The sequence below is a fragment of the Rousettus aegyptiacus genome, unplaced genomic scaffold, assembly GCF_014176215.1.
Source record: "Rousettus aegyptiacus isolate mRouAeg1 unplaced genomic scaffold, mRouAeg1.p scaffold_m13_p_9, whole genome shotgun sequence".
Classification (NCBI taxonomy): domain Eukaryota; kingdom Metazoa; phylum Chordata; class Mammalia; order Chiroptera; family Pteropodidae; genus Rousettus; species Rousettus aegyptiacus.
Genome location: NW_023416312.1, coordinates 65,356,095 through 65,500,273, shown reverse-complemented (window position 1 = coordinate 65,500,273; position 144,179 = coordinate 65,356,095). Strand labels below are relative to the sequence as shown.

At 37.0% G+C, this 144,179-nt stretch overlaps 2 protein-coding genes and 2 pseudogenes across 6 annotated transcripts; 3 read left to right on the top strand and 1 right to left on the bottom strand.

The window, feature by feature from the left end:
* The first annotated feature begins 26,457 nt into the window (after positions 1-26,457).
* Positions 26,458-114,903, top strand: ACSL4 (acyl-CoA synthetase long chain family member 4). Of its 5 annotated transcripts, none has more exons than XM_016161863.2 (16): positions 26,458-26,712; positions 55,835-55,888; positions 79,894-80,130; positions 80,355-80,532; positions 82,060-82,169; positions 82,289-82,427; positions 86,418-86,568; positions 86,712-86,835; positions 90,058-90,129; positions 95,400-95,539; positions 96,660-96,832; positions 98,841-98,915; positions 103,658-103,849; positions 105,313-105,427; positions 107,622-107,779; positions 112,064-114,903. In XM_016161863.2, the coding sequence occupies exons 3-16, from the start codon at positions 79,903-79,905 to the stop codon at positions 112,219-112,221; spliced, it is 2,013 nt and encodes a 670-aa protein (XP_016017349.1). In that variant the 5' UTR covers positions 26,458-26,712; positions 55,835-55,888; positions 79,894-79,902; the 3' UTR covers positions 112,222-114,903. The 5 variants fall into 5 exon arrangements, with proteins under 5 accessions (XP_016017349.1, XP_016017341.1, XP_036082296.1 ...); XM_016161855.2 differs by having other exon boundaries at positions 26,525-26,712; positions 79,891-80,130; XM_016161848.2 differs by having other exon boundaries at positions 26,535-26,712; positions 79,600-80,130.
* LOC118608523 lies at positions 74,897-75,012 on the bottom strand (annotated as a pseudogene).
* Positions 80,712-80,830, top strand: LOC118608086 (annotated as a pseudogene).
* A 28,283-nt stretch (positions 114,904-143,186) lies between the features above and the next one.
* On the top strand, positions 143,187-143,552 carry KCNE5 (potassium voltage-gated channel subfamily E regulatory subunit 5). Its single transcript, XM_036226554.1, has one exon. The coding sequence runs from the start codon at positions 143,187-143,189 to the stop codon at positions 143,550-143,552; it is 366 nt and encodes a 121-aa protein (XP_036082447.1).
* The last annotated feature ends 627 nt before the right edge of the window (positions 143,553-144,179 follow it).

Sequence of the window (144,179 nt, the reverse complement as noted above, 5' to 3'; positions counted from 1 at the left end):
CCAGAAATTTTACTGTATTTGCTTATTTTTTCTAGTAGTGTTCTTGTGGAGTCTTTAGAGTTTTCTATATAGAGAATTATGTCACCCGCAAAGAGTGACAGTTTGACTTCTTTTCATATATAGATGCCTTTTATATCTTTCTCTTGCCTAATTGCACTTGCTAGAACCTCTAATGTTATATTGAATAACAGCGGTAATATTGGACAGCTTTGCTTTGTTCCTGTTCTTAGAGGGAAGGTTTTCAGTTTTACATGATTAAGTATAATGTTGGCTGAGGATTTGCCATAGATGGCCTTTTTTATGTTAAGCTACTTTCCTTCTATACTGATTTTGTTAAGTGTTTTGATCATAAATGGATGGATGCTGTATCTTGTTGAAGACTTTTTCTGCATCTATTGATACCATCATACGATTCTCATTTTAAAAATGTGTTTATGTGGTGTATCACATTAATCTATTCGCATATGTTGAACCACCCCTGTGCCCCTGGCATGAAGCCCACACAATTGTGGTGTATAAACTTCTTAATATGTTGTAGTATCCAGTTCGCTAGTATCTTATTTAGGATTTTTGCATCTGTGTTCATGAGAGATATTTCTCTGTAGTTTTCTTTTTTTGTGTTCTCTTTACCAGGTTTTGATATCAGGGAAATATTGGCCTTATAACATAAGTCGGGAAGTATTGCCTCCTCTTCAATTTTTTGGAAGAGTTTGAGGAGAATACATATTAAATCTTCCTTGAATGTTTGGTTGAATTCACTGGTGAAGCCATCTGGTCCTGAACTTTTACTTTTTGGTAAGCTTTTGGTAATTATTTCAGTTTCCATACTGCTGACCAGTCTATTTAAATTTTCCAGTTCTTCTTGATTCAGTCTAGGAAGATTGTATTTTTCTACATACTGGTCTATTTCTTCTAGGTTATTGAATTTGGTATTTTATACTTTTTCATAGTATTCTTGCATGATCTTTTGTATTTCTGCAGTGTCAGTCGAAATTTCCCCTCTTTCATCTCTGATTTTGTTTGTGTTCTTTCTTTCTTTTTTTTTTCTTTAGTGAATCTAGCTAGGGGTTTGTCAATTTTATTAACCTTTTCAAAGAACCAGCTCCTTATCGTATTTATTTTTTCTATTGTTTTTGTTTTCAATTTCATTTAATTCTGCTCTAATTTTGATGATTTCTTTTCTTCTGCTGACTTTAGGCTTCTTTTGTTCTTCTTTTTCTAGTTTTTAAGATGAAATGTTGTTTATTTGGGGTCTTCTTGTTTTTGGAGATAGGCCTAAAATGATATGAACTTTCCTCTTATGACCACGTTTGCCATGTCCCAAAAGTTTCGATATGTTGTGCTATCATTATCATTCGTTTCTATGTATCTCTTGATCTCTGTTTTTATTTCTTCCCTGACCCAGTTATTCTTTAGTAGCATGTTGGTTAATCTCCATGTATTTGTGGTTCTTCCTGATTTCTTTTTGCAGTTGATCTCTAGTTTTAAAGCATTGAGATCAAAAAATATTGTTGGTATAATTTCAACCCTCTTATATTTGTTAAGGCTTTTTCTTTGACTCACTATGTGGTTGATTCTTAAGAATGTTCCATGTGAACTAGAGAAGAATGTATAAGCAGCTGTTTTGAAATAGAAGGCTCTGTAAAGGTCAATTATGTCCAGTTGGTCTAATGTGTCATTTAAGGATGTTATTTTCTTATTGATTTTCTGTTTGGATGATCTGTCCATATGTGACAGTAGGCTATTTAGGTCTTCAACTATGATAGTGTTTTGGTATGTTTCTCCCTTTAATGATGTTAGAAATTGCTTTACATATTTTGGGACTCCTGATTGGGAACATAGATATTAATGTGTTATGTCTTCTTGGTGCATGGTTCCCTTTATCATTATGAACTGTCACTAAGTATCTTTCTTTACCTTTTATACATTGAATTCTATTTCGTCCGATATTAGTACAACTACTCCTGCTTTTCTCTGAATGCCATTTGCTTGAAATAGCATTTTCCACCCTTTCACTTTGAGTCTATATTTGTCTTTGGAGCTGAGATGTGTCTCCTGGAGGCAGCATATGGTTGGGTTTTGTTTTTTGAATCATTCTTCATCTCTGTGTCTTTTTATTGGTGATTTCATTCCATTTACATTTAGGGTGATTATTGGAATATGAGGCCCACTTATAGCTATTTTATTTTTTGCTTTCTGGTAGGTCAGTGTTTTCAGTGCTTCTTTGTCTTTGTATTTCTGTTTTCTTTATTTTGGTTGGCATTTGTGGGTTTTACCTCTGGTTCTTCTTGTTTTATGTTATATACTTCAGTTCTGAATCTTTAGTATGTGGTTACCATTACAAATATGAAAAGGATACGTGTGTGTGTGTGTATTTGTCTATTTTCTTCTGCGTGTGCCTTATCTCCTATTTCCTTTGCCAATTTGGATCTTCGAATCCTCCCCTTTTCAGTCATTGTTATTTCAATTTGTCCCTATGAATGCTGAACGTTCATTACTATCTTGCTATAGCAATTCTCTTCTTATTATTTAAGCTTATAGTGCCCTGTTTTAGTAAGGGTTGCACTCCTCTGCTTCTATTTGTCTGATAGTCACTTTACTCCTAATTATGTAAATATTTTTTTGTTTCATTAGTTTTTTTTTTTTAGATGAGCTGACACCTTTCAGTATTTCCCATAGTGCAGGTCTTGTAGTGGAGAATTCCTTTAATTTTTACATGTCTGGAAAGGTCTTAATTTCTCTTTCATATCTAAAGGAGGGCTTAACTTGATATATTATTGTAGGTTGGTAGTTCCCATCACTTAATAGTTAAAATATTTGAGTCCATTCCTTTCTGGCTTGTAAGGTTTGTGCTGAGAAGTCCAATGATAATCTAATGGGTTTCCTTTATAAGTTACCATCTTCTACTCCCTGGCTGCAGTGGGATTTTTTCTTTGTGGTTTATTTTTGATAATTTTAATACAAAGTGTCTTGGCAAAGGCCTTTTTGAGTTGAAATAATTTGGTGTTTTCTTGACTTCTTGAATTCCAAGCTCCAATTCATTCCTTAGTTTTGGCAAATTCTCATCCACTATTTGTCTGAAAATGATTTCTAGTCCCTGCTCCTTTTCCTCATCTTTGGTAATGCCCATTATTCTTATGTTTCCTCTCCTAATGGTATCAGCTAGTTCTTGTATTTCTCTTTCATTATTTTTTGATTTTTCGCTTTCTCTCTTCTTCTTTCTGATTTGTATCTAGATTTTTGTCTTTGATATCACTGATCCTTTCCTCCATTTGGTTGACTCTATTTCCTAAGCTTGCGCTATTTCATTTTTCAACTCTTTCAGTGTGTTCTTCTCTAGAAGTTCTATTTGGTTCCTTTTGAGGATTTTAATCTCATTGCTCTGCTCATTCAATTCCTGAAATTGTTGATTTGAGATTTTTTGGATCTCATTGAGTTTTTTCAGAAGCACCATCCTGAATTCTCTGTCATCTAAGTTGCATATTTCTATGTCTGTAAGCTCATTTTCTGGAGATTTTTCTCTTCCTTTATGAGATGCCTTGTCGCCTTGGTTGTTCATGGTGTTCAATGGACTATTTCTCTGCCTGGGAATTAATGGAAGTGCATTCTGTTGTTTTTCCAGAAAGAAGATTTATTATATAAAGTTCTGTCTGTCTTTAGCCTTCTGCAAAGAAAGTGCTTTTCTTTTGGTTTCCAGTAGGTGGTGTCTAAGCCTCTTGGATTCCTGCTTTATATAAGGCGAAAATGTCTTTTTCATTTTCTCATAGATATTTAATCACACTTGCTTCTCTCAGTTTCAGTCCCTGTCGGTGTTAGCAACAGTTTTCGTAGCATTTGCTCAGATTTCCCTGGGGCTCCACAGTGATCGGTCTCGGAACATATGGGGCAAGGAGCCCTCTGGGTTGGGAGTTGGGGACTTGTGGCTCTGCCTGGGTATTGTAACCAGGGACAATAAAAATCAACTGTTGTTTCTCTGCGATCACATCCTGCTTCTCCGCTTTCTGCCCTAATGACTGGGCCCTGCTGCCGGCTTCTAAAAGTCCCGGCACTTCCACACAGGCTGATTAGGGAAGTCGCTGCTTCTTCGCCCCTCCTCCTCCTCCTCCTGCAAGGAGCTCTGGCAGCTGCAAGAGGCGGCTTTATATCTCCGAGTCCACCGCCTGACACCTGGGGTTCTGACCTGTGGTAGCTCTTATGTGCAGATCCCACGCTCAGACATGCTGGTGTGCAGTTTGGGTGTTTTTTGTTGAGTTTTAGATGTTCAGCTTATTGTTGTTTCAAGGGAAGAGATCTGAGGATGTCTCTCATTCCACCATGTTTCCCACAATCTCATTCTCTCTCTCTCTCTCTCTCTCTCTCTCTCTCTCTCTCTCTCTCTCTCTGTCTATCTTCGAATAATACTTCATTGTCTGGATGTACCATGTTTTATTTATCCCTCCAAATTCACCCACTGAAGGACATCGTTGTTGCTTCCAGGCTTTGACAATTATGAATAAAGCTGGTATAAACATTTATGCACAGGTTTTATTGTATACATATGTTTTCAACTCATTTGAATAAATACCGAGGGTTGTGAATGCTCAATTATGTTAAGTATATGTTTAGTTTTGTAAGAAACTACCAAACCGTCTTCCAAAGTGGCTGTACCATTTTGTATTCCCACCAGTAATGAAAGAGAGTTTCTGTTGTTCCACATCCTCAGCAGCATTCGGTGTTGTCAGTTTTGGATTTTGGCCATTCTCATAAGTATATAGTAGTACCTCATTGTCTTAATTTGCATTTCCGGAATGATATATGATGTGAAGCATCTTTTCATATCCTTATTGTTCATCTGTATATCTTTTAGAGTGAGGTGTCTGATTTTTGCCCATTTTTTAATCAAGTTGTTCATTTTTGTATTGTTAAGTTTTAAGAGTTCTTTGTATATTTTGAACACCAGTTCTTTATTAGATTTGTTCTTTGCATATATTTTCTCCCAATCTGTGGCTTCTTTTCTCATTTCTTGACATTGTTTTTCACAGAACCAAAGTTTTAGTTTTAATCAAGTCCAGTTTGATTAATTAATTATTCATTTTCTGGATCTTAGCTTTGGTGTTATATTTAAAAAATCATCACCATACCCAAGGTCATTTAAGGTTTCTCCTATATTGTCTTCTAGGATTTTATGGCTTTAATTTTACATTTATGTCTATGATCCATTTTCAGTTAATTTTTATGCAGAATATAATTAGATTCATTTTTTTGTATATAGATGTCCAATTGTTTAGGATCATTCATTGAAAAGATTATCTTTGCTTTATTGTATTGTCATTGCTCCTTTGTCAAAGATCTGTTGACTATATTTTTGTGTGTCTATTTCTGGGCTCTCTATTCTGTTACATTGTTCTATTTGTCTACTCTTTCACCAATACCACATTGCCTAGATGACTGTAGCTTTAGAGTAAGTCTCAAAGTTGGGTAGTGTCAGTCTTCCAACTTTGTTCTTCTCTAATATTGTGTTGGCATTCCTGGGTCTTTTGCCTTTTCTTATAAGCTATAGAATCAGTCTGTTGATAACTACAAACTAACTTGCTGGGATTTTGGTTGAGATTGTGTTGAATTTATAGATTAGGTTTGGAAGAAGTTACATCTTGGCAACGTGTATCTTTCTATTCATAAACATAGACTAGCTCTCCATTTGCCTAGTTCTTCCTTGATTTCTTTCATCGAAGTTTTATAGTTTTTCTCATATAGATACTGTTCTAATTTTATTAGGTTTAAAATTAAGTATTTTATTTTTAGCTCTTCAAATAAATGATATGATATCATTAGATTTCAACTTCAACTTGTTAATTGTTGGTATATCAGAAAGTGATTGACTTTTTTGTATATTAAACTTGTATCCTGTGACCTTGTAATTGCTTATTAGTTCCAAGTGTTTTTTTTGGTCAACTCTTTTGGATTTTCTATATAGATGATCATATCATCTTCAAACAAAGACAGTTTTATTTATTCTTTCCCACTCTGTATACATTTTATTTCTTTTACTTGTCTTATTGCTTTCGTTAGGACATCCAGTATCAGGTTGAAAAGAAGTGGTGAGAGTGGACATCCTTGTCTTGTTCCTGATCTTGGTGGGAAATCTTCCACTTTCTTACCATCAATTATAATCTTAGCTGTAGCTTTTTGTAGATGTTCTTTATCAAGTAAAGAAAGTTCTGCCCTATTCCTAGTTTGCTGAGAATGTTTACCATGAATGGATGTTAGATTTTTTCATATGCTTTTTTTTGTATCTTCTGATGTAACCATGTTATTTATCATTTTAAGACTGCTATTTTGGTGGATTTCATTGATTGCTTTGCAATGTTGAAACTATTTTCCATATCTGAGATAAATTTCACTGGGTCATGGTGTATAATTCTTTTTATACAATGCTGGATTTGATTTGCTGATATTTTTGTTGAAGATTTTTGCTCATATGTTTCTGAAAGGTATTGGTCTGCAGTTTTCTTTTCTTATAATATCTTTGTCTGTTTTTGGCATTAAGATAATGTTGGCCTCATAGAATGAGTTATGAAGTATTTCTTATGTTTCTGTCTTCTGAAGGAGATTGTAGAGAATTGCTATAATTTATTCCTTAAATGGTTGGTAGAATCCACCAATGAACCTATCTGGCCCTGGTGCCTTTTGTTTTAGAGGATTATTACTGATTGATTATTTAATAGATATAGGCTTATTCAGATTTTCTGTTTCTTCTTGTATGAATTTTGGCAGACCGTATCTTTCAAAGAATTGGTCCATTTCATCTAGCTTATGAAATTTGTGGGCATAGTGTCGTTCACAGTAGATCTTTATTATTTTTTACTGTCCATAGGATCTGTAATGATGTCCTTAACTTCATTTCCAATAGTAGTAATTTGTGTCGTCTCTCTTTATTTCATAGCTTGGCAAGAGGCTTATTAATTTTATTGATCTTTTCAAAGAATCAACTTTTGGTTTTATTGATTTTCTCTATTGATTTCCTATTGTCAATTTTATTAATTCCTGCTCAAAATTTTTATTGTTTTATTCTTTATGCTTGCTTTGGAATTACTTTGTTTTTTAGTTGTGGAGGTCTCTATTGACATATCCTCAAGCTCAGAGGATGGCCATCCATGGCCAGTCTATGAGCCCATAGAAGGCATTTTTTATTTCTGTTACAATATTTTTGATGTCTAGCATTTCTTCATTCTTTTATTTTTTAGAATTTCTGTCTCTCTGCTTACAGTATCTTTTTGTTCTTACATGTTGTTTACTTTTTCATTAGAGCCCTTAGCATATTAATCATAGTTTTTTTTAACTTTCATGGTCATAATTCCAACATCCCTGCCATATCTGAATCTGGTTCTGATGTTAATTTTGTCTCTTCAAACTATATATTTTTTTGCCATTTAGTATGCCTCATCACTTTCTGATGAAAGCCAGATATGATGTACCAAATGAAAATATCTCCAGTAAATAGGCCTTGGGTGATGTGCTCAGGAGGTGTGGGGGAAAGGGAAGTGTTCTGTGGTCCCATGATTAGGTCTCAGTCATTTAATGAGCCTGTGACCCTAGGGTATAAAGTTCATTAGTGTTTCTCAGTCCTTCTCACTCACCTTAGGTAGGATGAGAAGGTAGGAGGGGGCTGGACTCAGGTATTTCCCTTCTCCCATGTGAAAGGGTAGAGGACGCTGAAGTTGGGTTTTCCCCTTCCCTCAGAATTACATCTGCCCTTTATAGTGGACCCCCTTTTATCCTGTCTACCTTCCCCCTTCTCCTTCACCCCCCAACACTCTGGTAACCGCTAGTCTATAGTACATGTCCATGATTCTCTGTTTCTTTGTCCTGTTCATTCATTGCTTTTAGGTTTAAATCCCACATACATGTGATATGTGATTTTCAACTTTTTCAGTCTGTTTTATTTCACTTACCATGATTATCTCAAGGTCCATCCATTTTGTCACAAATGGCAGTACTTCATCTCTTCTTATGGCTGAGTAATATTCCACTGTATATATGTAGCACAGCTTCTTTATCCAATCATCTATTGTAGGATACTTGGTTGCTTCCATATCCTGGCCATTGTGAACAATGCTGCTATGAACATTGGTGTGCAAATTTCTTTTCTGATGTGGGTTTTCAAGTCTTTGGGGTAAATACCCAGTAGAGGGATTGCTGGATCATATGGTAGATTAATTCTTAGTTTCTTGAGGAAGCTCCATACTGTTTTCCATAGTGACTGTACCAATTTGTAGTCCCACCAGCAGTGTATGAGGGTTTCTTTTTCTCCACATCCTCTCCAACATTTGTTATGACTTGTTCTGTTGATTATAGCTATTCTAACAGGTGTGAGATGGTATCTCATTATAGTTTTGATTCTCATTGCCCTAAAAGTTAGTGATGTTGAGCATCTTTTCAAAAGTTTCTTGGTCATTTGTATGTTCTCTAGGGAGAAGTGTCTGTTCAGGTCCTTTTCTCATTTTTTGATTGGATCATTTGTTTTTTTGTGTATTGTTGTTATTGGGTCGTGTAAATTCTTTGTACATTTTGGATATTATACCCTTATTGGAGACATTGCTTGCAAATATATTTTTCCATTCTGATAGCTGTTTCTTTACCTTATTGATGGTTTCTCTTGCTGAAGAGAAGCTTTTTAATTTGATGTAGTCCCATTCATTTATTTTTGCTTTTATTTCCTTTACCTTTAAGGTCAAATTCATAAAATCCTCTTTAAGTCCAAGGTTCTTGAGTTTAGTTCCTATGTTTTCTTTCACGCATTTTATTGTTTCAGGTTTTATATTCAGGTCATTAATCCATTTTGAGTTAATTTTAGTATGTGATGATAGATAACAGTCTTGTTTTATTCTTTTGCAGGTGGCCTTCCAGTTTTTCCAGCACCATTTGTTGAAGAGGCTTTCCTTTCTCCACTGTATGTTTTTGGCTTTTTGTCAAAAATTATTTCCCCACATAAATATGGGTTTACTTCTGGACTCTCGATTCTCTTCCACTGGTCCATGTGTCTGTTTTACTACCAATCCCATGCTGTTTTGATTACTGTTGCTTTGGAGTATAATTTGAAGTTGAGCAGAGTGATGCCTCCAGTCTCATTCATTTTTATCAGGATGTCTTTGGCAATTCGGGGTCTTTTGTGCTTCCATACAAATCTGATGATTTTTTGTTCTATTTCTTTAAAAAATGACAATGGGATTTTGATGGAGATTGCGTTAAATCTGTATAATGCTTTAGGTAATAAGGTCATTTTAACTATGTTGATTCTTCCAATCCAAGAATGCGGAATATCTTTCAATTTCTTTGTATCTTCTTCGATTTCTTTTAATAGGGTCTTGTAGTTTTCATTATATAGGTCTTTCATATGTTTCATTAAATTTACTCCTAGGCATTTTATTCTTATTATTGCAATTGCAAGAGGAATTATTTTTTCCACTTCTTTTGTCTGATGCTTCATTATTAGAATATAGGAATTCTATGAATTTTTGAACGTTGATTTTGTATCCAGAAACTTTACTGTATTTGCTTATTATTTCTAATAGGGTTACTTTGGAGCCTAGAATTCTCTATATAGAGAATCATGTAATCTGCACATAGTGACACTTTGACTTCTTCATTTCCTATCTGGATGCATTTTATATCTTTCTCTTGTCTGATTGTAGTCTCTAGGACCTCCAACTTTATATTGAATAACCATGGCGATAGTGGACAGCTTGATTTGTTCCTGATCTTAGAGGGAAGGTTTTTAGTTTTTCACCATTAAGTGTAATGTTGGCTGAGGGTTTGTCATACATGGCCTTTATTATGTTAAGGTATTTTCCTTCTATACCAATTTTGTTAAGAATGTTGATCATAAATAGATACTGTATCTCGTTGAAGCTTTTTTCTGCATCTATTGATATGATCATATGATTCTTATTTTTTAATTTGTTTATGTGGTGTATCACATGAATCGATTTGCATATATTGAACCATCCCTGTGCCTTGGGATGAAGCCCACTTGCTTGTGGTGTATAATCTTTTTAATATTTTGCTGTATTCGGTCCACTAGTGTCTTATTTAGGATTTTTGCATCTGCGTTCATGATAGATATTGGTTTTAATTTTCATTTTTTGTATTATCCTTATCAGGTTTTGATATCAAAGTAACATTGGTCTCATAATATGAGTTGAAAAGTATTGCCAATTTTTTGGAAGAGTTTGAGAAGAATAGGTATTAAATCTTCATTTTTTGGAAGAGTTTGAAGAGAATAGGTATTAAATCTTCTTTGAATGTTGGTAGAATTGACTGGTGACGCCATCTGATCTTGAATTTTTACTTTTTGGTAGGTTTTTGATTATTGTTTCAATTTCCATACTGCTGATTGGTCTATTTAGATTTTCCAGTTCTTGATTCAGTCTAGGAAGATTGTATTTTTCTACATACTGGTCCATATCTTCTAGGTTAATAAATTTGGTATTTTATACCTTTTCATAGTATTCTTGCATGATCCTTTGTATTTCTGCAATGTCAGTCAAAATTTCCCCTCTTTCATCTCTAATTTTGTTTATTTGTGTTCATTCATTCTTTTTTTTTTCTTTAGTGAATCTAGCTAGGGGTTTGTCAATTTTATTAACCTTTTCAAAGAACCAGCTCCTTATTGTATTTATTTTTCCTATTTTTTTTTTGGTTTATTTGTTTTCAATTTCCTTTATCTCTGCTCTAATTTGGACAATTTCTTTCCTTCTGCTGACTTTAGGCCTCATTTGTTCTTCTTTTTCTAGTTTTTAAGATGAAGTGTTAGGTTGTTTCTTTATGCTCGTTCTTGTTTTGGAAGATAGGCCTATAATGATACGAATTTTCCTCTTATGACCACTTTTGCCATGTCCCAAAAGTTTTGATATGTTGTACTATCATTATCATTCATTTCTATGTATCTCTTAATCTCTCTTTTTATTTCTTCCCTGACTCAGTTATTCTTCAGTAGCATGTTGGTTAATCTCCATGTATTTGTGGTTCTTCCTGATTTCTTTTGGCAGTTAACCTCTAGTTTCAAAGCATTATGATCAGGGAGCTCCGCGGGCTGCAAGAGGCAGCTTCTTTATTATTCCCAGTCCACCGCCCGAAACCCAGGAATTCTGACATGCGGTAACTCTTCTGCTCAGATCCCATGCTTAGACATCCTTGTGTGCAGTTTGCATGTTTTTTGCTCAGTTTTAGATGTTCAGCTTATTGTTGTTTCAGGGGGAGAGATTTGAGGATGTCTCTCACTCCACCACATTTCTTAGAATTCCCTAGATCATTATTTTAAAAACAAAAGAAAGTAATTTGATCTGTGTTAAAGAGTTAATTTCTTACTGAAGTATTGGCAGGCTAGAAAGATAAGCACTTTATTATAAGTTAACTCTACAATTGATCAGATAGTTATTATTCTATCCAGACAAAGGCTGTCTATAAGAAAAGAATCAGCCTTAATGGGTGGAGAATTAATGATTCATTTTCAGAAGACAGGGACTACACCACAAGCGATTCTTTCTTATGTTTACTTTACTCTTTATTTGCAGTATAATCACTTCCTCTTGTGCTATTAAAAGATGCCACTGTTGGCAGAGTACTCTTTGTGTGGAAGCGTGACTGAAGATTCTCATAAGTGATGCAGTCCTCTCTACATTCATGTGTGTAAAGAGATCTAGCTGCCATTTATTTCTGTGGTTTTTCATGGTTTGTAGCTCTAAAGGTCTATTCCATTTTGCAGTCTGTCTTTCTCCAACTTCCTTCCATTTGTTTCCCAACACAAATCTTCTGCTCCCATTAGAACAATCTCTAGACTATCCTTGCCATGACATATTCTCAGGTTCTGCCCTTGCTTATATTGTCTCTTCTTCCGACAAAACACCCTGTTGTCCTTTCTGCTCTCCTTCATTTTCTGTCCAGCTCAAATACAGACTTCTCTGTGAAACTCTCTACCACCCTGGCATTTTTGGACTTATTCTGGCACTTCTAGTCAGCACCAGAACATTTGACCCATTTTTTTTGTTTTGTTTTATAGCTTCCTCTGATTTATGTATTCAAATCTTGTCTTCACAATAAAAGATATCTTCTGTCTCTTTAACATCCCATATGGCCGCTAGTACAGTGAATGTGCATTGCAGCTCAGTTTGTTCATGACTTGCATGATCTTTGCCTTCTATGTTGGTGTGTTTACTACTATGAATGTCTGAAATTCTATAGTGATAAGAACATCCTCAGAGCTTTGCTTTGCTTTGGCTTTATGGCATTTTCTTGAGGGGAGGGGCTATCTGTTTATAGTTACCCAATTTATGTTTGCTGTGTGGGAACTACTGGTATGATCACCAGATCCAGTAAATTCCATTTACCTTTGTTCTAAAACATCTTTTTTGGTGATTCTGAGTTTTCATTTGATATTAAAGGCAATAATGTTATAGTTATTAAAGAAACCCTAGATCCAACTCTGAAAATCTTTAGATACATCTAAAGATTGATGTTGCCTTAACACTATTTCTGTTTACTTAATCTCCTGAGACATTGACTTTATTTTGGTTTTCTACTTTGTCTAGATAGGATATATCACTAGTTTTTAGTTGTCTATCTCCATAAATATCTTAGGATATAATGTAATATTTCTATATTTCTATAATACAGTTTAGTAGTATCCATATTTATTTTATTTTTCCTTTGCCTGTCATCTTGTGACTATTTTCCATGGCAAACACTCAGACTACAGGGGCACATGGATCTGTATGAATCACATGTTAATTGTGAGCAGATTGGAAGCTTACTCCAAACACTAGTTCTAAATTTCTTGTTGGATTAGTAGTCTAAACTGTCAGAGATAAAAATGAGCCTACTACACAACCTTCTTTTAAATCCTTAGTGATAGAAGGGACTGGTTAGGATACCAATATCTATAATATAACTGATTGTATTATTATGGAGTCTTAAATGGATCTCGTATGAATCTTAGCAACAAGATACGTGGCAAGGGCCCACGGAAAATTGTGCTGAATCTTTTGTTAGTTGATAATATAGTCTAGATATCTCGATGTTTGCTGGATTTTTTTCCTGCATTTGTCACAATGCAAGAGTATGAATGCCTGTTATTTCATGTTGACTAAACAGTTTAAAGTAATTGAGACAAGGAGCAACATAATGTTATATTTATCCAAGAATTACAAAAGTCTGGGTTTTCAGAAAAGTAGTGGTTTGAAGAAGTACCACTCTCATAAAAAGAAACATTGGTCATTGAAAGAAGCAAGTGGCTCCCAGTTGAAAGTGTTCGTAAAAGAATATTTAGAGCTTGCCAAGGGAAATAAAGCTAAATGATTCTTTTGAAGGAGTGTCCTGTTGACTTAAGAGACTATCTGAGGAAGACTAGTTTTAGAGAATTTAGAGGATGAAGGCCGTTGCTAGTTACTATGATGTTAGATAAGATAACTGGAAGGACTCTCAGCTATCTGCTATAGAATTCTTTTGGATCTGGAAGAGTAATGATGGCTTATGATTGGAGCAGCATTCTTCTACAATGGAAGCTAGCTTAAGAAGTTTCAGTTCTTGTTAGAAGTGAGGCCTAGAAAATAGGAATTATATACCAGAAATATTCTGGATTTTTCCTCATGGTGAAATGAGATCACGTGAACAATACTATCCAAATTTCATCAGCCGCCTGCTCACAGAGGAATTTAACCTTCTTCCAGAGACTCTACAGGTTTTCCTCAGCAAAGGAAATGTGCTTGTAACAACATATTACACGTGTACTTGTAACAAACTCACTCATGTTCTTATAATCTGACCTAATAGTCAAGGTACCTCATCATTGTCTCTATCGCTGATGTCCTTTGTGCAAATAGCACTGAGTTCCAGTCCTTGAGGTATTGAGAACTGGCCCCTCACCCAACTTTATATTAATTTTGTCACTTGGGCCCTAAACAGCATTACTTGAGCCCAGAATCACAGAAAGTGCTTCATGAAAATGGTTCCTTCAGCTTTTGGCTCTATTTTCCCCCATTGGGTCTTGAATCCAAAAGACTAGCCAGAGCACCAATGCTCTACTTTACCCTTTATTCTTTCCAGCTCTCTTTTCTTCTGCATTCCCCAGCAAACAAACAAACAAACAAAGCCCCAATTTATCACTCCTGCTTCAGGCCAAACCCCAAGGCTTCATGCACTTAGATTTACACTAATAGGTCAAGGAAGTGATAAGAGAAAGTGTCACCTGATTTCTTTCAGACAAAGTTCTAGCACAAACTTCAGCCCAGCCAAGATACTCTGTTACACATATAATAAAAACACAGGCTATGTTTCTATTAGAGCCTGGGTGGGAATACAAAGAGCATATCAGAGGAAGGAAACAGTGGTATAAAAGGAAGCAGTACTTCAGAAAGAGTCAGTGACTCCCTTTGTTACTCTTTCTTACTATTCTCCTTCTTTTTTTTAGTTTTATTTTTAATATTGAATCAAACTCTTTTGTTTCTTCATCTTTACATCCAGAAGAAGACAGAAATTAATTAGTGTTCATGACTGAACAACCACTAGTTAAGATGGTTTTTCACCATAAAATGCATTGGAAAGTGATTGATGATGTTGTATTTGGCAGTCTTCTTTGCCTCAAATCAATTCTATTTAATATTTAAAGCTAAAGACTTCTATTCTATAAATCAGCGGAGCATCTTTTCAGGCAAAGCAGCCTTAATACGAGGACAGTATCACTTTCAAACTATAGGTACTGCAACAGTGAGGAAGTGGAGATAGCCCTTTTTAATTTGTCATCTCACTATGAAGATTTTCAGACTGAAAACCCACATCTTTAAGTAGAAGAATTTACAGACTTAATTACTTAGATATTGTTATCTATAAGTAAAATGACAACGAACCCCACTTCAACTGGTGTGTTGTCAATTGCCAGACAAAAGTGGAGAGAAGGAAAGTTCTGGAAACTGTGATGAGGACTCAGAAGATCTTAAAGTCATAAGAAAATTTCTTGAATATCAAGAGTTGCTGATAATATAGAGAACCTGGAGTTGGTAAAATATTGTAAAGGGTGGAAAGTGCTAAAACGAAAAACAAATGATTGGGTTGACCTAGAGCCGTGGTTCTCAATCAGGGAAGATTTTACCCACTAGGAGACATTAAGCAATGTATGCAGACATTTTTTAAAATAATCTTTTAAATTTTAGTATAGTTTTATAATTACAAAAAAGTTGCAAACATGGTACAGAGACTTCTGAATCTCTCTACTTAGTTTCCCTTATTGTTAACATCTCACATTAGTATGATAGAGTGTTACGACTAAAGAAACAATTTGACACATTATTGTTAACTAAAGTTCATATTTCATTAAGATTTTCTTAGTTGTTACCTAATCTCTTTTCTCTGTTTTGGGGTCCCATCAAGGAAACCATATTACATTTAGTTGTCACATCTCTTTAGGATTCTCTTAACTGTGACAGTTCCTCAGACTTTCCTTGCTTTTGATGACCTTAACAGTTTTGAGGAATACAGGTCAGGCCTCTTGTAGGATGTCCCTCAATTGGGATTTGTCTGATGTTATTCTTATAATTAAACTAGGGTTATGGGTTTTTAAGGAGAAGCATGTTAAAGTGAAGCATCATTCTCACCACATCATATTTAGGGCTATCAACATGACTTATCACTGATGGTATTAATCTTAACCACCTGTCCAAGATAGTGTTTGCGAAGATATCTCTACTGTAAATCTTTCCTTATGTCCTCCCTTCACCTCATTCCATACCCCACTCTTTGGAAACAAGTCACTATGTGTGTTCCTCACTTGGAGCGTTAGTAGTTATGCTCCTTGAGGGGGCAGGTATCTACATAACATATTTGGATTTCTATATAAGAGATTTGTCTCTTCTGCCTTACATATTTATTCATTATTTACATTAGTATGGACTCAAGGATATTTATCACATACATTTAAAATTTGTAAGGGGTCTAGGGAGGGTACCTTATGGCACCTAGTGGCAGAGACTAGGGATGCTGGTCCTATAATGCACAAGACAGATTCCCACAACAGAGTTATCTGACCCCCAAATGTCAACAGCACCAAGGATGAGAAACCTTGCTCTAGAGCCTCTGATGTTCTAATCTCTTATATATTGCATATGGAAATGCAGCTCTGATTTTACAATTTAAGTCAATGAATAAAAAGCGCATTTTCAGAGAATTTTGTTGGAATGTACAAAATGAATAATTCATTTGGTGTTGTGTACACATAGAATAGGAGGTTTAGTCTCTCCAAGGCTCTGTATAAAAAAAAATGAGCTGGGAAATTGAGGCAGCTACTCAGACTATTCAAATCCAGTGGTATCCTCCACCCGCTACCTTGCTATTAAAGAAAAAATTAGCTCAATATGTACAGATTGGTAGTCTGCATTGAATGAATTTACTGAATATTTACTTAGCACCAGTGTATGAATTCTGAGAATCACGAGAGGCTTTGGAATGAGCTTGGAGGTGGGAAAAGGTGAAATTAAAAAAGAAAATGCCATTTCCTTCAAAGTCTGCCTCCTGTACATGGCGCCTTTTCATTTCCTTGCCTTGTACTAGAACAGTGGTACTAAACCAAAGTCAGCTTTGCACCTTGCCCCCAAGACATTTGGCAGCATCTGAAGATGTGGAGGTTGAGGCGGTGGGAGTCACAACCTCAGGAGAGGAGTGCTACTGGCCTCTAGTGGGTAGAGACCAAGGATGCTGTTAAAAATGCTACAATACACAGGACAGATCCAGGTCTGCAAATAAAGAATTACCCAGCCTCAAATGCTAATAGGGACGAGGTTGAAAACCCCTGAACTAGAGAGGAGGAAAGCAATATTCCAGGCTGGTCAAATTAATTTATTTCAACCAGAAAAAGGTGCAGATGTTTTGGTATATCCCCTTTAAAATTGTGTGTGTGTGTGTGCGCGTGCGCGCGCGCGTGTGTGTTTTACCAACTCCTTTTTGGCCACATTACTTTTGGTGTTTAAAGACACTTCAGAGCATAGGTGCACTTGAATAAAATCGAACTTCTTACCCTAGCCTATAAAACCCTGAAAACCAGTCTTTCCCCACCTTTCTGTCATCTTTGCATGTCCCTCTGCTCTTGGCTCTCATGATCCATCCAGATGTACAAAGCCCAAGCCCAGACTGGCTTTATGAGCTTTGTGCGTGATGATCCTTCTGCCTGGGCCACTCTTTCCTCAGACCTTAGCATGACTGACTTCTTTCTCAGCTCAAATATCATCTTCTCAGCAAACCCTTTCTTAATTACCCTATGTAAAGTACACTTCCACAAACAACATACTCTTAGTCTCATAGTTTTATATTGTCTATAGCACTTATCACTTTCTGAGGTTATTTTGTTTGCCTTCTACATTAGCATATAAACTTTCTAGGAGCAAGGACCATGTCTCTCTAGTTCAGCTTGTACCTGTGTGCCCTACACAGTCTGGCACGGAGTCACAGTTAGATAAATATTTGTTGAACGACTGAATGACTTTGGAGTAAAGATTTAAAATTTCTGCAAATTCTGAATTTGTAGAAAATGCTTTGTGCTTCTTTAGCTGTTTAAGAAAAAAATAAAATTGGGAGTAGTGTTTTAAAAATATGGAATATTTTAGAATTCTTTATCACTTAGAACATACTACATAGTAAGAAAATTTTTAGATCATAAAATGTCTACACTTGTTATATTGCATCTAAATGAATAATTTATTCAAGTAATTATAAATTTAGTATAAATTTTTTAAAAATTAAAATTTTATTCCTAGATATTAATAGAAGCATAAAACCCCTTGAGTAGAGATGAAAACATCAATGCTGAAGCTGCAGGATTTAGGACTTAGGGTTCTAAACAGATATAGAAAACATTCACTTTTAGAAATTGGGCCAAGGGTATTCCTGGCCCCAACCCCTGAGCATCTGACATTGTCTGAAACACTGTAAACTTGTTTTCTGATATTGGGTCTTACAGGCCTTGAATATTTGCAGATACAGTTAAATGAAATAGCAGAATTGTCATAAAAGTGGCAGACAGGAAATAAGGAAGACATTATAGATGGGGCAAGCTGACTCTCAATTCTATGTACACACTAAGAAAGAAGAAGGTTGCAACATGTAGTGGACTTTTGTAGAGTAGATTGAGCACATGAAGAAACTCGACAGATGTATTTAAAGTTTGTTTTTTTTTCTTTATTTTTTTTATTAATTTTATTGGGGGTAACATTGCTTAATACAATTATATAATTTTCAGGTGCACATTATAATTTGACATCTATATAATCTATTGTGTGTTTACCATCCAAAGTCCACATTCCTTCAGCTACCATATAGTTGATCCCCTTCACCCACTTCACCCCCCTCCATGTTTTTTTCTTAAAAAAAATAGGTAAAGGGGAAGAAATCTTTCACCTCAAAATTTACCCTTGCTTTCTTAGACATATTCTACATAAATTGAACAGACCATATTTCCTTATTTTACTTAGATATTTCTAATTTTTTTAAATCTAAGCAATTCATAGCTCTTTAAGAAGTGTGTTTATGGTAATTTTGTTTATGGTTAGATTGCTAGACCTCTGGAAAATGAATACGAGGTAGCCAATGTGGCAAAGTAGGATGAGCTTTGAGCCAAGAGTCAGGAGATCTGTGTTACAGTCACCAGTTCTGATATAGTTTCATAACTTTGGATCAATTACCTAACTTCTTGGAGCCCCAGTTTTCTCATTTGTAAATAAGTGAATGGTTGGACTCAAACTTTAAAGTCCTTTCCGGCTCTAAAATTCTATTTGAGAAGTTAATGTGTTATGTAGTTTAAATTTCAAAGGCAAATGAACTTTTTATTTGTTTGTATGTATAGAAATTAAAACTGTTGTCTCAGTTCAAACCTGTATCAACAGAACAAGTTAAAAAGGAAAAATAAAAAAGGCCCAAGGACACAGACTTCTGAGTTCTAAAGCCATGTTCCTCTTTATGTACTGGACAAGTGCCTCAGTACACTTATATGTGAGATGATCTGGCCTCTGCCCTGAGGTTTCTTAATCTACATTTTGCAATGTGTGCTACACATGTTTGTTTATCAAACACAGTATAACTGACTTAGGATACAGCACTATTTTGTAGTTAGTGGTAAAAAACATTTCTCATCTCCTGAACTTTTCCAGTCTTAAATTCCATAACCTCTTTGACCTCAAATGAGGACACCTTGACTTTCACTTACTCATTTTATTTTCTGAAGGAAGATTTCAGGTTTTGAAACTCCCCAGCCCCTTCACTTGTAGGAAAAGTTATGATAAATGATAAGGTGATTCTGCCCTGCCACCATAGGGGTTTCCCTTCAGGCCTTCTAACCCGGGACCCAGGGAACTCTGGGTGGTCTCACTGACAGGACAGTACAATTGACAGCCCCTGATGAGGAGTCAAGAGCATAAAATCTATCTGGGAAGAGTTATATTACATTTAGGTATAGCACAGCATGAGCTTGTTCATGATATTGGGATTCAAATGCAAAGCCAGTGGAAAAGGTGAAGCTTATTGTCTCAGATGTAAGTAGCTGACATGGTCTTTGCATTAGTATTTATTTCCAATTTTAGAGGTTTCCTCATATTTAAAAACTGTAGCAGATAAGATAAAAGCTCTATCAAAATGTACTGTCACAGAACTTTATCAGGGAGGTGATATGATCTGCAATATCTAAAGACCTGTTTTTGATATTTTTGTTAACTTTATTTTTCCAATATTAATATACAGGTATACTTTGCATTGATGCTTTCCTTGGGTTCAGCATTTAGTCTTTCTTTCAGCCCTAGGTCAGCTTGTTTATTTCCAAAAGAGCAGCAGCTTCTGCAAAATGCTGGGAAACTGTATAGAGTATGGAGTGTGGGGGAAGGAGATGTGATTGAAGTCAAAGGGCCTTTTAAGGTTAGTGTATTATGTTCAATTAAGCTGTCTCTCTATTGATTTTTCCCCCAGTAGAATGTTAAAATATTGTGCTCCGGCTAAAAATTTCCCCAAACTCAAATCCTAAACAAAAGAAACAACCTCTCTACCCTGAATTAAACACCATTTTGTGTTGGTGACTTATTTCAAGAATCATAATATTTAATTTAACTTAAAATAGCCTTTGTGATTTTACAGCAGATCAGTGCATGCATTTATTTTCTTATTGGGGCCAATTTATCCATGGAACTATTATTATAAATTATTGTCTTCAATTTCTCTTGAAAAGCAAATGAAAGTGTTTTGGTGACATGAGTCAATTACTTTGAAATGCATCATCTGAGTCAGCAAGTCTACATGTAGGAGTTATTCTATGAAACTAATTAGAGAGACGCACAAATTCATAGTCAGAGATGTTCAAAACAGCATCATTTATAGTACTGGAAAAATTTAGGAACCAACCTAAATGTCCCACAGACAAGAGGAGACTAGTTAAATAAATTATGTGACAGCTATGTACTAGAATATTATGTATCCCTAAACATAGTTTTTAAAGAATTTTTAATAACATGAGGGACAGCTCATGTTAAATGTCAAGTGAAAAAAAAGATACTCTATATACAGAATGGTTCTGATTTTGGGAAAATATGCATAAGAAGAAATTAGTAAAAAAATCAAAATATCAATAGTGACTCTCCCAAAGCAGCAAAATTGTCGATTTAAACGCGCTGTTTGGGTATTTTTGGTGTTATCTATAATTTCTATGAAAAAGTTATTACTTTTAGAAAAACATGTAAAAAGTTATCAAACATTTTAATGAAAGCAAATTAAACAACATTGAGTTAGCATTCTTTGTCTATTGGATTGGCAAGATTTTTAATGTTCGATAATATTCACTGTTTTCAAGAATATGAAGAAAATGGCACTTGTACTCTAAGTAGAAGTGTAAATTGGTTTGGCCCTCATAAAAGACAATTTAATAGCATCTTTTAAAATTTAAAATGCACATACTCTTTGACCCAGCATCATTTCCACGTACAGGGCTCTTCTATAGAGATGCTTAAACAAATCCGCAAAGATATATGCATAGGGATATTAACTGGAGTATTGTGAAAAAATAGGGAAAAATCCTAAATGTTCATCAAGAGGAGTATGACTAGTATATTATGGTATATCTATATTGTGGAATACTATATAAAAGTAAAAAAAAATTATATTTTTTCTTATATGTACATACAAGCATAATGACATGGAATGATATATTTGTGGTATATTATTAAGTTAATAAAAACAATTTGTAGAGCAATATATATAACATTATTTTTTTGAAAAAAAGTATATGTGTAACTATATGCACATAGAAAACATGTACACCCAATTGTTCACAGTTATCACTGTGTAGTGGGATTAGACATTCTTTTACTTTATATAAGTCTGCTTGAACAAAGAAAATAAACATGCACTTCTTTTGTAATAAAAAATAGACAGTCAGTGGGGCTTACTGTGTGAAAATTTTCTTTGCAAATAGTCTTTCAGGAATGTACTGGTCCATGTACAGTAAGGAACAGTTACAAAGGTTTAGAGACCTACACATAGGGTCTAATTTGTACCATAGCTCAATGAAGAGAGAGAATAGTCACAGGTAGGAACTTATTCATAAACTTATCTAGATTGCCATATCTAAAATTTGTTCAGTGGCAACAAAACCAGAAATTTATAATTTCAAAAATATCATTGAACAGAGCTTGGAGAAAGTTGAGGTTAGCCACTGATTTTAAAAACTACCTGCACAGATGGTCTGAGTTAGATACATATCATGGCTAAAAGTGACTCTCAAAATCTGTGAGTTCACCTTCAAGACATTTGCTTTAAATGTCTTTTCATAGGAGGGGTTCCTCCTGGGTCCAATATAGGAGTAAGATGTTCCCAAATGAGGCTTTGTTTCTCTTCTAGATGGGTTTATGTAATAATGAGATGGCCATGGGAAACATTACTTATTCAGCCATATGTACCCTTTCCTCTGAAATAATAGTAGTATCTACCTCATAGGTTTATTTTGAGGATAAAATGAAATAATACATGTAAAGTGTTTGGGGGCAGTGCCTGGCACATAGTAAATACTCAACAACTGGTGGCCATTTTCATTCAAACATATTGCTAAAGATTTTTCTTTTGAATAACAATAACTTGGGCTGTACCAGGTGCCATATATGGTCCAAGTAAAGAAGACAGTTTTATTACAGCATTTTAGTTTGAAGAAAGGTAACTTTGAATAAATGTTCAAAGGTTTAAGCAGAGTGAATATCTAAGTATAATGGCAAGGTTTGTCCATTTCATAGAAGGCATGGAGGTTAGCTTATGGTCAGAGAGTGATTTAGTGAATGAAAGTGAATGTGATGGTTGTAGACCACTTCTTAAGAACTTTAGCCCTTGACTTTAAAGAAAAGTCACTCAATAAACAGAAGAATCTGGAGAAAGACTGATGTGGTATAATGGAAGAATATGAGTTTTGGTTCTAGCTCCTTTTTTTCTCATCTGTAGAATGAGGAGATTGAACTTGTTAATTAATAGCCACTATTTACTACATACTTGCCATAAGCCAGTGATTTTGTGAGCATGATTTCATTCAATTCTCCCTCAGAAGAGCCTTATGAATGAGGTGCCATCATCACCTCCAATTTATAGATGAAGAAGCTGAGGCTCAAAAGAGGTTATATAATATGGTTTAGTGTGGTCCAAGTTCAAAGCTTATATAGTTTTCTGTCCTACTACTCTGCCTCTCCGTGGCTTCCTGGCTTTAATAGTTAATGATTCTAGATAAGGGACATTTAAAAATTTTGTTGTTATTTGATTTGTCTTGAGAATGAGAGATGAAAATGAATCTTCTTGTATGTGAAAGGGAAAGAAAAATAGAGATTTAAAGTGAGTTATGATACAGATGACCTTTCCCCCTAACATTACTAGGCTCGATTCACAACAACAACAAAAAAATGGGTAAAAATATACCAAAGGTAACTTTCTTGCAGACTTGATGACAACCACAGCCCATTTCATTTGCCTCTGGTCTTACGAATAATATGAATATTTTATTCTTTTTTGGGGGGGTTGGGCGGGAGGAGGTTGTTAAAGCAATTTTCAAGGATATTGCAGAGGATTTTATTTAGAAGGGAAAGGAGATCACTTTTAAAAAGACAAATAATGAATTAATTAGAGACGCTGAAGTCAGGTTCCATTAAAACCCTGCTGGGATTTTGCTATTGACTTCACTAACTTTATAAATTAATTTGGGAAGAACTGACTCTTTACAATACTCTCTTCCCATACAGATGCATTAGATGTCTTTTGGTTTTTAAATTAATTTAAAAAATCTGAAAGTGTACTGAAATGAAAAGAAATGGTTGTTTGAAAAGATGAAAGAATCATTCCTCAAAAAATAACACTTATATCCAGCTACTATGCCCTTGGCCATTTTTGAAAGGAGTAGCTTGGGTTATTATTTATGCGCACAGTAGGATAATCTTCTGTCCAGGTTTCCGATTTCATCTGTTTTGGACATGTCATTGAAGACTATATTTAGCCTGGTTATTGGGTTTGGAAAAAATAAAGTCTTATTAATTAAAAAACATAATTTATCTATGCAAATATTATTATAAAGTCCTGCTGCTTGTAATTTTATCCACAGGAAGAAATTATTATTTTACAAACTTGTAAATTATGTTTAACACACAAAAGCTTCTTACCCAGTCAATGAAGAACAGTTGTTTTCTGCCCTTCCATAAATAACTAATGCTAGGAGCAGCCTGGGTATCTGTTTCAGCTTCTTGTTACAGGAGAGTAAAATGGGAAGGCCTATATATATCAGAATCTGCTAACCGAGATGTCTTATTCAATTCTGTTTGGCTTCAAACAGTTTAATTTTCATGCTTTCTGTGCTTTGTATGTTGTATTTTGAATCTGTCGATTGCACTGTACAATTTCCTAACTTTTCAATTTCCATGTTTATCTCTTCTGTTTCTAATTAGATTAGTGGTTTTGGGAAGAACTTATTACTGAGGAAGCCTTGATGTAGTGGTAAGCACCCTGGTCTGGGAGTCATGTCATGAGGACTGTGGTAGGAAATACAGGCTCTGCTACTAGTGAGTTGTGTGACTGGACAAGTTGTGTGACCTGCATCTGGTTCCCCATCTGTAAAATAAGGGCAATACTCCCCTGTCTTCCTAACTAGTAAACAATGGTGCAAATGTTCTTTCTAAAATGTCAGACAGCTGGCTGGGGGAATGTTTTGCTCCTAAGTAGTAATTCTGGAGGGTTTCTGATGACAAGAAATTAGACAAGATCTGTTTTGACCCTGACCAATGAAAAAAGAAAAGCTAGAAATAGTTGTGGATATACTTGGTTTCCTTTTTAAAGATGTAGCTCTTCTTTCCTTACATCCTGGGTGTGATTGACTGTACAAGAAAAGGTGCGCTAGGCAGGTGATAAAGGTAGCCAGAACTATCAGCATTAATGAATAGCTTAAGTGTTAACGATCTTGAAAATTCAAGTAGTTTCTTGATCTGATAAATATATATATATATATCTATCTATATTATACACACATGCATATACATAGGCAAGTATGTATACAAATTTATACATACAAACAGAAACCGATAGCTTCATGCTCTTTATACCTTATAGAGTTGGAGGACCTTCAGTAAGCTGAGGACTCAGTGTCCAGAGGAAACTACCTAATTGAAAAAGTCTGGGCTAAGTGACCGACAGTAAAGGACATACTCTTTAATTATAATTTCTTTTTCATCTTGGTCCAACAGATTGATTTATGTGCTACATTGGGTCTGTACTGTGTCTGTGTTTTAATTCCACAACTAGACACTAAGTTTGTTGTAGATAGGGTTCATCATTTCTTCTATTTCATTTGGTTAAACCTATTATAGATGACAGTGCTCTGTATGGTAAGTCCACACTTCACTAATAAGTTCGACAATTTTAAGCAAAACGACATACATAAGGAAACCAATTTTACCCTAGGCTAATTGATATAAATAAGAGTTAAGTTCTTATGGCATGTCATCAACTTTATCTCATCAACAAAATGACGTTGAACAAATGACGTTATTTGAGGACCTGCTGTACACTGTCGGTACCCAGTGAATTATATAGCTGCCAAATGGTTACTTATTTCTGGTATTACAACGAGATCTCATAAAATAAACATGACAATTAAATTTGTTGTTTAAAGTCCTGAACTTTCTAGGTCAATCAAAAAAAAAGAGGTTACAGGATTGTCATAGCAATAATTATAGTAATGTTATATATAAGTGGGCGGGCCTGTTGGAAATTGGATGAGTGATCCCACTTCAAAGTAGTAACATACGAAAGCTATAATTACTCCATGCTTTCTATTTGTGAGCCTCTAACCACCTATAGTGTCCCCTGGAATGATTATTAAAAATTCAAATTGCTCAGCCCCACTCAGATCTGAATCACAATACCTGGAGGTTGTAGCTACAGGTACCCATATTTTAACAAGCGCCTCAGATGATTTGGATGCAAACTAAAGCTTAAGAAGGCTCTAGCCAGTAATCCAAGGTGGTCACACACACATATACACACGTTGTTACTTCCTGTAATTCTACAGGAAAATGAAAAACAGCAAGTGAAATAAAATGTCCATTACTAGCAGGAAGAGGAAGCTAAGTCCTCCTTTATGCATCAGGGAACTGGAAGGATACCGACGCTTTATTTCTATTGGCGATATATTCTTGGCAGTTCTTCGTGGCTCAATTGCACTTATGGTCTGTCTCCTTTGAAATCCAGAGACAGTTTGCCGTAATTTTATTTTTAACAGCAATTTCTTGAATCTCTTGGAAACAGTGTTTGTAGGACTGGCTCATAAGCGACCATCAAGGCCAGTAAGATGTCACAGTGCTGCGGTGGCTTTCTCTTATCAGTTGTGGGCTCTCTTGCCATTACACCACCGTGGACATGGAAGGCATAAAGTGAAAACCCTGCATCCTTGTGATATTTCATAAGCGGGAGGAGGCAGGGGTCTCGGGAGGCAGAGGTGAGGTAGGTAAAGATAGAGGCATCAGCTCAGGCTTGGAGGTGCAAGATGTCTTTAAACAGAAAATGTCAAGATCTCCCTCCAAGAGAAGGACAGTGAAGTCCAAAGATGAATATCTTTAAAGGGCGGCTGGAAGATGACCTGAGGGGAACTTTTATCCCGAGAAGCCATCCCCGGTGCAGGCGTGGGCCGTTCTGCACCTAGTTGAAATCAGATAAGCGCACGGACCTTGAAAAATCTGGATAACGCAGCCAGCCAGGCCAACAGCAGCAGCTCGGAAGCCGGAGCTAGACCCTGCGGCGAGCCAGCGGGGAGCCGTTAGCCCAACCCGCTCCCCCGCTGCACCCCTCCCCTGCCGCTCAAGGCCCACTCGGCCCCGCCCTTTCGGCTGACGTCCGGGGCGAGCAGAGGCGGGCGCGTGGGTGGGCCGAGCCGGGGGCCGCCAGCGATTCGGCCGGCTCAGCCACACCACCGTGCGCCCCCAGTCCGCCCGCCCCTCCGGGCGCGTCTTTTCCGGGCTCGCGCTGCGCCGCTCTTCGCCACGCCTCTGCTGGTAGTTGAGGAGCGCGCGCGACGCTGCGGCTTTTCTCAGGCCTCCACGCCGCACCCCTCCTCGCCCTAGCGCTTAGCGGGCACGCGGCTCCCTACCGCCGACTTCCAGAGGGCAGGCGCCTGCGGCTGTGAGAACGTCGTGGGCAGCACCTCGGGTGAGTAAACCCCGCTGGTGAGGCTGCGGCCCGGGCGCCCCTGCCTTATGGCGCTTTCGACCCCATCTCCAGCGGCGCCACTGTCCCACACCTGCGCCCCGAGGCAGTTGAGAGGACTGGCGTTCCCGTTCTCGGAAGCGGCTCTATTTCTCCTTGAGACGGGATGATCTATCCGCTCCCTCACCCGGGGCCAGGAAGATCCCCGAGTTCTCTGTATCTACCCTTGTACTAAGTCTCGGCTACTCGCCTGGCCTGCCTCTTCCTGCCGCTCACCGTCCTCCAAAGGCCAAAATCATCTTCCTAATCAGGGCACTACCCTTTTACCATGACCTTTTCAAAAGGAGCAACATCAAGTGCTTGCTAGACTCCCCCAGTGACCTTTAGGGCGCCCCTAAACCTCAACTCCATTTTTGTCCTCTCTGGGTCGCTGTATATCCGAGGGTTAGCGGGTCTCTCCGGCACTAGAAGCATCCGCCCTTCGAACATGAGGGATGCCCTGGCTTTCGATAGCCTCTTAGCTTCCGCATCTTTCAGTGTGTTATAAAACAGCTGTATTTTAGCAGAAGCATGCTCCTGTTTTTTTTTCCTGTTCTTTCCATCCATAACCCTCTCCTTAGTGGGTGTTTTATATTTAGCATTAGCTTTATTCACTTCCTCTTCCTCTTATTTCAGTGCCATACAGAAAGAACTGTGGCTGATGTCTGTAGCACATAGAAAAATTGAGGAGAATATGATTCATTGCCTAACCTCTATCCAGGGGTTACATATTTTAAGTAAGACGTCATTTCTCCTCTTCACTCCAGCATCTCCTCCTTCAAAGGCATTTTTTTCACCCTCATGTAATGAAGTTGCTCTATTCGATCTTTTGACCTTAAAAAAGTCAATCACCGTTCTAAGAGACGACGGTGAGATGCAGGATAAAGGCAAAATGGCATTTAAATCAATCTCTTTGAAAAAGTAAACAGTCTGCTTTATGGGCTAATGGTTTAATCAACACCTCCATTTCCTTAGTTACAAGAATGGGGATGTTAAACCTAAGGTTCCTTTTAGTGTTTTCATTCTAGGACCTCTAAATTCATGCTTTAGTAACATGTTGCTGCATAATGGAGATTGAACTTGATTAAAGCTTCATTTCCCAGTAGTTGCTCGTCACTTTAGTTTTTCTTTAATTTTGCCTTTCGCAATAGTTTTAACTATTCTCGATAAATAAGGCCGTATGCAAATGGGATTCAAGTGCAGTACTGACAATGATTGTATCAATCAAAATTTTAATAATGTCAGGCTTCTTCCTTGAACTTTAAAATAGCTCATGTTTTCCATCAAACCTGTTAAAGTGTAAGAGAATTAATGTCCTCTAAGAATTAATGTCCTCTCTGCCATTTAGATGGAGGATGAAACATTAAACTGTTAGTATAGCACTTACACCATAGACTAAAGTACCTTATTGTTCTGATCTGAGAAGTAATTTGACACCTAAAAGTCCATAAAGGTGTAATGCAAGAATGAAAAGCTTCTGGGTTTTTTTTCCCCCTAAAAAGCCCCTATTTAAAAAATAAGTGATTCAGATTAAGACTTTTGTTTTGTGTACCGGTGGGATGTGTGGAGAAATGAGAGTCTTGCCCAATTCAGTGAGAAGAGAAATTTATTGGGACTCTGGAGAGTCTCAGATTCAGTTCCAGCTCTAGCTAATTGTATAACTTTGGACAAGTTACTTTACCTCTCAGTTTTTGCATCTGTAAAAGTGTCTTGATGGTTAACAAAATGATCCGTAAGCCCCCCAATTTGAATTCTTTGTTCTTATACTGAAAAAGTAGATACATAATGTATCTATCTGATGCAATTTACATTAAGGCCGTGCCATATATATCCTTAGTTATACCAGTTGTTTAGAAAAATTTTTCCCAAGATCTGCATATACTAGTTCCACTCTATATACACATAATTCTTAATTCAGCCTTATCAAATGAATTATACTGTATGTTGGGAAGTGTATAAATTGGGAAGCATTTTATAAAAGTCAGGTATTGCTAACTTCTTACCGCTAGTGAAATGTATGCATACCACACTTTTTTTTTAACATTAATAGCTTTTAGAAATTTGTAAGAGAATGTATAAGAACTGCCTTGTAACTGTAATTGACTAGGAATTTTAAAAGAATATGCAGGCATCTCATTTATTCATTCATTGTTCATTCAGTTTATCTTGTTCCTTCATCTCTTATTTTGTGCCAGGCCACAGTGTATGATGGTTTAGATGGTCCCTACTCTGTAAGTTTATAGTCTGGGATGGCGATGATGGTGACGAGGGTTGTGGAGAAATAGATGTGTGTACAGTTTATTTTTATTAACAGTCAAATCAGGGACATAAAATCCTGGGGACATTGGCGCTCTACGGAGGAGGCGGAGGCAGAGGCAGATTATATTAATTGTAGCATGTAGATTCTCTTCTTGGCATTCCTTTTATTTTCTTTACCTTCCTTGACTTTCAATTGTTGAGATTTTAGCAAAAATAAAAGCTTTATTTTTTCACTTCTGCCACTGGCTAGTCTTATATACTCTTTTTCTTTCTCTTTTGTCTGTTTATTTTGAGATAGTCATAGATTCTCATAAAATTGTAAGAAATAATACCTTTTATCTAGTTTTCCCCAATGGTAACATCTTGAGTACTGCGGTATAATATCACAAGGAAATTCAAATGGATTCAATCAATCCAGCTGATTCAGAGATCAGAAGTTTTATATGCACTCACTTGCACATGTGTATTTAGTTCTATACAGTGTTACCACATGTAAATTCATGTAACCACCACCATAGGCAAGCTACAGAACAGTTCCATCACCCTTTTATAGTCTCAGCCATCTCCTTCCCTGACCACTGGCAACCACTAACCTGTTTACCATGCCTATAATTTTGCCATTTCAAGAATGCTATATAGATGACATCATATGGTATGTAACTTTTGGGAATTGACCTTTTTTCCCCCACTCGGCATAATTTCCTGGAGATTCATGCAGGGCATGTGTCTTATATTGATAGTTCTTTTTCATTGCTGAGTCATATTCCATGGTGTCAGGTGCATAGTTTGTTTAACCATTCACCCCTTGAAGGATATCTGGCTGTTTCCAGTTTTTTTTTTAACCTATTATGAATAAAGCTGTGAACAATCATGTACTGTTTTTTTGTGTGAACATAAATTTCCATTTCTCAGGGATAAATGCCCAAGAATGCAATTACCAGTTGTATGGTAATCACATGTTTAGTTTAATAGGAAACTACCAAACTTCCAGAGTGGCTTGCCATTTTACATTCCTACTGGCAACATATGAATATTCCTTTTTCTTGCCAGTATTTGATGGTGTTACTATTTTTTTCTTAATTTTAGCCATTCTGATAGGTGTCTAGGGATATCTTGTTACAGTTTTAATTTGTATTTCCTCGATGGCTAATGATGTTGATCATCTTTTCATGTGCTCATTCGCCATCTCTGTATCCTCTTAAGTGAAATGTATGATAGTGTCTTTTGTCAATTTTTTACTTGGATTTTTTTTACTTATTTTTGAGAGTTCTTTATATATTCTAAATACTAATCCTTTGTTGGTATGTGATTTGTAAATATATTACCCAAGTCTGTAGCTTGTCTTTTCATCCTCTTCACAGAGAATTTTGAAGAAAGGCCTCATCAGTTTGTCTTTTTATCAGTTGTGCCTTTGGTGTCAAGGGGTCTTGTGTATATTTGTTATTTAATTTATTCTTCACTGTTCTGTATAACATCCAGTATTTCTATAAGTAGTGTGAACATTTTTTTTCTTATAGCAATCCTGGAGCTCAAATGTATTCTGCAAACAAGTACTCTCGATGGCTTAGAGTGTAAATACGTATTCATCCATGCTCCTACTATATTAAAATGGCTGTCATTCTTTTCTGCCTTAAGAATCTAATTTCTGCCCTAAGGGGAATCAAGTGAAATGTTAAATTTAATATTTTGAAATTAAATAGGCACACAATGTGCCAAGGAGATTTTTGGTTTCACTTTCTAAATTAAACATTTTGGTAAAACTGTATAGTTCGTTGTTTGTTTGTTTGTTTTTTAAATCAAGGTTTCTGGTAAATCCAAAGAAAACATTTATGTTCTCTTCTAAATGTACTTTAGAAGTTTACTTCTGAGTTTTGAGTATTGAAGTTGCAAATCATGACCATGGACTTAGTAGTCTTTTTATACTCACTATTGATTATCAGAACAATAAATAAAAGACTGTTGAATTTGTATGTCTAGACTGTATATCTTCCTTTTATAGTAGCTACTTCATGTTCACTTTAATTATCTTTTAAAATAAACATTAGCTCTAAGGAGACTTGCAATTTTACATTTTGAAAAATGTATGTGCTCATGTTATGAGAACTTAACAGGGAAAGGTTAGTGATTAATTTTGAGAGTATGCGTTCCTTTAAGGTGTTACTGAAATGATTACTTGTTCTATCGGTGTCACCATATTTGCTCCAATAAGTGCACAGCTAGAGTAGTGGATTCCTATTTGAGAAAGGTCAATCACTGGTATAAGGCCAGGCAGGGGCCCCCAACCCCTGGGTCATGGACCAGTATCCTGGCCTATTAGGAGCTGAGCCACACAGCAGGAGGTGAGCAGTGGGCAGCAAGCCCAGCTTCATTTGTATTTGTAGCCACTCCCCAGCACTAGCATCACTCACTGCCTCAGCTCCACCTCAGACCATCAGGCATTAGATAGGAGCACCAGTCCTTGGTGCAAAAAAGGTTGGGGACCGCTGGTATAAAGTAAGGGCTGACAAAATAACTGCCAGTGACTAAATTCTGCCCACCACCTACCTCTTTTTGTAAACAAATGAAAAGACAACAACAAAACTTCTGTTGTAACACAGCCACATCCATTTATGTATTGCCTGGCTGCGTTCAAAATACGTCAGAGTTGAAACAGAGAACTTATGGCCCTAAAAGCCTGTTTAGTTTCTGGTCCTTTGTAGAAAAAGTTTGCTCGGAGACACAACAACCTTATAAATTTTTGAGTCTTTATTTTATGAAGGAAATTTAATAAAATTTACCTCGGCTTTTAGTGCCTTTTAGTTATATTTCCATGGGAAATTGTTGGGAAGAGTGTATTCATTTTCTTTACTAAGTCCACGAATGCTGGTCCAGGAGCAGCATTAAGAAATGGATAGAGTTGGGTTGATTTTGTTGTTATTAAGTGTGGGCTATTTCAATATGAATGTAAATTTACAGGTATGGCAACTAGTGAGATTCAGAAAGAGGCCTATGCAGTCCTAATGTCCTTTGGTGATTCTGTTGTGAGTCATAGTGGCAGTGCTGTTGCTTCTGCTCCCAAAAGTGCTTGCTATGTGATTTTTAAATACATAATAACTTGAGCCTCTCAAGCTGAGCTTAGACCGTTGGTTTATTTTCTTCACACAGCTTCCTTTTGTAATCTAGAAGTTGATAGACATTTTAGTTCTTTTAAATGTCCTGTGTGTGATGTCGAAAATGGAAATTGAGTTAGGACAGTTGGTTATACATTTAGAAAGAAATAGATCCCCACTTCACATCATACACAAACATAAATTAAGGATGTATTTAAAAAATCTAAGCATATATTTAAAAAAAACTTCTGGAAAGCATATGACAATCGTAACAGTTAAAAAGGCAAAGACAGACTGGGTGAAATAGCTTCTACATACGTAGTATATTTAATTGACATCCATTAAACTGACTCACCACATTAAATAATGCTCTTTATTTACTTTATAAAATACACTGTGCATTGAACACTTGCTGTTAGTAAGTCGGTTTCCAGTGTGCCAGTATGCTTGTGTACCCATCAATAGAAGAGATGCTTTTATTACTGAAACTGTATACGCTGGTTGTTCTTGTTTTTGTAAATATGTAATTTATTTCCACATTTTGTAACATGATAAAATATGAGTAGTGAGGGATTAAAGTTCTTACTGCAAATTTACAGATGAAATGATATGATGGCTGAGATTTCCTTCAAGTTATATGAGGTTGGTGGAGATGTGGAGTGTGTCAAGATAATTAAAGAAATAAAGTGTAGCACATGTGGATAATTTTTGAAGCTGGGTGATAGTTATAGTAGGTTCATTTTTTAAATGCAAAACAAATTGAGTGCTTTGGAAATAGTTGATGAAAGCAAGTTACTACTATCTAAGATAAGACAACAATAAAAGATTTGTATGAAATCTAAAAGGATTCTTCACTCATAGTGCTTTGCAAATGTCTTTTAAGTTCTTTGAAGTTCTACGTTGTCTAAGAATTCAGTTTAAATTTCTTTACAAATAGCGGGCCTAGAGTTTAAAGGTTTTTGGCCTCTTGGCCCTATATCAAAAGTTGAATGAATGGGTGTACATTTACTACTGATAAAATGAAATGAAGATAAAATGAAATGTTTGTCATGTGCATATTTTCATGATTGTTCACCTTAATTGACCTTTTCAATGAACTAATCAACTGTTCCAAATAGCATTAGATTAAAAGGCTTTTATATAATATCTATTATATACAAAGAGATCTGACAAATCAATAAGAAAAAAGGCACCCATTAGAAAAAGTGGAAGAGGGTTATGAATTGGTACTTACCAGAAAAAAAAATAAAAATGATGAATAAAAGAAAAATGATGCTCAAATTCATTCTAGTAATTAGGGAAATGAAAACCATTGTTAAAGAACAAAATTCAACCGAGTAAATTCAAAGCTCCAGGTTGCTTTATTAAGTAATTCATGAATCGGACAACATTCTAGTAACTAGCATTCTAGGGTACTCCAAGGGGTTGCACAAAATGGAAAGTTTTTATAAGAAGAAGGGTGTGGCAAGGGTGTTATTAGTAAAAGAAAAGAAATTCTTCTTTTTAGGCCAGGTCATATTCTTTTTTGGGGGAAATGGAGTGGCAGGGGCTTCATCATACAGATTACCTCATTGGTATTAGTCAGGAAATTCCAGACTGATTGGTTTAAAATTCCATGCCTGGGAAAAACTGAAACTGCAGTTATGTTAGTTACTAAGCTTTGGTTTGGTGACATGACTTAGCTAAAGCGACTCCATTTTGACTGCTCTTTTTTTTTTTTTTTAAACAACACCATTTTTGTCAAATATATTGGCAAAAGCTAATAATACCTACTTTTAGAAAGAAATGGTCACTGTCATACACTGTTAATGAGAGTGCAAATTATATAACTTTTTGATAAAGAATACCAGAAACCTCTCATGTTTAAATGTACATATATTTTGACCCAGCAAATCTGTTAGATTATTCTAGGAAAATATCTGCACATGTGTATAAAGGTGTTTATAAGATTGCACTGCCTTGAAACAAGTCATAACCATGAAAACTTGGCAGCAACCTAAATGTCCATCAATAGGGGAATGATTTAAAAAGTAATGTGCCATTCTGTGAAATACCATAGAACTTTTAAAGGAAAGAAACCCTTTTGAGTTATATATAAACTGACATAGGAGTTCCAAAGTATGTTGTTAAAGGGACGAGGGATGGGAGAGAGGGAATTATAGAACCATGCATATACCATTATTTCACTTAGCTAAAAAAAATACCTTAACTATGTGTATAGATAATACAAAAAAGTTTAATTGATACCACAAGTAGTTATCTCTAGAGGAAAAGGGAGTGGTGTTAGAGGAAGACCAAAAAGGGATACTTTTACTTTTAACCCTATGCAATTATGTAGTGTATTTCTAAATTTTTGGTTACTATTTCAATAGTAACTGTGCAAGTTAATGATATGAAACATACATTGGAGGATATTTGCAATGTAATTCCTTCATTGTACATTATACCTTGACACTGCTAGAAATGTAGTGCCTCATATTTAACACTTATTTTTTTAATTAAAATTATTGGGGTAACATTGATTAACAAAATCAAATAAGTTTCAAGTGTATCATTCAACAATAAGTTGTATACATATTGCATTGTGTTCACCACCCAGAGTTAGATTTCCTTCTGTCACCAAATATTTGACCCCTTTGACCCCTATCTACCTCCGAACTCTCCCCCTTCCCTCTGAGAACGACATGATCCAACAGTTCCTCTTCTGGATATTTACCCCCCAAAAAACTGAAAAGATTTATCTGCAAAGATACATGCACCCTGATGTTCATAGGAGCATTATTCACGGTGGCCAGGACATGGAAACAACTAAAGTGTCCATCGATAGATGATTGGATAAAGAAGATATGGTACATATATACAATAGAATATTATTACTCAGCTATAAGAAGAGATGAAATACTGCCACTTGTGACAACATGGGTGGGTCTAAAGATGATCATGATAAGCAAAATATAGTCTGACAGGAAGTTGAAAACCCCATGATATCGTGTATTTATGGGATATAAAAGTGAAAGCAACAAACATGACAGTTATTTTTTAAATGATTTTCTCCCTTTGCTAAAGTATTATTTGTATTTTCTAAATTTTCTACACTGAAAATATAAGTACAAAGAAGAATAAAAAGACTGTAATCCTGTACCCAGAGAGATCTATTGTCAACTTTGGGTATACATGGGTATATACACATTTGTGTACACACGTATGGATATTTGTATGTACATATATACATTTGTGCATGCACATGAGCAAATATAAGTATCTTTTTACAAAAATGGATTTTTTTCTGCACACATCAATTTGTAATTTACTTCATTTAACTTAACACTGTATTGTGTGCATCTTTCATGATCGGTAACTCTGAATAAGTGAAAAAGACATCTTCGTGGGAAAAGAACAACACAGTGCCATGTAAATATAGCATTCTATTCTAGTTAAAATAACTGGTTTCTGGGAGAAACTGTATAATCTTTTAGAAAAAAGTCATGGTCACCAAAAGTAGATGACCAAGGAATTTTTAAACCCTCAATGTCAAACTACTTCAGCTCTGATTTTATTTTAACTATGGACATGTTATTTAAATTGTAGTTACTAGTAATGATGTATAAGTGCAATGCATTAAAATGTCATTATGAATCTTTTTTGAGAGGGTGGAGTTTGGTTTTAATGAAGATTTTAAAACTGGGCTTGAACAGTTTTATCGGTTTAAGGAAAAACCAGCCGCTCTAATTTTCAGTAAAGGCGTGAGCATATTTGTATTCTTTTACAACTTATACAAAATTTAGGTATCTGTAGTGACGTGAATCTTCTTTGTCTGTGATATCTCAGTCTATAGTATATAAAATAGAATATTATGAGAACTGTGTTGGAGAACCAGCTTTGATTTGGACAAGTATGTATGTATTCTGCTCTCTCATGTCTAGAAGCATTAATTAAGCACATCTGCTGAAGGCTCAGTAGAAAATCTTCAGTTTTATGCTAAGGAACTTAGTGGTGAAATATATTACTTTACATCGAAGACTTTTGATACTTTAATCATTTCCCATGAATTCAATACAGTATTTTACAAAAGAGTCTACTGTGTAGACAGTGGTGTTAATGTGAAGGCCAGTTTAGTTACTCACGTTTTTGTTACAGGGATTAAAACAGTATCCCATTTCTCCAATGCTGTGCATCTTGGCTTTTTTGGAATTGATTTCTCAGCATGAAGACTTTTCTATCAAAGATACTGTCAAATTACCAGGTTTTACTGGGGAGTTAGGATAGAGGTTCCCTATTTCTCACTTGATTAATGAGAAGGGCATGTGAGAGTAGACTATTAGATGTTGAAAACATTATGAAGTTAATTCAGTGGAAGGCATAGTGAAGTACCTGTTTTATGTATTCTGCTTATTACCTTCTATATGTGCTTAAAGTATTTTAATACTATAAAAAAGCAATGATAGGGTTTCAAAGGACTTGGGGGTACCTAAGTGATGAGTCATCCAAGAAAACCTGGAGAAATGGGCAGAGCTGCTACAGCTGAGATGGTGATCAGTCATTATGCTCAGAATACAGGTTTTCCCAGATATCCAAAAGTAGGGCCTTCCTGTGGAACCTTTCCTAAGCTGAAATGGTGTAAAATGAAGAAGCTATTTTAGGACACATCTTGCTAATAGATGTACAGAATAAATCGAGATAAAGCGCACATGCTCATGGACCCAGTTCAAAGGATGGCTTAATGCTGAGATGCTGAGTGGCGTTTCTGGGAAGGACCAGTCTTACTATTGGGGGGTATGTGCTGCCACTCTAAGGACTCACTGCAAAACAAACACTGAACGCTATTTTTGCTTTTCACCCTTTTTCAGAAAAGCAAAAATCCTCTTTGGATTTCTTTTTGTTAGCAAAAACAGGTACTAATGTAGGTCTTTTGTAAAAATGAAGTGTCATAAAGCGAACTTTTGAAAAGTGGGGGACCACCTGCATGTTAGTCATTTCTCCTTCTCAAATGAACTGAAAGCTGACAACTTTAAAAAAGGAAACAGGAACTTGGTGAATGAGCTTAAAATTCAAGCGTGGCTTTGAAAACAGAGGACAGAAGTAGTACTAATATCTCGTGGGATTAATCCAAGTAAAAAGATTCTATGTTCCACATGCCCACTGAAGTTGAGAAGTAGCTCAAGAGAATAGTTAACAAATCATAACTTGATGGAGGGGTAGAACTATGCAGAACTAGCTGTAAGCAATTGTCAGATGAATGTGTTTCAGACAAACAGAGTAGCAAAAATAGACCAGGGATAATGATATGCTTGTACTTGGAACCACAGAAATCTTCAGGATTTGGTCAAGTACAAGGTTAGTGTAGAATGGTTTAATATAAAATATTTGGAATTCTCTCTGTGCCTAGGCAGTTCTCCACAGGAGTAGGTTACAATTTCTGTGAAGCAAGTAGTTTCCATAAACTAGAAAAAGCAGGGTTCAGGCTCACTGTTGGTGAATTATAGGAACCTGCAGATGGCAGGTTATGTAGTATTTATTTCCCCTAATAGAAAGAAATGTCATAGTATATTCATTCAAATATAGTTATAGGCTACAGATTTTTAAGTAAAATGTCTGAATTTGTAAGGATGTTATACAACTGGAATTTTCCAACCAAAAATTTTAGATTTCTTTACCTAGATTTTGTTTTTTAGTGTCAAGTGTGAAGGTTGGGCATTTTATGTTTTTAATTTATACACATTTACATTAATTTTAATATTCTTTTGACTACTAAGAGATTGCTGAGTATTAAAATGTTTGTTGGGGAGTAGCTTTCTGTAGGAAACAGCCCCCAAGGAATTTACTTCTTTACAGGTGGTATCCTTTAAAGTAGTTTTAGAAGAGACAACTGAAAAATAGAAACCTTCATGGTGAATCCCCCACCTCCTTTTTATTCCTGTTTTGAAATGGAGTTTCCCTGACATCACTTTTCAGCATTTCTTTTGGGACTGAGTGGGTAGAGTTGAATGAAGGATGATTCTTAACCCCAGGAGTACCAAGTATTCAGTGGGGATAAAAAGGCACTTGCACCAGCCCTGCTAGCTGTCTTGAATCCTAACTCAGTGGGCTTCCCTCGTAGCTGCAGTAAGCATTAAGTGCTCTACAAATGTGGCACCTCCAGCCCTTGGGAGAACGTTCCAGTGCTCAGAAAGCCCCCAAATTCCTGTCTTTATCTCAGTGGTATCCTGCATTTTTATGCCTTTGTTCTTTAGTTACATGAAACGTTGATGTGGAGTGATTGGCCTGTGATTGCAATGATAACCTTTGGTAAAATGAGAGATTTGTTCTAACACAATTTTCAGACAGCTGATCTTTTTCTCAAAAGCCCCTAACCCTAAAAATGTAGTTTATTTGTAAACCTCTTTATGGATAAAGTTTTTGTTTCCAATATTGTTTGTAATTCACCTCAATTGAAGGAGACTGTTGACCACTTTCTTTCTGCTTTTATTCGAAGGATCATGTTGCATAAGGCACTGGTGCCAGGAAAGGGGAGGTGGAAGCTATACTGGGGCATTACTGCAGGAGGAGAAGGAGGTCTATAGTCAGTGTATCTCGAGTTTTGAAAACCAGGAATCTCTACTCAAGTTTGTACTTCAGAGACAATTTTTAAAGAGCAAGTTATAGTCTGTGGGGTTCCTTAAGCTAAGTATATAGCAGTTCCTCAAGTAGCATCATTTAGTTCAGTGTCCTTCCATTATAATGTTGTGAGTTGCTGGAGGAACTTAACTCGTGTTTATATCAATCAGCCTATGATAACATTGGTTTCCTTAGAATGGGGTTTTGTTTAAAGTTGCAGAACCTATCGACTCATATTAAATGAGGACTTACTGTATACATACTGATAGGCCCTGCAGTATTTTAATGATATCACAATCTCTAGTGTAAGTTGCAATAGAGTCAAAACTCCACTTGTATTTCTCAAAGGCGTGATTATTATATACCATATATGTGTTACTTTAATGACTTTAATGAGATGCAGGCTACTCATTTTGAAGCAGCTCATTTTGGTCAAAAGAATTGTTTTTCAACCTAGAGTCAATTTCTCTAATTTTATATCATTCCTAGCTAATGTAACACTAAGGTCAATTTATTTGTCCATTTTCTTCTTGAGGTCAAAACGTTTTCTCATGAGATCATTTCTTTTGCATTGGGAGAAGTAATTAAGAATTATTTTAGGATGGAGTTTGGTACTTGGCCAGATCTGGGGCCATGTCCTGCCATTGCAAGACTTTTTTTTCTTTCTTTAAACTTTTTCTTGCTTTTACCAGCACTGCCCCATTGTCGTTGAAAGATCAGGATGTTTGCTTGGGCTTGGTACCAGGTGCCAAACCTCAATGCCTTTCCCTTCTACTTTCAGGCATAGCAGCCCTGGAAACCATGAGACTGGGGTGTTGGAAGCATTTTGATAATACTTTAAGACACTGTCACATAATTATAAGACATCAAGATATATGGAAAAAGAGAAAACTTTGTTTTTAAAACTTCCTTTGTGTTGATCTTAGTTTTGCTTTTGAAAATTAAGCAGCAGATTGCCCCATATGTCTGAGACAGCAAGCCACCTTCTTTTACTGCTGCTTACATTGGTTGCAGATGCTTCGAGGAGGAAAGAACTATAACCTACTTTAAAAATGATATGTTTTATATTAAATATTCATAGAAATAACTGCAAAGAAATGTCCTAAAGGCAAATTACATTGTAGATGCAGCAGAAGTTAAATGCTTTAGAGATAAATGGGCAATATCTACTAGTAGGAAATACCAACACTGTTGAAACTGTAGCAGGTTTCTTGGCTGGCCTTTGTATGGGAATACACAATCCCCCTTCCTTAAACAGTATTTCATTGAGGGGGAGAAAGACTCCTGCTCCGCTTTGGACTTTTTAGTACTCTGGCACTTCTCTTTAAATCTGTTCTTGAAATTCTTGTGTTGGATCTCATCCTATGAAAAAGTGCCTTATAGTCAGGCATTTAAAATATTTTAAGTAATGATGCCTACAAGTAACGAAACTTCCATTGGGTGTGTTTCACAGTGGCACCAACCTATTCCAAATTTTACACATGCCGGAATAGTAGTATAATCAGAAGGCAGCATTGTTTGTAACAGTTAATAGTAGTCTACAAATGAAATTGATCGAGTCATTTTAGTTTTCTGATTGTGTTTTTTAGCTCTGCATTTTCTTTTCTTTATTCCTTTTCAGAACTTTACTTTTGATTCTTTGGCTCTATGTGCTTTTCCTTGTCCCAGTAGTCGAAGGAATCTTCTAAAAAATCCATGTTTAAGCAAGCCAGCTGATGATACCTAAGCAGTAACAGGAATAACTGGATAATCCCAGAAGGTAGCTATTATCATTGGCTTTCTAAGAAGTATATACTTGTGGTTGGACTTATAGGGTTCAGGGTTGCCTCATGGGTAACCCTCTTTTCCTATTCTACCTATGTGTCTGCTCTTTGTGTTAGTCTGACGTCTACTTAAAATGTTACCCATCGAAGAGTGAGCTCCACAAGGATAGGGCATAATAAATGCTTACTGAATATTTCTTAAACAAATGGATGTGCATTTACTTACAACTGCCCAGGATTTGGGAAACTAGATTTTTAAAACATGTATTGCAAAGGAAAAGAGTTGTTACTAGCTATCTTTATTTTTAATTCTTTCCTGTCATTTTGGTAGTTAGTCTTCAGCAATAATGTTTACAAACCCAAAGAAAATAGAGACTTAACCATTTTTTTTCTGCTGCAGTGAGTCTGTGCCCAATGGGGGATAGGCGTTGCTGTCATTTCAGAAAGGCCATATTATGTAATGGTCTTTACAACTTTCTGTTGTCATGCAGAATGCATAGTGATTTACTACCAAAGAAGTTTTACTATAACATATACTTATTTACATGTAGGACTCTCTTAACCAAATGGATTTTTCTAGATTTCTAGAGTATGATCTTATTTCATGGCCTACGTTTTAAAATAAATGTTTCATTTTGGAAGAATTTGAAGTCTTACAGCAAATTTGTAAAGAATGTCCAGTCATCCTATATATCTTTACCTAGCTCCCTCGGTGTTAACATTTTATATAACATAACATTGGTGCAATACTTTAAATTAAACTATAGAATTTATTTGGATTTCCCTATTTTTTCCTACCAAAATCTTTTTTTTTCTGTTCCAGAATCCAAAATTGTTATACATGTTTATTTTCGAAAACGTGTATAGATAAAAAGACAAAACAAAGTGCAGGTAATCCTCTTACTCTGAGACAACTATGGAGATTTTTAGTGTAGATCCTTCTACATTTTTTTTCTATGGAGAATATAAATCCATTCTCCAAAAACTATTCGGATTTTCATAAAAGACAGGTTTAAAATGTGTTTTATATACTGTTTTGTAATTTGCTTTTTTATACTTAAAATGACATTTACTGTTTTGTGAGTTTTTCTCTCATTTTGGCTATTTTTAATGTAGTTATAATTTAATCTATTCCCTATCCTTAGATATTTTGTCATTTCCATTTTTTTTGCTTAGTTAATTCTTCATGACTTAAGGCCAGAACTATACATATGTTCTCAACCTTTTTCCCCCTGACAAACCTGAGAAATATGACATACTCTTATCAGTAACGGTGGCTCAATAAGTCACTGATTCTAAATATGTATGTATTAAGTTGAACCATTTGAAATTATTGGTTTTTGTATGTTAACAGATTTTTGGCTATTGGCGATTTTATATGGTTCGACCTAATAGTTTGAAAAAGCTTTCTAGAAAATCCCTGGCCTCTCACTCTACTGAGAATTTCTGCATGTTAGAATGGTGAATTGACTCTGAAACGTTTACCATTTAAAAATGTTGACAAACTCACCTTCCAGGTGGCTCAGATAAACAAAGCATCTTTAAGACCTATGCCCATGTCAACAATGTATGGAGAGAACTCGAACTCCAGCAAATTGCACCTGCCCATCATTATACTGAAAGTAGACTTCTGAGCATTCAACCTAAACTCTGCAAGATAGCTGTCTCCTGGTTCCTTATATGTATGGGATAACTAAGGGCGCTGGTGCCACCCTGTGGTACTTTATAGACAAGCAGCTGATGTTGCTGTGCTACTCTCTCCAACATACCAAATACTTTCACTTCTTTTCCTTTATGCTCTTCCATGTTCATGGTCTCACCTTCCTTTTCTTCTCCCTACCTGTGCCAGTTGCACTGTGGGTTTCATTTATCCTATCTGATAATATTCAGGGAGCTATACTAGCTATACTAGCTATACAATTTTGCTCTGATACTCTTAAATAAAAGCGTTTGAACATGAATAAGTGCAAACACCTTGGCCAGACTGCTATTTGCTCTGCTATGAAGTCACAATTTCTACTCAAATTCTACTCAATTTCTACTCAGCTTCTCATCTTTAATTTCAAGCTTCTCAATCTATGAGAGGAAGCACTCCTCATAAATTTCTACCTACAGTGAAATATTTAACTCAGAAGTCATTCTTTGGTTTCCTTTCTCCTTAATAAGACTTGTTATTTCATTCTGTGTTCATTCAGGAATTATTTAGTAAGTACCTACTGGGTACCTGTGCTGTGCTAGGTTCTGGGGATTATAGTGGTGATCAGGGCAGATGTGACCTCTGCCTTTAAGGGGCTTATAACACAGCAGGTGAACAGAAACTTGAACAAGTTGAAGTGCTGTACTATATGGATGCTTGGAGAGAAAATAGCAGAGGCACCTGACATAACATGGAAAGGTCAAGGAAGGGGTTTTAGAAGTGTCATTTAAACTAAGACCTAAAAGAAGCCAGGAAAAGGGAGAAGAAGATGTTTTTGAGAGGAAAGCATGTGCCAGTTGCAGAGGTGAGAGATTCAGTTTGGTGCTTTTGAGAAACTAAAAGTTGTTTATTATGGCTGGAGTTGTGAGAGCAACTCATTTAAGCCTCACAACAATCTCTGAAGGTAGTAGTAGTATTCTCTCCATTTTAGAGTTGTGGTAAAGAGGCAAAGAGGTTAAATAACTTGTCTGACTGGGGTCTCCCAACTGTAGGAAATGGCATAGTCAGGAATTGGACCCAGGCCATCCGGCTCCAAATACTGGCTCCTAACTACCACTGAAGACTACCTCTCAGCCGGGCATTGTGTTATGCTCAAGCTTCATTGACCACCTCTTTCACCTTCCATGAAGCATAACATCTTATCCTGTTAATCTGTGGTCTTTTTTTGTTTCCTGACGGGCCAAGTTCAATAACATCTTTCTCAGTAAACTGTAATAGGCACAGAATATTCCAAGAGCCATAACTTATAAATATGAGAAAAATTCTTTAAGCTTATATAGCATCTAGGTTAGCCCAAAAACTCTGGTTTGCTTTATTCTTTTATCACTGATTGGAAGTTACATATATCACTTGATAAGCAACTCTTAAGGTTGCTGACCCATATTTACCACAAAATCATAGATGGGGAGTTATAATTGGTTATACCCCCCCTAAAAAAGAAAAATGACTGTAAAATATATATTTCTCTGTAAGGCTAGATTTTTTTTTGATGGCTTAAGTTAACTTGGTCATATTTTTTTCTCTGACCTTCCAAGTTGGTTAAAGGATAAATACAACTTCTAAAATAGGACTACAGTTTTTAACCCATTTCCAGTTTGCCCCGAGAATACTTGCCAGCAGCACTTGTGGCTGCAGTGTTTACCCCAAGATAACTCACAGGTTACAGTCCTAATCTTACCCCCAATATTTGCCACAAAATATCTCACTTTTATTATTATTTTAGCATCGCTCTAGTATATCAATACTCTTTGGAAACAAATGGCCTGATTCTGTTTATAGCATTTCTTTCTTAGTAGTGATATTTCCATTTACAAAAAAAAAGTAATTCTTGATTACCGAAAATGCCAAATCGTAGAAAACAGCATTCCTGCATGTGATGTTAACATTGTTCTCCAACAGTTGTTAGCCAAAGATTCATTTGATGAATCTGATTTATGTATACATTTAGGGTTAAGGACAGATTCTGTCTAGAAATAACTCCAAGAACAGTTTTTATATTTTCACATGGAAAACCAGTAAGATTTGTTTCAGCCTCAAAGACCATATTTATGTAAAATTAATGCTGGCAATGAGCTGCACTTCTTTTTTTCCTAAACAGGAAATGTATTAAAAGTCCTACAAATCAAAAACCTATACATGGACATGTTTTCTTATAGTGGATCTGATTTATCCTTTATGTACCTAAAATACAAGTGTGTGTTGTGTAAGATGAGGAATTGACTTCAGTTTGAAGTTATCAGTTAAGGTTATAATCTAGATTATAGAAGTTGGATATTCAGTTGTACATAAACTGTTTAAGCTTGTCATAATTTGATATTGGAAGTGGAAATAATTCAGGATAGAGTCGTGTGTGTGTGTATGTGTGTGTAATGGCACAAAGTTGGCGCTTTCATTTACTCATCCATTTGCATGGCCGTGGAGTTTGGCTTCTGCTGATGTAGCCATACATTCTTACCTTGTTTTCTGTGGGACCAGAGTTAGGGATAACACTAGGGATGTTTCTGCAAAAAAAAGGGGGGCACTCTAATAATAATTATGCTGGGACAATAGGTGCAAATCAGGGGATAGACCTTAGCAAGCTGGGAAAATGATCACTCTCATTTTAACCAACTCATACAGGGATCACACTTGTGGACCAAGCTTCAAAAACATTGGCTCAATCCAAGTGAGTTAACCAGCAGCCACAGATAGATTTCCCTTTACTTTGAAGTAAAAATATTAATTTTCTTTGTATTACTGTATATTGCAGTGAAATTGTATGTGTAGTAGCTATATAATTTTTATAATTTTTAGTATCATGAACTCTGTGTTGGTAGGCCCTGAGGTTATTAGAGGACACATTCAAAGCTGTGTAGGCCTTATAGGAAGTGAGATTACTTAATGATCTGTTTCCCAAAATGTTTTGAAATGAAAACTTTGAGGGAAAAAATGATTCAGCCTTTTCAGTCTCCTATTTCTTTTAGAAGTTAGCTCATACACATTTGTAATGTGGTCTCAGTTGATTGTAATGTCTGAAGCAAGATGGTTTTAGGTAAGATGATATCCTCTGAGGTTTGAGTAGTTGGTCCAGAATTCAGGTTGTAAACAAGAGGGTACTGATGGAGAACTAACTTCTGAAAACCCCTCCCTTCGTAATCTGTCTCTCATCTCCCAAATGGAAAGCAAAGAAGCCTTTTGGCTTCTGATACCTTTTCTGGTGGCAGAGCTCACTTTCCTCAAGGGGACCGATTCTGGTCAGTTGAGAAACATTTTCCATCTGACATATGGTACCTGTTAAAACTTATTCAGATATCATCTAGCATTTGAGTTCCTGTTTACGGGGATAAGCAAGTGGAACTCTGGGCTGTAAGTTATATTTCCATATATGCAGAACTCCTCATGATTGGCTGGCTGTTTGATATTGTCTATTGACTTGCTAGTAATACTCCATTTTTGTTAGTCACAGTTTGACATGGGGGACCGCAAGGACAGTTAGCTTTTAGGAAACATTTAACATCATAGTTATGGTAAGGAAAAAAAACTTCATTTTGTTTAGCTTCCTGGATTAGAGTACATGAGCAAAAGACATTTATTTTACTTTGAGTTTAAAAGAAGAAGTGTCCAGTCTTCTTTCCATAGCAGTTGAAGTCAACTTGTGGCTCCTTTTATAGTATCACTTTGCCACTCCAGTAGAGCCAAACATTGTCACTTATCAACATATGCATACACACACTAGTGTTAATTGAAAGACTGGTGCGATATTTTCTACTTATTTATTAAATGATAAAAAATAATATATTCACTGTAGAAGTTTTAGACAATTTAAGAAAAATATAACGATAAAACTAAAGATCACTTATAATTCTACAACCCAGAGATGAACATTTTGGCTTGCAGCCTGCATATATTTGAGGAACCTGCTGTTGAGCTTTAACTTTCAGCTTAAACTTCACTTCATCTATCTTGAACATTTTTTCATAACCTTAAATGTTCTTTGACAGTGCTATATTTAATGACTATAGGATTTAATTATATGGATACATTATTATTATACCAATTTCCTTTTGGGCACTTAAAGTTATTTCTAGTTTTTCTGTTATTTATATCACAGTGATGACTATTGTCTACATTTTTGTGTGTGTATATCTGATTATTTCCTTAGGCTATTCCTACAAGTAGAAAGTAAAATTACTAAGTTATGGAATATGACTTAAGGCCTCTAGATGCATATTGCCAAATTGCTTTCTGTAAAGCTTGTATCAATGTACACTTCTGTCAACAGTATGTCAAATGTTTTTTGTATGCATTTGGCAGCATTGAGTAATTTCTTTATTCTTAATTGTCACTACTTTGGATGAAACCCCAGTACATTGTTGCCTGTTTTAGTAAATAAATATTATTTCTGGTGTAAATGAAAGTGGAAATGTAATATTATAAACAGTAGTACTACGAGGAACTGGTGGCCCCAGATACTATAAGAAATATCAAAACAGGCCATATTTTAGCTATAAGAACTTGTGTTTCTAAAAATACATTTTTCCTTTTTCAAGTAATTTATCAATCTCAGCTTTAATATAGGAGAAAGTGCTGATTTTTTTCTCTTAAAATTATTGCTCCATGGATGCTTATTGTTCATTATGTTAGTCCTTTCTGTGCATGTATTTATTAAGACTCATATTTTGTATTCTTTAAAAACAAAATATAAGTTTTGTCAAAAATTGCACAGAATTTCTGAAACTTTTGATTGTTCACACAAGAGTACTTCTGGTCAAGATCACGTAGAGTAACAAATGCTTTTTTTCAAGTGTTGTTCATGCCTGTAGTATTTTAATGAAAGCCTTGTAAATTCAGAACCATGCATGTATCAACACACTTCTTGAATAAGCTTGAAAGGAAGAGATTTGGTAAGTCCACTGCTTGATATTATGCAATCTATTTGTCCAAAATATTTAAAAATCAGTATTGTAAGATTGTTGGTTCTGATTCGAGAGTTATCAGTGTGACAGCAATTTTCCCCTATTAAAACCCCCCCCGCCCCCGGTGCTTGTTTCATAATCGTCAAGCTATGTCTAACTTAGACATTACAAATAGGACTTATCGATGTTTGTGACTTTGTTTTATTTAAATGCAGTAGAAATATTGAGAGTTTTTAAAGAGAATGTGTTTCTTAATCTCTTGATACTGTTGTTAATTTAATCCTAGGTAACCAAAAGGATAGGAATAGTGTAATTTTTTATTGTTTTCTAATATTCTGACATTCATCTTAAGAATAAAACTAATCAATATTGATTAGAAAGAAATTCTTAATTTTATCATATAGGGAAGACCATAAGATGCTTTTCTAATGTTCTAGACAGTAGACACTATTTTAGCTCCTATAATAATTTGTATGGGAGAGGGAGAAGAGTTTCTTTTTAGAGACTAGTTCACTACTCATTTTAGAGCCTATTTTATCTCTGAATGCCTATTATTGTATAAGTAAGGAGCAGAATCAATTTGCTTGTAGTTTATCTTCTTGTCCCAGGTGAAGTCTGGTACTTACATTGTAGGTTAGGTATTTTTATTTTTATATATCTACAGTTTACATATATGAGCATGTATATATGTATATGTATATAATTTGCCATACTATAGTAAAACTTATCAATAAAAGGTTGCTGCCACCAATCTAATGCCAGTAGTAATTCCCATTCTCGGTTACAGAAAGAAGAGAAACTTTATTCAGATGACTGGTTTACAAACTGAGAAAACCCAACCTCTGGTGGAAACTGAAAGTGTGCTCTGTCAAGAAGACAAAGGGAGGCTGCTTTGTATAGACAAAGTTTCTGCCCTGGTTCCTGATGAATCCATTTTTATGCAAATGTGGAATCCAAATTTGTACAGTTCGATTGGTCCAAATAGCACTGTCCTGATTGGCTGGCTTCATGCATAGTGATTGATTGTTATGGAGCCCCTCTGATTTGTCAGCATATATGCAAATGAGGGTATAGCTGTGCAGTTTTGATTGGACAAGGCAGTTCTCAGTCATATTGGTCAAAAGACAGTGCGAGGAGCTCCCTTATAAGGGTTGACTCAGAAGGCACGCTAGCAGTGTAGCAGGCTGGCAGCTTAGTTTGTGGCTTTCCCCTGAAATGCAGAGTGCTTCTGCCAGCAATGGCTGTTAAACTATGTTTATGAATTTGGGGCCAGTTAACCATGAGGAATCCTTTTTGGCAGATATATTCCTTTTTGAGGTTCACAAGTGTGTGTGTGTGTGTGTGTGTGTGTGTGTGTGTACTTTTGTAATACTAATTATAGGGAGAGAAGTTATATAACAAAATGGATGATAACAGAATTCTTAGCTAGAAGTTGGAGTATTTCTCTTGGCATTCAGACTAACTCTCTGTCTTAGAGCTTGGGTAAAAGCCATGGATGGGTATATTATTAATTACCCCCAGAATACTGCAGATTTTACTATTAATAAAAAAATATCCACTGCTGTCATGGATATGCAATTTATATGTTCTTATAGCAATGAAAACAGCTTTGTGTTATGAGTAGAATCAAGGACTTTCTGCTTGGCTAAAATTGATTATCATCATTCTAAAATATAATGGTAGCTTTTTGTTCTAAGTACTTTTCCAAAATATCTGGTGAAGATGGTAAAATAAAAAAAAATTCTAGCTTAAAAATTGTTACAAGCAAATGAAACGAAGGCTGATATTGTGAAGGAAAAAGACTTAACCAGCTGTATTCTCTGACAAGTGTTAGTTTATTTCTGTTACCCATTCCAGCAAATATCTGATGGTATTTCCAAGCCATGGTGGGATGCAGAGATAATAAGATAATAATAAACAGCCCTTGCCTTGAATGAGCTTACACTTAAGGTAAGTGATTAAGATAAATTAATAAATAATACAAGGTAATATAATTCAATTTTAGAGGTATTAGAGAAGAGCTATAGAAGTTCAAAAGAAGGCTAGAAATTTTAGGCCAGGGTATTGATGAAGGTATCCCAGAAAAGGTGGCTTTTGAGCAGAATTCTGGGTAGAAAGAAAGGCCTGAATAAATTGTCTGAAGCAAGAGAAACTCAGAGACTCTGTGAATGGTAGCTTTTTAAGCTAATAAGTGGTTCTTTTGAGTGCAATACAGATAGGGTAGATGCTTTTTTTCTATTAATAGAGTTATTTTATAGTAAAATATTCAGTGCTACTGGTGGGAGTATAAATAGGTACAGCCTTTCTGGAAAGTAATTTTCTGTATTAAGATCTTCTTTTCCCAGCCCCACTCTCCCACAAACACACCAAAAAGATCTATCCTAGACTTAGTAATCCTACTTTTAAAAAGGAAATATGAGGGGATACGTTCTGTAATCTAGAAGTGGGAAAATGACCCTGAAGCTACAAATGAGACTTGATACATTTTATTACTTAAAACTTAAAAGCCAGTATTTAGCTCAAAGCACCCAAAACAAAGAGAAAAGCTATTCTGGGAAAAAATATTTATATTACATCCGACAAAGGGCTGCTTTTCTTAATGTTAATCAGTAAGGAAAAATTAATAACCAAGAGAAAAAATAATCAAAGGACTTAAACAAGTCACTCATATAAGAAATTCAAATATAGTGAAATATTTTTATGTTGATTGAAAAATAACAAATTAAAACAATGTTTTTCATACATATCAAAGAAGAGTTTAGCCCAGTGTTTGAGGGGATGTGGGGAAATGGGCACTTCTGGTGGGAATATGAAATGGTATATTCTTTTTAGAGGGCGTTAAAATTTTCTTTGGAAATAAATTTTAGATTTTTGCAAAAGAGTTGCAAAAATACTACATTTCCATGGACCTTTCCCCTAGCTTCCCCTAATATTATGCATCTTACATAATTATGTTTTAGTACAATTACCAAAACTAAGAAATTAACATTGGTACAATACTATAATTTTAACTAAATTACAGACTTTATTCACATTTCATCAGTATCTCTACTAACATATTTTTTTTTCTTTTTCTGGATCCAATTCAGGATCCCACATCACATTTAGTTGTCATGTCTCCTTAGTCTTCTCCAATCTGTGACAGTTTCTCAGCCTTTGCCTTTTATGACCTTGACAACTTTGAAGGACACTGGTCAGTTACTTTGTAGAGTGTCCCTAATTTGGGTTTATCTAATATTTTTTCATGGTTTGATTGAAATTGTGCAATTTGGGCGAGAATACCACAGAAGCAAAGTTTTATCATCTTCCATGTGTCATGTCTCGAGGTATATCATGTGCCCTATTGGCTGGTGATGATAACCTTGATCACCTGGTTAAGGGGGTGTCAACTGTGTTTTACTACAGCAAAGTTACAATTTTTCTCTTTGCAATTAATACATATTAATTCTTATTCTATATTATTGATGATAATGCATATGTGGAGGAAATACTTTGAGACCATGCATATATCGAGTTCAGCTTTAAACTTTTACTCACTAGTGTTAGCATCCACTGATGGATTTTGCCTGCATCAGTTATTACTGTGGTGTTCTAATGGAGATATTCTATTTCCTTTATTCCTTCCACATTTATTAATTAGAATTTTTCTGTAAGTAAGATTGGTTCTTTCTACCTCATTTATTTAACCAAACATTTGTATTGGTATGGACTCGTGGATATTTTATTTTTTGGGTTATAACCTAATAATATGATTTATTTTATTCAAATTGTTTCAGCATTGATGACTGGGAGCTCTTTTGAGTTGGCCCCTGTGTCTTTTTGACAAGTCCCCATTTTTTTAAAAAGCACTTTCTTACTTTCTGGCACCAGGAATATGCCAGGCACAACTTGCACCTTTTCCTGCTCTGGCTCTGGAATCATCCACTTCTCCAAAGAGCTTTGGTTCCTTTTATTGAAGAATGGTAATTGGAAACCCAAGATCTGGGTGCTGGGTATGATCATTGCAACTAGGGTGTCTCTGCTTCTAGACCTGGAGGAAAATTTTAATAGACTAAAATCTAAAGTGGTCATACCATTTTGACCTAGCAATTCTGCTAGTAATGTATCCTAGAAAAGTGCTGGCATAAATATATTGGTAAGGATGTTCGTTGCTGTATTTCTAATGATGAGAATTAGAAAAATCCATAATGTCTGTCAATAGGAAAGATTAGTTAGACTTAATTTTGATATGGTCATAAAATGGAATACCGTAGAACTGTTAAAAAGTATTAGATCTATGTGTTCTGGCACGGAAACATATTAGAGTCATTTTTTTTAAAAAAGTTGCAAACTTGTATGGATAGTATCATTTCAATTTTTGCTTAAAAATTGTGTGTATTAGAATATGCTTTTAAAAAAAATGCTAGCTATCCAAATGTCTAACCAATGTACTATATACTTGAAACTGATAAAAAAAATAGTAAATAAATCCCCAAGGGTATTTATCAAATTCTTAAAAGCTGTTATTTCTAGCAGATTGAATAAAAAAGACTTTCACTTTGTATTTTATATTTTGTAATCTTTGAATTTTTTAAAACAGCTTTATCAAGATATCGTAACTGTTTTAAAAACACTTTTCGTTTTAGGATACCTAACTTTTCCATTAAGCAACATTCTAGTCTATGACAGTCTGGAATTATCTCCATACTCTTTATACTATGCACAGTAGATAATGAGTGGTTTTACTTAGGTTATAACATTTCCTTAATATGTTTTAATGTTTATGAATCAAGTGACCCATAATGTTATGACCATTTAAGTCTTCAGGACCACTTATACATGTATATTGTTAAGGGGAAAAGAAAAGATTCTGTTCTAGCTTAAATTCTCAGCAATAGCCTTCAGTAGGTACTTCTACTGGATTATGACAGTCATGTAGACCTGTTTAAATAAATCAATTTCTTATCCCTATGTAATTTTCAAAAATTATTTTTAAGTAAACAATTTTTGTTTATGGAAAATTTGGAAGATACTAAATCAATACAAAGAATAGAAAAATATAAAAATGCATCAAACTAGTCTGTAATTCTACCACACAGCTATAAATAGCATTAATATTTGTTGCATATTTTTCTTTTCAATGAACATGCACCTACTCAAATATATGTGTATATCATGGAGTCACACACACTGTTTTGTACCTTATTTCTTGATTTCAACATTTATAACCTTTTAACTGTGTTCTAGGGTGACAGTTTTCATCCATTTGTTGGTACTTGCCAGTACATGACATATATATTATCTAAAACAAGACCTATAAAAGACTATTGCTTAGGGACTTGTTTTATAGGGACTTGCCAGAATTTACTTTTAAATTTCAACACTTATGTGCTTAGGATTTTGTTAATATTTGTTAATATTTTCTATTCTTTTCTAAAACATTCCTTTTTTAAAACTTATTAAGATCAGTCCTTGAGCCATTAAGTACAGGAGGGAGATTCATTATGCGCGAAACATTTCCAACAAACACTTTACAAGTTTAGTACGGTCTTTACTTCTAGAGGAATGTTTTCAAAATATTGGTTAACAGTCTAAGTTCTTTGCAAAGAGGGCAAAAACTAAGCATATTAATGGTTTGTTTTTAACTTTGTTTCAAAATATGAGGTATGTCTGAAGTTGAACACTACCTTGAATTTGTATCGCTTTTTCCTCTAATCACTCACCTGGGGTTTGAAGCTGGGGTTTTCATCCAGCTGAGAGAATTCTCTGACACTTGATTATCCTCTCCAGCTTCTCTCTCCATAGTACTGGTCATCAAGTATTAACAAATATTTACCGATGAAATTATTTTCCAAATTAAACTAGTAGATATTTTGTATCCCTAGACCCCCATCCCACCATCTGTAGGTCGTTTATCAGTTACCTGAATCATTCTATGGGGGAAATGCATACATCTGTGTATAGAAGTATTACATCCCCCTGCAACATTCTCTTTGTTAGCTATTTGGACTTTATTTTAATATGTACAGTCATGTGTCACTAAATGATGAAGATACATTCTGTTGCTAGATGATTTTGTTGTTGTGGGATCGTAGAGTGAACTTTCACAAATCCAGATGTGGTTTGACTTACTACACACATAGGCCATGTGACAATAGCCTCTATTGTTCCGTGGCTACAAGCCTGAATAGCCTGTTACTATACAAAACAACACAAGATGAAATCAAGCACGAGAGAAAGTAACACAATCAAGAGATGTGTAAACACAAGGTGTATGAGGCTGCTGCTGGCATAATACAACATACTGTTTTACAGCAAACTTTAAATATATATATATATGTATTTATATATTCTTTCTATATATATAGGAAGGGTATACTCTATTGATTAAAAATATAGTATAGAAAATATATAAACCAATAACAGCCATTTATTATCAAGTTTTATGTACTGTACATAATTGTATGTGCTATATTTTTATATGACTGGCAGTGCAGTAGGTTTATTTACACCAGCAGCACCATAAACATTTGAGTAATGCATTGCACTGTGATGCCACAGTGTTGGAATTTTTCAGCTCCATTATAATCCTATGGGACCACCATCGTATATGCAGTCCATTGTTGACTGCAATATCATTATATGGCATGTGACTGTATATACAGTTTTCTCCTCTTTGTGTTAATATCAATTGTTAGTTAGCCCTCTGGGGTAAAAATCATGTTAAATATCATGCTTTCAGTTAATAAGTAGTCTTAACCTTTGTGTTCACACATGTGCTGATACTGTCACTAGCACCTCCTCCCCAAAAGTAGATTGTGAATATTAACTTGAAGTTGAAAGTAGTTCTGTTAAACAAAAACAAAAGGCATACTCAGTAATTGGCCTAGGTATAAATCATTCTTTCCTTCATCCTTATAATGGTAGCAAAGGGGAAAATTAACTGTCTTAGTAATGCCAGCTAGTTGTGTGGGTAATTAGTTACATGGGTGTTTGTTTTATGACTTCCACTGAGGTATGTAGATTTGAAGGGTTATTCTCATAATCATATGCAACTGGCACTGAGTACAACTGAATAAAAATAAAAGCTCAGTTCTTCAGAATCATAATATCATGCCCTAGTGATCTTGAAATATAAGTAAGCAATATGAAATTATTGAAGGGCCTTATTTTACTATTCTGACTATTCAAATGTTAAGTAGTTTTCTCCTGCATTGTCCAAAGTATGTTACTCATTGATTGTAAACCGACTGTTAAACCTTTGTGGTGTATATATTTTGAAGATCATCACAAAACTAAGCAGTATATTTCTTGAGGGAGAATGAAAATATCTCTAGGATTCTACCTAGACTAGTGCTGTATTTGAATTTGGATAGAGTCTTGCATTATTTAAAGGAAATTATTCATTTTTTCATTTCGATGGGAAATAGGTGACTGCAGGCATTTGGGGCTGAGAGTGCCTGGATAGACTGATTGACTAGTTTCCTGTGGTCATACTTTTTCCCTGTCTCTGAACTCGGCTCCTATCCTGACTGGGGGAGGCAAGGGGCTGGAATAAGAGGTACAGGTAAAACCATTAAGAGCATGACTCCTGCTTCTTGTATTTTCTTTTTTTAAATTCAGATAAAATTTACATACAACATTGTAGAAGTTTAAGGTGTACACCATCTTAATTTGATAAATTTATATCCTGTAATATGATTACCACCATAGCTTTAGCTAACACATCTATCATGTCACACATTTGTATTTAGTTGTGAGGACATTTAAGATCCAGACTCTTAGCAATTTTGAAGTATGTGACACAGTATTATTGATTGTAATTACTATACTATATATTATATTTTTATAACTTACTTATCTTCTATGCAAAATTGTATCCTTTAATAGTATCTCCACAATTCTCACATTTCCCCACCCCCTGGTCACCACCATTCTACTGTTTTTATGCCTTCAGCTTCCACATATGATATTATGCAAATATATGTCTTTCTCTGTTTGGCTTATCTCACTAAGAATAATGCACTCAAGCTCTGTCCATGCTGTTGCAAGTGGCAGGATTTCCTTCTTTCTCATGGCTGAATAATTTTCCTTTGTATATGTATACCACATCCTTATCCATTCGTCTGTTGGAAAGACACTTAGGTTTTTTACATATCTTGGCTATTGTGAATAAATGCTGCAATGAGCATGGAGTCCAGATATTATTTTGATGTCCCATTTTCATTTCCTTTGGCTATATATCCAAAAGTGAGATTGCCGAATCATATAGTAGATCTATTTTTAGTATTTTGAGGAAACTCTATATGGTTTTCCATAGTGGCTACACCAATTTACATTCCTACCAACAGTGTACAAGTGTTCCCTTATCTCCACATTCTTACCAACACTTATTTCTTGTCTTTTTGATAGTAGCCATTCTAACAGGTGTGAGGTGATACCTCATTGTGGTTTTGATTTGCATTTTTCTGATACTTAATGATGTTGAGCACCTTTTCATGAGCCTGTTGGCCATTTTTATATCTTTGGGAAAAAAGGTCTACTAGTTCCTCTACCTATTTTTTAATCTTGCCATTTTCTGATAGAGTTTGGAGTACTGTTTCTTAGAGTCAGGCTTGGTTACTTTTCTGGGATTCTAATATCACTACTTCTAGTTAGACACTCATATACAGTCATTTCTTGTTTTATCCTTTGGTATCTGGTGCATTATGAGCTATGGTGCACAGGTAATGTGAAACAGTACTTGAGTTGTTTTTTTTAAGGGGTTCTTGCTCATGTCACTGTACTTATGAATTTTGTCTGTTATTGCAGATTGAAATCACAACAGTTACACGTGTTCTTCTTAAGAGAAAAAAGAGGAAATTTGTAAGTATCAGTCCTTTAAAAACTCTAAACTTTTATTTTTATCAGCTTTTGGAGAAAAGTTACTAGCCATACTAATAGACATCTTGACTCTTTTTATAATAGAAAAAATTCTATTAAAAAGGCAGTATTTGGAAAAGTAATTGGTAAACATTTTACCCTGTGCAACTCCTAAAATTTAAACCATCTGTCACTTGGACTTCCAGTCAAGATGGAGTAGGTAGATGCTGTGCTGGCTTCTTCTCATGACCACATCAAAACTACAACTAAACTGTGGAACAACCATCATTGAGAATCACCTGAAATCTAGCCGAACAGAAGTCCTGTAACTAAGGATTTGCAGAAGAAGCCACCTCGAGACTGGTAGGGGTGGATACGCAGAATAGGCTGGTTCAACACCCACATATAGTGGTTGAGAATCAGAAGGTATATCTCATCTGTAGACGTCCCCTCAAAAGAAGCAAGAGGTCTCAGCCCCACACCAGGGCACTCAGCCTGGAAGAGAAGTCTCTACAACTTCTGGCTGTGAAAACCAGTGTAAATTGTGGTTTAAGACAGAAGGCCGTTGGTGTTCCAGGAGTCCTCGTAAATGGCCTGTACATGGACTTACTGCTGACTAACTCACTCACTCTGAGCTTTAGCACTGAGGCAGCAGCTTAAAAGGTGCCAGAGTCATAAAGGGAGGAACTGAATTGTCTGGCTTCAGAGTGGGAGCTGGAGGGGCAAGTTTCTCTCAAACAGAAGTGCTGACAGAAGCCTTTGTTTCTTCATTGAGCCCTCCTCTTACCCAGCATGTAGACACAGACACGCCATATCTGTCTAGCTAATGCCATTTGCCCTGTACTGGTTATTCCCAGAGACCCCACACCACCCAACTTGTGGGCCCACCCAACTTGCTTCCAGTTCCTTTTGCATACAAATGGCTTATCTAGGCTCATGCCGTGGGCTTTCCTAAAATCTCCCAAAGGCTCACAAACCCCAAACAAGCAGCATCTGGCCTCAGTGTGCCCTGTACCTCTTACTAAGAAGCCCCAAGCCCAGCACTAGTGGCAGTCAGCCTATGTTCACAAATTAGCCTCTCCCACGTACTTCCAAGCCCAACAAAAGTGACAACCATCTGCACATCACTTTGTAGCTTATACCAAGTGGTGCTGGGCAGGGCATAAGCAGCGGCTGAACTTGGTCTGCAACAGCGCCACTCCCAAGAAGTGCAAGAACCAACATACCCAGTGGCCAGCTTTATACCCAGTGGCCAGCTTTAGACCACACCAGAGTACCACCCAACAACCTCCAGAAATGACACAGCCAAAGAGAAGACTAGGCAGGCACAAGAGCCCTGCTGAAGTGATTGCTGCACCATAGGGTCAGACCCTTCATAACAGCCCTTCCACAGTAGTCACAGCCAGTCCTCACAATGAATCAGCCCAAGGTTCAGTCCCTCCTATTGATGTGCAAACAGCACCCAAGGATCAACTACACCTGGAGAGCACATACAACCCATACAAGGGACATATGTGGAGCACCGGGCTCAGTGGCAAGGGAGATTGTGCCACTGGACCCCACAGGACACCTACTGCATAAGACCATTCTACTAAGATGGAGAAATATAGCAGGCCTACCTAATCTGTAGAAACATACCTAAGGAGTCAGCCAGAGTGGGAGACAAAGAAACATATCCCAAAAGAAGAACGGAACAAAGCTCTAGAAAAAAAAACAAACAAACTAAGCAAACAAACAAACTAAGCTAAACAAAATGAAGACAAGCAACCTACAAGATGCCAAGTTTAAAACAGTGGTTATACAGATGCTCAGTGATCTCAGAACTCCAACAAAAAGATAGGAAACAAAAATGGATAGAGAAAACATAAAAAGTAACAAATCAGAAATGAAAAATACAAAAACTGAGCTAAAGAATACTTTAGGAAGAATCAACAATAGATTCGATGAAGCAGAGGGTCAAATCAGTGATTTAGAAGAGAAAATAGCAGAAAACACCCAATTGGAATAGCCACAATAAAAAAGAATCGAAGAAATATGGATTACTTAAGGAGCCTCTGGGACAACATCAAGCATACCAACATTCACATCATATGACTACCAGAAAAAGAGACAGAGCAAGGAACTGAAAACCTATTTGAAACAATATGGAAATAATGATGCATATCTTCTTTAACTTGGTGAAGGAAATAGACATACAACCCCAGGACGCACAGGTAGTCCCAAAGAAGATGAACCCAAAGAAGCCTACACCAAGACACATCATGATTAAAATGCTGAAGGTTAAGGCCAAAGAGAAAAATCTTAAAAAGCAGCAAGAGAAAAGCAATTAGTTACCTACAAGGTAGCTTCCAAAAGACTGTCAGGATTTTTTTGAGCAGAAACTTTGCAGGCCAGAAGAGATTTGTATGAAATATTCAAAGTGTTGAAAAGCGAGGACCCAAAACCAAGATTACTCTCTCTACCCAGAAAAGTTACCATTTAGAATTGAAGGACAGATTAAGAGCTTCCTAGACAAGGAAAAGTTAAAGGAGTTCATTACCAAAAATCCAGTATTATAAGACATGTTAAAGGGACTTTTTTAAGAAAAAGAAGAAATAGAAAAAATATGAATAATAAAATATCACTAACTACATGTCAACAGTTATTTAAATGTAAATGGGTAAATGGTTTAATCAAAAGATAGGGTGGTTGAACAGATAAGAAAACAAGACCCTTATACATTGGTAGTTACAAAATAGTAATGGAGATGTAAAATATAGCACAAGGAATATAGTCAATAATATGGTAATAACTATGTATGGTGTCAGATGGGTACTAGATTTATTCGAGTGATCACATCATGAGATATATAAACATCTAATTACTAGGCTGTTCACCTGAAACGTATATTGTATATCAACTGCAATTGAATAATTAAAAAACATATTTTTTTAAAAAGAAAGAACACAAGACTCTTGCATAAATACTGCCTACGAGAGCTTCACTTCAGATTGAACGAAACACAGACTGAAAGAGGATGCAAAAAGATATTTAATGAACGTGGAAATGAAGAAACAGCTCAGCTAGGTAGCAATACTTATACCATATAAAGTAGACTTTAAAACAAAGGCTATAACAAGAGACAAAGAGGGACCCAGTAATCCCACTTCTGGGTATTTATCTAAAGAAACCCAGAACACTGCTTTGAAGGGACATGTGCATCCATATGTTCATTTCAACATTATTTTGAATAGGCAAGATATGAAGGTACCTTGGTTGTCCTTCAATGGATGAATGGATAAAGAAGAGGTGTTACGTATATAGAATGGAACATAACTCAACTATAAAAAAAATGAAATCTTTTTATATGTGACAACATGGTTGGACCTGGAAAGTGTTATGCTAAATGAAATAAGTCAAACAGAAAGACATATCATATGGTTTAACGTCTATGCAGAATCTAAAGAACAAAGTAAACAAAGCAGAAATAAAATAATAATAGATACAGAGAATATTTTGATGGTTGCCAGATGGGAGGGGTTTGAGGAGTGGGTGAAAAAAGCGACAGGATTAAGAAATGCAAATTGGTAGTTACAGAATAGTCATGGATTGTAAATTATAGCATAAGGAATATAGTCAGTAACATTGTAATAAGTATGTATGTATGATGTCAGATGGGTATTAGATTTATTGGGGTGATCACGTTATAAGTTATAAATTTTTAATCACTGTTGTATATCTGAAACATATTATTGTCAACCATAGTTAAAAATAAAAAAACATATATTTAAAAAGAAACCATCCATCACTAATTTATGAAAGGAAGAGTCATAATTAAAATCTAAGTAAATTTTTTTTGAGTAATACTGAAAAATGGAGTCACAGATTGGCATTCTAGTCTACTGAGGCTTACAGGCTATGATGTGTTTCTTTGGCAAACTGTTTAGATTCCCTTTCCCTCAATTTCCTCATTTGTAAAATGGGCTTAATAGTAAGTGTCCAGTGAATGGTTGATTATTATTTTTGAAGTTAAATCTGTAGTAGTATATACTTTTCCACAATAAATTGAAATTTATTTTGGACATGGTTCCATAGTGTAGCAGTTAGCATGTCTGCTTTACACGCAGATGGTCCTCAGTTCACGCCCCAGTGGATCCACAGTCCATGGTCGATGGCATGCTGCCCTGAACAAGCCTGATGTCTGATCTCGGAAGCTAAGCAGGGTCAGGCCTGGTTAGTACTTGGATGGGAGACCACCTAGGAAGATGAAGTGCTATAGGCATAAATAATAATGATAATAATAAAGAAATAAATTTATTTTATTTAGTGTTTCTCAAACAGATTTAAATAGATTTCTAATCTTCAAAAATTTATGTATTAGCATTGTGCTTCACTGAGGCACCTATTGTAGACAATAATATAGAATAAAAAAAATGCAACAGAACGCCTAAAATTAGAATCATAGTATTTGAGCCTTGGACCTTAAAATTTACCTCGTCTAATGGTTCCCAAACATTGATTTTCAGACTGCTGCTGGTCAGTGAAAGTTTTTACTGGTCGGTGTTGAAATGAGGAAAATAAGGATGACAGGCCATGAGTTTTTTAAAGCTAAACTGTTTTTCATTTAAAGGAATGATTTTTTATTATAAGATATATCTTTCTAATTTTGGGGAGTTAAATATGTTCTGTATTTTAAGAAATAATAGTGATACTAAATGTTAGGGCTATTGTTTTTTTAATTAATTAATTAATTAATAGATGAGGCAACCCTTGGTTGATCTCACAGATTGCAAGGCCTTGTCAGCTTACAATCCTTGTTTGTTCGTTTGTTTATTATTTGATGCCTACTGCACCTGGTCTTCCTAATAGTCTCCCATCTAAGTACTAACCAGGCCGACCCTGCTTAGCTTCTGAGATCAGACGGGATCAGGCTTGGGCTTGTTCAGGGTAGCATGGCCATAGACTAGTTTTTTTTTCCAATGTCCATACCTGGCAAAAAAATCGGCAACTATGTTATTTCCGTCATCATCCTTTCTTTATAAAATTTTTATAGGTTTGCGATACCTAAAATCTGAATCCAACTTTCTCATTTTACAGATGAGAAAACAAGACCTAGGTGTTATTAGTTTCAGGTATCATAGCTCAGCAAGCTGCTGAACCAGAACCAAAACCAGTATATAATGCTGCCTTTCTTGTATTTCTGGCCTTCTGAGAATTGCTTTCATTATAATTGGTTATGAACTTGAAATAGATGATCTGGTATGTATGTGCTAGTGACTAGTTTTGAATTCCAAGTATAAAGAAATTAGAAAGACTTAATGTTCTTGTAATGCCAGATGCTAAACTCTACTGATTAGCTTGCATTAGAAAAATCTTAAACGTGGCCAGAGATTTTCATCAGCAGGCCAGAATTATGTGTCTTTGAATTCATCTACTTAGGCAACATGCTACCCCATGATTGACAAAGGAGGTATGATATCAATAAGGTTAGCATTTTCTTTGGGAAATGGACAATGGTGCCATTATGAGAGCAGTAGTTTTCTGTTTTTTAAAGTTAACTTATTTACCCACAGAGTCTGCTTCCTCTAGCTCGTTCTCTCTCTCTCTGTCTCTCTCTCTCTTTCTCTCTCTCTGTCTCTCTCTCGTTCTCTCTCTCTCTCTCTCTCTCTCTCTCTCTCTCTCTCTCTCACACACACATACACACACACACACCCCCCACACATAGATAAACATTTATAGCAGTCATCCTGCAGCCATCTAGCTGTGTGGGAGAAAAAACTGCCAAGGTGAAGAGTAGGAGTTGCCAGAAGTAGCAGGAACATCTGGCCAGTTGTGTTTAGGAGTTTATAGCCACTTCAGAGGATCTGTGACTTTAGAGACTCCATTAGTATAACTCCGCCTTGTCTGTCCAAAAATACACTTCAAAACCTTAGTGAAGTGTGCCTCAGCCAGGTAAACAAATGAACGTTGAGAGAAGAGAATGGAAAGTATGTCCCCATCCCTAACATGGAGACATTACTTTTCCATGGCATCTTGCATTTGGCTTCATGTGGCTTCCTTATTAATTAAGAGTTCTTTAATTTCTGAAATATCAGACACACACCCATAAGGAAACATTAGAATACAAATACATTTTAAATTAAATGCTGTATTTGGAATGTTTGTGCCTTCTCTTTATTACAAGTGCTAATACCTCAGAGTCAACTGAATGGCTATAAAATTTCAATCTTCAACAGATTTATCAGTCTTCGAGTTTTCTTTTTAGTCTCACTTATAAGGTGTATTTATACTGAAGTGCTGAGTGAGGTTTTCTAAACCATGATAGCTTCACATTATGGTGGCCAGGTAGCTGACTCATTCATTATAATGGCTTATTGGGTCATTTTCTAAGAATGGTTTAAGACTATATTATTGCATAATTTTTAGCAGTTGAAGGACTGGGAAACATCTTTAGCACAGAACTAACCTGTTAAACTGGCTCCTCTAACAATATAGAGGAGGAGGTCATATGGCGAAAAGATATGTAGTTTCTAAAGTTCCTCCTGTAGCACAAAGATAATTCCTGTAGAAAGTATTACTACTAGTGACAGATTTTCTTTGAACCTGCCCTCATGGTTGGCATCCCACAGTTGTATTACTTTATTATAATACAGGAGGCGGATATAGTGTGTACAACAGTCCCACCTTAGCCATGGGGGATACATTCAAAGACCCCCAGTGGATGCCTGAAACTGTATATAGTACCAAACCCTACATATACTGTGTTTCTTCCTGCACATACATACCTATGATAAAGTATAATTTGTAAATTAGGCACAGTTACAGATTAGGTTAACAATAATAACTAATAATAAAATAGAATAATTATATAACAATAAAATGTGTTACTTGAACACAAGCACTGAAATACTGCGACAGTAGATCTGATAACTGATGTGACTACTAAGTGACTAACAGGCAGGTAGTCTATCCAGCTTGGGGATTTATTTTCAAAATTAAATTAAGACAACTAACTCTCAGCTTTAGAAAGGTACATATTTAAAAATCAAATGTGCTGTGATAATTGAAAGTGAGGCATTAGATGTACACAAAGCATGTGAAGTGCGTAGGCAGCAATGTTGTCTCCTAGATCTCATTTCAACACAGATAGGATCCCAATTATGCCATCCTGTGACCTAGAAAAAAAAATCTGACACGTAGGAATATACTTAACTTGTGCTAGAGTATGAAAGAACATCTTAAACATGGCAGCTGAGGTTCTTGCTTTGCTGGGAAAAGCTGGGAAGAGACTGGCAGGATGGCGACGTCAGGAGTTAATACCTCTCCAGGTGATGAAATAAATAGGTTTTGTTAATCTTGTTAAGATTAGAACAGTCATAGTTGTGAGATGCTTCCTGTCAAAAAAGCTAGGCACAGGTGCAATGTGTTGGTATAGCATATCTATTCACCCTAAGTTTTTGTTTTGCTTTTTGTTCAGTTTTCAGATATATTTATTATAATTGCTCTATAACAGGTTTAAACTTTGATTGTACAAGCTATTTCATATTCATTAGATTGGTTTACCAATTTGAGTAAGATGAGACTTAACATGGGGAGCAGACTGACATATATTCCATGTGATTACTCAGTCTTGCAGTCTAATAGCAAAAGATCCTGCTACCTATTCTTTCTTAAACCATATTATAGTCTTTTTTTAACTAATTTTTTTACCGATGGCATATAATATTAGTTTCATGTGTACAACATAATGATTAGACATTTATATAACTTAAAAAAGGCATCACCCTGATAAATCTAGTACCCATCTTACACTGTACATTGTTACTACAGAATTATTGACTATATAATTTTTTTACATTTATTTATTTTGTATACTGACATTGGTTAATGATTTCCAATAAGTTTCAGCTGTACACTTTAACAGTAAGGTGTGTATATATATACACACATATATATACATACATATACATATGTATATGTTTATATACATATGTATATATAATATAAATATTATATTATATATTATAATATATATTATATAAATATATATAATTTATATATACATATGTGTATGTATGTATATATGTATATATATGTATATGTGTGTGTATGTGTGTGTGTATTCACCTCCCATAGTTAGATTTCTTTCTGTCACCACATATTTGACCTCCTTTACTCCATCTATCTCCTTCTCCCCAGCCCCTACTCTCTAGTAACCACTAGTCTATATCAATGTCCATGAGTCTCTGTTTGTCCTACTCATTTGTTGCTTTTAGGTTTGTGTCCCACATATAAATGATATCATGTAATTTTCAACTTTTGCTGTCTGGCTTATTTCGCTTAGCTCATTGATCTCGAGGTCCATCCATGTTGTCGCAAATGGCAGTATTTCATCTGTTCTTATGGCTGAGTAATATTCCATTTTGTATATGTACTACAGCTTCTTTATCCAGTCATCTATTGTAGGACACTTCGGTTGCCTCCATGTGCTGGCCACTGTGAATAATGCTGCTATGAACGATGTGCAGATATCATTTTCGGTTATGGGTTTTCAAGTAATTGGGGTAAATACCCAGTATAGAGGGATTGCTGGATCATATGGTAGATTGATTCTTAGTTTTTTGAGAAATCTCTATACTGTTTTCCATAGTGGCTGTACCAATCTGCAGTCCCACCAGCAGTGTATGAGGGTTCCTTTTTCTCCACATCCTCTCTAACATTTGTTATTACTTGTCCTATTGATTATAGCTATTCTAACAGGTGTGAGATGATAACTCATTGTGGTTTGATCTGCATTTCTCTAATAGCTAGTGATTTTGAGCATCTTTTCATATATTTGTATATCTTCTAGGGAGAAGTGTCTGTTCATGTCCTCTGCCAATTTTTTTGATTGGATTGTTTGTTTGTTGTTATTGAGTCATCTGAGTTCTTTGTATATTTTGGATATTAGGCCCTTATCAGAGGCATTGCTTGCAAATATATTTTGCCATTCAGATGATTGTCTCCTTACCTTGTTGAGGGTTTCTTTCTCTGAGCAGCATTTTCGCTTGTGTATTCTCATTTATTTATTTTAGCTTTTACTCCCCTTGCTTTTGAGGTCAAATTTATAAAATCCCCTTTAACTCCAAGGTCCTTGAGTTTAGTTCCTATATTTTCTTCTGTGCATTTTATTATTTCAGGTCTTATATTCAGGTCCTTAATCCATTTTGAGTTACTTTTGGTGTGTGGTGATAGACAACGGTCTAGTTACATTCTTTTGCAGGTGGTTTTCCAGTTTTCCCAGCACCATTTATTGAAGGGACTTTCCTTTCTCCACTGTATGTTTTTGGCTTCTTAGTCAAAAATTATTTGCTCATATAAATATGAGTTTACTTCTGGACTCTTGATTCTCTTCCACTGGTCCATGTGTCTGTTTCGCTGTCAATACCATGCCTTTTTGATTACTGTTGCTTTGTAGTATAATTTGAAGTGGGGCAGAATGATGCCTCCAGCCTTGTTCTTTTTTCTCAGAATGGCTTTGGCAATTCGGGGTCTTTTGTGCTTTCATGCAAATCTGATGATATTTTGTCCTATTTCTTTAAAAAATGCCAATGGGATTTTGATGAGAATTGCATTAAATCTGTATAATGCTTTAGGTAATAAGGTCATTTTAAATATATTGATTCTTCCAGTCCAAGAACATGGGATATCATTCCATTTTTTTGTATCTTCTTTATTTCTTTTAATAGAGTCTTCTAGTTGCATTATAAAAGATCCTTCACATGTTTTGTTAAATTTATTTCTAGGTGTTTTCTTCTTTTTGTTGCAATTGCAAAAGGAATTATTTTTTCTACTTCTTTTTCTGACACTTTATTAATAGAAGATAGGAACACTATGGTTTTTTGAATGTTGATTTTGTATCCAGAGACTTTACTGTATTTGCATATTTCTACTAGTGTTCTTGTGGAGTCTTTAGGGTTTTCTATATAGAGAATCATGCCATCTGCAAATAGTGACAGTTTGACTTTGGTTCCTATTTGGATGCTTTTTATAGCTTTCTCTTGCCTGATTGCACTTGCTAGGACTTCCAACGTTATATTGAATAACACTGGCTATAGGGGACGACTTTGCTTTGTTCCTGATCTTAGAGGGAAGGTTTTTAGTTGTTTTTATCATTAAGTATAATGCTGGCTGAGGGTTTGTCATATAGGAGCTTTATTACGTTAAGGTACTTTCCTTCTGTACTGATTTTATTAAGTGTTATGATTATAAATGGATACTGTATCATGTCCAAGGCTTTTTCTGCATCTATTGATAGGATCATATGATTCTTATTTTTAAATTTGTTAACATGGTGTATCATTTGAATCAATTTATGTATGTTGAACCATTCCTATGGCCCTGGGATGAAGCCCACTCGATTGCGGTGTATAATCTTTTTAATATAGCTATATTCGGTTCACTAGCATCTTATTTAGGATTTTTGCACCTGTGTTCATGAGAGATATTGGTCTGTAGTTTGTGCGCGTGCGCGCGCGCGCGCGCGCGTGTGTGTGTGTGTGTGTGTTATCTTTACCAGGTTTTGATATCAGGGTAATATTGGCCTCATAAAATGAGTTGGTAAGTATTGACTCCTCTTTGATTCTTTGGAAGAGTTTGAGGACAATAGGTATTAAATCTTTGAATATTTCATAGAATTCACTGGTGTGTAGCCATCTGGTCCTGGACTTTTACTTTTTGGTAGGTTTTTGATGATTGTTTCATTTTCCATAATGCTGATTGGGCTTTTTCGATTTTTTAGTTCTTGATTCAGTCTAGGAAGGTTGTAATTTTCTGAGTACTAGTCCAATTTTTCTATGTTGTTAAATTTGGTGTTAAATACTGTTTCATAATATTCTTCTATGATCCCCTTTGTATTTCTGTGGTGTTGTCATTTTCTCTTTTTCATCCCTGATTTTGTTTATTTGTGTTATTTCTCTTTTTTCTTTAGTGAGTCTAGCCAGGGATTTGTCAATTATATTAACCTTCTTTAAGAGCCAGCTCTTTCGTTGCATTTATTTTTCTATTTTTTTTTCGGTTTCATTTATTTCTGCTCTAACTTCGATCTTTTCTTTCCTTCTGCTGACTTTAGGCTTCCTTTGTTATTCCTTTTCTAGTTTTTTAAGATGAAGTGTTATTTATTTTGGCTTGTTCTTGTTTTTGGCTATAGGCCTTAATGATAAGAACTTTCGTCTTAATGACCTCTTTTGTCATGTCCCAACAGTTTTGATATGTTGTTATTCATTTCTATGTATCTCTTGATCTCTCTTTATTTCTTCTCTGTCCTAGTTATTCTTCAGTAGCATGTTGTTTAATTTCCATGTATTTGTTCTTTCTGCTTTCTTCTTACAGTTAATCTCTAGTTTCAAAGCATTATGATCATAGAATATTGTTGGTATGATTTTACCCCTCTTATATTTGTTGAGGCTATTTCTGTGTCCCAGTATGTGGTTGATTCTTGAGAATGTTTCGTGTGCACTAGAGAAGCACATGTAAGCAGCTCTTTTGGGATGAAAGGTTCTGAAAATGTCAATTATGTCCAGTTGGTCTAATGTGTCATTTAATGATGCTATTTCCTTATTGATCCTTCTGATTGGATGATCTGTCCATATCTGACAGTAGGGTATTTAGGTCTCCTACTACGATAGTGGTCTGTTTCTTTCTTTAGTTCTATTAGTAATTGCTTTACATATTTTGGGGCTCCCTAATTGGGAGCATATATATTAATATGTGTTATGTCTTCTTGGTGCATAATTCCTTTTATCATTATGAAGTGTCTCTCAGTATCTGTCTTTATCTTTTTTATTTTGAAGTCTATTTCGTCCGATATTAGTACCGCTACTCCCTCATTTCTCTGAATGCCATTTGCTTGAAATACTATTTTCCAGCTTTTCACTTTGAGTCTATATTTGTGTTTGGAGCTGAGATGTGTCTTTTGGAGGCAGCATATAGTTGGGTTTTGTTTAAATTTAGGGTGATTATTGAAATATGAGGTCTTCTTATAGCCATTTTATCTTTTGCTTTCTGGTAGCTCGATGTTACCATTGCTTCCTTGTCCTTGTGTTTCTTTTTTCTTATTTTGGTTTGCTTTTGCAGATTTTTCCTCTGGTTCTTCTTGTTTTATGTTATATACTTCAGTTCTGAATCTTTGGTATGTGGTTTCCATTACAAATATGTGTGTGCCTGATCTCCATTCCTCTGCGAATTTTTATCATTGAGTACTCCTGTTTTCATTCATTGTTGTCTCAATTTATCCCTTTGTATGCTGACCGTTCATTGCTATCTTACTATAGCAATTCTCTTCTGATTATTTAAGCGTATAATGCCCTGTTCTTAGTAAGGGTTACATTCCTCTGCTTCTATTTGCCGACTAAGTCACCTTACTCCTAATTATGTATTCTTCTGTCATTTTCTTTTAGGTGAAGTGACCCCTTTCAGTATTTCCTGTAGTACAGGCCTCGTAGTAGAGAATTTCCTCAATTTCTGTATGTCTGGAAGGGAGAGCTTAGCTGGATACATTATTCTAGGCTGGTACTTCCTTTCACTTAATGTTTTGAATATTTGATTCCACTCCTTTCTGGGTTGTAAGGTTTGTGCTGAGAAGACCGAGGCTAATCTAATAGATTTTTCTTTATATGTTACTATTTTCTTCTCCCTGGATGCCCTGAGAATTCTGTCTTTCTGGTTGATTTTTGATAATTTTAATAAATGTGTCTTGGAGAAGGCCTTTTTGGGTTGAGATAATTGGGTGTTCTGTTGTCTTCTTGAATTCCAAGGTGCAGCTCATTCCTTAGATTTTGGAAATTCTCATCAACTATTTGTCTTAAAATGATTTTTAGTTCCTGTTCCTTTTCCTCACCTTCGAGAAAGCCCATTATTCTTATGTTTCCTGTTTTCATTGTATCAGCTAGTTCTTGTATTTCTCTTTCATTATTTTTTGATTCTTCACTTTCTCTCTTCCTTCTGATTTATTGTAGATTTCTGTCTTTGATATCACTGATCCTTTCCTCCATTTGGTCGACTCTTTCCCAAGTTTGCTATTTCATTTTTCAACTCTTATAGTGTGTTCTTCTCTAGAAGTTCTATTTGGTTCCTTTTGAGGATTTTAATCTCATTGCTCTGCTCATTCAATTCCTGAAATTGTTGATTTGAGATTTTTTGGATCTCATTGAGTTTTTTCAGAAGTACCATCCTGAATTCTCTGTCATTTAAGTTGCATATTTCTATGTTTTAAAGTCTATTTTGTGTAGTATAAGTATTGCTACCACAGCTCTTTTTTTGTTTGTTTGTATTTTCATGAAATATCTTTTTCCATCTCTTTACTTTTAGTCTGTGTGTTTCGTTCGATCTGAATTTTAGAATTTAATCTATTTTCATTGAAAGTACTTGTTGATATGTAGTCATTGCCATTTTATTATTAATATTTTTGTTATTTTTTTCTTCATCTTAAAGTAGTCCCTCTAACATTTTCTCTAATACTGGCATGGTGATGATGAACTCCTTTAGCGTTTTCTTGTATGGAAAGCTCTTTATCTGTTCTTCAATTCTAAATGACAGCTTTGCAGGATGGAGTAATCTTGGTGGTAGGTCCTGGCTTTTCATCACTTAGAATATTTGGTGCCAAGCCCTCTAGCCTGCAAAGTTTCTGTCGAGAAATTGGCTGACAGTCTTATGGGAGCTCCTTTGTAGGTTTCTCTTTCTGCTTTTAAGATTCTGTCTTTGTCTTTAACCTTTGGCATTTTAATGATGATGTGTCTTGGTGTGGGCTTCTTTGGGTTCATCTTGTTTGGGACTCTCTGCATTTCCTGGGATTGTATGTCTGTTTCCTTCACTGGGTTAGGGAAGTTTTCAGTCTTATTTTCTTAAAATGGGTTTTCAATTCCTTGCTCTGTCTCTTCTTCTGGTATGCATATGTTATGAATATTAGTACCCTTGATGTTGTCCCAGAGGCCCCTTAAACTATCCTAATTTTTTTAGATTATTTTTTATTGTAGCTGTTATGATTGGGCGTCTGCTGGAACTGCCTCTTCTAAACCTCTGATTCAATCCTCTGCTTTAATCTACTGTTGATTCCTCCTAAAGTATTGTTCATTTCAGTTATTTTTCATTTCTTACTGGTTCTATTTGTTTTCTATCTCCACTTTTATGTTTTCTGTCTCTTTATTAAAGTTCTCACTGAGTTCATCTACTCTTCTCCTAAGTCCATTGAGTACCTGTATAACCAGTGTTTTGAACTCCACACCCATTAGATTGCTTGTCTCCATTTTGTTTAGTTTATTGTATTGTTCTTTCATTTGTGACATGTGTCTTTGTCTCCCAATTTTGTCTGCCTCCCTGAGTTTGTTTCTGTATATTATGTAGGACTGCTATGTCTCTTGGTGTTAATAGAGTGGTCTTATGTAGTAGGTGTCCTGTGGAGCTGGGTGCTCCAGATATGTCTCTTGTGTGGGTTGTGTGTGCCCTCCTGATGTAGTTGATCCTTGGTTGCTGTTTGCACATCAATGAGAGGGATTGACTTTTGGGCTGATTGGTCGTGATGACTGGGAAGTGATTACACTGGAAAGCCAGTTGTGCAGAGGCTGTCTCCCTGTGGAGCAGTATTTACTTTAGCAGGGCTCTGGTGCCTTCACAGTCTGCTCTATGGGTTTGTCATACTCAGATGTGGTCCTGCATGGTACTCCAGCTCAGGCTGAAGCCAGTCACAGGACATGCAAAGTGGGTGCCCTGCTGCAGGCTAAGTTCATATGCAGGCTGAGCCTTGCTCGGGGTACCTGGCATGTGCCACCAAGCAATCATAGATGGCTGCCACCCACACTGGGCTTGGATGTGCCTCTAGAGGCCAAGCTGTAAACTGAGGCCTGCTACTACTAGTGCTGGCCTTAGGCCTGCTTAGCAAGAGGTACAGGGCACACCGAGGCCAAATGAGGTTTGTTTAGGTTTTGTGAATATTTGAGAGATTTTAGGAAAGTCTACAGCATGAGCCAAAATAAGCTATTTATATGGAAAATCCATTGAAAGCAGCTTAGGGAGACCCTGAATGTGAGTGGGGCAGGGTCTTAGGGAATCACCAGGGTGGGGTGAATGGCGTTAGCTAGGTTGATGGAGACTCAAATATGGTGGCCCCCTATGTCTGCAAGCTGTCGACATAGAGGGGAGGGCTCAACAAGGGAACAATATCCTCTGCCTTCACTTCTGTCTGGTAGAAAACTGCCCCTCTAGGCCTCACCCTGAAGCCAGACAATTCAGTTCCTCTCTATATGTCCCTGGCACCTTTGAAGTAGGTGCCCCAGTACTGGAGCTCAGAACAAGTGAGTCGGTCAGCAAATAAGTCCACCTGTGGGCCTGTTGAGAGGATTATTTGTGATTTCAGCCGTCCTCCCTCTTAGCCATCATCTCCACTGGTTTTCACAGCCAGAAGTTGTGGGGGCTACTTTTCCTGGCACTGGAGCACTCCCCTGGGGAGCCAGATATGGGGTCATGACCCCTCACTCTTTTGGGGGGACCTCCACAGCCAACATATCCCTCCCGATTCTCAGTCGCCACATGCGGGTGTTGGACTAGCTCTTTCCCCCTCCTACTAGTCTCGAGGTGACCTCTTCTTTGTGGCGCAAGTTCTAGAACTTCTGTTCATCTGGACTTCAGGAAACTCCCAACAATGGCTGCCCTGTAGTTGTAATTTTGATGTGGTTGTGAGAGGAGGCAAGCGCAGCATTTACCTACTCCACCATCTTGACTGGAAGCCTCCCTGCTAACTACTCTTAATGCTTTTTATTTTCTTAAAACAGTAATGGTTTTTAAATTTTAACATCAATATAAAGTTAATTATATTATAATATAGTTCCTGTAAAGTTTAATTTCGTTAACCGAATGCAGCTGTTTTTTTATTTTAACATTGCGTTTGAGCTTTCTCCTGTATGGGTTAAAATCATTTGGAATTTTTTAATAATGTGTGAAAGAAAATGTATTTTTTAAAAAAACATTCCTCCCCCTTACAGAGTCTTGTGGTGCAACATCTATGTAGAAATAACTTTTAAAGTGTAAAAAGTATAATCATTTGTTTAATCTCTTGAAAATTTTATAATTATTTTTTGACTTAATATTTAGTAGAAACAGCTAATCCTTTTCAGAAGGCAAATGATCTCTATTTGATAGTTAAATTACATTTATGTGTGACTTGAAAATGTAATTTCTTAAAGCGCTTATATAGCTAATCATTGAATTTCAAATTGATATTTTTTTACCTTTTTATAAGGTCTTATAGCAAGTACAGATGAATTTAATTTGTTTTTACTGCATGTTTCAATTTGGCGGATACATAGGTCCTTACTTGGTTGAGTCCATTTCCTAAAACTTCAAAAAAACTTGACCTGGCCTTATATGCCTTTAGTTTATTCATTTTTCTCTTTTATTCTTAATTTGATGTTGTGTCATTTGATTCTGGGGGTGATGTTTTCTTCTTTTAAATTCAGACTTTAATCAGTACGTAGTATGTGTTTGCTTTTTATACTAGAGCTTAATGTATCACTAATGCTTTTTGTGTTTAACCTAACTATCTCAGAATGTTTGAAGTAACTGGAATGAAAGTTATCATTAAACTTGACCTCAAAACAAAAAATAAAATAAAATTGCATCTGATTTTTCACTAAAACTTCTAGGACTTACTAGACAGCTAAAGTGCTTTTTTCCACTATAAAAATGCCTTAGGCTATAGGACAGATCAGTGCTCAAAATCGTTGCCAGGATTTCTTTATACCCAAAGTTTGTCAATTTCAATTATTTAAGTTATACTAGTAACACCAGGGTCACAGACAATATAGGTGAAAGCATAGACTTTAAAATGAAACATACCTGGTTCAGAAATCCCTACTTAGCTATGTTACGTTGGTCACATTATTTAATCTGTCTGAGACTGTTACACCATCAATAAAATGAAGGTAGTACCTTACAGGGGTTTTCTGAAAGATTAAATGAAATAATGTATTTAAAAGACTGAACACAATGCTCAGCTCATAAAAAAATGCTAAATAAGTGGTTATTAATGTATTTTCCATATACAATGGTAAATATCAATAGGAATGATTAATTATCTCATTATTGAAGATGATGCCTTACCCTTTTCCAGCTGATATAGAAATAAATGCATTACTTCATTTCAAGGAAGCACAACTCAGAATCGAGGTCCTGCTAATGGTGGTGTCACTCTTCATACATGGAAGGATAGCAGCAAATCCTTTGTGAAAGGTACCCATAAAAAAGCACATAGTACAAATTTTATAACCATCATCTTTTATAACATCAGGCTTTCCCCCTCTATACAACAGGTAGTTTTCCCAGTTTTATATTTTTTATTAAGCAAATGAAAACATGTTCAAATTTATTTTAAGTACTAGGGATTTGAAGAGTGTAGGATTTTCTAGAATGTTGGCAGGAACAAGCGATTTTTTTTGAAAGATGACTGAGGTTGGTTGCCTTCAGGCTATTGTATGTGCATACATTTTTTACCTTACAGTTTCAGAGCAGTTTTATGTACATTCTTATTTCAGTCAACTTTATTGACCCACTAACACATTAGAGGTACTGTTGTAGTCACCGAGGATTCAGCAACAACAATAAAGTCTGCTGTAAGGACCTTATTTTCTAATGGGGATGCTGATAATAAACATGAAAATTAAAGCATATGATGTGTTAGCAATGAGTGCTAAGGAGAAAAATAAAGTGAGAAAGGGATTGGAAATATTTGGCCTCATTGAGGTGAGGTGATATTTGAGTAAAGTCAAAAAGGAGATGAAAGAATAAGCTATGCAGGTATCTTGGAAGTACATTCCAGGCAGAGGGAATAGCATGGACAAAGGCCCTGAGGCAGGATTATGTTTGGTGTGTTCCAGAAGCAGCTAGGAACAAGTGGGACTATAGCAGAATGAGCCAGGGGAAAGTATGTACTAGGAGTTGAAATCAGACACTGAAGGGCTAGGGGAAAGATCTGTAGGCTCCTGGTTCATAGTAAGGACTAGTTTTCTTCTTGAGTGAGTCATTTGAGGATTCTTTGAATGATTTTGAGTAGAGAAATGACTTGATCTAACCTTTTAACTGGAGCACTCTGGCTGCTGAGTTTAGAACTAATTATAAAGGTGGATGCAGGGAGACTAGATTGGCCATTTCATTTATCCAGGTAAGGGATGATAGTGGCTTTAACCAGGATGGTAGCAGTGGAGGTGGTGAGACGTATTCAGATTTGGTATCTGTTTTGTAAGTAGAGCCATTAGGATTTACTGATGAATGGGGTATGGAATTTGTGTGAGAGAGAAGTGAAAGAGTGAATCTAAGGTTTTTGGTCGAAGCAACTGTAATTTAGAGAGATGGGCAAAACTGAGTGGAAAAGGTTTGGGAAGTTTTGAACATATTAAGTTTGAAGTAACTGATATCTCAGTGGATCTATTGAGGAAACAGTTGCATATACAGATCTGGTATTTAAGGGAGACCTAGGCTAGGGAGAGGAATGTGGAAGTTATCACTCTGTGAGTGTGTGTGTACTAAATGAGATCACCATGAGAGTGAGTGTACATAAAGAAAAGAGGCTCAAGGACTGAGCACTATAGCCTATGGAAGTCATGGAGATGAAGAAGAAACAGCAAGGAAAACTGAGAAGGAATGGCCAGGGAAGTAGGAAGAAAATCTGAAGAATTTGGTCTTGGAAGCCAAGTGAAGAAATTTCAAGCAGGAAAAGTGGAGTGAGCTGTGTTAAAGGATGCTGGTGGACCAAGGGAGGTGAAGACGGAGCTTTATTTGACCTTGGGGTCTGACAGGATGGAAGTCATTGGTGATCTTGATCCCAACGATTTTGTGGAGTGGTGGGGGCAAAAGCATGAGTAGTGGGTTTAAGAGAAAATAGGAGAGAACTGGGAGAATCTTTTAAGGAGCTCTGAAGAGAAGAAATGGGGGCACAGCTGGAGAAGAAGGTATAAGAAAGAATGGTGGTGTTTTTTGTTTTCATTTTTTTATTATTTATTATTATTTATGCTACAGCACCTGGTCTTCCTAGGTGGTCTCCCATCCAAGTACTAACCAGGCCCGACCCTGCTTAGCTTCTGAGGTCAGACATCGGGCTTGTTCAGGGCGGCATGGCCGTAGATCGTGGACTGTGGCCCCATTGGGGTGTGAACCCAGGATCTTCTGCATATTAAGCAGACATGCTAACTGCTACACTATGGAACCATGTCCTCATTTTCATTTTTGTGTTTTTTTTTTTTTGGTGGAAGGGCAGGGAAGATCTTAGACTGCTCTTCATAAAACAAATCTGATAGTGTTACTCCCTTGATTATAAAATCCAGTGGTTCACCACCAACTACTTTCCTTAGCAGGGCATATTGGCTTGCTTCTTCCCTTTTTGGCCACCATCTGCTCTCGGGGAATGGTTTTTAAGATGAAAGAAATAATAACCCATTATGATACTGATGGGAATGATTCAGTAGAGCAGGAAAAATTAATGAGGCAGGAGAGAGAGGGAAGAACTGGTAGAGCAGCACTGACAGGTCCTTGTATAGACAAGGTGCCATGCATTAGTGAAGGGGCTGAACTTAGCTGAGCTGGGAGCATCACTAGGCCATTCTCTGTCACAGGAGTGAAAAGAGCATGTGACCACAGATGTTAGTAGGTGGGTAGACACAGCAGTGGGAATCTATGGAAATTCTCTTCAGACTTGTTTAGCTTTCTCAGCAAAATAGTAAGCCAGGTAAACAACTGAGAATGAAGATGGAGGAGGAATGTTGGTGGTCTGGAGAGAGAGAAGAAAATATGAAATCCAAGAAAGTGGGCCATTGCACGGACTAATACAGGGCAGTAGGTCCCACGTAAGGGAGCAATCACGGATTTAAATGGAGTACATTCAACACAGGTTTTTCTCTAGTGAAATTTAGCTGCATGGGTACAGGTGCAGATTGGGTGGAGAATTGGATTTAACCAGGTTGTGGTTTAGCTGAGTGAGTACAACAGAGAGAGGCGAGAAAGTTGTGTACTCCAGGGACTGATTACTGTTGCCCATGTAATTGAAGCTGGATTAAGATGAAGGATTCTCCCAACATTATCATGTAGTAGCAACCACAAGCAGTATTCCTGTTATACACATGATGCTACTGATAACAGAGCTTTTCAGTAAGAGGTTATATAACTTGTTCAAAGTCACACTTCATAGTAGACACTGAGGTTGGAACACAAGTCTCCGAACTCAGTTTGATCCATTTACTACTCAGGACATCAGACATTCTCTCTTTAGAGAACAACTCATTTTCCCTTAATATGATAGCAGATGGTTAATCTTTAGTCACCAAATCATCATATGCATGTGTCCCTTAGAGTATAGTTACAATCTAGTAAAGTTGACTCTGAAATAATTCAATTTTCCCCTTGACTTGGATCATAAAATTAGAGCAGCATTTTACACAGAGAGCATTAAAGCATCTTCTATACTACTTGTTCTTTTTGAGATACGTCAGAGACTGTTCTTCATCCATTTGCTCGTTCATTTGTTCTCTCTGATAGGACTGTCATTTACCAATATTCACACTTTCCTTTTGAAAACATAGGCATCCTTCACACCTACCTCAAATGCTATGTTTTTGTGAAATCTTTCTGGAAGTTTCTACTTCCTCATCTCTTTCCTCATCTCCACCCCCAAACTGGATGCAGTTTCCCTCCTCTTTTGAATACTTTAGCATTTTGTTCTTGCTTCTCTTATGGGATTCATCACATTCTACCTTATATATTTGTGAACTGATGTCTCTGCCCTTCCCATATGTATAACCAAATATGTACATGCTTATAAAGAATTCAAAGTATGTTTTACTCATGGTTGTATTAAGTGCTCAAAGCTCACAAATAGTAGGTGTTCAAATATTTTTTTAACGAATTTATCAATAGATGTGAGTGTAACCCTGGAAAACCTTGGACAAGAAAGGAATTTTAGGAAAATTGGGCAGTCTGGCTGGTAGGCTTGAAACGGCAGTGGACTTGGGTGGGCCTCAGTTGCAATTTGCACTGTCCCTCATTTGCTTCTCTGTGAGAGAAGGGATCGGACAATATCAGTGGTTCAAATATTCGGCCAAACTGGAGGTTCCAAGGAGTCCCTTCAGGGGCTGTCACAGCTTCTCCTACCAAAGCATGTGTCTCTATCCTATGAGGATCAAGTAGAAGATATTTCCCTACATCCAAAACTTAAGGCAAACATGTACCAAAGATTGTGTCTATAACAATGTGAGTGACTAAAAAACATACAAAACAACTGAAATCCAACTAGATTATAAAGTACTTCAAAAGCTGTTTTCTACTTCTTTATATATCTTCAGCCCCAAGTCTGACAATTTCTCAAGTGAGGGTGAGGTGGTACTTGCCCCTTAGGGGCATTTTATCAATTTTGAAGACTTTCATTTGTCTTCTGGTATTGTCCCAGAAAATGTATATGTTGAAATAAGCATTTTATTTAAAATTATTTTTTGATACTCCTTCATATTATCAGTAAGGAGTTATATATTTTTAATTATGTGTGTAGGTAGGTGACTATACTTTAAGGTTTATAAAGGAGTGTTATACAATTTTTGGTACAAGAAAGAGATGTTGGGTTTGAGTTTGATAGTAGTTGAGAACTGGTCCATGCTCTGTGCTTCGGTGTTTAGATGTTTGGAAATGATGATATAATCAAGGATCAGAATGAATGGTAGACATTTCAAGTGGTGGAGAAAATTAAAGAAAGAAAGATTTGTGGATTCAGGTAGTAATGAAATGTCTGTTGGAGGAGAGGATTGTTAGAGGGAATCTTGCAGATTGAGGACCAGGCACTGTGATAGACACTTTACATACCTTATCTTGAAGAAATGAATGACTGGACTTATCAGAGAGACCGAGCAATTTCTAGGTAGGGTAAATTACAAAATTGGAAGTGGAAGGGGCCCAGGAAATTATATAGGTCAGAAATTCTTAGTTCACAGTTGATGTCACCCTTTGGGGCACATGTATACATTTCATGAAATTTCGTTAATGTTTTGCATATCTTTTTGAGGGGAATTGGGTCCATAGTTCTCATTAGATTCTCAAATTGGCCCATCATCTCTTGAGAAGTTAAGGGCTACTGATCTAGTCTGATCTTAAGCTCAGACAGATAGTTTTGTTGAAGGTTATACAGCCAGTTAGTGACAGAGATGGGGACTGACCCCCCAGGTCCTTTTCATTTGTAGTTAGTTTCTTTCTTGTTTCACTACACTCAGTTGAAGGATGTGAACAAAAACAGAGGCAGGATTAAGCTGTCATGTAATTAGTGTAAAAGCAACTACCCAGGGGTCAATAGTCTGCCTATCTATTTTCACAAGAGCTATGGAAGGATGGGCTTCAGTTTGTCTTCCCAAAGTGAACTAATAATTTAATTTCTATGGTTGAAATTCACTGCCACTCACCAAAATAGCTGAAGGCAAACTCCCTGAGAGTGTCCCTGAGGCTATTTCTGCAGTTCCTTTCCAGTTGACACATTTCTGACCTGCAATGGCCTCCACTTTCTGCTTAATTAAATCAAAACTGTTTTTGCCTTATTTGTTAGTTCCTGAACTAACAAATTTAGCCAACGAGTACTGTATGCCCCAGTCAGGCTAATGTCCTTATTATTGGCATTCCCTACTCTCCCAAAGTCCTTTCATTCTTACCTTTCATTCTTACCTTTGTTATTTTTCTTAATGTGGTTCTCCTGCTGAGAATGCCCTTCTTTCTCCTGCATTTCCAGGTCCTTAACTTAAGGTCCAACTTAAGTCTAATCTCCAGAGTCTCCCCTAGTTATTACTCTTGGACATTTTATACTTCCTCTCAACTCCTGTTGCATTTATTGCTTGCACTGCATACTGTGGCACTTAGTTATTGGAAATGCTTCAGTGGTCACCTTCGGAGAGGGGTTCTAGGAAGTCCTGGATATGACTCTGGACATACGTAATCCTTGCTTCAGCCAGACTGATTTCACTTTCGTTTTATGTATGGGCAGTCTGCATGGGTTTTGTTTGAAGAAATGGTTTATCTGCTGATTGCCTCATAAGTGTTAACTCATAATAGGCAAGGGCCAGGACTTACATTGCTTTGAACTTAATACTGTCAAGCAACTGGTACAATTTTGAGCACAAAGTGGACACTTAGGAAATGGTTTTATGATTGTATTCTCAAACTTGGGGATAGGAGACAGTGAATAGCATTACCTCAGAATTTTACCTTAATGAGGGACTCAGAATATTTCTGGGTTGATCTTTGAGAAGTAAACCTAAATTGGTAGATAGGTTTTCCCTTTTGGATACAAAACCAAATCCAGTTTAAACCTGTCTAGTTTACCATACACATATTAAGAGAAACCTCATAATTGACATTCCCTACTCTCCCAAAGTTTAGCCAAACTTAAAGTTCATATTCATGCATTTGTATAAATATTAAACTGGTGTTACTCAACTGTCTTACAAATGATGTGCAGAGTAGCAGTACAGCTAAAAACCTAGAAAAGATTAAATTCCGAAGTTTACAGCAATGATTGAAAATAGTAAATGCCAGTCTTTCAGACCAGTTATTTCAGCTTTCTGTATCAAATCAATTTATAAACTAATAAAGACTTGAGTATTTAAATAAATGGTGCTGCCAACTTTTTAATACTCTTTTTCCCCCCTCCCCCTCCTGCTCTCTGCCTGGTTCATTGTCTTCACCTACAGGTGTACTTTATTGTCGGCTTCCAAAGATTACTAACTTTTATCTGTATCAGTAAAATCGAATTGTCTTGGCTATACTGCTATTCTTGCTGCTGCTTCCATTATTGCCTTCTTCAGCAAAATAAGGCTTTCTGAAGCCAAAGAATAACAAGAAATAAACACCATTTTAGAAGCCTTGCCACTATGAAACTTAAGCTAAATGTACCCACAATTATTTTGCTGCCTGTCCACTTGTTAATAACAATATACAGTGCCCTTATATTTATTCCATGGTATTTTCTTACCAATGCCAAGAAGAAAAACACTATGGCAAAGAGAATAAAAGCTAAGCCCACTTCAGACAAACCTGGAAGTCCATATCGCTCTGTCACACATTTCGACTCGCTAGCTGTCATAGACATCCCTGGAGCTGACACTCTGGATAAATTATTTGATCATGCTGTATCCAAATTTGGGAAGAAGGAAAGCCTTGGGACCAGGGAGATCCTAAGTGAAGAAAATGAAATGCAGCCAAATGGAAAGGTTTTTAAGAAGGTAAAGCATTTTCATACTTTTTATTTTCTTAAGGGGAGGGTACATTTTACTTTATTAAAAATCGAATGCATTTTAAATACCCTTACATTGCATTATATTGTTGTATAAATAATTCTTAGAAGGTACCAATAGCTTTTGGGAAATTTTAGTTTGTATTTCGAACGGTATTTTAATTGCTTATTTGAGTAAATATACTAATCTTAGGGAATGTTTCACTTTAACAGTTAATTCTTGGGAACTATAAATGGATGAACTATCTTGAAGTGAACCTCAGAGTGAATAACTTTGGTAGTGGACTTACTGCATTGGGATTAAAACCAAAGAACACTATCGCTATTTTCTGTGAGACCAGGGCCGAATGGTTGATTGCGGCACAGACCTGCTTTAAGTACAACTTTCCTCGTAAGTGTCTTGTATTTTTGGAGGGGGAGAGAGAGGGCTTTGCCTTATGTGTGAAATTGTCCTGAGATCCTCTAGTTTTAGAAGTACGTGTTCTTTAATCATTTGCATAAATTATGTCTGTAAAACACTATGTAATGTAGTTAGAAGGTATCTCATAACTTCTGTTAAAGATAGCTTTGGTCTACAGCCATACTACTCTGAACAAGCCCGATCCCATCTGATTTTGGAAGCTAAGCAGGGTTGGGCCTGGTTAGTACTTAGATGGGAGACCACATAGGAAGACCAGGTACCGTAGGCATAAAAAATAATAATAAATAAATAAGATAACTTTGAAGAGCTAGTATGAGATTCGACAGATCGATGGATACAATTTATAATTTTACTTCTTAAATTGGAAATGAAATTGTACCTGAAAGATTTGGGATTTGGGGGCATTTTTAGGAAGTTATCCACAAAATAATGTCAACAACAAAAAAATTATTGCTTAGGATAATTCTAGTTCATTTCTTTATTTCAAAGCCTCTTATTTGACTTTTTCCATTTTGCATGTAAAAGAAACACATGTCAGCTTGAACTGGCATTAAGTATGTTGGCCAGAAAGTAAGATTGGGTATGTTTCTGATTCTTATAGCCATTGTTAAAAAGAAAAAAAGATTTAAAAAATTACCAGTCCAGAATAGTACCTGTCACATGCTAAGTACTCAGTTACTTGTTGAATGAAATAGAACACTACAGGAATGGCATAGGAATAGAGTTTGCATTTCAGATAAACAAAAATGGCTAACATGAAAATGATCCCCTATATACCCATCACCCAACCTTAACAATTAATAGCTTGTGAAAAGTGGCTGTTCTTAACCATGTTCTTGTTTGGGTTACCAGTCTGGAGCTGAATTTCTAAGTCTGACCTAAGTTTAGCAGATGTCCTCTCATTCTAACTGATCTCAGTTTCAGTTTGTTTTCTTTGTCTGATAGCTCCTAAGGAGCAGATCTCCTTGCTCCCTCAATTTAGGCTTGAAGGTCACTAATCAGTGTGGGAATTGAACCCACTAAAAAAGTTTCTTAGGAGGAATGAGAACATGATTCATGGCCTATCTTCTGACTTGAAATCCTCAAAATCTGAGGAATCTCAATTACTTATCTGTTCTTTGGTGCTATGACCAGTGAAAGTGTGTGTCAGAGGAGAGCCCTAGCTGGGATAGCTCTGAACTGCATTGAGTTCAGCCAGAACCTTTTCTCCTTGAGAATTGTAATAGACTGATTTTTGACCAGTTGTGGTACTTCCTGTGTTTCTAGGTTTCATCAGATTTAGAAAGTTAGAATCCTGAGAATTCGTGAGGAAAATTTGGGGCTACCAGGAAGTTTGAGGCAAGGTTGAAGGGTAACAGCAGAGATTATCAAATTAAATTATAAATGATAAAATATCTTTTTATCCGTGAGTGTACCATTCATTAAAGGCTGACTTAAATACTGTTATATCAAATAAATATTTGTAATTTAACTATTATGTTTATTTTTATTATGTAGTTGTGACTTTATATGCCACACTTGGCAAAGAAGGTGTAGTTCATGGGTTAAATGAATCTGAGGCTGCCTATCTGATTACTAGTGTTGAACTTCTGGAAAGTAAACTTAAGGTAAATATGAAATTTTATTTTAATTCATGGTAGTGTTATCTCACAGGTCAGTAAAGTGTTCAGTAATTGAGTTTACTGCAGGCCATATTTAATAGCTGAATTTTCTTTCTGCTCAACAGACTATACTGATAGACATCAATTGTGTTAAACATATCATTTATGTGGACAATAAAACTATCAATAAAACAGAATACCCTGAAGGATTTGAAATTCACAGCATGCAATCAGTAGAAGAGTTGGGATCCAAGCCAGAAAACTGTAAGTAAAGAGTTAAATTTATTCATCTATTCAAGGTTTGCTATTTCCGTAGATTGGGAAAAGAAGTGATATGAGTGAAAATTGTAAAGTTCTTTGATTTAAAAAAAGTTTAAAAAGGAAAAAAACTGTCAAGACCATATATGATTGAGATTTTCCTTCCTTTCTCCTCAAAAAAGTGACCACTGTTTTAAAATTTACTAAATCGTAGAGGTACACTCAATGCATCAGACTTTGTGGTGGTTGCTGCCAAACTTTTTTCAAATAACCTACTATAACTTGTCCATTTTGGACCTCACCTGAGGAAAAGGTCTCAGGCCTTCCATTTACTAAACTGTTTTTAATTCTTAATTCTAGTGATGTTAATGATGTCACAGAGGATGCAAAACTGTTTGCCAGGATTCATGCCTGGATTTATTCTACCACTGAGGTGGTAGTTGGTACGTCATTTGAAACAAGTAAATCTGCCTTGTAGCAAAATATCAGCGGGTCATCAGAACAGAGGGTTGAGGAAATTAAATACTTAATTTAAAAAGTTTTTCTTTCATGTTTCATGTGAACGTCACGACACTCCACTAGATGAAGAAAGGAAAAAAAAATGTTGGTTGGAGCTTTGTTTAACTTTTGAATATTTGTGACCATTAGAGACTGAACACATGTCTGAAATAACAGGTGTCAAGTATAGCACTCTACTCCTCGTCGAGCATAGCAGAGAGGCTGAGATTTTACCTACTTTGCAAACAAACAAATGAGCTTGCCACAGTTCCTTGGAGACACAAGATTCCTGGGTCAGAGATGAAGTTTTTTACTCACAGAAATAGCAGTACCCAGGGTATCAGCCTTTGTATTGCTTTCCTGCACTGTAGTTTCCACAGGATAATGCAAAGAGGGTTAGATGACATCTACACATGCAGTGGATTCTGTTATAGGAGAGGAACTCTGAGCTAAGGGAATCCAAATCTTTTATAATGGGCAATAAGCATGCCTATCCTATGCCCTGGAGAGAGAGTGACTATATTGTATGAGACAGTAAGCATGCCTACTCTTTGCTCTGGAGGGAGATACTATTTTCCATTTTCACTGTGGAAACATCCTCGAAAAGATAGTCTGGGATAAAGTCGGTACCTCTACTCACAAAATGTGTGGAAACTCAAGAGACCCATGGAGAATTGTCTCTCAACTCGAGGTTGACCCTGCAAGATTGGGGTAAACTTGACTGGGAAGTCCTTATTGGTAGGGATCTGTTGCCAATTTTGCTGATTCACCAAAGGATGTCAGCACAAAACTATGGGGTTATTGGGTTCTCATAATTCTGTGGGAGCAATGACATGATAGACAACATATTCACCTAGTTCCACTCATCTGTACATCAAATAAGATACACGTATTTTTGTGGTTCTTTATCTGAGTAGATACTAGTTATGATGATAAGAAGTAAAATGTCACATTGTGTACTTAGACTGAGAGAATCTTAACCTGTCTACTGCTTCTACATCCATTAGTTATCAGAAGAAGGATCCAGTTCCTATATGCTTGGTTTATAAACTCTGCAGTAGAGATCTTTAAAGTGCATTTACATTAGCCAATTTAAGTATAACTTATCTTTGGTTACTTCAATTGGTATTAAATCAAAATCACACTGTTTAAAATTCTCGTTTCAACTGGTACATAAAAATATAATTCATTTTCATAAACTGATTTTAAAAATAGTTTATTTTGTAGAGCAGTTATAGAGTCACAGCAAAACGAAGGGGAAGGTACAGAGAGTTTCCATATACCCCCGGGCCCCTCCTCTAATACATAATCTCCCGCATTATCAACATCCTTCACCACCAGAGTGGTACATTTGTTAAAATTGATAAACCAGCACTGATACATCATAATCACTCAAGGTTCATAGTTTACATTGGGGATCATTCTTTGTGTTGCATATTCCGTGGGTTTAGACATATAATGTATCCACTATTATAGATAGTATCATACAGAGTATAAACTAATTTTTAAAAATCTAACAATCTCGTTAAGCTTTTATTTAATTCTGATAATATATCTAGGCATTCTGGACAGTTGGTCAATTCTGGAAAGGAAAGGAGGTTACTAGGTTAGCATGATACACTATCTTGAAGTGCATTTAAAATTTAGCATGTTGGAAATTGAGAGTTGAAGTTACCTTAATGATTAAGTTAATAATTACAGGATGCAAGGAAACTCAGGGAGGTGATGGATATGTGTACTACCCTGATTGTGGTGATAGTATTATGAGTGTCTGCATAAGTTCAAATCATTAAATTGTATATTCAAATGTGTACAAGTCTTTGTATATCAGTTATACCTCAATAGAGATATTGTTAAAATAGGAACAGTTTAGATATAATTTCTTGTAAATAGCACCGTTGTCAATTCAACCTAGATTAAATTAATAGCAAGAAGGAAACTTATGTCACATTAAAACTTTTAAATATGGTATATACAGTGTTTAGACTTTTAGAGTATGTGTATTAGCACTTAATCTTGGAAGTTTTGCTCAACTTTTTGTTTAGTTAGTATGTGGGATGACAAAAAAGTATGTCTGTAATAGCAATTCTCTTTATTAATAGGCTAGAAGATACTTTTAAGTAACAACATTTATAGCTTTTTAAATTATTTTCTTTTTCTCTACACATGACTGTCCTAATTATATTTATTGAAACCTAATTTGTTGTCTGTCTCTTTAACGTAAAAATGTTAAATGTTAAACTCATGTCTTTTTTTATTTTGTTTTTCTAGTAATTCATTTTTATTTTATTTTTCAAAAACATCCATCCATAAACTGTAAGGGAAAAAAAATAGGTCCTTACAATAGATAGTTCAAGAAGCATGACTCTATCGCACAGGCTGGCAAATTACAGCCTGCCATTTGTTTCTCTAAGTAAAGTTGTATTGGAACACAGTCATATCCATTTGTTTCACAGTTGTCTATGGTTCGTTTCACTGTACAACAGTAAAATTGGGTAGTTGTGACAGAGACCATATGGCCCTCAAAGTCTAAAATGTTTATTGTGTTGCCCTTTGAAAAAAGAATTCTGCTGACTCTACTCAAGATGGATGAACATAATCTGTTGGGAAGACCTCTCTATTTTCCTCCCCTAATCATTCAATAAACAAAGATCTGGGGCTCAGAACCCTTAAGATGTTTAAACATTCTTCAGACAGAATGCTGAAAGAAGTGATGTTTAGATACTATTTAGATGTTACCTTTGACAGGGAATGAAGGGGATATAAATCCCTCAACATGATCTCTGTCTTTTGGTACCCTAAAAGTCCTCTTCAATTTTTATTAAAAAAGAATCAAAGTATGGTCTGATTTACATAGAGGAAGAAGTACTAAATCTGGAAAACTCAAAAAAATTGTGTTACGTGTATAATGATTTTCTAATTCAATGTCTCTGGTTTAATTGTCTTAAAGTAAGATTATTTTTGTAAAATCTTAAAACAATAATCAAGTCTAGTGGTTTCAGTCAGGGGTATGTGGAGCTTTTGATCTATCCTGGGCATATAGAATCAGAATTTTAAGAGCTAGGATCTAGAGATGGTATTTTATTTAAGCGCCACAGGAGATTTCCAGGCACACCAGTGGTTAAGAACCATTAATCTAGTCCCAACCGACTCATTTTAGAGATGAGAAAACCCAGGCCTGAAATGCTAACCGACAATGTCCTTATCTTCCTGATTCTCCAATGTCCTAGAAATTTTTCAAATCATTACTTTGTATACAACACTGTGGAAAGGCATGAACAGGCAGGGATTAGGGTACATATCCAGAAAATGGGTCAAGTTGAGTTTGAAGTTCTCATTACAGTTAATCATAATTTAATAACTTTTTTCTTTTGATTTTCAATGGGGAGAATTTGTTTTAAATAATTTATCGTTATGTCAAAATCTACAAATTGTATCCTTGTGTAGCAATTTCACTTTTAAACTGAAGAAAAATGTGGTGCCTTTTTATTCATTTAGCAAGCATTGCTCCAAATAGACCAACACCTTCGGACATGGCTGTCGTCATGTATACCAGTGGTTCTACTGGCCGACCTAAGGGAGTGATGATGCATCACAGCAATTTGATAGCTGGAATGACAGGCCAATGTGAGAGAATTGTTGGCCTAGGGTAAGAACCATTGGACTTTCTTCTCAGAAATCAGCTCATGTTCACATTTCCTAAACTTGATCTATATTAAAATAATAAGGTTATTTATGTTTCTAATTTACAATAACTTTTTAAGATTGGCTAAAATATTTCTCTTGTTTCAGACCTAAGGACACGTATATTGGCTACTTGCCTTTGGCTCATGTCCTAGAATTGACAGCAGAAATATCTTGCTTTACCTATGGCTGTAGGATTGGATATTCTTCTCCACTTACACTCTCTGACCAGGTGACAAGCTTTTCAGTATATTAGCATGATCATATTAAGTGCCATTGTTTGGCTGAGAACATGCTACTAAAATGTGAGATATTTTAACTCGGCTAAAACTTTTTCCATGACTTCAAAAATAGTTCCCATGAGCAATGTGTAGCACTAGTAAATAACTTTGTGTATTTGTTAGCATTGCTTTATGTACATACTTTATAATTATTTTGAAACCAGTAATTACTTTCATCTTGTCTTTCTGTATTAGATTTTCATTTTGGAAAGCTAGGAGAGAAAATATAAATATATACTGAGCCTCATGGGGTTTTAGGGGAAATGTGGTAGGATTTAGGCCCAATTTTGCTCTGAGTTTTCTCTAGAGTTGTGCCGTCCAATACAATAGCCACTAGCCACATGTTGAAATACAGATTAATTTCAATCGAATCAGAAAAATTTAGTTTCTCAGTTGTTCTACCATATTTCAAGTTCTCAGTAGCTACATGTGACTAGTGATTATCATATTGGATAACACAGATAGCGAACATTTCCATAATCATGGAAAGTTCTTTTGGATAGCACTCACTGCAACATGTCCAAAGATAGCTCTCAACTTTCTACCCTGAGTCAGGCTTCTGCCTTCATTCACCCTGTTGTTCATAGCAGGAAGCCCAACAACAGGTACAGCTAACTCATGTTTTTAAGCTCATTTGAAATCACACATGAAATCTATTACCTACTGTCCACAGTCTTATATAATTTCTCCTTTGGAATAGTGGCTATAGAAAACCTTCAACCAGACACTGGGGGGAAAACAAGCTTCTCAGGGAGCTGTGGAGTTAAAAATGCTGAAAGGTAAACTGAGTATAGATAGGAATGACTTGATTCCTTGTGCAGCTTCTTCTACTCCCATCACTGGAGGCCCAGCTGTTATTTTTCAGAACCCCAGGTAATGAATGCTGCCTTTTATTTAGGAGTTTTGATTGCACATTCATTTGGTAAGAAGATGTGCCCTTGGTATTCACAGTTAGAAATTGTAATACTTTTTTTGTAGAAATACCATTTCAGGGAGAGAGTAGATAGGTTGAATAATATTAAGACAAAATAACTAAGTAGTTTTTTTGAGATTTATTTGAGATTGCAACCATCATTTTTTTTCGGTTTGTTTTTAGATGTAAACTTAAGGTACACAAATCTTAAATGTACTGCTTGATTAAATTTAACATACACATACACATATAGACTTCTGTGATGACACCATCTAGGTCAAGAAAGAAGGAACAGTTCCAGATCCCAGAGTGTCCCTCGTGTCTCTTCCTAGTCATTATCACTATACTCCTCCCCCAAGGACAATACAACCAACTTTTAAAGTGGCTTTTCCATGAGAAAATGTTTTTTGTTCTAAACAACTACTGCTCCCACCTACCTTGTACTTTAAGGAATATGACCTCTTTGTAAGATGGAAAGCTACTGTGTTTTACCAAACCACTCAGCTAACAGTTCATATTTAAAATCCACTAGAATAGTGGAGAGAATAAGTAAACTATGAAGTAAACCAGTAACAGGACTTGATCTAGTGAAGTCAAAATAGACCTATGAATAAGACTGGGGCTTAAATTGTAAAAAAAAAATGTTAAAGAAAAATCTGTGATGATTGCATTTGATGCATTTGTAGTGAGTTTTTCTTATGTTCAGATGTTTCCAGGATGTGAAATATATTCTAGTAAGTTTTGAGTATGATTTTTTCCTCCAATGGGGAGGGTCAGAAGCTAGAGACTAGCAACCTTTGTTTTCACTGCCTTTCTGATAACAATTGCCTCAGCATGAGGAAAGGGGGGCAATTGGAATCTGTTGCTGGTCTGTCTTCATTCTTGCTGTCTTTTAGGCAAAGTAGTACATTAGAAGCCTGTTAGAAAAGTGTTGGGGACATTCACACTTACCTTTTAAATAAACTTTATTATAAAGAGTCTCAATCAGACTAGGAATCCAAAACCCAGGAGTCTCCCTCACATAGGAAGTCAGAAAAAGGTAGGAGACCAGGGTACCACATTGGAAGCTAGCAGATGATAGTGATATTGTTGTAACTAGGGTCACTGTGATCATAATAAAGACAAGAACTAGAATATTACTAAGAATTATAAAGAAAGCCAGGAAGGGCTCCTTGGGGCTACGGCCATTCTGGAAATGCTCTCTATAGCAAAAATCGGTCAACAGCCTGTGGAAGGCAGCTCTGACTTGAATGATGTTAAGAGCCCATCTTTTCCTCTATGGGCCATAGAGGTGTGCATGTGCAGTGGAGGTTTCCATTCACGAACGTGAACATCCTTGCACATACATAAAACACAAGGGGTTATTTTATTTTCTCTATGTATTTTAAAGAAAAGTAGGATAAAAACTATTGAGTTCTACTAGCAGAACCTCTGTATGGCAGAACTGGTGGTACTAGTGGATCACACTGCTCCTTAAGAACTGTTTTTTTTTGGGGGGGGTTGTTTTTATTTTTGCCTGTCTTGGCCATGGCCAACACATGATACAGCTAAACTTATAGCCTAATGAACCACATTATAGCAGATTATTATTTTTATCTACCTATTTCAGTGAGCAACTATCAATTTTTCTACCTACAGATCTGACATTTGAAATCCCAAAAAGTGTTTATGTGCAAAAGAAAAGAAGAATTGAAAAGAAAAAAATTATGTACACATTTATACATGTCTGTGCATATCCCCCCCATGGTCACTGGCAGTGTCTTCAGTATTCTGTCAACCAAAATGTTATCCAATTAGTATTTCTGTATGTTAATTGATATTCATAGTGGTGACTTTGAGATGTGGCTTTGCCTTTTGGCTAATCAAATTAACTTATAATTATCTTCAGTTTTGTTTTAGTGTCTGATCTACCTTAGTTTAGGTGTTTTGTTAAAAACAGATAGTCTAGCCTATGTTTGATGATAATATTATTAATAAGAATGCTTGATTTACCAAAATATCCCTTTCTCCTTTATTCTGGATTTGAGTTTCCCCTCTATGGAAGGCTGAGATGTGCTGGAAGAAAGAATACAGGATAAATCACTAAAGCACTTACACTTCAGATTTACAGATTATGATAGTTCTAACAGATAACTCACAGAGCAGTAGAAGATCAAATTCTATGTGTAAATTTCTGCCTTTGTTATTGTTAATACTTAAATTATAACACTTTTTGCTAAGATCAGTTGTCCTGATCCTATTTAATTTTTCTTTAATGTAGTCCAGCAAAATTAAAAAGGGAAGTAAAGGAGACTGTACTGTACTGAAGCCTACACTCATGGCAGCTGTTCCTGTGAGTAATGTCATTTATTGCTTGCACTTGGATTTTTAAAAAGTAATATTAAGTATTGTGTATATTTTAAAATAATTTTACTTTGTTGAAATTATGGCAGATGTGTTGCTTAAAATAAATCTTATCCAAGGATGGAAAAGATGAAATGACAGACTTCTGAAATGTATGCCTGGTACTGTTTGCTGATACTTGAAAATTAGGTGATAAAAATGAGTTCAAATTATGTAGTGTGAGGATTGGTGATAATGTTTTAAAGGTAGACTATACTCTAAAGATCATTTTGCTTAATTGCTTAATTAAAAAACAGGGAGATGCAGGCCATCCTGGAGAACTGAGGCAGCCAGCATATCTAAGGTTAAGGAGCTGCTTAGTTACAGCTGAGTCTAGAATCCAAGCCTCCTGACCCTGGTGGTGATTTGATTAAGAAAACTGATATTAATTTTAGATATTCAAAATCCTAATGGGAAGTACTGCGTTTTACAAAGATAAGATGTCACATTCTAAAATATTTAATGCAATGTTTCAAACATGTATAATCAAATATATATTTTTACCACTTTAAGATTCAGAAACTTCAGTAGAGCTACATACCACTACTGCTTGTATTATGATCAGATTTTAAACCTTATCTCAATATCTTTCATAGAATTGTCTTTGCACATGGAAAATATGAGATCAGATAATGAAATGTTCAGTCCAAGTTTTTCTAAGAATTATAGATGGTGTACTTTGTATTTTTTTTTATTATGGTGACATTGATTAACGAAATCCAGTAAGTTTCAAGTATACAATTCAACAGTAGGTTATATATATGTACGTACATACATATATATGTAAATGCATACATATATAAATATATGTATATGTACATACACACACATATACATTACATTGTATATTCACCATCCTTAGATTTCTTTCTGTCACCATATATTTTACTCCTTTTACCACATCTACCTCCCCGCTACCCACTACCCTCCTACTCTCTGGTAACCACTAGTCTATAGTCCATGTCCATGAGTCTCTGCTTGTTTTTCCTGTTTGTTTGTTGCTTTTAGGTTTTTATCCCACATATTAGTGTTTTTCAACGTTTTCTGTCTGGCTTATTTCACTTAGCATAATTATCTCAAGGTCCATCCAGGTTGTCACAAATGGCAGGATTTCATCTCTAATTATAACTGAATAATATTCCATTGTATACATGTACCACAGCTTCTTTAGCCGGTCATCTATCGTAGGACACTTCGGTTGCTTCCATGTCCTGGCCCCTGTGAATAATGCTGCTGTGAACATCAGTGTGCAGATATCTTTTTGGATATGAGTTTTAGAGTCTTTGGGGGTAAATACCCAGTTAGAGGGATTGCTGCATCATATGGTAGATCAATTCTTAGTTTTTTGAGGAACCTCCATACTGTTTTCCATAGTGGCTGTACCAATTTTCAGTCCCACCAGCAGTGTATGAGAGTTCCTTTTTCTCAGCATCCTCTCCAACACTTGTTATTACTTGTCCTGTTGATAATAGCTATTCTAACAGGTGTGAAATTGTATCTCATTGTGGTTTTGATTTGCAATTCCCTAATAGCTAGTGATGTTGAGCATCTTTTCCTATATTTGTTGGCCATTTGTTGTATGTCTTCTTGGGAGAAGTGTCTGTTCAAGTCCTCTGCCCATCTTTTAATTGGATCATTTTTTATTGTTTTTTTTATTGTTATTGAGTTATAGGAGTTCTTTGTATATTTTGGATATTAGGCCCTTATCGGAGGCACTGCTTGCAAATATATTTTTCCATTTGGATGGTTGCCTCTTTAGCTTGGTAAGAGTGTCTTTTGCTGTGCTGAAGCTTTTTACTTTGACATAGTCTCATTCATTTATTTTGCCTTTACTTTCCTTCCTTTTGAGGTCAAATTCATAAAATCCTCTTTAAGTCCATGGTCTTTGAGTTTAGTTCCTATGTTCTTCTTTATGCATTTTATTGTTTCAGGTCTTATATTCAGGTCCTTAATCCATTTTGAGTTACTTTTGGTGTGTGGTGATAGACAGCAGTCAAGTTTCATTCTTTTGCAGGTGGTTTTCCAGTTTTCCCAGTACCATTTATTGAAGATGCTTTCCTTTCTCCACTGTATGTGTTTTGCTTTTTTGTCAAAAACTATTTGCCCATGTAGACATGGGTTTACTTCTGGACTCTCACTTCTGTTCCACTGGTCCTTGTGTCTGTTTTGCTGCCAATACCATGCCGTTTTCATTACTGTCGCTTTATAGTATAATTTGAAGTCGGGCAAAGTGATGCCTCCAGCCTCGTTCTATTTTCTCAGGATGGCTTTGACAATTCGGGGTCTTTTGTGCTTCCATATGAATCTGATGATTTTTTTGTTCTATTTCTTTAAAGAGTGCCAATTAGATTTTGATGGGGGGGGCTGCATTAAGGCCATATTATGCTTTAGGTAATGAATTTTAGCTCTGTTGATTCTTCTAATCCAAGAACACAGAATATCTTTCCATTTCTTTGTGTCTTCTTCAATTTCTTTTAATAGGGTCTCACAGTTTTCATTTTATAGTTCCTTCACATGTTTCTAGGTCTTTTGGCTAAACTTACAAAAGGTACTTGTGTGTGTGTGTGTGTGTGTGTGTGTGTGTGTGTGTGTGTGTGTTTTAGCTTCTAATCATAAAATTGCCAGAGTAGCCTTTGCCTTTAAAAAAAACATGCTGTAGAATTCAGAAAGTTTACAAACTAAAATTCTGCTGTAAACAGGCGGGGTAGTACTTACTAAGTTCCAGGCACTGTGCTAAGTGCTTTAGGTAGATTATCTCTTTTAATCCACCTTAAGATTCTGCTAGATGGGTCCTGTTATCCACATTTTATAAGGAAAAAATAAGCTTGCCTCAGGTCACAGAGCCCATAAGTGGCAGAGTGAAAGCTTGAAATCTACCAGCCTGCTCCCAGATTGTTTTGGTTCTTTTTTTGGGGAAACAGTTTGTTGGCTTTATTACCCAAAATACAGGAGTCCCTAGTGAACCCTATCAGAGAACATAGTTAGAGACTGGGAAGGGCTGAGAAGTTTAAGTTTAGGAAGTCATATCTGAATTTAGGCTTGAAGAAGAAATAAACAAGAGTTAGCTGATAAGCTGTGTATCTTCTAATTGCCCATTGTCCATTCTTCTTTACTTTGTGTTTTGGGAGGTTACCTTCTGTGAATGAATTACCAGGGCTTACCTGCCTTCTGACTACTAGTTGGGTCTAGCCAACTGTTGGCATTCTTGAGAGATCAGGAGGCAAGAAGAGAGAGAGAGGGGTCTGCATACTTACTGCCTTTGCTCCTTCCCTGCTGGGCGGAAATTTGGGGCAATTGTGAGTCACCCATGGGACAGTCTCTTTCCTATTGACTATAACCAGGTCTTTCCTGTGGCTGCAGTCCTCATTCAGGTTCTAATAACACTTCTCTCCTTCAGGGCTAAGAATAGTAAACCATTTCTCTTGTTGCTATTCCATTCAAGCTTCGCTGGTTCTCTTAGCATCTTATACTCTATAAATAGGTCTTTACAAAATCTTTTTGTTGACAATTATTTTTGGTAGGCTCTGTTTTCTGAATTTGTTCTTTTCCTGATTTAGAATAAAAGATACATTTGATTTTGTAATATTCACATTGTGAGAATTTAAATAAATCACTACTTCTTTTAAGGAGCAACTCAATTGAACATGTAATATTAGGTTGAGGTAAAGGGTGACTTACTATACTAAGGATAAATCCTGCCAGCTTGTTGCAACTGTATTGTGTTTCTTACTCACTGAGGCCTTTCTGTGCCTGTGATGGGTATTTAGTATTAGAAGGAGCAGTGGAAGTGCTTCTCACATGTCTGCTCGCTCCTGTATGCTTTTTTTAATCCAACATCCCATACATTTTTAAGAGGGATTGTTATAGGATATTAAAGCCCTTTTATAGAACTTTTGAGATTTCTCAATCATGGATCTAGACAAATATTTTAATTATACAATAGTGATTCCTTTTGTGGAAACAGAGAAAACCACATTGTACTATGCTTGAATGTCACGGTAGCCTCCCCACCCTTCAGCTTCATTGAGAAATAATTGACGTATAACATTGTGCGAGTTTAAGTTATACAACATGACGATTTGATATATGTATATGTTGAAAAATTAGTACCACAATAAGAGTAGTTTAACACATTAACCAGCTAAAATAGTTCCATTTGCATGTGTGCTGTGAGAGCATTTAAGGTTTATTCTTAGCAGCTATCAAGTATATAATACAGTGTTGTTAACTCTAGTCGGCATACTATACATTAGTTTGTACCATTTGATCAGTGTCTCCCCATTTTTTCCACCTCTCAGCTCCTGGCAACCTATCTCTTGCTATGAGCAGGTTTTTTAGATTCTATATGTAACTGAGATCATACAGCATTTGTCTTTCTCTTCTGACTTATTTTACTTAGCATAATGCCAAGGAATGGTTCTTCTGTCCTCATTTGCGAATGGCTCTTCATCTTTGTCCCTCCTTTTATTAAGAGTCATTCATAAAGTTATTAATTGTAGCATGACTGAATTTATACTAATTGTTATTTCAAATATTTAAAATTAGATATTTATAAATAGGTGTTTTATACAATAATTCATGTTAATTTGTGTTTAGTTTCAAGAAAAATAATTTAGTGATACTCTGGGCTTTTTTATTTGTTTTGGGTTTTTTTTATTTTGCATGTATTAATTAGCTTGGGAGTAAGTATATTCCAAACCTAGTCCTACTTCTAATTTTCCAAGGAGTTGTGACCAAGATTCCTATTCTTTTTTTTGTTAGCTTCTATTAAAATGGAATAGAAATGTAAATTACAGAGACAAAAGAATTTTATGAAACTGTGAAGCTCTCTGTCATGCTCTAAGAGTCACAAGTTAGTAGTAATAAAGAGAAAAACATCAGGATTAAATTAGATTACTTGCGTGTTTTGGTGAATTTATTGGTGAGAACAGAATTTCGAGAAAAATACCTTTATGTATGAGGTGAATATTTATAGTCTACTTATTAACATTTTTAAAAATTTTAGGTAATCTAGTGTGTAGAACTGAAGAGTCCCCTATTTATAGTGTCTTCGAAATAGTAAACAGGTAAAGTCAGTGAAATTAATTATATTATAAAGTAAATATATCTATCATACTAAAGGCTTACATAAGATGTTATACATAAGGTATCTTCAACTAAAGACTGTCTCAGTGTTGGTATATTCTTTCCAGATTACTGAGCATTTTGCTTACTTTATAGGAAATCATGGATAGAATTTATAAGAATGTTATGAGCAAAGTCCAAGAGATGAACTATATTCAGAAAACTCTGTTCAAGATAGGGTATGACTACAAACTGGAACAGATTAAAAAGGGATATGATGCACCACTTTGTAATCTGTAAGTACATTTTATAGTTTGAGCCTCTAATCTTTTTGGGTTTTTTTTGTGTGCGTGTGTTTTTATATCTGTAAGATAAATAAGTAAATGGTAATTTAATTTAATTTGAACATCACCACCATGATCATAAAGTTGAATTTACCTTCTGTTTACTTTGAAGCCTCATTGCTTATATAGCAAGCAGATGACCCTGAACTCTGATCTTGGCAATTTAAGACATTTTAATAATAGAATAAATATTTAATATTTAATTATAAAATGTGGTTTCAAGAAGAAAAACTAGAATAGACTTTTGAATCAAGATATTTGAGTTTAAAATCTGTCATTTCTAACTTTAAAAAGTGATTTTTTAAGTTTATTCTACATGAAGGTTTCTGATTTACTGTCTTCATAAAATATCATAGTAAGTATATAATAGTTATTTTTTATTTGTTTTATTTTTCAATTATAGTTGACATTCAATATTGTATATTAGTTTTGGGCAAACAGCACAGTAGTTAGACATTTATATAATTTATTAAATGATCCCTCTGATTAATCTAGTACCCACCTGGCTCTATACATAGTTATTATAATATTATTGACTGTATTCCTTGTGCTGTACTTTACATCTCTATGACTGTTTTATAACTATCAATTTGTACTTCTTAATCCCTTCACCTTTTTCACCCAGCCCCCCAAACCCCGCCCCTCCCATCAGACAACTATCATCAGTTTATTCTCTGTATCTATGAATCTGTTTCTGTGTAACAGTTACTTTAAATGCAGTGCTGGGGCATGGAGATAGGGGAGCATTTTTCACTGGAAGGGAGATTAGATAGATGCCGAAATGTCCCAAAGATAATTTAAATTTTTTTCCTTTGACATCATCATTTTCATTTACCATATGTCAAAGCAGTTTCCTGATAGTGCACTTTTTTGGTGTTTTTTAAAGAGTTTATCTGGCATTTTTTTCAAGGTGTTATTAGTCGTCACTTTGTTAACTTTTCATTATCACCATGGTTTTGAAATTTAGATGTCTTAACTAAAGTTTAGAAATTTTCCCAGAACTTATAAATTAGTGTGTCGCCAAGAATAATGTAGACATGTACTAAAATAATTTATCCCTCCTTTTACTAAGGATACTATTTAAAAAGGTGAAGGCTCTGCTAGGAGGGAATGTCCGTATGATGCTGTCTGGAGGGGCACCGCTGTCTCCTCAGACACACCGATTCATGAATGTCTGCTTCTGCTGCCCCGTTGGTCAGGGTTATGGACTGACGGAATCATGTGGTGCTGGGACAGTTACTGAAGGTAAACATCTTTAATGTGGCAAATAATCCTCTGTTAGTCACTACTCGTAAAGCCCCTTTGCATTACTTTTAGGAACCATGATCATTTTATGCCTCTTAAATAATGTCAGAATTTAATGCAAACCTACCTAGTTTTAGTTTTAGAAACTTTTAGTTCGATATCATGTGTACTCTTTATTTTTAAGCCTTGTAAATATTTATGCCACATCGTGAGTCCTCAAAATTCTGTCACCCTGATTCTTTAATCTTATTTCTCTAAACGATCGCTTCCTTGGAGAACTGCACTCTTGGAATACACTGTTACTTTTCTGCTCCCTCACTAATCTATATATTTCCGCCCTGACCTTTTGTTTGCTTTCTATTCTGTTATTTCCAACAGCCTATAGCAGGGTTTGTCAGCTTTGGCATTATTGAAATTTTGAACCAGATAATTCTTTATTGCTGGGGGCTCTCTCATGCATTAGAGGATGTTTAGAAGCTAGGTAGTAATAGTAACTCATGCCCCCTGGTTGTGATAATGAAATATCTCCAGGCATTGCCAGATATCGATATCCTCTGAGGGGCAAAATCACACCAGGTTTTGAAACAATGGGCATAGAAAATCTTTTTTGGATTAACCCACTTTTGCTTTAAACTTATTGTGTCCAAAATTAATACCATTATCCCAAACTGTTTCTCCATTGCTGAATTGTTTGTGGCAGTGGTGTTATCATCTTCAAAGTCATTCAGGACATTAGCTTTGAAGTCCTCCGATTATTTTTAATATCTTTAACTTTCATCATATCTTTCCATTTCTTCATTAGATCACTCCCTCCCCTACATGCCACCTTTGGCACCCAACCTTTCATTGCTTTACACTGTTCTGAGGTAACAGCCTTTCAACTGCTGTGTCTGCCTCCGTTATATCAGTTCTGATTCTGTATACTTCTGTCAAACACATCCACCTCAAACACTGCCTCACATCTGGTGAGCCTAGCTTTCAAGACAGCTTTAATCTGGCACCATCGTTCCTGCCCATCGTTGTTTTCCATTTTTTCCACATTGTATACATACCTGGCTCTCCTCTCTAGACAAAACAATCTTCTCACCCTTTCTCATACAGGCATTCTTGGTCTCACCTTTCTGTATTTTCTGTTCCGTTCTCTTGGAATACCCTTCTTCCTAAATGATCACAGCCATCTCCTAATGTATAATTCTTCAATTAAGTCTCCTCCAACTATTTTATTTTACATAGATCTTTCTAGTCTAAGGTACTGTTGTGCTTACCATTAGTGCCGTGCAGTTTAGTGTTTAAATGTGCTCTAAATTGTTTCACATGTATTTTTCCCCCCAGGTAGTTTGTTTGTAAGCTCATTGAGTGTGGGGTCTCCTTACCTGTATGTTGTCCTCACAATATTTAATATAATGCTAGGTACATAATAGGGTGTTGGTAAATACTTGGTTATTGCTGACAATCACAAATTACAAAATAAAAGTCATCATCATCATCTTCGATAATAGCAGCTAACATTTATTGATCAACTTATTTTTGCCAAGAGGTGTTAAGCACTGCTTATGTATCATCTCATTTCATCTGCACAAAATATTTCTATATGAAATAGAATCTGTTACTATCCCCATTTAATAGATGAGAAATGGGAGCTTTGAGAGGTTAAAAACTTGTCTGAGTTACAGCCAATCAATGAGTGGTAGAGAAAGATTCCAGTCAAAATCTGTATTATCAGAATCCTAGGTAGGTAATGCTGGAGCCAGCTTTCCTATTTATCAGAGATTTTTATATTTAATTATCTGAAATAAAACCATGAGGAGCAAAGATGGTGTAACAACATTGGAATCAATTATACTTTTGAAATGAAGTTTTCATATTGAAAAATATGGTACTTCTTTCACTATGGCTTATTCTTTTGTCATGTTTCAGAATCTGGCTACAACTCCAACATTCCTCTTATCATGTTGGTGCAAATCTGGAATGTGGTATGCTAATATCTTTGTTGCTTTTTCCCTCATAGTTACTGACTATACTACTGGCAGAGTTGGAGCCCCGCTTATTTGCTGTGAAATTAAGCTAAAAGACTGGCAAGAAGGTAAGAAATTTATGACAAGTGCTAGTGATTCTAGATATGCTGAAAACCACTGTGAGCCTCATGACTTCTATTTCTTTAAAGTATTAGGTCATCTGTTGTTACTTTTCCCCAGTGCTTTCTTTTTCCTCAGTAATATCTTATGTTAAGTTTCCAAGAGGAAAAGAAAACCTCTAGAATCTAGGCATGCTTATTCTGAACTTGGGAATACTTGATGGTAAGAGGAAAAAAAATTTAGTGGGGATAGAGTGACTGGTCAGTCTCTCTCTCTCTCTCTCTCTCTCTCTCTCTCTCTCTCTTACACACACACACACACACACACACACACACAAAACTTCTTAGATCTTGACTCCAGCAAATATTTTCATAGTGGAGACAACTGTTCAGCTATTTGTATAGTCGAATTTTTATATGTAACTGTAAAGGCAAGCTACTGAGAGGAAACCTGCACTACATATATAGACATTGGTGATAATCCTTTTAACATATCAGCTGAAGACAAAAGAAAACCAGTCTTCCTATGATGAAATTGTGAAAAATACTAAACATATACATTAACTGCAAAATACATAAATAATTAGCAGCCTGGCCTTTCCAGATAAAGGAAGAATAATTAAAAGCTGAAGATTTTAAAAGAGAATATTCACCTTGAGTTGGTGCCACAGACTGAGAATTTAAGGGACCATTTACCTTATGGGACATCACTTAGGCTGGTCAAACCCAAGAAAATGAATAGTCTTTGTCTGACATAAACTCAAAGTTTTTAACAGTGTTTCTCCTATGTGACTTTCTTATTATGTGCATTATTATTGCTACTTTATGTGCAAGTAACCATTCCTGTTTAAATAACACATTGAAGAGCCAATTTCATTCCCTAGAGTTTTACATCTTGGAAATAAGTCCTCATTTATCTCATGATAATGCCCTTCCAATTTTAGAATGAAAATGAAGAAGATACAGCTAGTATGCATCTTTGTGTATTGGGCATCAGTTTCAAAATTCATTATGAGATTGGTTATTTACTACGTAGTGGAATCAGAGACATGTTTTTATATATATATATATATATATATATAGTAAAACTTGGTAAGGAGAATTTTGCCATTAATTTTCATTTAATGATTTTCTCATTGTGCTTCAATGTCAGTTTTCAGGAGTGGATTTATTTTTGAACATGTAATTTATTTGGAGGAATCTTTGCCTTATATAATAGGAATTATCTTAATATTTTACATAAAATTGATTTTGTCATAATGAAATATTGAATAGTTTTCCATTTAAAAGAGCATCTCGACCACCCAAGATGATGTAGAAATTATATGCTGTACACATCTCTTGTGACTACACCAAAATTATAATGAAATTACAGAGCAACGATCACTGGGAGTTGACTGAGGTCTGGCTGAACAGAAGCCATACAACTGTGTACATACATGAGGTCACCTCAAGGCTGATAGGATGGTAGAGATGCGAAATGGCCTGGTCCCACAACCGCATATGGTAATCAAGAATTGGGAGGGCCATCTTAACTGCAAAGACCTCACCCATTCCTGAAGGGCAGGGGTTCCTGGCCCCACACTGGGCTCCCCAGCCCAAGATTCCATTGTTAGGAAGAGAAGTCTCCACAGCCTCTGGTTGTGAAAACCAGTGGAGATTGTGGCTGAGTGAGACAGAGGGCTATGGGTGTCACAAACATTCCTCTTAAAAGGCCCAAGCCCAGACTTACTCACTGACAGACTCACTCACTCTGAGCTCCAGCACTGAGGCAGCTGCTTGAGGAGCACCAGGGACTTACAGAGAGACAGTGAGTTGTTGGGCTTCAGTGTGAGGGCTGGAGGAGGTGGCTTTCTCCCAGAAAGAAGTGCTGGCAATATCCATTGTTCCTTGATTGAGCCCTTCCCGCTCCCTGTGTGCTGACACTGGTGGTTCCCATACCTGAGTCTTCATCAACTTGTATAATACAGGTCACGCCGTCCTGGTGATTCCCTGAGACCTCACCCCGTCTCTCTCAACCTGTAAACACACCCAGGCTACCTCTGGTGGTTTATTCCATACAAATGCCTTGACTTGGCTTTCACTGCTGACTTTCCTAAAATCTCTCAAAGGCTCACAAAACCCAAACAAGCAGTATCTGGCCTCAGCATGCCTTGTACCTCTTGCTAAGCAGCACCAAGTCCAGCACTAGCAGCAGCTGGCCTCAGTTTTTGGCTTGGCCTCTCTAGTCGCCTATAAACCCAGCACAGGTGGCAGCCATTTGCCGATTGCTTGGAGACTCTTACCAGGTGGCCCCAGAAGTACAGCTGAACTTGACCTGCAGTTGGGCCCCTCCCAGGAGGCCATTGGGCAGGCACACCCAGTGGCCTGCTTTGACTTGTGATGGAGCCCAGCACCACCCAGGACTGCATCTGAGGAGAATACACCCGAAAGACAGACTGGGCAGGCACCAGAGCCTTGCTAAAGTGAATCCTGCTCTGTAGGGTCAGCCCCTCCCTGGCCAATCCTCATGACCAGTCAGCCAAAAGGTCAATCCCTTCCATCGAAGTGTAGATAGCAACTAAGGCTCAACTACATCAGGAGGGCACACACAGCCCACACAAGGGACACACCTTGAGCTCAGGTGACCAGGGAAGACCATGCCACTGGAACCCACAGGACACTTACTCTACTACATAAAGCCACTCTACTAAGACTGGGAGACTGAGGAGCCCTACATAATACATGAAGAATACAATATCTGAGATGAAGAGTACCTTAGAGAGAATCAACAGATGGGATGAAGTAGAGAGTTGAATCAGCAATTTAGAGGATGGGGTAGCAGAGAACACCGAATCAGAAACAGCAACAGGAAAAAAGAACCCAAAAAATGTGAATGGTTTAAGGAGCCTCCGCGATAATATTGAGTGCAACAACATTTGTGTCATAGAGATATCAGAAGGAGAAGAGAGAGAGAGAGAGAGAGCAAGGAACTGAATCTATTTCAAGAGATAATAACCGAAAACTTCCTTAACTTATTGATGGAAGTAGATATACAAGCCCAAGAAGCACAAAGAGTCCCAAACAAAATGAACCTAAAGAGGCCCACACCAGTCATCATTAAAATGCTAGTGATTAAAGACAAAGAAAGAATCTTAAAAGCAGCAAGAGAAAGGCAATTAGTTACCTACAACGGAGCCACCCATAAGATTGTCAGCCAATTTCTCAACAGAAGCTTTTCATGCCAGAGGGTGTGGCGCAAAATATTCACACTGATGAAAAGCCAAGACCAATAACTAACCAAGATTGCTTTACCCAGCATAGCTATCTCTTAGGATCAAAGGATAGGTAAAGAACTTCCCACACATGAAAAAGCTAAAGGAGTTCATCACCACCAAGCCAGTATTACAGGAAATGTTGGAAAGACTTCTTTAAGAAAAAGAAAAAAATATATATCAAAAATATGAATAAAGAATGGCAATAACTATATATCTATCAAGTACTTCAAATGGTAAAGAATTAAATGCTCCAATCAAAAGATAGGGTGCCTGAATGGATAAGAAAACAAGACCCTTACATATGCTGCCTACAGGAGACTCATTTCAGATTGAAAGATACACACAGACTAAAAGTAAAGGGATGGAAAAGGGTGTTTCATGAGGGACCAAGAGGGTATTGTGCTTAACGGAATAAGTTAAAGACAGACAAATGTCATATGATTTCACTTGTGGAATCTAAAGAACAAAATAAACAGAAACAAACTCATAGATACAGAGAACATTTTGAGGGTTACCAGGTGGGAGGGGTAGGGGGGTCAGTGAAAAACAGGGAAGGGATTAAGAAGTTCAAATTGGTAAGTTACAAAATAGTCAGGTAGATATAAAGTATAGCATAAATAATATATTCAGTAATATTGTAATAACTCTATATGATGTCAGATGGGTACTAGATTTATTGGGATTATCACTGCGAGTTATGTAGATGTCTAATCACTATATTGTATATCAGAAACATAATATTGTATGCCAACTATAATTGAAAAATAAAAATTATTATTTAAATAGAGCATCTAACAGCTGAGGGGAGTCCTGTTTTTAATCCTTTTATGATATAAAAATCTAATCAGCATGTCATATTATGAGTTAAGGTTTTTGTATACTTTCCTTAAAGTAAGCTTTATTTATTAATAAACAGGTAATGAATAGTAATTGAATATTTTAAGTTATCGTCAATTCATTCCTTTAATTTTTAAAGTCAAGACTGGCCATAGGCCAAATTAAGAAAACAAAATGTCCTTTCTGCTCCCCATAGCTTCTCTTTCTCTCTCACTTAATGGTGTTGCTTTTGGTGGGCATTTACTATGTGCTCCCTTTGATTAAAATCTCTTTAGGATAAATCTGAAATGCATTGATATTAGCATATTATTAATTTACTTATAACAGCTTCCAGTATTACCCTTTTGTGGGTAATTTTACCTTAACAGAGTTCTGTCAACCATAAGCTTTAATTGGTTCTAAGTGTGAAATTTTAATGGTCATGGCAAGGTTTAGGATGGATGGTGGCTGGTGATTATCACTCAGCCTTCCCTGGTACTCCTGAAATCACAGTCACCCACTATCCTCACATAAATATCAGTAAATACAAACTAGTATTCTCCCATAAAATGATGTACAATTTGATCAGCAGAAAAGTATTAGCAAAAGACCTTTAAGAATTAATGCAAGTAAATTTTGTTTAAGAACAATAATTCATTTTGATTTAATGACTTCCAGGTGGTTATACAATTCATGACAAGCCAAACCCAAGAGGTGAAATTGTAATCGGTGGACAAAATATCTCCATGGGATATTTTAAAAATGAAGAGAAAACGGCAGAAGATTATTCTGTGGATGAAAATGGCCAAAGGTGGTTTTGCACTGGTGATATTGGAGAATTTCATCCCGATGGATGTTTACAGATTATTGGTCAGTGCATTATTATTTTATGATTTCCTTGGTTTTTGCAACTGTGGCATATATGAAAGGTGATATTGGTCAAGTCATTAATAGGGTTGATGATTCCATTGGTTTAAAGTTGAGGCAAGTTATTTAACTTATGTCTGTGCTTCTCCATCTGTAAAATAGGGATAAGAATACTGACCTGGTAGGGTTTTTGTTAGGATTAAATGAGTTGACATATGTAAAATGGTTAGAGCAGGGCAGTGCCTGTACCTTAGTAAGTGGTAGCAGCAGCAACAACAACATTGAGGTTAGGGAGGATGGGCAGGAAAATAGCACACGGGTATTAAGAATACAAAAATTGTTCATAAGAAGTATATTTGTTGGTCAACAACATGCGGTTCTGTATAATAGTCTACTGTAGCATACCCTATTCTAGGCTTTCCTCACCATTTACCTCCCCGCACCAAGGGGCAGTGTAGACATTGTTTAGTGTCCATTTGTATGGCTCTAACTAGCCCTGAACCTTAGAAAATTATAGCATTGATCCTCAACATTAATTTGCTCTGAAAATGTTCATTGGTTTGGCATTGCCCTTATTGAGCCTACTAAAATATTAAGTCAAAACATTACTCCAGATGGTCCTATACTATTCACTTTACTCAGGCAAAAGTTAAGATAAAAATTTGACTAACCGATAAGGGCCACTATGTCAGGTCCCAGTCAGGTCCTTTCCAAGCCATAAAACTTCCTGTTATATTTAAATCTGTCTCTGTACCCATATCTGACCTGAGTATAGTTAAGAGATTTCCATGGACAATTGGTTCTTCATCTAGAAGTTTGATTTGCTGGGAATATTTCCAGGAAACAGGTTCAATCTAGAATAACAGCTTCCCTTTTTTCATGTTTTTTTCTTTTGGCATATAGAGTGGGTTCCCAGGCTATGGGTAAGCAAGTTAGCACTCCCATGATGATTATTCATGCTGTGCCAGCATGTTCTTATAACACTGTCATTTTAACAAGATAATGTCAAATATGAAAAATTGGGAATTAACATTTATTGACGATGTTCTGTATGCAAACACTGTATGTATGAGGTAGGCTAAATGCCTATATGAGGTAGGCATAAAATTGATAAAATTGAGTACTGAAGTCAACTGACATACCTAGGATCATATAGCTAGTAACAGGCAGAGCTATCATTCAAATCTAACGCTCTAAAGTCCTTGTCCCTTCTATTAACTTCATTATAATGTTTAAGATTATAATAAGATATTAAAGCTTTCAGTATAGGTTGTAACATTTTATTCAGTACTTCTCTAACTAGGCATTTTCTTTTGAATTGATACATCTGGGCAAGCATTATTAGGTTTAACAAAATTTTAGAAGTATCTTTGCGAATAAAGATTAAGGCAATACTATTGAAAGAAAATCAAAATTGTACAGACTGTAATAAAATGGATGATGGATAACTTTTCATGACTTAACAGATCGTAAGAAAGATCTGGTGAAGTTACAAGCAGGAGAATATGTATCTCTTGGGAAAGTGGAAGCTGCACTGAAGAACTGCCCACTTATTGACAACATCTGTGCTTTTGCTAAAAGGTAATTTTAAAACTTGGGTTTGTGTTTCATATACTTAGAGTAAAAGAAAAACTGGGAATTTTTTTTGATTATATTTTATCGTAAAGGAAACATCAGACTTCCATCAGAGTTGGGGAAGGCTATACATTCCTGAAATATACATTCTTGAATTCAACAGCTTGAAGATTTTATGATATAATCATATAATCTGACTTTTTAACTAGACACCTACAGTGTTTTGCTAAATACTTAGCTGTGCTACAAAAGTTATTTCATTTAACATCCATTAACAACTGAGACTTAAGTAATTTTCCCAAGAAGGTAACACAGCTAGTATAACTTTTCTAAATAAAAAACCTGAGAGATTGAACCATTTTATTTATATTTTAATATGGTTTATTTTTATGGACTTTATTACTTCCTTTAAATTTTTTAATTGTAAAAAAAACACAAGAGAAAATTTACCATTTTTGCCATTACAGAGTGTATAGTTCACTAATATTTCTATTCGCACTGTTATACATCTAATCTCCAGAACTTTTCATCTTGTAAAACTAAAACTCTATAACCATTATATAATCTCCATTTTTCTCTACCCCCAAACCCTGGGCACCACCATTCTACTTTCTGTTCTGTGAATTTGCCTACTCTAGATACCACATATAAATAGAATCATACAGTATTTGTGGTTTTGTAACTAGCTTATTTCACTTAGCATAATGTCCTCAAGGTTCATCTATTGTAGCATGTGTCAGAATTTCCTTCCTTTTTAAGACCGAATAACATAGAATTGTATATATAGAGATTGCATTTTGTTTATGCATTTATCTATCAGTGGATAACTTGGGTTGCATCCACCTCTTGACTTTGTGAATATACTGCTATGAACATGGATATGCAAATACCTCTTTAAAATCCTACTTTCAGTTCTTTTGAATATATACCCAGATGTGGGATTGCCAAATCATATGGCAGCTCTATTTTTTATTTTTTGAGGAACTCCCATACTGTTTTCCATAACACAGCATCATTTTTACTTTTACACCAGCAATGCACAAGGGCTATAATTTCTCCACATCCTCACCAACACTTGTTTCTATTTTTTTATAGTAGGTCAGCATAACGGGTGTGAGGGGATATGGCTCCCTTAATGATTATTGATGTTAAACATTTTTAATATGCTTGTCGGCCATTTGTATATCACCTCTGGAGAAATGTCTTGTCAAGTCCTTTGTCTATTCAGTTTCTCTGCCCATTTTTAAATCAGATTATTTTTCTTTTTTTTTCTTTTTTTCTTTTTCTTTTTGCTATTGAGTTGAATAAGTTCTTTATATATTTCGGATATTAACTCCTTGTCAGATATATGATTTGCAAATATTTTCTTCAATTCCATACATCGCCTTTTCTCACTCTGTTGATTATATCCTTTGATACCCAGACACTTATTATTATTTATGCTATAGCACCTGGTCTTCCTAGGTGGTCTCCCATCCAAGTACCAATCAGGCTTGACCCTGCTTAGCTTCCAAGATCAGATGTTGGGCTTGTTCAGGGTGGCATGGCCACAGACCATGGACCGTGGCTCCACTGGGGCCCGAACCCAGGATCTTCTGCATGTAAAGCAGACGTGCTAACTGCTACATTATAGAACCACGTCCAACATTTTTTACTTTTTTTGTATTCCTGTTTATTTTTTGTTGTTGTAACCTGTGCTTTTGGTGTCATATCTAAGAAAGCATTGTCAAATTCGGTGTCATGAATCTTTATGTTTTCTCTCAGGCATTTTGTAATTTTAGCTCTTACATGTTTAGGTCTTTGATTCATTTTAATTATCGTATGTGGTATAAAGTAAGGGTCCGACTTCATTCCTTTGCATGTGGATATCCAATTCTCTCAACACCATTTATTGCAGAGACTGTCCTTTCCCTTTTGAATGGCTACGGCACCCTTGTTAAAGATCATGTGGCCCTATATGCCAGAGTTTGTCTCTGGGCTTGCTATTCTAGTTCATTGGTCTATATTGTCTGTCTTTATTACTTCTTAATGAAACTGTAACAAACAAGAAATTACACACACACACACACACACATATATGTATAAAATTTCATGTATAAACTCAAATATATATATTTGAAACTAATCTGTACTGCATCATTGAATATGAATAATTGTTCTCAGCGTTTTAATTTCTATTTTGTTTTCTCTAATTTTTTAGTGACCAGTCCTATGTGATTAGTTTTGTGGTTCCTAATCAGAAAAGGTTGACACTTTTGGCACAACAGAAAGGGGTGGAAGGAACTTGGGTTGATATCTGCAATAATCCTGCCATGGAGGCTGAAATACTGAAAGAAATTAGGGAAGCTGCCAATGCCAGTAAGTAAAAAAAATTGCTTATCTATTGAAGTCTCTCACAATCATTAGGTTCCTTCAATATGTCTATATTTGTTTTGTTTTAATAATAAAATACAAGATTTTAAAAACCTGTCTCTTAAATGTACATAATCAATTTCCACATTGGAAGGATTATTAAACCTCATATAATAGAATAACCTATCTAGTTCTTTATTGTATGTTAGAGCATCCCTGCTAAGTGGTCATGTAGGTTTGTTTGGAATGGTCAGTCTTTGCTCTGATAGTTTATAATGACGTGCCCTTATGAGGATCTTTTGTTTGTCATTGTATATACTTACTTGATGTAGACCTGTTCAATCTAGAGGCCTATGTCCTTCAGTTCTGGGAAATATCCATCTGTTTATCTTTTGTTTGTTTGTTTGTTTGCTTGCTCTTTCATAGTTTTCCTTCTCCAAATTCTGCTTGTGTTTTTATCTGGGAATACTTCTATATGGCCATTGGACCTCCTGCTTTCATCATCTAATTTTATCTTTTTGTTTGTTTGTTTTCCATCTCATCCTTTTTGCTTTATATTCTGGCAGAGTCCCTCAACTTTGTTCTCTCTTCTGTCTTTTGCATTTCCAATTTCTAATATCAGAATTTTAATTTAAAGTGCTCTTTCCAGCTTTCTCAGTGTTCTTTTAATAGCATCCTGTTGTTTCATGGATGCAGTCAATATGTTTTCCCTTATTCCTTGAAGGATGATAAAGGAATTCTTTTTATGAAGTTTCCTCCTGCTGCTGGCTCTATTTCCTCCAAGTTCCACTGTGCTTACTTTGGTCATGGCCTTTCGTATAACTACTGATCCTTTTGTGTCCATTCACATTTGAGAATGAGGTACCGAAAACCTGTTTGGAAATATTACTGAGCTTCGTTGAAAAATTATTCAAATGTGTCTTGGGTCATTCCATTTCTCCAAAGAAACTTTATCTGTTCTCTTGCCCAGAGGATATTAGTCTGGCTGCCAGTATTCTGGTAGCCAAATAGAAGACACTGGAAAAAGGCTGGAGGTGAGGGTGGGTGGGTGTTACTTTCACTGAATCCTGTTTTCGATTCTGCTTTATCTTTTCCCTCTATTGTACCTAGTGTCCTTGAATCCAGAGTCTCTAGTGCAATTTTTTAAAAAGTAAACCTGTCTCCAGCCTGGCTGGGAAAGGGCAGGATGAAGAACTGTCCTCTCAATAGGCTAATGGCCAACCCTCCTGTTTTTGGTGTACCACTCATCTCTGTCTTCAGAGACATGGGCTCAGGAGTTTGCTTTGCTTCTTGCGGGCTTCTTGTGGGCTTCTTGTGGGCAATTAGCTATAAGTCAGTAGATACATAATTGCATTATCATTTTCAATAGCTAAATAATATTTCAGTATAAGAGTATACACTAAAGTCTCTGCCGTTGGTCTTCTAGGTTGAGTTCTACTTTTTACCCCTACTGTAAACAAATATAACATATCTTGTATACTCAATTATTTATTTTTATGTAGTGATTTTCTTAGTATGGCTCCCTAAAAATGGAATTTATGAGTCAAAGGAAGTGTGTATTTTCAAGGCTTTTCTTTACGTCGCCAAATAACTTCCTCTTTCCCCAGAAGAACTGGACTAGTTTATGCTCCTGTCACAGATACACGAGCATACCTATTTCCCTAACCAGGCTACTATTTTTTTATTTTTTAAATTAACCACTTAGATTCCATTTTGGGTTAAAATATAGCTTGTAATATTAATTACCATGTTGAAGTTGAAAAACTTTTTCCTTCAGAATATATATTTTTTTCCATAAGAATATTCTTATAGTCAACTCTGGACACTGTAAAGTTATTTAAACAACAGTTGCCTATTAAGATAATCAGACTGAAAAGTGAGTTACTATATCAACTTAAAGACAGTGACTTAACTTTTTTTCTTAAAGATGGTTTTGTTAATTATGGTATTATTGATATAGCACACTTTTTATGTTACCAGGCTGCCAGAATTGTCATTGATATAAATTCTGAATTTTTCTTTAAAGGTAGTATTTCAAAAAGTATTTTAGCCAATAGGCTGTTATTCTTAGTAACTTTCTGAGTTTACTAATGGCATAGAATGTGACCTGAGTAATTTGTCATTGCATATCTAAATGTGTAAAAACAACAATGGGAAAAGTCAAGATGGGCCACATGCAGGTGGAAAATGTAATAAAATTCTAGGACCCACGAGGCCCCTATAACTTTCCTGTGTTTGGAATGAGGAATGAAATTGAACATTTCACAATTTGGATAATGAACAGTAATCGTAAGCTAAATGTATAAATCATAAACTTTTCTGTGCCACAAAAGATTTATCTTGCCAACCTTTTGCTTGAAATTATAATTTCAGAGAATTATGCCAAAAAGTATAAAATAGCCTTGATTGTTTTCAGCTAAATCTATCTGAAATCATACACATTTTAGAGCAATCCTCTTCATGTTTTAAATATAAGTATGAGGTATAGGTAGTATCATAAAAACATGAAGTACAGAATCATTTGGGAGTGATTTGACAACTACCAGTGGCTAGAAAAATTGGCATTTTCTGCAACCTACCGGTCAAATTTCATAAGGTTCTAGGAAATTCAGATTAAATGCCACATGTAAAATCACTTTTCTTTTTTCTTCCCCATAATCTTTCTTACTTGTTGGCAATTTGTCCCATTTATAGAAAACTGCATCATTACTTTTTGCTCTCTGTATATCTTGTGGTAGTAGATAATGCTGAGATTTTTCCAAAATGGTATCTTTAATGTAAAGTTATTTAAACAACAGTTGCCTATTAAGATAATCAGACTGAGGGTGGGCTTTAAATAATTTAGTTAATAAAGAGTAAATATAGGAACTTATAAATATGCTTAATTTGCTTGTGTGCAACTTAAATGATGTGCCTGCCTAGTCCCAATTTTGTCAATGTTTCTGGCATAGGACCTGTGTGTAAGTAGGGAAATTAATATGAAATAAAAGGTTTTGGAGCCAAATCTGTACCTGACAATTTGACAGTTTTCCTTGCGATCCAAATGTGACCTTGGGGTGTATATAGGCTTATTTTAGGTGTCTCTGCATAACTGAGGTATATCAACAGAGCAGCCATGGTTAATTTGAACAAATTTTTGTTCTTTTCTGTTCAGGCATTACTTTTAAGAAGTTGGTTCTAAGTATTTTGAGAGATTATTTTTCACACTTAGCTTTATATTTTTCTCTCATTTTAATAAGAAACTCAAAATTCAACCTTGCTTTTGTAAAACTCAGGCTAGTATTAAAACAAAAATTTCCATGAATTTGAGTTCTTCGTGCTCGTCACTGAAACCAATTTCTTTCTAAGGTCACTTGGCCATTAGCTGTTGTTTTAAAACATGTAGTTGTTTGCTTCTTCAGAATTGCTGATTTAAATAATTGGACATAAAATAAAGCTCATCTGTAGGTTAACATTGCTATTAATGAGCCTTTAGAAATTTAAGGATGAGCTTGTATTAATAAGAAGTAACTTGATTGAATGTAATTTATTGAATTTAAAATTGAATATCGTACTAATGCTTTTATATCCCTACTTTCTTACATTTCCTTCATGTGTTATGTTATCTACCTCAAATACAGTATTGCTGAATCTTATACCATCTAAAAGTATGAAATTCGCAATCCCCTTTTTTATTCTGATTTGAATGTATAATAAAACTTATGAAGGACTGTTGTCTAGAGGATTTGTTTTCAGTAGGATGAATTAATAAACATGAGGGCTGTCACTGTAGCCCTATGGATGACAGTGAACAACACAAACCCTGCTTTCATGGAGCATAAAATCTAATAGTTGAGACAATATGTGTTGGTGGTGAGTGTTTTGAAGAAAACATAGTGTAAAAAGATATAGAGAGACAAAGGGACTTCTGTTTTGTTACAAGTGGTCAGGGAAGTCCTCTCTCAGGAGGTAGCATTTGAGTGGAAAGCAGTATGAAGTAAGGAAAAGAAGTGAGCCCTGCATCTGCAAGGGGGAGAACCGTTCCAGGCAGAGGGAACATCAGATAACAAGATTCTGAAGAGGATCTGCATTGACCAAAACAATCCAACTGAAGCAATTTAAATATACTTTGATAAATATAAAATGAAATTGTAAGGTAGTGGTGTCATTAGTTAACTAACATACCATTAAGTAAGTTTGCTTCATCACCTGCATCATCTAGGTAAATCCCACAAAATACATCTTACTAATTTTCTCTCTCCCACTCTCCACTTCCCCCAAACTCCTCCCACCTATCCCCTCTCATTTCAGTGAAATTGGAACGATTTGAAATTCCAATCAAGGTTCGATTAAGCCCAGAGCCATGGACCCCTGAAACTGGTTTGGTCACTGATGCTTTCAAACTGAAAAGGAAGGAACTGAAGAACCATTACCTCAAAGACATTGAGCGGATGTATGGGGGCAAATAAAATGCTGCTCTCCTATTTACAGTCGTGCAGGAGGTTGCCTGGTGTTTTTTCAGCTGTCTGTTAGAGTATAAGGTATATTGTTTAAAGATATGGTAATAAAAATACCAAGTGATTAAGATAATTGTTGAGTCTACTTTAAGTTAGTTTTCTATGGTTCTAGTGAAGCTTAAATTGAATAGTCATTTCCCTTTAGCTGTGTTATTAATTTTAGAGCAAAAATTTTGTTTTTAAAAATTAGCCTAAGATATACTTGTTTTCATAAGAGAAATATTTAATGTTAAACAAAATAAATTGGAGTTGGAGTAGGAAGCAGTTTGAGGAAATTTGCAGCTTCTGATGTCTGTTGTCTTTCTAGTTCAGAAGAAGCTTAAATATTAAGCATGACAAAAATATGTATTAACACTACTCAAAGCAGAAGTGCTACAGGCCTTTAAAATTCTCTTGCAACCATTTATTTTAAAGGAATAAATTCAATCATAATATAATATACAGAATCAAATTGTACTTTGGAAACCATCTTAGGATTCATTATTATTGTATAAGTTAGACATAGAATCATTGTAATACTGTGAATAATTACAGTTCCTGATGTAAGACTAAAACAGCATAAACACACCAAAAATATTTAGTAATATATTTAAAGGGAAATCGAACTGCTTTTTTGAAACTTGGAGGTCTGAAATCAGTAACTGTAATTATTTGAATGACTTAAGAGTATTTAAATACATTTGAAAAAAATGCTGAAAATCATCTTTCTCTCTTCAAAATATAAGACTGAGACCAAGAGTAAAATAAAAGAAGTTAATCAAATTTTAACAGGAAGCATTTTCTGTTAGAAAAGGTGAGGAAACTATAAATGTTTAGAGTTATGACCTTTGCACAGCCCCGAACCTGGGAGAGGATTTAAACTGAATTTATCTTTGATAACAGGGACTGATCTAAAATGTGCTCAAATTAAATTATACTTGTATTTTCAGGTCTATTTGCTGTTGCTGACTGGAGTCTTAAGCAATAGCTTACATTTCAGAAAGCCTTTCATTTTGCTTTAACTTTCGCAAAGCAGGTTATGATGAATGACTTCTCCAATATCATGTTTGAATCTATGAATGATTAAGTAACTTTGAGTTTGGGGAAGTTAAAGGGAAGAAGACACTGTTACCACTTTTTTCCTGTTTGGGAGAAGAGTTTAGAAACTGGAAATGCTAGATTCAGGAAAAGGGAAGTTACTTAAAAAGGGACTGATAATTGTGCAGTAACTTGGTGTATGGGCTTCTTTTTGAATCAGGGATTATATACACATATATCCCTGATAGATATTCACACTTGACCCATAGTTACTGTAAAAAGCAAAAATTATTAATACTGTTACTCTTTGCACTTTTTTCTTATTCACTATATATATATTTATATATATATACATGTATATGTATATATATGTTGCTTACATTGCTTTATACAGATGTGGGCCACCACTGCAACAAAATACATTCTTTTTGCTCTAAAATATTTATAATGAAAATATTTAAATGTTATGTATATGGTGATAAAAAGGAAAAAATCATCTGGTGTTGTTATAAGCAAGAATGAAGGTTTTTGTAAAGATTTCTGTTCAGTGTTCTGCAGTGTAAAATTTGAGACAAGTTCTCCCTGCGGTTATGTATATGTGAGTATTCTCATTCTTCCCAGCTTGCCTTTGAAGAGTGAAGAACCGTTATTATCAAGTAGACTACTATTCAGCTTCTACTGTTTCTGGCCCACTGTTGATCCTTTAAAGATGATTTTCTTAGACTTTTTCAATATGCGATTTTTCCCCCACTCGGAATTGTGGTTTTAAACATGCAAGTGCATGCATATTCACATATTTGCACTCTCACCCGCGCCATCTCCCGAAAGCTAGAACACTGCCAACTAATCTGTTGTATAGGTCCTTTAGAAACATGTAATTAACACTTAAGGTTGGGTGCTGCTAATTCTTTGTGAAAATCCAAATATTGTTAAGGGACCAGGGAGATGCCAATACCCCCTAATTTTTCATTAGGAAATCTACATGTTTATGTAAACAGATCTTTCCATGTTCATAGTGACTTTTCAAATATTTGAGCCTGAAAATTTTGATTCTACTCTTTTATACCTGTTTAAATCATTTGCTGTTGTTATTACATGTCAGCTATTCAAATAAAGTTGTACTTTAAAACTTTACCACAGTTATATACATTTCTAAGTTGAACATGTGTGACTTTTACTTTAATTACATGGAAGTATCTTGCCTCCTTGATATATGTATTGATTTTTCCCCCTAGTGTGGAAGTATAATTGTATGGCTTTTCAGAACAGAGATACAGATGACTGATTGAAAAAGTCAGAAATTAAGGACAGTAACATTTCTTTGATCATAAAGACTGATTAGTAATCTTCGCCTATATTTTCCTGATAGCATATGACAAATGTTTCTGAAATAAGCAGATGAAAACAAGTTAAAGATTGTGTGGTATTTAGAATTTAGAGAGAAATGTTTTAATTTTCAAATATAGTTATAAATTAGAATGTGTTCATATTTGTGCTTTCTGTTAAAATGCATGATTGCAGGATTGTTACTTAGATTTTTGTTTATTGTTGATGAAAAGCTTTGTTCTTGTTTTTAAGTTTGCACTCAAATCTTAAATAAATCCACCATGTAATCAAGCTAGTTTGTGCTTAATTATATATACTGAGATAAAATCTGTAAGTTTGAAGAATACTAGTTAAGACATAGTCATGTTGTGTGGATTATTAGCAGGTATTAATAAATGACAACTGTTACCTTTAGACTAATTAAAATTTAGGGGAGAAATTAATTTATCTGCATTACGTGAGGGCATCTATAAAATAGTGTTAGAGCTCTGGAACCAGACTGCTTCCATCTGTTGTTTCCTGGCTGATCCACTCACTGGTTTTGTGACTTTGGGAAAGTGAATTAACATCCCTCAGCTGCATTTCTCTACCTAGAAAAGTGGGGTGGACTGATGAGGTCTATCTCATAGCATGTTTATGAGGTAACATGAGTTAGTCCATATAAGGTGTTTACAACATAGTGAACATACGTTAGCTATAATCATCATCATCAATCATCATCGTATCCAGACAATATTCATCAGTCAGGTTGTTTAACATATTTTATATTGGCCAGCACATTCAGGGCCTTAAAGGATTGCCAGCCCCTGAAGACTTGGTGGAAACAGTTCTGGCTTTAGAAGAAGACCTGGGCTCATTCTATCACTAGCTTTGTAACCATGGACACATCTCATAACACCCTCTTAGCCTTAGTTTCTTATTCCCTTTATTAAAGAAAAGACTGGACTTCAAAAAAGATGACCTTTGCAAAAAAGGAAAGATGAATGGTGGAAGAAATAGGGAATGTAATCGTCCCTAAGGTCCATTATATCTAGTTTTAATATTGTAATTTTGCTGTCCTAGATGTCTTTTTTTTTTCCAATAATTAGGCGTTCGGTCCCAAGTTTCCTCTGTTAGGGATATGAGGCTATGGATGATGCCATCACAGGAAGTGGAGATTCTACTAGGTACAAGGAGTCTCATTCTCTCTTTTTTTTAATAAAAAATCAGGTTGTACACACATCATTTAAAGCAGTGCTTTCAGACTTTTCTATTGTGACCCACAATGCTGCACACTTACACTTATGTGTATATAAAACTATTTTATGACAATGTTTATGTGAAAAATAATGAGATGCTCACTGACATAATATTCTATCTCATTTATGTAAATGCTGGTTGTCACTATGAAATACTATTTCGTACCATTGAGGATGGCTATTATCAAGCAACAACCACCATCAAAAAGTAACAAGTGTTATAATGAGAATATAGAGAAATCAGAACCCTTGTGAATTGCTGGTAGGAATGTAAAATGGTTCAGCTGCTGTGGAGAACAGTATGTTGATTGCTCAAAAAACTAAACATAGATTTACCATATTATCTAGCAATTCTACTTCTGAGCATATAATCCAAAGAACTGAAAGCAGGGACTCGAATAGATATTTGTAAACCCATGTTCACAGCAGCATTGTTAACAACCAAAAGGTGGAAATAACCCAAAATGTCTATCGATGAATGAACAAAATGTGATGTGCGCATACAGTGGAATATTATTCGGCCTTAAAAAAGAAATTATGACATACTGTAACATGAATGAACCTTTAGAAGATTATACTAAATGAAATAAGCTAGACACAAAAGGATAAATATTGTGCAATTGTACTTCTATAGTATCTAGAGTGGTCAAATTTTTCTAGAAACAATGGTGGTTGCTAAGAACAGGTTGGGGGTTAGTGGGGAGTTAGTTTCTAATGAGTATAGACTGGGAAGATGAAAAAAATGTTCTGAGATGGTGGTGATGGTTGCACAACAATGTGAAAATATTTAATGCCACTGAACTGTATGCTTAAAAATGATTTATGGTAAATTTTATATACATTTTATCATAATTAAACAAGCAATTCTAATTTTCAGCCACAGCTGAGAACTGGTGTTCCAAATTAAAATGAGAGTATGTCCAGTAAAAAAAAAATGCTGATCGTGACCCAAACTGAGTTCATGCCCCTACAAAATAATGCTGTACAATAGAACTCTCTGTGAAGTTGAAAATGTTCTATGTCTCTACTCCCCATCACAGTAGCTACTAGTCACATGTGGCTATTGAGCATTTAAAATGTTAGTGTAACTGAGGAACTGAATTTTATATTTCATTTCAATGTTGGACAGCGCAGTTCTAGACAGTTTGCCAGCCACAGTTTGGAAAGCATAGTTTAAAACCGCTAGTCTACAAAAAGTCTGTGAAAGAAAGCCGTCCCCTGGCCTCAAACTCTCCATTTCCTCTGCCTCAGGCAAAGACATTCAACTCTTAGTTGATTGTTTTGGTGTTTACTGCCTTGTATCTAAGTTATGTACTTGTATTGCTGTTTCTCAACTTAGTCATTATTCACTGACCTTACTATACACTTCTTATCCTCCCAATATCAACGCGTAGTTAGATCAATAAGTGTTTAAATTTAATAACTATGCTACTCAGAACTGGAACGTGTAGCAGGAAACCTGATCTATTTTCCTTTCCTGCACTTTTAATCCTATGGCACTAATAATAGTCTCTCTTGCATTTGTTTGGTTTTCTATACTTGTCACTAAGAATTCAACCTCAGACTCTCCACTAATTATATCTTCTCAAGACTTGCAGATAACAAGAATTTTAACAGTTTCAACTTCTAAGGCCAATCGAATTCTGAGGTTTATTCTTATCTCTTGTATGGAAACTAAATTTTGAACTACCAGTATTCTGGAGGAACATATACAAAAAGAAAGCTGAGGGAGTTGTTTCTGTATTCATCATACATACAATCTCTTAATTGCCCTGTATAATACCCCTGTGCTGTGCCCAATGTACCTCAGTTTTCCTGCTTCAATCTACTGGGGTGAGAGGAGGGGCGGGGCAGTCATCATCCCAGTGGTATAGATGAGAGAAGTGATTGATGGGTCTGTGTTTTCTTAAACAGATGCCTCAGTCTTTGTCCTGCTATAACAGAATACCATAAATGGCATGGCTTAAACAATATTCGACTCTCAGTTCTTGGGGCTCTAAGTTTCATATCAGGGTGCTAATACTGTCAGGTTCTTAGTGAGATTCCCCTTTCTGGTATACAGATGGCCAGTCTCTTGCTGTATCCTCATATGGCAGAGAACAGAGAGAGCTATGTCTTGTGTCATGTAAAGAAACTGATCCTATCATGAGGGTTCTACCCTTATGACCTAATCACCTCCTGAAGGCCCCACTTCCTAGTACCATCACACTGGAGATTAGAATTTCAATGAGTTTTGGGGAGACACAAACCTTCAGTCTATGACAAAAGCTTTCAACCAAACCTTATTTTGGCTTTAGCCCCTTTACTTCCGCTTTTAGAAGTATATGGCGCTGCCATTTTCATTGGACATTCTACACAATATAGAAAGCTTGGTTCTTTTTTTCCTCACTGCCTGTTTATGATTCTATTAATATTTGATTTTCCATCAGCCTTCTGGCTTTCAAAAATTGTTACTGTTATCATTTCTATTTCCCCACTCCTTGTGGGTTTACACCTTTAAAAACATATTTACTGTAGTTTTGGTGGGGTTTCTTTCTTCCTGAAACTCCTTTATTCTTTACCCAGAAGTGTCAGGAGCCATTACAAGGCACTAAAGGTGTCACGTAGCTTGGAGACATAAAGCAGTTGCTAACACTGCTTGGAGCCATATAGCAGCTGCTAAGACAGCTTAAACAATGATTCAGGGAAGCAGGACTTTAAGTTAAACATTACTGACCCTGGTGAGGAGATTCACCCCATTAGGAAACTTTTTTAAGGTAATGGAATGTTTTTACAACTCTGAAAGCAGGGATGTTTGAACCCTGAGAGCTGGATGTTTTATGATCTTGTGTAGATGTCAGCATTCGACTGATATATGTTACGCTTTGTTATTGTATCCAAAAACCTATATAAAGGCTGTACTAAATAAACTCGGGGCTGCAGCAGTGACTGTATGCCCTCCCGAAGCTCTTTCCTGTCTTTTTCTTTTTTCTTAGGCTTCACCCCTCTCTTTCAGGTACTGATCAACTTTAGCCAGCTGGCTCCGGCACAGAAGTCACCCCCAGGCTTCTTTATCAGATATGATGAAGTCTGTATCTAAGTTATTAAGAGGCACTTAACTACACACCAAAACAGCTAAACTTAGGAAAACTAATAATACTAAGTGATGATGAGAATGTGGAATAAAGTATGTCAACTCATAAATTGCTGGAGGGAGTGAAAATTGGTGCAACCATTTTGGAAAGCTATTTGACTACATATAAAGCTAAATATACATTTAACCAATGACTTAGATATCATACTCCTGGGTATATACAGAAGAGAAAGAAGTACACTAAGTCCTCACTTAATTTTGTCGATAGGTTCTGCAAGTTTAAGTAAAATGTATAACAAAAGCAATTTTACCCAATGCTAATAGATATAAAAATGTATTAAGTTTCTATGGCAAAAATAAATTGCTTCAACATTATGGCAAACTGACATTGAATGAAATAATGCTATTCAAGTATCTGCTGTACTTCTGTATACATACAAGTATGATTATAGCAACACTATTCATAATAACCCCAAACTAAAATGCCTAGCAATAGAATAGATAAAATAGTTATATCATATTCATAAAAGGAAACACTACATAGCAAATAAAAAGAATTAACTACTGCTACAGGCAAAAAATATGGATAAATTACAGATAGTGTCATACAAGAGTTAGTCACAAAAGAGTACATTATGATTCCATTCATAAGAAGTTTGAGAACAGGCAAAACATCTATAGTGATAGAATATTGAATAATTTTTTTTTCCTGAAGAAGGTGGTGTTATTGCCTGAACAGAGGGATGAGGGAACCTTCTGAAATGCTGGAAATATCCTTTATCTTGTTTAAAGGAATACCCTGGGTAGGGTCAGATGTGTTTGGCCTAGGCAGGTAAGATTGGTAGTATAGAGGAGAAACTGAATGATGGGTGTATTTATTTGGGTGTGTTGAGGGAGAATAGGATGAACCAATTAGGTTCATTGTATTCTGTCCAGCATATGCTAATCCTCAAACCGATCAGTCTTTGGAACAAGTGTGTTTAAATAAGGATACAGAAGAACTTGAAAGACTCATCTGATGAGGAGCATATTTGTAGGCCTAATGGGGAGGAAGGAGATATACTGTGAAATAAGGGGCCCAGACAACTTGGGTGAACTTAGCAATAAAAAAGGAAATCTTTCCATTTGTGACAACATAAATGAACCTTGAGCGTATTATGCTAAGTGACATAGATCAGACAGAGGAAGACAAATACCATATGCTCTCAATTATACTTAGAATCTAAAAAAAACCTGAAAATCAAGCTCATAGATACAGAGAACAATTGGTTGTGGGGGCAGGAGGGGACAAAATGGGTTAAGGGAATCAAAAGATACAAACTTCTACTTATAAAATAAGTCTTGGGAATGTAATGTACAGCATGGTGACTATTGTTAATAATATACTATATTACATATTTGAAAGTTGCTAGGAGGGTAGAGCTTAAAAATTCTCATCACATGAAAAAAATTATAACTGTATATGATGACAGATGTTAACTAGATTTATTATGGTCATCATTTCAATTATAATACCTCAGTTTTGAATGAAGAAAATATTTCCTGAAGGAAGGAAGGGAAAAACCTAGACCTTGAAGGATGAGTAAAATTTGGATAACATGAAAGGGTTAAGGGTTTGCAGGTAAGAACAATATGAATGGAGCCAGATATTGTCATGGTGTGTGCCAATTTAGAGAAAACTGAGGTTACCAGAACTGTTTATGTTTTGAAGCAGTGGGAAATTAGCAGGTTGCATACTGCCTATTTAACATAATGCTGGATGAACAAAGAGCTGCTGAAGCATTATTGCCCCCAAAACAAAGTCAAGATTAAAACAAACACACGGTAGTTGACGCAACTGTTCTTGGATTTTTCTCTTAGCATCTAATTTTAAGTCAATCTTTGCCTATCAACTGTGGGAACCAATTTCTCAGGTGGTCTGGGTCTTTATTCCAATAATTCCATAATTGTCCCATATTATCTTCCAGCTCAGAGGCTGTCACTGAAACCCCTGGCACCCCCGAGGCAAAGGACGTTGAGCCATCCTTCATGATGTAGGGGTGAGGGGAGGTGACCGTCTTGTTCTATGTACCCATATGTTGCAGATATTGCCTTCCACATGGAGAAAGTGTCAGAGTGGCTATTTTCTACTCAAAGCATCTCAAGTGTCACACCCTCAAGGACGTCTGCTTTGAGTTCTCTAAGTTAAATGCCCCTCTTCTGGGCCCCATAGCACCGTCTGCTTATTGTTAATGATGAAACAACCACAGCTGACATTATTGAATATCTTTTAAAATTAGTTTTAAATATTTTTTCAATTATATTTGACATACAATATTATATTAGTTCCAGGTGTACAACATAGTGATTAAACATTTATATAACTTCTGAAGTGATCACTCCAATAAATCCAGTGCCCATCTGACACCATACATAGTTATTAAAATATTATTGATTATATTCCCTATGCTACACTTTACATCCCCATGACTATTTTATAACTACCATTTTGTACTTCTTAATTCCTTCCACTTTGCTATCAAACCCCATACCCCCTTCCATCTGGCAACCATCAAAGTGTTCTCTGTATCTATGAGTTTGTTTCTGTTTTGCTTATTTTGTTCTTTAGATTCCACATGTAAGTGAAATAATATGGCTTTTTCTTTTTATGTCTGACTTACTTCACTCAGCATAATACCCTCTGGATCCATCCATGTTGCTGCAGATGGTAAGATTTCATTCTTTTTTATATGTGTGTAATAGTCCCTTGTATATATGTGCCACTTCTTTACCCATTCATTCACTAATGGCCACCAACGTTGCCTCCATATTTTGATTATTGTAAATAATGCTTCAATGAACATATGGATGCACACGTCCCTTTGAAGTAGTGTTTTGAGTTTCTTCAAATAAATATTCCAAAGTGGGATTATCGGGTCCTTCTTTGTCTCCTGTTATAGCCTGTGTTTTAAAGTCTATTTTGTAGAAGTATTTCTACCCCAGCTTTTTTCTTTGTTTCTTTCCATTTTCATGAACTGCTTTTTTTCCCCATTCCTTTACTTTCCCTCTGTGTGTGTCTTTTGATCTGAAGTGGATCTCTTGTAGGCAGCATATGTAAGAATCTTGTCTTCTTATCCATTCAACCACCCTATCTTTTGGTTGGAGCATTTAATCCATGCATATTAAAGTGTCTGTTGATAAATACGTAGTTACTGCCATTTTGTTATTCATATCTTTAATTTTTTTTCTCCTTCTCCTTAAAGAAGTTCCCTTTACATTTCCTATAATAATGGTTTCGTGTTGATGAACTCCTTTAGCTTTTTCTTATCTGGGAAACTCTTCATCTGTCTTTCAAGTCTAAATGATATCTTTTCTGCATAGAATAATCTTGATCGTGGGTCCTTACTTTTCATCACGTTGAATATTTTGTGCCAATCCCTTCTGGTCTTCAGAGCTTCTGCTGAGAAATCCGCTGATAGTCTTATGGGAGCTCCCTTGTAGGTAACTAATTGCTTTTCTCTTGCTGCTTTTAAGATTCTCTCTTTGTCTTTCACCTTTGGCATTTTAATTATGTGTCTTGGTGTGGGCCTCTTTGGGTTCATCTTATTTGGGACTCTCTGTACTTCTTGTGCATGGACATGTATTTCCTTCACTAGGTTAGTGAAGTTTCAGTCACTTTTTTCCTGAAATTAGGTTTTTAATTCCTTGCTCTCTCCTCCTAATACCTTTGTAATGTGAATGTTGGTATGCTTGCTGTCCTAGAGGCCTCTTAGCTATCTTCATTTTGGGTGGGGGGGATTCTTTTTTTCTGGTTGCTGTTCTCATTGGGTCTTTTATGCTACCTTATCTTCTAAATTGCTGATTCGATCCTCTGCTTCATCTAACTTACTGTTGATTTCCTCTAATGTATTATTTTTGGTAATTATATTCATTTTTGACTGGTTCTATTTTTATGTTTTCTATCTCCGTTTTTATGCTTCCTGTCTCTTTGTTGGAGTTCTCACTGAGATCATTGAGCATCCTTATAACAAGTGTTTCAAACTCTGCATCAGATCGATTGCTTGTCTCCATGCTGTTTGGTTCTTTTTCTAGAAATTTGTTCTGTTCTCTCATATGGGACATTTCGACTGCCTCCCTGTGTTTGTTTCTATGTATTAAGTAGAGCTGTTATGTCTCCCGGTCTTAGTAGACTGATTATGTAGTCTCTCTGGTCACCTGAACCGGATGCTCTAGTTGTGTCCCTTGTGTGAAATGTGTGTGCCCTCCTGTTGTAGTTGAGCTTTGGTTGCTCTTTGCCCATCATTGGGAGGGATTGATCTTCAGGCCGAGTGGTTGTGAGTACCATCCATGACTACAGTGGAGGAGCTGTTGGAGAAGGGGCTGACCCTTTGGAGCAGAATTCACTTCAGCAGGGCTCTGGTACCTGCCTAGTCTTGTGCTTTGGGCATGTATTTGTGGAGGCAGTTGGGTGGTATAGAACATTTAATATGTTCAAGGCAGTATGCTAAATGCATTACAAGCATTATCTTATATAGTCCTTGCCACAGAAATTCTATAGTAAGTATTTTCATTATTACCACCATTTTACAGAAGAGGGAACTGGAGCATGGAGAAGTTGAGTGACTTTGCTCAAGGCAACAGCTGATAGGTGATAATTGTGGAACTAAAATGCAGGTTTGTCTGAGGCTGGAGCTGCTGCTCTTAAGCATCATGCTCTACTATGTGCTTCTACTATGGCCTTTACTACACAGTGTTGTAATGATCTGGATAGCCCCCACCCCTACAATGTTAGCCCTATCAGGCAGGAAGCAAGTCTCAATGGCATCCCCGAATGAAGAAAAAAATGTTCTTGATTGAAGAGAAATGAAACCCTAGGCTTCCAAAAGATAATGCTGTGGGAGTCCAAAAGAAAAGTGCCCTCAGAACTCTTTCCCACTCTTTTCACACAGAATATCCCAAGAATCTACATTGTTTTATTTCCCTTTCCAGAGAAAGCTGAGTGGGTGGGAGAAACACTTTCAAGATAATTTTAAAGCATGAATTCACACAAATTTGACGATTTAACTTATGGCCTTATGTTTTGATCCCACACCATTTAGATTAATGCACTCCTTTCAAAGATCTCAAAGGAGGTTTCAAACTCTTGTTACCATAAAAAGCTAAAAATATAATCTGCAATGCCCAAAGTATTGGAGGAAGCTGTGCAGTGGAATGGGAGCTTTTCCAGATTTGGAGGTAGGAGACTTGAATTCTGATGGCTCTGTTTCCAGGGAGTCCTTTCTCCTTTCTGGACCTCTGTATCTTCAACTGGAAAAAAATGAGATGAGTCTTACAACACAGAAGCTGTGTCATCTGTTTGTTTTTCTGCTAGCATCTGTACAAAGGACATCACACAGAAGTATTATAGCACAGTGCTAATAATGATTATGGGCTCTTGTTCAAGTCTCAGCTCAGCTACCTACAAGCTACTTGGCTTTTGGCAAGTTACTTAATCTCTCTGGGCCTCAGTTTTCTCATCTGTATAATAAGAATGATATTCTACCAACTTCACTAGGTTTTTGTAATGGTCAAGTGAGATAATGCATATAAAGTGCTTAACACAGTGCTTGGCACACATAAACTTTCAGTAAAAGCTATTATCATGAAAAGCTGACTCTCACATTTTAACAACTTTAGAGTTTGGATGTACATTTACTAGTCAGCAAAATAGGGGGAAGGCTTTAAGTAATAAATTACAGTCAGCCTTGGCCCTTTTATAAAGGTAAATATTTCATGGGTACAAGACAAGGTTAAGCATGCAATCAAAGCAGAGGGTAGATAAATGCTGTGCTTGCCTCCTCTCACAATCAGATCAAAATTACAACTAAACTACAGAACAGCCATCATTGGAAATTGCCTGATGTCTAGCTGAACAAAAGCCCTACAACTGGGGACACAGAAAAGAGACCACCTTGAGACTGGTAGAAGGGGCAAAGACACAAAACAGGATGGTCCCACACCCATGTGTGGTAGTTGAGAATCAGGAAAGTAGTTCAGCTGTAGAGGTCCCCCTAGAAGAGCTTGAGGTCCTGGTTCTGCACCAGGCTCCTTAGACCAGAGTTCCAGTGCCAGGAAAAGTGCCCACAACTTCCGGCTGTGAAAACCAGTGGAGATAGTGGCTGACTGAGACAGAGGGCTGTGAGAGTCGCAGACTTTGCCCTCAAGGGGCTCATACATGGACTTACCTGTGACAGATTTACTTGCTCTGAGTCCAAACATTAGGGTGGCAGCTCAAACGGCATCAGAAACATACAAGGAAGTACTGAATTGTCTGGCTTCAGGGCGAGGATTGGAAGGTCAGCTTTCTCCCAGTCTGAACTGCTGGCAGAGGGCATTGCTCCTTTGTTGAGCCCTCCCCTGCCCAGCTTGCAGACCCAGGTGGGTGTCATATCTGAGTCTCCAGCAGTGTAGCTAATGCTGGTCACACTGCTCTGATGATTCCTTGAGAAAGAACTCCCCTCTCCCCGACATGTGGGCCCATCCAAACTGCTTCTAGTAGATTTTCTGTACAGACAACATCTCGTGGCTCATGCTGTAGACTTTCCTAAAATCTCTCAAAGGTTCACAAACCCTAAATAAGCAGCATCTTGCCTCAGTGTGCCGCGTACCTCTTACTGAGCAGCCCCAAGCTCAGCACTAGTGACAGCCAGCCTCATTTTGTGTCTTGGTGTCTCAAAGTACTTCCAAGCCCATCATGGGTGGGAATCATCTGCAGATTGTTTGGTGGTTCATGCCAGGTGGTCCTGGGTAGGACACAGACTGCATGCTTGGTGTCCTGCTCTGACTGAGCAGAAGTACCACCAGGGGCTGTATCCAAGGATGACATAACTAAAGGGCAGACAGAGTACCCACAAGAGCAGTGAGTTCTGCTTTATAGACTTAGCCTTGAAAAACAGTTCCTCCTCTGGTCATGGCCAGTCATCACAACCAGTTATCCCAAGGGTCAATCCCTCCAATGACAAGCAAACAGTAATAAGGCTCAACTACAATAGGAGAGCACACACAACCCAGTCAACGGACATATCTGGGGTACCTGGCTCAGGTGACCAGGGAAGACTGTGCCACTGGGACCCACAGCAGACCTACTATATAAGACCGTGCTACTAAGACTAGGAGACATAGCAGCCCTGCCTAATACATAGAAACAAACACAAGTAGGCAGCCAAAATGGGAAGACGAAGAAACATGTCCCAAATGAAAGAACTGAACGGAGCTCCAGAAAAAGAACTAAACACAATGGAGACAAGCAATCTGCTAGATGCGGACTTCAAAATACTGGTTATAAGGATGCTCAATGAACTTAGTGAAAGAGTAGATGAACTCAGTGAGAACTTTAAGAAAGAAAACAAAAAGTGGAGATAGAAAACATAAAAACACCCAATGAGAACAGTGGCCAGAAGAAAGAATCCCCCAAAATATGAAGACAGATAAGCGGCCTCTAGGACAACACCGAGCATACCAAAATTCTCGTCATAGGGATACCAGAAGGAAAAGAGAGAGAGCAAGGGAATGAAAACTATTACAAGAAATAATGACTGCGAACTTCCCTAACCTGGTGAAGGAGATACATATACAAGCACAGGAAGCACAGAGAGTCCCAAACAAGATGAACCCAAAGAGGTCTACACCAAGACACATCATAATTAAAATGCCAAAGGTGAAAGACAAAGAGAGAATCTTAAAAGCAGCAAGAGAAAGCAGTTGGTCACCTACAGGGGAGCTCCCAGTAAACTGGCAGTTGATTTCTGCACAGAAACTTTGTAGGCCAGAAGCGATTGGCACAAAATATTCAAAGCAATGAAAGCAAGGACCTACAACCAAGATTACTCTACCCAGCAAACCTATCATTTAGTATTGAAGTCCAGATAAAGAGCTTTCCAGACAAGAAAAAGCTAAAGGAGTTCATCAACACTAAACCAGCATTATAGGAAATGTTAGAGGAACTTCTTTAAGAAGACAAAAAAAAAGAAAATTAAAAAATATATAAATAATAAAATGGCAATAACTACGTATCTATCAATAATTTACATGTAAACTGGTTAAATGCTCAAATCAGAAGATAGGGTGGCTGAATGGATAAGAAATCTAGACTCTTATATGTGCGGACTACAAGTGACTCACTTCAGATTAAAAGAAACACACAGACTGAAAGTAAAGGGATGGAAAAAAGATGTTTAATGAAAATAGAAACAAAAAAGCTGGGATAGCAATACTTATACCAGACAGAATGGACTTTAAATCAAAGGCTATAACAAGAGACAAATAAGGAACTAGTTATCCCACTTCTGTGTATTTATCTGAAGAAACCCAGAACACTACTTTGAAGAGACATATGAATGCAGCATTATTTACAGTAGCTGAGGTATGGAGGCATCCTGGGTGTTCATCAGTGGATGAATGGATAAAGAAGAGGTCACACACACACGCGCGTGCATGCACGCACACACACACATACATACATAATGGAATATTACTTAGCCATAAAAAGAATGAAATCTTGCCATCTGCAATGACATGGATGGAACTAGAGGGTTATTGTGAGTCAGATAGAGAAAGACAAATGTCATATGTGGAATCTAGAGAACAGGTTAAGCGAACAAACAACAGAAACAAGCTCACATATACAGAGAACATTTCAATGTTGTCAGATGGGGGGTGGTGGGATTGGTGAAGTGGGAAGAAGGTTAAGGGGGTACAAATTGGTAGTTACAAAACAGTCATGGGGATGTAGAGTATAGCATGGGGAATATAGTCAGTAGTATTGTAATAACTATGTATGGTTTCAAATATGTACTGGATTTATTGCGGTGATCATTTCATAAGTTATTTAAATGTCTAATCACTGTGTTGTACACCTGAAACTATTATAATATTGTATGTCAACTATAATTTAAGAAATAAAAATATAAAAATTAAAAAAATAATAGAATTACTATATTGCCTGGCAATCCCTCTTCTGGGTATCTACCAAAAAAAAAAAAAAGGAAAACTTTTATCTGTAAAGATATATGCACCCTGATGTTCATTGCAGCATTATTTATAGTGGCCAAGACATGGAAACAACTGAAATGCCCTTTGATAGATGATTGGATAAATAAGATGTAGTACAGATATACAACGAAATATTACTCAGCCATAAGAAAAGATGAAATACTGCTATTTATGACAACATGGATGAATCTTGAGGTTATTATGCTAAGCAAAGTAAGTCAGACAGAAAAAGTTGAGAACCATATGATTTCACTCATACATGGGACATAAAAACTGAAAGTGACAAACAAACAAAAGAAACAAACAGAGACTCATTGAGACAGAAAACAGTTGAGTAGTTACCAGAAGGAATGGGGGAGGTGGAGGTAGATAAGTGTAAAGGGGGTCAAATATAAGGTGACAAAAGGAAACTTAACTGTGGTGAACACGCAGCGCAAATACATATGATGTATTATTGAACTGTACACTTGAAACTTAAGTAATTTTATTAACCACTGTCATCCCAATAAATTTAATTTAAAAATATGATTATAATAAACAAAAATACAATAATAATTCAATTCCCTATTATACAAAGAACACTGCAAATCAAGAAGAAAACACTAAAAACCCTTTCTTTAGAAACAAGTCAAAAGCATGAAAAATCATGTTAAAGGAATATGTGATTTAAAAATATTTTTAAATAAAAAAAAACAGCTATGACCCATTCCTAGGTATTTACTCAAGAAAAAAGAAAACATGTCTGCAAAAGGATCTATATAAGGACATTCATAGCAGCTTTATTTTTAAAAGTCTGGAACCAAATGTTTATTGACAGGAGAATGGATGAACAAACTGTGGTATTGTCATACAATGGTATATTACTCAGCAATAGAAAAAAAGTACTGATACTTGAAATGGCATGGATGATTCTCAAAAACATCGACTGAGCAAGAGAAGTCTTATACAAAAGATTTCATATTATATGATTCCATTTATATGAAGTTCTATAATATGCAAAACTAATTAGTGATGAAATTTAGAACAGTGGTTGTCTCCGGGAGTGAAGGAAGGGGATTACCTGCAAAGGACAAGAGAAAATTTTCTTGAATGATGATGATGTAGGGATTTAAGTTACGCAGTTACGTTTGTCAAAACTCAGCAAATGTACAATTTGTATTTATGTATTTCATTGTATTATATATTGTACCTCAAGAAGGAAAAAAAAGAATAATAGTCAAATATTGAATTCCAGTTAAGAGTAGGTTTATGGAAAGGGCTTAAGAGTGAAGTGTACCGATATCTGCAACTTCCAAAAGAAAAAAAAAGACAAAGGATAGATAGATGGAGAGATGGATAGGTGAGGGATGGATAAAGGCAATATAGAAAAACATTAGAATTTAACTAGTGAGTAACGAGGTGTCCACTGTAAAATTCTTTCAACTTTGCCATGTTTGAAATTTTGCATAATAAACTTTTTTGGAAAAGAAATGTTACCTCAAATTTCCACATATTGCACAGAACAAATATATTTCAAACTAGAAAGGTTTTATTGGAGGAAAGTAGACCTCAGACCTAGGTAAATATTTCCTGAGCACCTACTATATGTCGGGTACTGTGCCAAGCTAGGTGAAGGATACAAAGATGAAGAACACAGTATTTTCCCTCAAAGGGATTGTATGGACCACCTGACAGGCACACATATCACTGTTATCTTATGCTGTGGAGTTGTTAAGGAAAGTGAAATTTCATCTAGTTGCAAGTATCTTAATTTTCCTCACCACAGAGAAATGATAATTATGTAACATGATAGAGTTCTTAATTAATGTTATGGTGATACTTATATTACTATATATACACATATTAAATCAACACACTGTACACCTCAAACTTACATAATGTTACATGTCAATTATAGCTCAAAACACAGTAATTTGTAAAACAGAAAAGAAAAAAAGAAAAAGGATCTGGCATTGAATACATGCTGTATAGTTATTGCTGCAAATATAACTGGAAGGCATCTTCAAGAGAAAACACAGAGTGTTTTGAAAGCCACATTAAGGTGATAATTAGGCAATGTAATGGGGCTCGCCCATTCAAGAATTTTCAGCATCCTTAGGAAATTGCTGGGAGAAAGGGGCAACTGCAATACATATCATTGTTTTAGAGGGATTGTCAGTCAAGGGAGCTTTTCCACATAACTGCAATGAGCACAGGTGTTAGGGGCGCCACAACCTAAACGGGCCCTTAAGGGTTAAGGATAAAACATGCTGGGCTTGGGCTTCACAAGAACAGAAGACAAATAGCAGCTCAGCAGCCCGTGACACCAACATGTTTGTACAGAGAACTCTGAGAACTTCCTTTGTTTTACACCACCTGTGCTTGACCGATCAGTACATGACCAGTACCCCCTTTCCTCTTCTTTCCTTCCACTGCCCCTTGTCCCCATAGCACCAGCTGAAGACCAATTATATTGTGACAAGTCCCTTTTGCCTGCCCCCCTTTGTTCTTGCTGTATAAATATAGCTGCTTTGTAAAATAAAATTTGAGGCTTGATCAGAATACTGTCTTGCCTCCACTCTTTTCTCTCGTCCGTGTTACCCCTCTTTTCTTTAGGTTGGGTTCTCCTCGGTTCTCCCACCAAATAACCGGTCCCGCGGGCGGGACAGGTGGCGCCCAACGTGGGGCCCGAGTGCAGAACCCTTACCCAGGCGGACTACGAAATAACAGAGGCCGCGGCTCGTTAAGGAGAAGTTTTTCAGAGAAGAAGTTTTTCAGAGAAGACTGCCTTTCACCGCTCATGGAAGGTCCTCGTCTTCGGCTCACCGGAGATCGCTGTCTTCGGTGAGTGTTCATCCGCCTTAGTTTAGTTTCAGCACGGACTGCTAGGATCATAAGTAACAAATTTTAAACGGAGAAAAGAGTTGAGCATAAACTCCCTCTGTCTTCTCTTGGTCCTCTTGTCTTTTCCTTTTTTTTCAAAGGATTTGGGACTTTTCTCTCTAGCCCGCTTCTTGGCACAAGCCGTCCACCCCTGAGGTTAGAGGCTGCTTTTTCTGAGTTGGGAGAATACAGTGTGTCAGTCGACTTTAAGGCAGAAGTCGTCCACTCAGAGGGCATCCCGGTCGTAGACCTCTCCCTCCGCCCTGGAGAGAGCGGTAGGTCTGCGATTCGCCTCTTGAGAGCCGTGTTGGCGGATTATACCAACCGACTGCCCACGTCGAGACCTCTGATATAATCCCTCCTCTGCCGCCTCTGTAAAAGAGCCTTGTCTATGCCCAAAGGCACAGCCGGCGGGACGTCCGTAGGCATCGCACCCCCGGGGGGTCCGTGTTAGCGGATTGTACTAACCGGCTGCCCACGCGGGAGAGAAGTTAAGTTCCCTTCTCCTCCTTTTTGTCTTGATACCTATGTTCACTTCCTCAGTTCCTATCCCTCTTTCTTTTTAGATAAATAAAACAAAAAGATGGGACAAACCTTGTCCAGAGAAGCACAATTCATAAAAGACTTAAAATGCTCATTCAAGGAGCGAGGAATCCGAGTAAAAAAGAAGGATTTAGTCAAATTTTTTCTCTTCATTGATGAAGTCTGTCCCTGGTTCATAGTAAATGGCCCTGAAATCCATCCAAAAAAATGGCAAAAGGTAGGCAGAGATTTAAACGATAAGTTACAAAAGGAAGGTCCTGATGCCGTCCCCGTCTCTGCTTTCTCTTATCGGGGACTAATTCGAGACATTGTAGAAACCGCCTCCGATGACCCCGAAAAACGACAACTCTTGTCAGTAGCGGAGTACTGCCTTAAACCGCTGTCTCGCTCAGCATCCGTTGCTTCTCTTCCCACTGAAAAGCCCCCCTCTAGATGTCCCTCAGTCGTTATAGACATGAGCGATCCCTCTCCAACTAAAGGCATATACCCCTCTTTGCCCACAGGACATTCCCCTTCTCCTAAAGGTCCTCTTACCAATCCCTTATTGACTAAAAGACCACTCAATGACCCCTTAGATCCTGGTGATGCCGCCACCTTAGAAGATGAGGCCGTACGATATCGTAACCCAGATTGGCCTTCTACTTGGCCCCCACCCTACAATCCACAGTTCCGTGCGCCTGTTCTGCCATTCCCCGCCTCCAACGGCAATAACGGCAATAACGCTTCACAAACCAAAGATAAGCTTGCTGCACAGATGGCCGAGATAGAGAGCAAACTGGCCTCCCTTCAGGCTGCTTTACAAGAGACTGTTCTTACCGCCCAACGCTTGCCTATAAAACCTTCCAAAAACCCCAAACCAAAAACCCTCACTTTCCCTGTCATCACCCGATCCCAGCGACCTGAATCTCCCACCTCTAACACCGCTGATCCCCCTGATGCCCCTGAAGGTGGAGAGGATACTGCTAACAATAATGATGAGGAAGAAAGCAGTGACGACGAACTCCCTCCCCCCCGCCCCGGAGCGTAAAGAGTTCCATAAATTACAGTTCAAAAACTTAAAAGAACTAAATACAGCTGTCAGGACTTATGGACCTAATGCTCCTTACACCTTATCTGTCCTCGAAACACTGTCTCGAGGGGGACACCTTCTCCCTTGTGAATGGCTCCGCATAGTCCAGGCTGTCCTCACCCGTGGCCAATATCTAACTTGGCGGGCTGATTTCTGTGACCGCTGCCAGACTATAGCCGCTAATAATCTTAAAAATCCCCGCTCTCATTCTTGGACCTTTGAAAAACTTACTGGTCAGGGGACATATGCCACTGAGGAGCGGCAACAAAATCTCCCTATTGGACTCCTCTCTCAGACACATAATGCCGCTCTCGGGGCCTGGAGGACTCTTCCTAGTTCTGGCACACCCACCACGCCACTCACCAAGGTTATCCAAGGTCCCCAGGAAGATTACAGTGAATTTGTCAGTCGCCTCCTAGAGGCTGCTGAGCGCGCTCTAGGAAGCGACGCCGCTAATGATAGATTAGTCAAACAATTGGCTTTTGAAAATGCTAACGCCTCCTGCCGAGCCGTCCTCAGGGGTAAGACCCGAGACAAGACGCTCGATGAAATGCTTCGCTTGTGCCGAGACGTTGATCCATTTACTTCCAAGGTATCTCAGGCCATTCATCTAGCGGTTGGTGCTGCAATCCAGGCCAACCCTGGCCAACAGAAAAATTGTTTCAAATGCGGTCAGCCAGGACACTTTGCCCGTCAATGCCACGGTTCCCATGACAAACCCAGGGTTCAGGGCCCTTATAATAAAGGATCTTCTCCTCCCTCGACACCTTGCCCTGTTTGCAAAAAGGGCCGACACTGGGCTAGAGACTGCCGCTCCACCACCGACATACTCGGTAACCCCATCACTCGCCAGCAGGGAAACGGACAGAGGGGCCAGCCCCGGGCCCCTCAGCCAATCCCTTTTCTCAGGGCCTCGGGGAACAGCCAGATAAAACAAACTCAGCCCCTACCCACCTTTCCCCAAAATCAGTCCATTCCCTTTACAGGGCCACCCCAGGAAGCGCAGGACTGGACCTCTGTGCCTCCTCCGACATCATATTAGAGCCCGATAGCGGGACTCAGGTGATCCCCACAGGCGTTTTTGGGCCCCCTCCTCCTAAAACATTTTTTCTTATCCTTGGAAGGGCCTCCTCTACCTTGCAGGGCATCACCATTTTTCCCTCTATTGTTGACAGTGATTATTCCGGGGAGATAAAGATATTAGCCAGTAGCTCCAGAGGCCCACTTTATATACACCAAGGTCAACGCCTTGCTCAGGCTCTGCCCCTACCCCTCGGCACATCTAATCCTTCCCTAGGGCCTTCCCGAGGGGCGTCTACGCCTGGTTCCTCTGATATTTTCTGGATCCAGCAACTTTCTCGGGAACGCCCATACCACACACTCAAAATCAATGGCAAAGAATTCAAGGGCATCCTTGACACGGGCGCTGATTCTACAGTGCTTGCGAAGGCCTCCTGGCCTTCTTCCTGGCCTTGCCAGCCCTCTCTTACTCATCTTCAAGGCATAGGACACTCTCAAAACACCTTTCAAAGCTCTCAACTCCTCACCTGGGAAGACCCTGATGGAAACACTGGTCAGGTCCGCCCCTTTATTGTCCCCGGGCTTCCCGTAAATCTGTGGGGTCGCGACATATTGACCCAGATGGGAGTTTTAATGTTCAGTCCCTCAGCTACCGTTACTCATCAAATGCTAAACCAAGGGTTCATCCCGGGCAAGGGCCTTGGAAAAAATAATCAGGGTATTACCGTTCCCATAGAGGCCGAACACAGGGCCCCACGGACAGGCTTAGGGTACGACATCAAAAATTTTTCGTGAGGGCCGTTGCTCCCCCTGCACTCCAGGCAGATAAAATCACGTGGAAGAGCAACCACCCTGTCTGGATCGATCAATGGCCCTTGCCCCGTCATAAACTTTCAGCGGCCACACAGTTAGTGCAGGAACAGTTAGATGCTGGCCACATTGAACCATCTACCTCCCCTTGGAACACTCCCATCTTTGTTATACAAAAGAAAGGGGGTAAATGGAGACTTCTTCAAGATCTCAGAGAAATCAATAAGACCATGGTTCCCATGGGGGCGCTCCAACCAGGGCTGCCGTCCCCCGTTGCAATACCTACAGGATATCACAAGATAGTCATAGATCTAAAAGACTGTTTTTTCTGTATCCCTTTACATCCGGAGGACAGAAAGCGTTTCGCCTTTAGCCTCCCGGTTGTTAACTGCATAGGACCCTCCCCAAGATTTCAATGGAAGGTTTTGCCTCAGGGCATGGCAAACAGTCCTACCCTTTGTCAAAAATTTGTTGCCCAGGCCATTGATCCGTTTCGCCTTACACATCCCGACCTATACATTGTTCATTATATGGATGATATTCTCCTGGCAGGCTCTGATATTGCCATCTTGCGTGATACCAGCCATAAATTAGTTGATGCCCTTCAAGATCTAGGACTACAGATCTCCCCAGAAAAGATTCAATTACAGCCCCCTTTCCTCTTCCTAGGCTTCGAGTTACACCCCACTAAGGTCCTTTCACAAAAGGTTGAATTAAGAAAAGACTCTTTACAGACCCTCAATGATTTCCAACGCCTGTTAGGTGATATCAACTGGCTTCGCCCATATCTAAAGTTGACCACCGGAGATTTAAAGCCCCTCTTTGACATTCTTCGAGGAGATCCTGATCCCTCTTCTCCACGCACCCTGACGCCTGAGGCAGCCTCGGCCTTAAACTTAGTTGAAAAAGCCATTTTAAATCAAAACATCTCATACTATTCCCCTGCCTGTGCCCTGTGGCTACTAATTCTTCCCACAACATTCACGCCTACGGGTGTCCTGTGGCAAAACAAACCCCTATATTGGCTTCATTTGCCAGCTACTCCTTCTAAGATACTCCCTGTCTACCCTTCTCTTATCGCACAAATACTTAAAATGGGGCGCGAAAGCTCCCTAAAGCTTTTTAACAAAGACCCTGACATCATTGTTGTGCCCTATGAAGCAGCTCAGGTCAAATGGCTACTACAAACATCAGATGAATGGGCTGTCAATTGTATTTCATTTCAAGGAAAGATAGATAATCATTACCCTGCTGACAAACTCATACAATTCCTTAAAAACCAAGCTGTAGTTTTCCCTTCCCTGACCAAGAGCCGTCCTATTCCACAAGCCCCTTCTGTTTTCACAGATGGCTCCTCTTCAGGAATTGCTGCCTTTAGTATTAATGGACAGCTTACTAAGATCAGGACCGACTACTTGTCCGCACAGCTTGTAGAACTTTTTGCAGTTGTTCAAGTCTTTAAGACTCTCCCTGATAGTCCTTTTAATTTGTTCACCGATAGTGCTTATATAAGTCAATCAGTTCCCCTTCTGGAGACCGTCCCTTTTATTCGACCCTCCACTAATGCCTCCCCCTTATTCTCAAAACTCCAAAACCTCATCCTCGCCAGATCTCATCCCTTTTTTATAGGGCACATCCGTGCTCACTCAGGTCTCCCCGGCCCCCTAAGTACTGGCAATGATCTTGTTGACAGAGCCTCTCGAGAAGTTTCCAACCTTGTTATGGCTATATCTTCTACTGACCCCATTCAACAAGCTCAACAGGCTCATCAGATACACCACCTAAATGCCCGGACTCTTCGCCTTTTATTCTCCATTACTAGGGAACAGGCACGCCAAATAGTGCGCCAATGTCAGGGGTGTCTTACTCTACTACCTGAACCCCATCTTGGCGTCAATCCTCGCGGCCTTACTCCTGGAGAACTGTGGCAAATGGATGTTACTCATTTCAGCCCTTTTGGTAAACTGAAATATATACATGTTTCTATAGATACCTTTAGTGGCTTTCTCTGTGCAACCCTACAGTCTGGAGAAGCCACCAAACATGTTATCAGTCACATGATTTCATGCCTTGCCTTTCTACCATTACCTAAAACTCTCAAGACTGATAACGGCCCAGGCTACACCAGTACTTCCTTTAAACAATTTTGTGCTCAACTAAATATCAAACATATTACAGGTATTCCATACAACCCCCAGGGCCAGGGCATTGTTGAAAGAGCACACCAGACTCTGAAGAATATGCTTACAAAACTTCAACACTCCAAAGGTATCCTATACCCCCCACACAACAATAATAAGACCTTGCTAAATCATGCCCTTTTTGTCCTTAATTTTCTGACACTCGACAATGATGGAAAGTCTGCAGCCGACCGATTTTGGCACCCTACTACTGCAGACTCTTATGCACAAGCCCTGTGGAAAGATCCTCTGACATCAAAATGGAATGGTCCTGACCCCGTCCTTATCTGGGGAAAGGGACACGCTTGCATCTATGACAATCAGGCTCAAAACGCCCGGTGGTTACCTGACCGACTACTGAAACTCTATAATCCGTCCAGGGATCCACAGCCCTGAGACCTCGCTTCCCCTCTGTTCTCTTACAGATAACCGCCTCGTCCTCCGGAGAAGCATTGCAGAGGATGGTCTCCAGCCCCTCTCCTCCTCACGGGAATTTTGCTCTTCCTCCTGTTTCTCGTCCTCCTCTGCACTGACTCTAATATTCCCCTTACCCACAGATTAGGATTGCTGTTCTTTACACTTGTCCAGGACAGCATAGATAAAGTCAGAAAAAGCCTAGAGGCCAGGCAGAAACAGAGAGAAAAAGATGAAGCCTGGTATAAAAATTGGTTTTCCACTTCCCCACTCTTTTCAACACTGCTCCCTAGTCTATTAGGACCTTTCATAGGCTTGCTCTTATTACTCACTTTTGGCCCCTGGGCATTCAGGAGAATAACAGATCTAATTAAAAGACAGGTTGACTCGGCGCTATCCAAAGGACCTACGGTATACTACCAACAAATCACAATGACAGAGCCCTCGGAAGAAGTCGGCGCAGCCCTAAATTTCTCCACCTTGGCCCAAGAGGGACCTCGACCTTGGTATAGCAGGTTTGGTTGGTGGTAAATACCCCTCTCCCTACGGGGACGACATAAGGGACAGAGAAATGTCTACCTTCACCTTTGATAGACCAAGGGAAGGTATGGGCATCGAGATGGGTGCAGATGCAAAGCTACTGCAAGGGAAGACCCACTAGAGGGTCCCCTCTGTCCTTCCCTGAGAACATACCTGGTTTGCATAGAGGTTGGTATCCAAATCACAATTTAAAACCGGCTCTGCCTCTCCTCCCCAAAAGATACCAAGAGCCAACAATAGATGGGCGTATATAGCCCACGGGAGGAACCAGGTCAATGTTCCCCCACTCGGTTAAGGCCCGCCTTTCTAAAAACAGAAAGGGAGGAGATGTTAGGGGCGCCACAACCTAAACGGGCCCTTAAGGGTTAAGGATAAAACATGCTGGGCTTGGGCTTCACAAGAACAGAAGACAAATAGCAGCTCAGCAGCCCGTGACACCAACATGTTTGTACAGAGAACTCTGAGAACTTCCTTTGTTTTACACCACCTGTGCTTGACCGATCAGTACATGACCAGTACCCCCTTTCCTCTTCTTTCCTTCCACTGCCCCTTGTCCCCATAGCACCAGCTGAAGACCAATTATATTGTGACAAGTCCCTTTTGCCTGCCCCCCTTTGTTCTTGCTGTATAAATATAGCTGCTTTGTAAAATAAAATTTGAGGCTTGATCAGAATACTGTCTTGCCTCCACTCTTTTCTCTCGTCCGTGTTACCCCTCTTTTCTTTAGGTTGGGTTCTCCTCGGTTCTCCCACCAAATAACCGGTCCCGCGGGCGGGACACACAGGGAGCAGGTGGAAGCATCCATGGAGAGGAAGGAGGCTCAGAATGACCCAGGAGAGCTCGGAAGCCCAAGGAGATAAGACCTTGAGTCCACTTTCTGGGAAATAGGAAGGTATTTAGTCTGTGTCCCTCTCCTACTTCTTTGCCTTATGATGCTGTGGCTCTGTAAGGCTATACTGGTTGTTTATAGCCAGCATCTAGTCTGTTTGTTAGTCCATTCTGACTGGTCCATGGCCAAGGCATACTGCTGTTAACTATCTTTATATCAACTCTACCCACCTCATAGGGTTATCGTAAGGCTAATTACTATAATGTATATAATGTACCTAGCATATGCTAAGCATTTGATAAATGAGATCAGGAACCATATATGATGCTTTAGTATGTGACCTGGATATAGGATTACCTCAGCACAAGTCCGCCAAGACCCCAGGAAGTCTCTAAGGTAGTTATTTGAAGTCTCTGATGTTCATTCCAACCCACAAATATTGTGATCTTTATCAAGCCCCAGTCACCCCAAAATACTGCACATATTCCCATGAAACAACTGAGAAGCACCAGCTGGACCCAGGAACTATCCCATTTATTCTCCCTCTTTTGAGAATGAACCTAATGTGGTGGCTTATGGCAGGCCACACCCTCAATATGGTGCTGTTAGGAGCAGGTAGGGTGGGTTGCAACAACAGTGAGCTCAGACGACTTGAGACCTTCCTTTTTCAAACAAGGCTTTAGAATCTAGTGCTTAAATTGTGGATCCAGGTCAAAAGTCCCTTCAAACCAGAATTCTGGCTGGCTTTCATGCCCACTGCTTATCCTGCTCCAGGTCCTGGCATTCCTTGTTTTCTCCCCGTTCACAAAGAAGTGACTGTAAGGGTCGTAAAGCTACCAACAGTTCACCAATGTGACTTGTTGACCAATGTGTCTCTAGGACTCAGAACAGTGCCTTGCACAGTGTAACATGCAATAAATATTTGTTGAATAAATGAATAAATGAATTACTTTTTCTCAGCCCGTAGTTGATATTTCATGAAGGGTCTTCCTTCCTCTCTCTTGAAGCCCACTGTAGCTTTGCCAGCCTCTTGGACCCCAACAGTGCTTACCACATGTGTCCATTCTTTGGCAACTAATCAACCTCAACTCAGTTCAATTCAACCATCTTCCATGGAGTTTCACTACTGGCAAGATACACTCACAGTCTCAAGGAATAGCGAAGGCATTTCCTAGCTTGTGGCAATTCAATTGTCCTTTGAAAACAATCTTGGTATGGAACATTACTTTTCCTAAGATATTTTGAAAGTCTAAATACATAATTACAAATTACTTCCTTTTGTCAACACACTTGATTACCATACAGGAAATAAGTGAGTTATGGATGGTAGATAAACAGATGATTACTTGACAGGTATGAGGCAGGTGTAGAAGGAGATGGAAGGGTCAGGAGGAAGGAGACCCAATCCTTGTCAGATGGATTTGCAGCTTCATTAAGTGTGGTAAGGAAAAGGAGGATGGCATCTCAGTCATTTTTAGGATTGGCCTGGTACTGGATTTTGAAGAGATGCCCAGAAGCCCCTTGCATGAAAAGAAAGCTAGAATCCTCACACACAAACCTGTTTTATTTTTCCCTGAGGGTTGAGCCTTTTTAAATGTTATCACTATTCTCTATTCCTGTTTTTAACCCTTCTACACATCTCTCGCTCCCAATCCCAGTCTTCTGTAAATTAGTAATGTGCTTTCTCTCTGGTAATTATTTGTTTTAATGGAATTAGAATTAGCTTTGTATGTGTTCATTAAAACATTGTTTTTTTTTAATATCAATAACTCAGAAATAACCAAAAATCTTACAAAAAGAGGTGATTTAAATGTATGATAGTAGATCCATTGTCTGAAATACTGTGTAGACAATAAAACAATGTTATAAAAATAGTAATTGATGTAGAAAAATTCACGTTGTTAAGTGAAAAAGGTAGACTACAAAACGATGTGTGAGCTATGCATGCATGCGTACGTGAGTGTATGTGTGCAGCACATGTGCAGTATTGGTAATTTTTTTCTTGGTGTTTTTTTTTCTGTGTTTTATAAATTTTATGCATTGAATATTACAGTTTGAGTTAGGGCACTACCAGGAGGGATGCATTGTAAAGACTCTGAGAGCACAAACAGGTATTAAGCACGGTTTTTTTCAGTCAATGAATTTTGAGGAAAGTGAAAGGCACAGAGTATTGGAGAGAAACTTGGGGAATATGCTCTTTTTCAAATACAAAGTGGAGGACATGGTGGTGAGGACTTAAGGTACACCAAAGAAGATGGGATTCCATTAAAGAAGCAATAGGGAGCAACTCTGGGTTTCTGAACAAAGGAGTGAATTGATGGAAGTGGCGTTGGAAGAGAATTATTCTAACCATAAGCAGTGGGGCGAGGATTGGGCTGTAGGCAGAGAGATCTGCAAGGAGACTCTCAGTTTGTATATTTGACCTGAGGTAATGAGAGCTTGGATTAAGCTTGTGGCAATAAAACTAGAAAGGAAGAAGTGGATGGATCTGAGAGATGTTACCAAGGAAGAATCAGAGCTAGAGGTTCAAATCTGGCTAAATATATGCCAGATGGTAGGAGAAACCACGTAAGGAGACACTTTCCAAGGAAATGGATGTTAAGAGAGGATAGCAGAGGGATGAGTCTTTGGGGGATTCCAACAGTTAATGAGAGGAGGAAAGAAAAGGAGCCAGCGAAGGAGACAGAGAACGAAGGGTCAGAGAGATAAGAAGAGAAATTTGAGAATGCAATGCCATGAGAGTCAAGGGCAGAACATCAGAGGAAAGAGTGGGTCATTGACGATATCAAATTCATCCTTGAGGTCAAAGGTGAAAACTGAACAGAGCCCCTTGAATTTGGCCAAGAGGTTGTTACTGAACTTACTTAGACAGAGGGGTTGTCAGAAAGCGCTGGACTCTAGAATATTCCAGGGAAGGGAGGGGTGGGGAAATAGAGGCAGCTCATGGATATCACCTATGTGACAAGAGTAATGTATTAAGACTGAGAAGAGCAATGTCAAACTTTATCATTCTAGTCCTGCTACTTAACTACTTGAACTGTTTTCTGGAAATGGCAATAATCCTACTAGCTCATAAGGCTGTTGAAATATAATATAATTTTAAATGATTATTTTTAACAAGTTTAGTCATTCAGTTAATCATTTACTCAACAAATATTTATCGATTAAGTGATTATTTTTATACTACGACGAAGGAGCTTCTTCCTCCTTCTCTACCTCCGCTCCCCCCACAAAAAAAAAAAAACCCTAGAGATTTCTAGATATATTTTAACAGATAAGAGGAGTCTTTTAGCTTAACAGTACTGTACCTAGGTTGGTACTTACTTGAGACTTCTTAGCCATGCCATCTGCCATTTGTTGTGCCAAGTCATTTTTAGCATTCTTCCCTGAGCCCTTCTGAAGCAAGGACATTGAGGCAAGGTGATTAGGAGAGAGCCAGTGGTCAGAGTCAAATGGAATGTCTTTGAGACCTGTGTAGAGGGTGTAACTGCAAGAAAGGCTCTGTTTGAAAGCCCTTCGTGCCAACCACACTCCAGCAACAGAAGGCTGCAGCCCCCGAAAGGGTAGTAGGCAGAGGCACCAGAAAACCTTCCTTTTTAAACCATGTCTCCTGAAGACTGAATGACACCTGGACCAAATGGTCTTGAACACGCAGCTCAATTTTCAAGGTGTGCATAAGGGCACACACTTTTCTTTCATTCTTTCTATTCTCACTTGGCAACCACTTACAACCAGACCTAACCAGTACTACCTTATTTTTCTTTCTACTCACTGTGTAGAAATCAATCCTTTGAGAACTTTTCTTTTGTGAAGCTGAGTCTGTTTCAAATTTGACATACTATGGATTGATCTTTGTCTTAGTGCCTTGTTTTCTTTCCCCTAAAAGAAGATGCCCTATGAGAAAATAGCTGCCCCAGAAGCCATCAGGGTCTAGACCTGTTATTAAGCTCTGGAGAGTCACAGAGCTGGGTGCTGGCTAAACTGGATAAGGTGGTAGGTGGGAGGTGGGGGTGAGGGGAGCATATTTTCTAGAACTGGCACTTCTCAGACCCTGAGACATTTAGAGAGTATGGTTAAAGAGCCTTTATAAGGTTTCTATTCCTTTAATAGAAGAACTTGGTTTCGTTTTGAAGAAGATGGCTTACATAGGGGAAATGGGGGCACATTATGGATGGTACACTCACATGCTAAGATGTGTGGGCACATCTATAAATGTGACAGGACAGCAGAGTTGGGTTACTTCCAAAGAGGCTGGTACATTATCATAAACCTTTTCGGAAGACTAGAGAGTCCTACTCTACTTTGGTCTTCTTGCAAGTGCAGACCACTCAGCCACCAAATTTGGTCTGAGCATCTTTTGAGTAAGATGTTTTCCTTGGCCAGAGGAAGAAATGAGGGCTAAAATAGCTAGGCCAGGGTCTTTGTCTATGAGAATAATTGCCATAAAATGAGGACAAGAGGTCTCGGCTGCTACTTTACTAAAGAGCCTACTGAACCCCAGGGAAAGGCCTGCCTTGAGGGGCCAGATGCTGTATCTTTGCCAAAGCAGGGCCTGCAGGCCAGGTGGCCAGAACTTGGAAGGGACTCTAATTCGCAGCCCAGGGTCCAACCTTGGCCTCAGCAAGCTGCCTGGCCAGCCTCTGGGGCCTGGGGCCTCGAGCCTTCTGAGCCCCCGCCCCTTCCACCACTCTCCCTGGCTCTCACCCCTCCCCTTCTCCTCCTTCCATCAGCAGTCCCCTTTTTCTGGAGCAGCAGACAGAGACAGCTGAAGCCTGGGAAGAGGAGGCTTCGGGCGGGAGGGGTCGTGGTGGGGAAGGGAAGAAGGGACGAGGGTACGGGGATAAGGAGGCTGCAGCAGCGGGCGCCTCCCAGCCGTTGCACGGCCCGCCAAAGAACTGGGTGCTACCGCTGTCGCTTGCTTGCTTCCTCTCACCCAGGAAGAAAGGTAAACAGCGTCCTGGAGCATCCGTTTCACTCCCTGACAGCTATGAACTGCAGTGAGAGCCAGGGGCTGCAAACTCTCCTGAGCCGCCTGCTGCTTGAGCTGCACCACCGGGGCAACGTCAGTGGCCTGGGCGCAGGCCCCAGCCCAAGCATGGGCATGGGCATTGTACCTAGCCACGAGGTGACCAGCATCAAGGGCGATGACGCCTATCTCTACATCCTGTCCATCATGATCCTTTATGTCTGCCTGGCCGGAGGCCTCATCCTTGTCTACAACCGCTCGCGCAAGCTCGTCGAGGCCAAGGATGACCGGTCCCAGGCCTGCGCCCAGCACCATGTTCCAAGTTTCTCCCTGCCATCTCCAGTCCCAGTCCTCCAAAACTGTTCCTTCCCTACTGTTAGAGTCTAATGATCTTATCCATTTACATCTAATCTACTATTCATCCCAGTGATGATCCAAGGAATACATCTTTAATGGTGATTTCCAGACCCCAAGTGAGAGAGATATGAAGGATGGTGTCGGTAGCCATTACAAGGCACTAAAGGCGTCACGTAGTTTAGGAGCCATAAAGCAGCTGCTGAGACTGTGTTATCAATGGTTCAAGGAAGCAAATGGTTGATTTAATCATCACTGACCCTGGAGAAGAGGTTTGCCTCCTAAAGAAATCCTTTTAAGATAAGGGGATGTTTTACAATACAGATAACAAGGATGTTATATGATCTTGTGTGAAATGTCAGCATTCGAATGATATACCTTATGCTTTGCTATTGTATCCAAAAACTTATATAAAGGCTGAGCTAAATAAAGACGAGGCTGCAGCAGTGACTGTATGCCCTCCCGAAGTGCTTTCCTGTCTTCTTCTTTTTTCTGAGGCTTCACCCTCCTCTTTTAGGTGCTGTTCAATCTCTGCCGGCGGGCTCCAGCAGGATGGCCTGTTCTAAGACTCTCAAATCTGATATGGCTAAGGCTACACCAACAGACACACTATTGTGGTAAACTCAAGAACAGAACTTTAGCTTTTTCCTTATCCTCGCT

Bases quoted from the DNA above. Each gene is read 5' to 3' on its own strand.
- ACSL4 (XM_036226402.1), top strand. From the start codon at position 79,780: ATGAAACTTAAGCTAAATGTACCCACAATTATTTTGCTGCCTGTCCAC. The intron at 80,131-80,354 runs GTAAAGCATTTT...TCACTTTAACAG, and splicing joins ATGGAAAGGTTTTTAAGAAG to TTAATTCTTGGGAACTATAA. The intron at 96,833-98,840 runs GTAAACATCTTT...TTTCCCTCATAG, and splicing joins TGCTGGGACAGTTACTGAAG to TTACTGACTATACTACTGGC.
- KCNE5 (XM_036226554.1), top strand. From the start codon at position 143,187: ATGAACTGCAGTGAGAGCCAGGGGCTGCAAACTCTCCTGAGCCGCCTG.